Source organism: Pygocentrus nattereri, chromosome 11 (assembly GCF_015220715.1).
Source record: "Pygocentrus nattereri isolate fPygNat1 chromosome 11, fPygNat1.pri, whole genome shotgun sequence".
Taxonomy (NCBI): domain Eukaryota; kingdom Metazoa; phylum Chordata; class Actinopteri; order Characiformes; family Serrasalmidae; genus Pygocentrus; species Pygocentrus nattereri.
The window spans coordinates 23,914,861-24,048,566 of NC_051221.1; the positions used below are offsets into that span (position 1 = coordinate 23,914,861).

Here is a 133,706-nt window from a genome sequence, read left to right on the forward strand (position 1 = left end):
ATCTGATTGATAGCTTCAATTACGTTGGTGTGTCAGTTGGCAGAGGGACCAGTCATCCTCAATTCATTTTGTTTGGCTCAGTTGCCAGGTGAGATAAAAGCTATGGGGGTGGGGGGTGGATCTCACAGCTAAAGAGACAGTTACAGCACGCGTGCGTGTGTGTGAGTGTTCAGAGTTTGACTTAAAGCTCTGCTAGCTGTAAACCCACGTTGTTCTTCCACCCACTCTTGGCTCTCTCCAACAGGAGTTCCGTGCCTTAAAGTAGGCGTGCAAAGATCTCACCATGAACAGCACCAGCACTGCTGTTGATCTGCGTTAGATAGAGCTATACTTGGTACTCAGCAAATACATGATATCTTAGTAAGTGAAATCTAGTCAATACAGCTAATGTTTCTTATTGTTCAGCTGAGAAAATTAGAATATTATAAAATCATTCTAGACATTTTAGCTTATTTTAGCATTGTTCATTTTCATCTAATAAAATGATCTTATTTCATTTAGAGATAATTCTGCTGGTTTCAAGAAAACACTTGAAACGAAGCAAATTATCTGCTGAGATAACATTTATCTGCTGAGATGTCATTTATCTGCTGAGATATCATTTTTGTGTAAAACAAGTAAAACTTGTCCAGAGATAGATTTTTGTTGGTTTTCTGATTTTGACTTAGTTTGTAAAAACCTGTTGCCCTTTACATTGTGTCAAAAAGTCAAGATGAATGGACCAAAATAAACAGCCCAAAATTATTTTTTTATATATATAATATATATATATATATATATATATATATATATATATATATATGCACACAAGTGTTGTTATGTAATAGATGTTCATTGATCTAAGTATATCAGTGCATGTGTATATTTATATACTGTGCGTGTTTATGCACAGTACACGTGTGTTTTAACAGTGGTAAGAAACAGCTTTTAAGGTCTCTCAGGACCTTTCTGGAGTGCAGGTGGTGTATTATTAAGTGGCAAACATTCTTGTATAGAAAAGCCAATGCACTCTCCCAAACTTTTCACTAAAGAGAGACTCAATATTTCATTCTCACATTAATATTTCAGCTGGATTTTTCCTGCAGTCCCCAGACACTCCTGACTGATATTCTGTTATTCTGAGTCATTTTTCTTGCCTTTGCTGTTCCGCAATGAGTGCTGGTGAGAGAGCGAGAGCTAAAAGAGAGAGAGAAAGAGAGAGAGCACTAGGGGACAGCAGCAATATTCTTACTGTATATGTTCCAACACGTGCAGTAAGTGGTGAATGACTGAAGCTGATTTTGTTTTCATTTTTCTTGCACTGTGTCCAGATTGGAGAATGAGAGAAGATGATGATGCACATTCCTCAATATGCACTCTTAAAAATAAAGCTGCTAGTGAGAGTTATTTGGAGTAATGCCACAGGACAACCACTTTTGTTTCCTTTGGGATCGATAAAGTATCTATCTATCTATCTATCTATCTATCTATCTATCTATCTATCTATCTATCTATCTATCTATCTGTCTGTCTGTCTGTCTGTCTGTCTGTCTGTCTGTCTGTCTGTCTATCTATCTATCTATCTATCTATCTATCTATCTATCTATCTATCTATCTATCTATCTATCTATCTATCTATCTATCTATCTATCTATCTATCTATCTATCTATCTATCTATCTATCTATCTATCTTTTGGTTCCCTGAGAGCCTTTTGAATGGTTGATTCTTTACATGAGTGAATGAGGAAATGGTTTTACATATTTATAGGCCTAACTATGTTTGTTCTATGTACTTCATTATTTGTAAGTCGCTTTGGATAAAAGCGTCTGCTAAATGTAATGTAACATTTTAGCGAACCTGCACTTAATACATCAGTTTTATTGCAGTTACATGTTTCTCTTACCAAAATACGTCCACTTTAAGAACCATGTATAAACCTTAGAAAAGGCTTATAAATAAATGGAATTATGAAACTACACAATTGAAAGGTTCTTCATGGAACCAAAAGTGGTTTTCTTTTTTCTTTCTTTCTTTTTTGTTTGTTTAAAAGCTCTTTATGAGAATAGATATAGAAATACATTTTTTTTTCCCCCAGTAGTATTTCCATTTTGTGATGTAAATAGTTCTTAATTCAAAAATGTATATTTTGTGTCTTACTTTTTATTCCACTTTTTTATTCTACACACTGCCTGGCTATGCTTTTATGAGTAAAGGTTCCTAAATGATTTCCAAACTTCACTTGCGAAGTCCTGAAAAGTCTCACCTCTCTTAGTTACTGTTGCTATGTGTATCAAACTTTTAGCTCAGAAGAAAAAAAGTAGAACAAATGTAAAAAAATTTTAGAAGCATACAGAGGAGTATAAAATGTTATTCATTATTATATTTATACGATATTCAAAACTGAATAGAACTGAAATTCTGAACTGGCTTTACAAGATGATCAGTGCAGACATATATTTGAGAACTGTCAATATGAATGTAGGCCAGTGCAAAGCCAAAAAAAGGGTTCTGAAAGGCATATTTACATGAATCAAACCAGGAAAATCTTTTAGCCTGTGGTCAGTCTAATGAGCACAAGGTTTGAGCTGTGACTTCAGATAAGGTAACGCTAAAGTGAGCACTATAGCGAAAACTGGGGCTAGTCAGTGCTTTGTTGAGGAGAGCTCTTCATCTTGTACACAAGATGTGTTATGAAACATGCAAAATAATACAAATGATGGCATGTGTTGTTAATATTTATCTTTCCACAGAATGACTTTAATCATAAATGTGAGCACTCCTGTGTAATCTGCCTAACAACCTAATTGTCAAGCAGTTCAGCTATGAAAAGCTATCTGATCCAAACATTATGACATCATCATTATCATATTAAAATGAGTATTAGCAAAAACAGCACCCCAGATAAAGTGTGGCTGAGCTTAGAGCCAATAAAAGTGTGTCTGTAAATGGTTTTGAATAACATGCTTCTCAAATAACACTTTTGCATCTCGTATTCTTATCACTGTAACTGATTTACTGCTACTGTCGTTCTCACTGCAGGTTTGTTCTGAGAAGTTTTGTTGAGGTTTTTTCTTCATGTAACAGGAGAAGTAGCACTCAGACAAGGCTGGCTAAAAGGCATTTTTTCTCTAGGTGTAGAATCTTTACTTCATGCAGACTTTAGAAATGGTCTTTACACATTTAATCATTGCCTTTACAGAATGCTTTAGAAAGGTTCTCTAGTGGCACTACTCCAAAGAACCCTTTTTGGCACTGTTATTTGTAGGCACATTATATCCTGAGCATTATCACTGTTCATGAACTCACATGTAGCTCAGATTGTAATTGGTAGCCTTCCAGTAAGAACATGGATAGTATGTTAAATGAGGAAATAATAACATGTTTCCTTGAATATTTTAAAAGAAACGATCTTACTCATGGTATTTCTCAAAAATGTATTTCTTCACAGTTTAAGTCTGTGGTCCATCCACAGCCACACTGGACATGCTGATTCTGTTCAAGTCGAGTTTTTACATTCCCAGGAAACTAGTTAGCGATTCTGCTGCAGTTGAGAATTTGTTCAACCTTGCTTTTGATTTTGTCAGATCCACAGCCTGCTGGAGTTCTTGTTGTAGAATGTGAGAAGAACTGGAGAAGTTCATGTGCATGTTTTATCAGTGGGTCTGTGATGAGTCAGCTACAGAGCGAGGCAGGGAGGCCAGCAGTGGGCCTTTTATCTCTTCCCTGCAGTGGCTCTCCTGTGCTCTGAAGCCTGGGCCTGTGCGATCCCCAGTAGATTAGCCGCCCGCTAATAGAGCTGCCTGCCTTTTGTATTAGTGAAGAGGCCGACTGTGTTTTAATCAGCAGGCACTTAATACCCGCTGTAAATCTGACTGTACTATCTGAAAGAGCTAGCCCTGGAGTGAAGGGGGCTGAGACAAGAGAGGAATGACATTTTAAACGTGGGAGAGTGGGACTCAGGAAATATTTTATTTCACTGAAAGTGTTTTTGTTGAGATATTCATTCAGTTCTTTTTTTTTATTAGTGGACCAGTGTGAGTGTCAAGTCTAAAATGACATAAACCCTCTGCCTGTTTCTCAAGAACTATATAAAAATTCCTAGAGCTTAACATCACTTACACAATTTCATTAGCACCTATACCTATCGATGATTACTTTTTATTATTTGTTACTCTACTCTCTCTCTCTCTCTCTCTCTCTCTCTCTCTCTCTCTCTCTCTCTCTCTCTCTCTGATACATGATTCATTCGACACTCAATATCCTGTCGTTCCTGTTGTTCGTTGTGACATTTAGTAGTGCTTCCTCTTTCTCTCCACTAAAAGCCAAACATGAGTGCTAATATGACTGGGAATTAAAAAGGTTCATAGCTGGAAGGGAAAACAAGATAAACAAAAAGGAAATCACCAAACAAGAGTTGTAATTCTTTCTTGGATCTAAAAAGAAACATTCCTTATAAGTTTTAACCTCATAAATTGGCTAAACTGGAGTGAATCCATGGCTGAGAGGCTGAGAGATTGGCTCTCGGGAAGTGTAGCACATCCTGCTTCAGTAAGCTGTGTTTGTGTTGGGGTGTGAGGGAGCAGGGGAAGGCGTGGGAAAGGTCCGGCTGCTCCTAGCGCTGCAGCGCCTGCTGCAGGGGGCATGCTCACAAGGTCATCAACACAAGCCCCCCCCCGCCCCAGCCTCACTGTTCTGGGCCAAATGCACAGTCATGCCCGCAAAAAAAAAGTCATCAATCCAGGACCAAAGACAATATCCCAAAGTCGACTGCGGTACTGGTGATTTGCAAAGTAACAGTTTAAAACCCTTTCAACCCTTGTGACTTATTTTGCATCACAAATCACACCTTGTCTTCTCAGCTTTATAAGTCAGGAATGCCTTAATGCAGCAGTTTACTAAGAAATATCGTTAGAAACTGCGGAGTCTACCGTTTCTAAAAACAGCAGGGCCATCGCGGTCCGACGAAGAATCTGTGAGTTATCCATTGTGGAAAAACAGTAAAAATAGATTTTCCTTCAGCGTTTATAGTTTATTCTTCAAATAAAACTCAATTTCTGTGCTCATAAACTGTGCATTTCGCCTTATTTCCACTGCTGTTATTTACTTATAGGGCTTCTAAAATATTTACGTGGTGTTTCAAGTCAAATATTTGATTAGATGAGTATAAAGTTGATGAGCCACACCATGAATGGGAAAGAGTTGTTGAAGCAAGGCTAAGGCAAGAGGTTCAGATCAGTGAGCAGCAGTTTGGTTTCATGCCCAGAAAGAGAACCACAGATGCAATTTTTGCATTGAGAGTCTCGGTAGAGAAGTACAGAGAAGGTCAGAAGGAGCTACATTGTATTTTTGTGGATCTAGAGAAGGCATATGATAGGGTGCCAAGACAGGAACTGTGGTACTGTATGAGGAAGTCAGGTGTAGCTGAAAAGTATGTTAGGGTGGTGCAGGCAGGATGGAGTGGGTGGAGACGGGTGTCAGGGCTGATGTGTGACAGAAGGATAGCAGCAAGAGGGAAAGGGAAGGTTTACAAGACAGTAGTGCGTCCTGCTGTGATGTATGGTTTGGAGACTGTGGCTCTGTCTAAAAGACAGGAGGCTGAGCTGGAGGTGGCGGAGATGAAGATGATAAGATTTTTGTTGGGAGTGACAAGGATGGACAAGATTAAAAATGAGCAGATCAGAGGGACAGTGAAGGTAGAGCAGTTTGGAGATAAAGCCAGAGAGGACAGGTTGAGATGGTTTGGACATGTGTTGAGGAGGAATAGTGGATACATTGGGCAAAGAATGTTGGAGATGGAACAGTGTTTTATTAGCTGGAATATTAGCCATATTGGCCCTGAACAAGAAACTCAAAGGCTTGGCTGCTGTGACAGTCTGGCAATCTGCATGTATCCCACAGATGAGAATATCAAGAAAAACAAGTCCGCCTGATGCTACTCATATACTGTGTCGCAGTAATAAGCCATGTAATGAACAATTATCAAATTTCTTAGACACTTTATTCTAAAACTTTCTAATTGACATCTAGCCTGGTAAAATTTTGATCAAAATGTGTCCAGTTTCATAAAAATATCAAACCTCTGTGGGCATTTACAACTCAGGTGATTACATATTTGAGAAGCCACATGTCTTCTCAAGAACATGTGGCTGTTTCATATAATTACTAGAATTACAACAACTGAAAGAAAAACTGACAAAAATGGGGGAAAACCACACCTAATAGTGCTTGGGTCCTAAGGGTTAATGAATGTACTAAACACTGTACTCATTTCTCCCCACAGGCCTTGATAGTGATGGGGACCAAGTATTTTCACTGAGTCGCTGAGTATCTCAACTTCTATTTGAGAGTCAATGCTATTTGTTCTGGCGATTTCAAATGTTTGACCTTTTAATCCCCAGATCCCCCTGTAACAACAACATTATAAAGCATGGGATCATGGGAGCTTACAGCAGTGTGTCAAAAGAAGTTATAAGTGGTAACTAAAATGAAGTTGATGGGACGTGGGTTCATCAATCATTATGTCAAATATAGAGATCTACGTGTGGTTGGGCTACTGTAATCTCCAGCAAAGTCACGTGAAGGTCTGCTTGTTTTTCCGCTCTGGGGACAGAGGAGGTCTTTGTTGGGAATCACAAGGGGAATCACAGGAATATCATTGCAAACATCTGACACATGAACATCAACCAAGGGGTCCTGAGTGAGAATGAGTCCCTGTAGCTTTCTCACACTAAAAAAGACATATGAACCCTGTGGAAAAAGAATAGGGGGGCTGTTCAAAAGCTTGTTAGACATGAAAAGGCCTTATGACATCTTCTTTTAGACAGCAGTGTTGCCAGACCTGAAGGATGAGTCTCTGAGGCTGCTTTGTTGTTTGTACTAGTTGCTATTATATATTCTTCACAGGTGATTTATGTTTGTGATCATACCACTTTGGGCCGGGTCGATACAGCTGAAAATAGAATTCTGTGTAACGTGATTCTTGCACCTCCCATACAAACAGATGGCGAACATTTCGTCAGGCGTGCTGTTGCCTCATAGTGCCAAAGGTGCAGATACTTTAGAGTGGGGTGTTAAAATTTTATAGCTTGACGCTGCAAACAGTGATGTATGAGTGTTGCCCACACAGTGTGTGTTATGTAACTTAAAGTATCAGGACTCATTTGTCCACAGTACCATTCACCCAGCATTGCTGATTGCATCCTCGAAGACATCTCCTTGGCTTCCCTTCAAAGAACCCTTGTTAATATTCAATGAGAACTATCTGCCACACGGAGAGAGAAAGAATAAGCCAAGTCATGCATAAACATACAACTGGACGTAATTATATTTCTTGGTGAGAGCAATTGAAATTGCCATATGCATGATGTGCAGGAGCAAAGGGGAAATTAGATTTTGGAAGCACCTGGAATTTAATGCTTTTGTGGGGGGATTTTGTGAGCATTAGGATTAGGATGCTCGAGCTGGCCAGCTTTCACAAACATGACGCACATTAAGGTCACCGTCTTTTTGCAGAATCAGGAAAACTAAGGTGTGGTATTGGGAAAGGTCATAAAAGAGAGCAAAATCATTTACCAGATTATTTTTCTTAAATAAAGGAGAGTCAAGGTGGGATAAAAGAAGGGAAAAAAAGCAGAGCCCAAAAGATTCCTTGAATTCTGCTCGGTGTGTGTATGTGAGCAGCAGGCAGCCTTGTAGCGTTTCCCTACAACAAGCAGAGCGGCGTGGGAGCATGGTCAGAATGTGTGATGACTGGTGGAGTGGAGCAGCAACAGCAGCATCAAGGCTTTAGTATTGCACATAGATGGAGGCTGCCTATCTGAACCTAGAGCCCAAAATCCAGTTCTTTAAATAGCAACTAAATTAGCTGTGCCTGCCTGTCCAGCTGAGAGCAGGAAACGGCTCTCTCCTCTCCCTGTGTAAAAATTGATAAAAAAGAAAGATTTTTTCTTTTTTGCTAAAGAAATGCTCCCTTCATTGTAGTTTGGAGAGAGATGTATGTCCTAAGTGTTAAGTGTTTCCTTGGACTTGGTTGAATTTTATTTTTCTGATGTCCTTGAGGATTTCAGTCCAAATGTGACAGTTTGTCCTATACATTTCATCCATACTTTTCAGTGTGTTGTTTCACTGTGAACAGGGCTCATTTACATATGTCAATCTTAAAGGCACAGTGATAAAGCAGCTAATTTAATTATAATAAGGAGAAAGTCTTGTTAAAATGTGTTTTTGGTGTATAAAACTACTCAAATGTTAGAAGTGAACTTCAGGAAAAAAGAAATGCTGATTATCAGCCCAAAATACTGTCAAAATGTATTCATAACCGTCAGTATCATCACCATTTCTTAACCTTTCAGTAATTACTCCTAATTACTCCCTAACTGGGATTGCCAACTCAGCCCTGCAAAACGCCTGGACACTCAATCAGCGGCTTGATTTTTTTCTAAATTTAGTGGATGGCTATGCTTACGATGTAGTTTAACTTTTAGCACTTCTGTAGAGCCTATTCTTCTCATTTATCGCTGCCTGGTGCCTCCAGCTGTGCACATTTTGGAAACAACTGTCCCTGCATTGAGGGTAACCTTAACCTATCAAACCTGTTCTTTATATACAAATAGTTGGGCTGGATATAATTAAGCTATTTGAACCTCATAATAAGGCTAATAATGTTTAGATTCTGAAGTTTTTCTATGTCCAGGATTGTAATAGCTATTTTTTTGGGGGGAAAGACAAACAAAATTCAGGACAAATCCTTGGCAACTCTAGCACTATTCAGGTTTCATATTAACCTGCAACTTTAATTCTTACATAAGATATTAAAAATCAATTAATAATATCTATATGTTAAGTGCTGGTGGAGGCATAAGCTAGGGTTTTGGTATAGGAGATGGTGACTAAGAATCTGCAAAAAGCAAAAAACAATCATGACAGTATGCAACTCACAGCAACCTAAAATAGTTCATTGTCATGGTTACTGTTCAGTACTTGCACAAAATGTCTTATTGTAAGAGTGTTCGATATGTGTGTGTGCCCTCACGCGCATTTGGTTATGTATATGCACTCACACATGCATACACTTCATTAATACCTTTTGCCTCTGAGGTTTGGCTTTCAGCTCTTGTGAGCGTTTATCAGTGCAGGCTCTCAAAGCGTGACAGTTGTAATGAACCTATTAGCCATGAAATTGAGTTTTCTGATCTAGAGAGGGAGGAGAAAGGGTGGGAGTGTACATACTCTTCATATCCTGTACTTTTTGTTCACAAAATGTAATTATATTGGGCTTTTTTTAGGGACTTGTCATTAACAGAAGCAGGAGTTCTGCACTATGTTTAAACAAAAACTTTATCAGTATTCGACAGCTTGCTTCAATATAATAGTTATGCCAAATAATACACACTTCACTCTTTACACTTACTGGTTTTCAAAATTAAGAGTTAAAGAGACAGTCTGTCTTGAATTGCAGCCCTACGTTAATACTCTGTATCCCGTTTGATCTCCACATTCATACCTGCCCTATGGGCAGTATGAAGGTATAGTGCTTGCATCACTAATAGATTTTCTCTTTCACTGTTAAAATATCTCTGTTTCACCCACAGAATCATATTCCAGTGTAGAGCCATGTGTGTTTAAGCCCAAGCCTAGCAGTCCTATCCGCATTACATACAACATTACTAATGTTTACATACATATTTCTTTTATTTCCCAGCATTCTTCAACGAACTATTACCCTTCCATAAACTGCAATGCCTGCTGTTAGACAGTATCATGTGTTTTAAGTCATTTTTCTATTGATTTTTTATTTACATTTTTTTTCAGCTATAAATACAATTGATATTTGTCAATTGATAGTTTAACAAACTTTTTTGTTGTTGTTAAAGCAAATTAAATTACTTTATATTTGAACAGTAGAATTATTAGTACTTTTACTGTGGTAGCAGTTTCATTCCTGCTTGAATGAGGTGAAGTTCTCTATTATGTTATGTAATTGTAATCCTGCATAGGAGACCAGATAAATCTGCATTGTCTGTGTTTTTAATTAATTTCTTAATCCTGACATTCTGCATGCACTGTGTCATGAATAAATCCACAAAAATATATTTAGCTAGCTATTTTTAAATTAGAATAAGCATAGCTTCTCAGAAAGCTCGGTGTAGTGACTAGTAAGTCTCTGGGAGAACCACAGCTGCTCTGGGATCAGTGGAGAATCAGTCATGTTACTGGTGATTGGATGATCTTTGAGTGTAGGCAACACTGATCACTTTACCATGACAATGGTGTTTCCACACTGAATCTCATAATGTGGAGAAAAAACACTTTCCAAAAAAACAAACCTTCTGAAACTATGATTATTCTGAACGTTAATTATGTTGTATTATGTACAGTATCTCACACAAGTGAGTACACCCCTCACATTTCTGCAAATATTGTATTATGTCTTTTCATGGGAAAACACTATAGAAATGAAACTTGGATATAACTTAAAGTAGTCAGTGTACAGCTTGTATAGCAGTATAGATTTACTGTCCTTTGAAAATAACACACAGCCATTAATGTCTAAAGAGCTGGCAACACAAGTGAGTACACCTCACAGTGAACATGTCCAAATTGTGCCCAGTTGTGTTGTTATCCCTCCCTGGTGTCATGTTATTCGTTAGAGTTACAAGGTTCCAGGTGTGAATGGGGAGCAGGGCTGTTAAATTTGGTGTTTTGGGTACAATTTGCTCATACTGGCCACTGGATATTCAACATGGCACCTCATGGCAACAAACTGAGATGTGAGAAAAAGAATTGGTGCTCTCCACAAAGATGGCCTAGGCTATAAGAAGATATGCTAACACCCTGAAACTGAGCTATAGCACGATGGCCAAGGTCATACAGCAGAACAGGCCTCGCCAGGGTCGACCATAGGAGTCTATGTGTTCAGCGTCATATCCAGAGGTTGGCTTCCAAAAATAGATGCATGAGTGCTGCCAGCATTGCTGCAAAGTTTGAAGAAGTGGGAGGTCACCCTGTCAGCATTCAGAGCATATGATGCACAATGCATCAACTCTCCTGTGGTCTGATGAGACCAAGATAAACTTGTTTGGCCAGCATGTGTGGTGGCGCCCTGGTGAGGAGTACCAAGACAACTGCCTACAGTCAAGCATAGTGGTGGAAGTATCATGGTCTGGAGCTGCATGAGTGCTGCTGGCACTGGGGAGCTGCAGTTTATTGAGGGAAACATGATCCCTTATCTTCAGAAACTGCGCCGCATAGCAGTTTTCCAACTCGATAATGACCCCAAACATACCTCCAAGGGGACAGCTGTCTGGCTGAAGGTAAAGGTGATGGACTGACCAAGTATGTCTCCAGACCTAAACCCAGTTGAGTGCCTGTGGGGAATACTTAAGTGGAAGAAGGAGGAGTGCAAGGTGTCTAACATCCACCAGCTCCATGATGTCATCATGGAGGAGTGGAGGAGGATTCCAGTAGCAACCTGTGCAGCTCTGGTAACTTCAATGCCCAAGAGGGTGAAGGCAGTGCTAGATAATAATGGTGGTCATCCAAAATATTGACACTTTGAGCACAATTTGGACATGTTCACTGTGAGGTGTACTCACTTGTGTTACCAACTATTTAGACATGAATGGCTGTGTGTTGAGTTATTTTCAGAGGACAGTAAATCTATACTGCTTACAAGCTGTAAACTGACTACTTTAAGTCATACCCAAGTTTCAATTCTATAGTGTCGTCTTATGAAAAGATATATTAATATTTGCAGAAATGTGAGGGGTGTACACTTTGTGAGATACTGTATGTACATACACTGGTTAACATGCTAGTGTACAATTACTGTCATTGTAATAAAACCTTGTATCCACACACATATATTTTCCAAGCCACTTATCCTTCTGGGTCACAGTGGGAGATGGAGCCTATCCCGGTGGAAGACAACCTTGTATCCAGTGGTGAAAAAAAACATCACACACAAGCAAATTGAAGCAAACCAATGATGGTCCACCTTTAACTAAATGCCTCCCTAGTGATCCTCTAATCGTAGCTTAGCAACTGTAACCAGGCAATGGCACCTCTGACAAGTTGTGAAAATATAGTGAAATGCTGTTACACTGTGCCAGAGGGATTTTTAAATCTGATTCCCAGTGAAACATTTACTAAACAGAAGGCACAAGAGGAGAGATGCAGCATGTGGGTCAAACAGAATAGACACATCTGCTCTGAGGAACATGGCTTAATTAGTTAATTGCTATATCATGAGGCTTCTTTCATTTGTGTGTTTAGCCTCTTCCCTTAGCCTTATGGCATGGTTAGGCTTTCACAAATTAAAATGGACAGCTTGACCAGTTACAGTAACACATTATGAATGACAGTCAGATAGGATGTCAGCATTGGTCAGCTCGAAGTGTTCTGTCTCATCCACTGTGTACCTGTCCTCGTTGGTTTCTCTGTGTGGTGCAGTAAGGGCGCCCCCTTGCAGGGGCAGGGCTTGGCAAAGCCTCTCTCTCTGCCCCTCTCCTCTGCCATCTGACTCCCCACCTGCCACACACACTGACCTCCATCTGCCCGCTCCCACACTGCCTCCGCAGCTCAGCATCTCAGGATTGGCTTCAGAGAGGTGCGTTCACGGCTCTCAACTGTGAATGCCGCCGCACCGTCTTTAACACCTGTGTTTCTCTGCATGCTCCTGCTGCACAAAGCCATGTGTGGTGGGTTTCAGGTTTAAATTTGTCGCAAATTCAAACAGAACAAATGGGGCCCTGATAGATTAGAGTGTGTAACACAAGCTGAAAGCTTCACTTATTTGTTTCTCCTTTAATGCTCTCATCAGCACCTCTATTTATCCACTGGTGTAACGACATTATAATCTGTGAAATGGATGCTGTGTTACTACTTTGCCTCGAATCAGTGCATAATAAGAGAGTTAAAAAGGTGTGCAATAGAATGTAAGTGGGAGACAGCAGCAAAGAAGATATACAAAATTAGCCATGTGCTCTGCCCTCAATCTTGTATATGACTCACTTGAGAGAGAGAGAGAGAGAGAGAGAGAGGTGGGCTGAAAGAATTAGAGATAGAGAAGGAGAGAGAATGGTTAAGAGGGAGGCAGAGAGAGGAAGAGAGATTTTAAGAAAGAGGGAGAGAGAGAGAGCGAGAGAGAGAGAAAGAAAGAAAGAGGGATATGGGGAGAGAGGTTAAGCATGAAGTACAAAGAAGAGAGAAAGAGAAGAAAGAAATAGGGAGAGAGGTAGCAGACCATGAAAGAGGGAGAGAGAGATAAATACAGAGAGGGATGGCAAGACTGGGATAAAGAGGTAAAGAGTATGAGAAAGAGAAAGAAAGAGGTAAAGACAGAAGCAGAGAGGTGTAGCAAGAAAGAAAGAGGTAAAGAAAAAAGTAGAGGAGAGAGAAAGAGAGGTAAAGAGAAAAATAAAGGGGAAGGGAAGGAGGTGTAAAGATAGAAGTAGTGAGTAAAAGAGAAATATAACAGTAAATAGAGAGAGATATTAAATGAGAGAGAGAAAGATGTGGTGAGAGAGACTGGGAGAGAGAGGTAAAGAGAGAGAGAAAGTGAAGGGGAGGGAGGTACACAATCCCTGGGGTGATTACCTCTTCAGTAAAGTGCTGATTGCTTGCAGGCACACAGTCATTAATGAATGCTCTAATCAGGACTAAATTCTCCTATTATGTATGGCATTCACATTTGAGGGCTTGAAGATTTATCAATTTCCTTTCTAGCTCTTTTGCTGTGGCTGGATATTCAGTCCCTGCCAGTGTGATCGTCGCTGGAGGAAGCTGGAGAGTCTTCTCTCTTTGAAGTAGAGGCGAGAGTATTTTTAGGCATGACACACATACAGTAGCAGCAGCAAGGAAGGCTGGATAGAAAGGAAAGCAACATTGACACTTGGAGAGAAAGCGAGAAAGAAGGAGCATAAAGTAATCCAGATTTTGGGGCTGTGAATTGCAGATTGTGGAGATTTGAATATGACCCAGTTTTCTGGCTCCTTGTGTGGAAGAGCACCTCCCGTCTGTGTGCGTTGACGTCAGGCCTGACGGGGGCTGATTGAGGCAGACGCTTAACACTTCCCCTGCTTTTCTCTTTCCAACAGCAGTGTCCCTCACACACAACACTCATTTACCTTTGAAGTTTAGAAGGTTTATAAGGTTTGATGGTTTATAAGAAACAGTGGACATTTAGAACCCATACAGTGGATTATCAATCAATTTGGAACACAACCTTCCTTTAGACTGAGGATACAGACAATAAATAATGCACTCTGTGTAGTCATAATGCCCTGCCACATCATTTTATGAGCAGAAATGTGTCAGTGTGTGTTGGACAGGTCTATTAAGCTCTGTGCTCACCTGTCGAGTTTCCCCATTGCAGATCAGCTGGGCGGTGACAGGCCACAAGCACACTGGCAGCCAAATGACTTTATAATTGAATCTTCGCAGGTGGTGCACCTGTTTCTCTCACGTTAAATGGCAAAAAAGAAGGTCACAGAAACTAGGATAAACTAGCTGCACACACACAGAGAGCCATATAGATCACTGCTGTAGATGTTCATGGCAAAGGATCAGCATGGTTTCTTTTCTGCAGTGTACAGTTTGAGGGAAATTGAGTAAAACACTCCTTTTAAAAGTCATGCTTTACAGCTCAGACATCCAGACTGTACAAATAATGATGCATTTCTGTCACAGATCAGATACAGTTTGAAACACACAGTATCATAAAGAGCTGTTCTCGATTTCCAGTCAACAGTATTGGCTGGACAAACAAAAACATGCCTTTGAAGCTGGGGAGCATTTTCCAGCTCTAAACCAGTTCTTTCTCAAATGATCATAGAGACATGTTGTGACATATTTACCTTTTTTCACTCCTGTAAAAATTTACTCTTTTTACTCCTTTCAGTAAAAATGTACCAAATCTAGACTAATGGAACTCATGGTGATTGGGAAAAGTGAACAGAACATGTCATTTGTCACCAGGGGTATTCAAACTTTTCATATGAGTGTATATCAGATGGTCTATGGGCAGAGCATCTGTGTCTGATTCTACATATTAAACCTAGTACTGAGCTTAAAAAGCACTTCCAGACTTCATTTAACCTTTTTAGATATTCCAAATAAAAGGTTTTCCAGAGTAAACCTAGTACTGACCGTCTAAAGCAGTTTCAACCTCCATTTAACCTTTTGTCAGTCCAGGGACAAACTGGTTCTGGAAAAGCCTGCTCTCTTGTGCCTGGCATTTCCCTGTGGTTGGTCGGAGGTATTTCTCTTAAATGCAGGGCAAGGACAGGTAAAGCATTCACCCCTAGCTGCCTGCGCTGCTATTTGGGGGCTGCACGGTGTGGCACAGGCCTTGGTGGAGAAGGTGCTAGGCCATGATTAATACCGCGTTGCCCTTTGCTGTTCCAGAGTGGTAGGGCGCCATTAGTATTCTGAACATGGAGAGCAAGAGTGTTTGTGAAGTGAAGCAGAGGCAACAGCAGAGCTCACGTTTACTCTGGCTAGCTCCCCCAATACATCCACACGCATATGCACACAGTGCTACCCTGCAGTGTGTCTGCACAGCTCATTTAAATAACCTAACAAGGATGTAGAATTTGTCTGTCTCCTCCCTCAGCCCACACACTGACATGGAGCTCAGAACACTCTGAGATGGAGCTGAGTGCTTCAAATATTTGGGTTGGACCTTTAGCAACAGTTTTTTATGACTAATTTCTTCTTCTTTTCTAAGACTCTCCTTAGTTATTCACTCTGATGTAATATTACAGACCTTGCTGATTGCAAATTCAGTTCTTTTTATCAACACCCTCTTTGTAACAGGTGTAAACTGAAAAAAAAATCTGCAACTCGCTATGTCGGATTTCACAAATTAAAACATGAGCACGAGTGTGGTCTTCCTGCCATCCTTCTCGCAGCATGCTTGATAAAGGCTAGGTTCTCCGTGGTGCTGTGGCAGTGGCTCAGTGTGAAATGACTGCACATAGGCCCCTTTGATTCATTCCTCCAACAGGCTTGGACGGAGCCCATAAAATGATGCTGAGGGTGCACCATCAATCTGCAAATACGTACGTCTATGCAGCCTGTCCGTAAGATAAACTGTGGGCCCGGGCGTGGGTATATAAACTCCTTGGCTTGCTGTGTTTATGGCCTTTGTGGAAACTGTTTATGTGAAACAGGATGATATGTGGTTCACTTTGCAGCAGTCACGCAGCAATTAACACTGCATAATATCAGCCACACACATTTCTGGAGGAGCAGCAAGAAAGAAGACATCATCATAGACTTTAAAAAACAGTAAAACCCTTTGTGTGAATGCTCTGCTTTGATTTCAGTTTGCATTTTCTGCTGTTTAGGCAGTCAAATAACTGCAATTGGTGATGTCGTGACATTAACTATACCAGAAACAGCATACCTAAAAAAATGTAAGAAAATGCTAAGCTAGTGCATCTGCATTCCGTGCTCTTTAAGGACTTTTCAGAAGTGAAGTTTATAAAAGGCCTCTTGAATACTGAGTTCTTTATAGTGTATATGCTTTCACCTAAAGCAGCCATAAAGTACATTGTAAACTCTGAGGGAAAATATTCCATTTCCTGCCAGCACTGAGTCAGCATTTCCGCCTGTAGCCTATGGACAAAAACACGCGTCTGGGCCTTTTCTTAAATTTCTTTTATTCCTCGCCCACCTCCGGTCTTTTCGTCTCCCTACCTTCTTTTGTTTTCCTTTTACAACTAGGCTGCTGTCTCATGCTCATGTCCTTATTAGCTACGAGTTTAGAAGCAGCCTCTCCCCAGAGTCCTCTGTGATGGTTGCCTAATGATGTATGTGTCCATTGCGCAACATTAATAACCTTCGCCACGCAATCCCAATGCCATGACAAACTAGCCATAAATTATGACACTAACACATGCAGCTTCTCATCAGCACTGATTTGTGTGTGACAGATATTGTGCCAAAGGGACAAGGACATCCACTGAGAATGACTACATATGCTGAAGTAAGAAATAATGTAGAAACATATAAATGTTGGCTGGAGGAATGTATTTAATCAAGGTTTATGAACAAAAACATCAGCATTCCAAAGAGACAAAACATGTGTCTGGAAGCGAAAAATAAAAAAAAGAGAGAGAGAGAGAGAGAGAGAGAGAGAATGAGAGAGAGAGAGAGAATTCCCTTTGACATGAGATGGCTGAACATATTCTAGCCATGACATTCTAGCTGAATTAGGTCACTCTTACCTTTACCAGCTCATTGCTTTGTGTACGGCAGCAGATGATTTGTGTGAATGAGGGTGTATTGTGCAAGTGGTGATTCATTGGCTGCGAGCACAGTCACTTCAACAATTCAGTTTTGATTTTTATTCAGTCGCTGGTCTCTGTGCTTTCTCAGCTGAATGTTAAACATGTTGTTGACGGCATCCTGTCCTCAGTCACAGTGTGTGTAAAAATGGAAAGTGTGGCTCTAAGTATACTCTTAACAAAAAGTGCTGCATACAGTATCAAGAAAAAAAACATTCATGACTTGTGAAAATAGTGTTACTACAGTATAGTGCAAAAGTCAGAGACCACCCTTCATTTATTTAAGATTTAGTCTAATAAGCATTAAGTAGAAGACCTTCATAAGGATTAATGAATAATAAAATAAAAGGATTAATACATAAATATATATATATATATATATATATATATATATATATATATATATATATATATATATATATATATATATATATATATATATATATACACTGCTCAAAAAATAAAGGGAACACTCGAATAACACATCCTAGATCTGAATGAATGAAATATTCTCATTAAATACTTTGTTCTGTACAAAGTCACACAAAAATCATCAATGGAAATCAAATTTATTAACCAACGGAGGCCTGAATTTGGAGTCACACACAAAATTAAAGTGGAAAAACACACTACAGGCTGATCCAACTTTGATGTAATGTCCTTAAAACAAGTCAAAATGAGGCTCAGTATTGTGTGTGGCCTCCATGTGCCTAAATGACCTCCCTACAATGCCTGGGCATGCTCCTGATGAGGTGACGGATGGTCTCCTGCGGGATCTCCTCCCAGACCTGGACTAAAGCATCCGCCAACTCCTGGACAGGACCTGTGGTGCAACGTGGTGTTGGTGGATGGAGCGAGACATGATGTCCCAGATGTGCTCAATCGGATTCAGGTCTGGGGAACGGGCGGGCCAGTCCAGTCCATAGCTTCAATGCTTTCATCTTGCAGGAACTGCTGACACACACCAGCCACATGAGGTCTAGCATTGTCCTGCATTAGGAGGAACTCAGGGCCAACTGCAACAGCATATGGTCTCACAAGGGGTCTGAGGATCTCATCTTGGTACCTAATGGCAGTCAGGCTACCTCTGGCGAGCACATGGAGGGCTGTGCGGCCCTCCTAAGAAATGCCACCCTACACCATTACTGACCCACTGCCAAACCGGTCATGCTGAAGGATGTTGCAGGCAGCAGATCGCTCTCCACGGCGTCTCCAGACTCTGTCACGTCTGTGTTCAGTGTGCTCAGTGTGAACCTGCTTTCATCTGTGAAGAGCACAGGGCGCCAGTGGTGAATTTGCCAATCTTGGTGTTCTCTGGCAAATGCCAAGCGTCCTGCACGGTGTTGGGCTGTGAGCACAACCCCCATCTGTGGACGTCGGGCCCTCATACCATCCTCACGGAGTCGGTTTCTAACCGTTTGTGCAGACACATGCACATTTGTGGCCTGCTGGAGGTCATTTTGCAGGGCTCTGGCAGTGCTCCTCCTGTTACTCCTTGCACAAAGGCGGAGATAGCGGTCCTGCTGCTGGGTTGTTGCCCTCCTACGGCCTCCTCCACGTCTCCTGGTGTACTGGCCTGTCTCCTGGTAGCGCCTGCAGCCTCTGGACACTATGCTGACAGACACAGCAAACCTTCTTGCCACAGCTCGAATTGATGTGCCATCCTGGATGAGCTGCACTACCTGATCCACTTGTGTGGGTTGAAGAGTCCGTCTCATGCTACCACGAATGTGAAAGCACCACCAACATTCAAAAGTGACCAAAACATCAGCCAGAAAGCAGAAAGGTACTGAGAAGTGGTCTGTGGTCCCCACCTGCAGAACCACTCCTTTATTGAGTGTGTCTTGCTTATTGCCAATCATTTCCACCTGTTGTCTATTCCATTTGCACAACAGCTGTGAAATTGATTGTCAATCAGTGTTGCTTCCTAAGTGGACAGTTTGATTTCACAGAAGTTTGATTTACTTGGAGTTATATTGTGTTGTTTAAGTGTTCCCTTTATTTTTTTGAGCAGTATATATATAAAATCATTGCTGACTTGCTTTCAGTGTGCAGAAATCTGCAGGTATATTTCTATAGGTATATTTCTATAAGCCTACTTTTAGAAGTTGGTTGCATTTTCTGCTTCTCATGATCCAAATAATCCCAAACACATTGAGTGATGCTGAGGTCTAGACTTTCATTGTTCTGAGAACACATTTTTCTTTTTTCTTTTTTTATTACCTGTTTTCTACTTCTTGACAGCTACATATCCTTTCAGACTCATAGTGTTGAGTTGCCAAAGTGGAAGGATGGACAGAAACAACTGTGGATCTTATCTGATGGTAACAGTTGGGGTGGTCTTTCAGGTCATGCACGGTTGATAGGAGTCCCAATCTCTCTATAACTTTTTCATAATTTCTAGTTTTAGAAACTTCTTTCAAAGGCTTCTTTAGTTTTACACTGGAGCTTAGGATTTATATAATATCTTTAATGATGAATGTTCATTGCATTAGACACATAGCTCCATTTGTTTGAATGAACATGTTTGGGAAAAGGAAACATTTTTTCTACATTTGTTTTTCCCCAAAGCATCTCTTAAAAAAACTATACATTACAGGTTCTCTATCAGAAAGATACTACTACTACTACTACTACTACTACTACTACTACTACTGCTACTACAACTACTAATAATAATAAGAATAAGAATAATAATTTGTATATAATTGATACACTAGAGAAAATTAAAAAGTAACCATCATAACCTTGTGGAGGAGATGGTAGCATAATTTTAAAATGCAGACATAAAAAGAACCATTTAATTTATAAACATGCTACATATAATCATTGCTTACTAAAGAGCCCTTGAAGAGCCCGCCTTTTTTACTTTTTTATGACTGCTTGGAATGCTCAATAACTCTTTTATTCTCATTTTTCAGTTTTTTTTCCCTTGACTTTGCCCTTTTTTTGAGAACCACTGTGTTCGATCGGTGTGCATTATCTCTCCTAGTCATTCACCTATCCATCACTTGTCCATCAGGCCTAGTTTCTGATCTAATCTTAGCAGATTTTCTTGTCAGTTTGAATGATCACAACAACAGGAAGGTGAGATAAACAGACACATGAGCGAGGTCAACAATATCAGCATAATGAGGTTTTTTCCACTGGTCAATTACCAATGACAAGACATCAATATACTGTCTATATATACTCACAGTTGATGAAATCACGTTCACCTCTTCTCTGACAATGACAGGCAGGCAATGACGAGGGGTACGAAATAGCCATGATCATGGCCTATGGCACTGGTACTCTTACAGCTAATGGAAAGTAATTGTATTGCAGTCGTATCACAAGGCACCATCTTCTGCATGGGCTTAAGAAAAGGTGCATTTTAAGCTGACCTTGTTTACTGCTGTAGGTCATGGGCTTATTTTGTATGACTTATGTTTAAATTGGGGAATACATTAGTGCAGCAATGTGCAGCACTGCATGATGTAAACATATCCTGTGTAACCTGGAATCATTTGTTTAATGATTTGGCTGCTGCTCCCAGAGTGAAATGTCAACAATCTGCCATTTATATTAAGTAAAAAATATGAGCACAACTACTCATGGACTTTGCAGTTCAGTGGTTTGGATGCTTCTGTTCAGAGGATAAATGAGAGGTGATGGGGAGTAAATCTAGGCTAAATTAAATATTCAATTAAGATGACAAATCAAATTGGCATTTAACTAATTGTCACATTTCACATGCTGGCAGTTTAATACCTTCCATTTTCTGAGCCTTTTCCTGTCTTTAACAGCTGTTTTTTTGCAGATCAATTGCCTGAAACTCACAAATGACTGTTTCAGTGTATTTCTCTCAACCTTAAATACACTTGCACAGATGATGAAAGCTGTTTTACTTCAGTTTCCATAAGGAGACAGAGAAAAAGTAGATATGAAGGAGAAGGAAGGAGGGGAGAGAGACAGAGACAGAGAGAGAGAGAGAGAGAGAGAGAGAGAGAGAGAGAGAGAAAGATCAACCTTTTGAGTTTTTATCTCCTCTCAGCAGTGGCCCAGCTGAAGGATTTGTTCCTTTTTGGTCTCATTATCCCCTCTAACCTTTGACCCTATTGGTTATGTTCAAAGCTCTCTCTCTCTCTCTCTCTCTCTCTCTCTCTCTCTCTCTCTCTTGCTCGCTTGCTTGCTTTCTCTCTGTCTCTTTTACTCTCTCTCTCTCTCTCTCTCTCTCTCAGTCTTTTCTGACCCTTCTGTATCCCTGAAATGTCAGTAGAGCTGGGTCGTAATAGTGCTGGCTTGATTATAGAGTGTACAGTGGGAGCGAGAGGAGGGAGACAAAGCTCCTCTCTCTGGGTTACTGTGCTGGGCACTGGTGCTAACATTTTGAGGATTATAATTGAAGCCTTTGAGGCTGAGATGATCACAATAGTAGAAGTCTTGGTCTCAGGCCTTTCATTATATTTGTATTATTTTATTTAATTTTAGTTTAAATTTCTTGCCTGAAATCTTGCTGGTAACAATTGCCTACAGAAATAATAACTGTTGTGTATATACAGCTTTGCAATGTTAGTAAAATTGCATCTGCTTTCTTTATTACAGTAATGAAGTGACTGTAAGAAAGAATAAATCATCTTAGGTGGAATGCTTTCAGGAACAGTCAAAAGAGAATGTTTTTATGTGAAATGCTGCATTATAGAGAACGCAGATTTGGATTTTCTTTGTGGTGGTGGTGATAGGAAGCAGAATTCCCTGTATATGTTTTTCTACACTGAATTTTAAAAATACATTTCAGGCCAAAGTCTTCTCTCAAAACTATCGTAAATCAAAGTCTCAGGAAACAGGTAGAGGTAGAGTTTATTGTATGCAAACAATGCATATGTAAGGTAATATATTTAAAATATATTACAATATATTCATATTTACATTTTAAATAAACACTACTACACAAAAGTCAGAGACAACTCTTCATGTATTTAATTTTCAGACAATACAACCATTAAATACAATTCATTAGTTTCTCAGTAGATATATTGGAGGATATATTGAGACTCCTATCAACCGTGCATGACCTGAAAGACCACCCCAACTGTTACCATCAGATAAGATCCACAGTTGTTTCTGTCCATCCTTCCACTTTGGCAACTCAACACTATGAGTCTGAAAGGATATGTAGCTGTCAAGAAGTAGAAAACAGGTAATAAAAAAAGAAAAAAGAAAAATGTGTTCTCAGAACAATGAAAGTCTAGACCTCAGCATCACTCAATGTGTTTGGGATTATTTGGATCATGAGAAGCAGAAAATGCAACCAACTTCTAAAAGTAGGCTTATAGAAATATACCTATAGAAATATACCTGCAGATTTCTGCACACTGAAAGCAAGTCAGCAATGATTATATATATATATATATATATATATATATATATATATATATATATATACACACACTACATTTCCAAAAGTATTCACTCACCACTCTGTCACATACCTGTGATAGGATGCCACCTGTGCAACAAGTCCAGGCATGAAATTTCCTCACTGCTAAATATTCCACAGTCAACTGTCAGTGGTATTATAACAAAGTGGAAGCGATTGGGAGCGACAGGAACTCAGCCACGTAGCCAAGTGGTAGGCCATGTAAAATGACAGAGCAGGGTCAGTGGATGAAGGTCACCAACTTTCTGCAGAGTCAATCGCTACAGACCTCCAAACTTCATGCGGGCTTCAGATTAGCTCAAGAACAGCATAGAAAGCTTCATGGAATGGGTTTCCAAGACAGCTGCATCCAAGCCTTACAGAAGTGTTCTCTGGAGTGATGAATCACACTTCTCCATCTGGCAATCCGATGAATGAATCTGGGTTTGGCAGCTGCCAGGAGAATGGTACTTGTCTGACTGTAAGACTTTGGACAATTTTATGCTCCCAACTTTGTGGGAATAGTTTGGGGACGGCCCCTTCCTGTTCCAACATGACTGCACACCTGTACACAAAGCAAGGTCCATAAAGAAATGGACAAGCGAGTCCTGACCTCAACCCAATAGAACACCTTTGGAATAAATTAGAGCAGAGACTGTGAGCCAGGCCTTCTCGTCCAACATCAGTGTCTGACCTCACAAATGCGGTTCAGGAAGAACGGTGAAAAATTCCCATAAACACACCTAAACCTTGTGAAAAGCCTTCCCAGAAGAGTTGAAGCTATTATAGCTGCAAAAGGTGGGCCAACATCATATTAATCCCTATGGATTAAGAACGGGATCTCACTCAATTTCATATGCGTTTGAAGGCAGACGAGCAAATGCTTTTGGCCATATAGTGTGTGTGTGTGTGTGTGTGTGTGTGTGTGTGTGTGTGTGTGTGTGTGTGTATAAGATTAACTTACATAATGAACAAGAGATTGAAAGGAAAACAAGTGACAAAAAAACAGGAGTTTGCCAACAGACTTTATATAAAAAATATTAAAAGATCTAAAGAAAGTGAGACTCCAAACAACTGTGCAAGACCTAGTACACCTTCAAAACTCTGTCAAGTAAACAGTACTTAAAGCTTTCATCATTGGTAGAAATGTGAGAAGACAACTAATCCTGAATAGATGTGTAACTGTCAAGAAGCTGAGAAAAGGTAATGGAAAAGAAAAAACAAAATGTAGTGTTCTCAGAACAATGGGCCTCATTCTCCAGTATCTTTAAGTTTTATCTCAAATTTGTTCTTGAGAAAGGTCCTAAGAAACAAATCCCAAATTAGAAAGCATTGGTGAATGTCAGAATCTTTGTGCAAACTGCATGAGTTTTGAGTAGAAATTTCTTCTTAAGATCAGTTGGTGAATAAAGCCCAATGTACTGACCACACCAGAGCCCAGACCTCAACATCGTGGGATGTGTTTTAGATTATTGGGATTAGGAGAAGCAGAAAATGTAATCAACTTATAAGACTGAACTGCTGCAGTTTTTTTTTTTTTTTTACAATTTTCTGTTAAATATATTGTTACTGTCCAAAAAAGAATAAAAATATCTCTGTTTCTGTCAATGTCTAAAATATAATAGCCCAGATAGCTAATACAACGTATTAGCCAGAGAACAATCGGCATAATTAAAAAATATAAATCTTCACTGCCCCATCACACACACAGACACATACACACACACTCTCTCTCTCTCTCTCTCTCTCTCTCTCTCTCTCTCTCTCTCTCTCTCTCTCTCTCTCTCTCTCCCTCCATCATTGCTAGGCAGGGCACATAGAGTCTGTCCACTGTCTCTCTCTCTCTTCAATATTGCAGCCTAATTGTTCCTAACGAAGCAGTCTAGGTGCAGATGCAGGTTCTGATTAGGTGGGTGCACCCGCTGACATTTCCCTCTCTAACTCTCTCTCTCTCTGTCCTTAATTGTTCATTTCATTATTCATTTGTTCCCCAAATTGCTCCTCTCAAAAGACCAGATACATAATGAAAGCTAGCTGCATCTCTCTGAAATTACTGTAGAATGAAAGTAACTTAAGTGCTCTGAGAAATACTGACTCTTTTGACAGTGTATCATTGTATTAATAACTGGTCAATATGGCAGGTATGTTGAAGCAACATGTTCATTAATTCAAAAGCTTGTGTCACCAAAATGGTAACTTTTCAGCAGAAGAAAAATGTATTAACATGTAATATAAGTTAACAAAACGGCATTTCATTCCAATTAATTTTAGACCATTTCTATTGACCCATTCATCATGAAATTTTGATGCAGAATAAAGCACTGCTGGCCTTATCAAATATTGATAAAATTTAAAAATGGACTCATGATGTTGAGGTAACAGCAACACAGTACAATTTCAGCTTATGTGAATTAAAGCACCACTTCAATTGTGTTTCACACTCGTATTGTTCATGAGTAAAACCTAAACATAAGGGACTGTACATAAGTTATTCAGCTAATAGTTACTCATTCACATCATCTTGGAATCCTTGGGCTGCCTGTATTAAGGATGCAGGAATAACAGTGGGACTTGCATGGAACATGTGGAGCTCAGTGTGTGCCCTTCCTGAGTGCTGACCAGCTCCAGGACACTGACCATGCATAAACATGAGCCAGCCACTGCCACAGCCAGAGACCAACACGGCACAACTGCACAGGCTACAGGGCGGCAGAGGACACACAGTGTGTATGTGTTTGTGCATACATGGGTTTGTTATTCAGAGGTTACACAGCTTTTCAACAGGAATTACACATTTTATTTTTAATTTCTGCTTAATTTTTAAATTCTTAACAAAGTCATTCAGAGTGGTTTGGTGTGAAATGCGCCAGTCTAGAGAAACTTACTGAATCAGAATTGTTCATTGTGGTGTTGATTGGAAACCTGAGGTCTGTAGAGTTAAATGCCTTTTAAAGCTGCCTCATAGAAAACTATTGCATAAAACAGAATGAATATGCTGCCTGATATCTGAGACATTGTTTTACAGCAGTTTTGGCCAAAAACATTTTTAAAAAGTACATGTAGGGTGTTGTAAAGCAAAACTTGTACCACTAATTTACCACTATTAACATTATATACAAAACTCTGAAGACACATGTAGGTTCACTGGTCATTTTGGATAGCAAATAAAATGCCTATATTGTGATGTAAATATCACAACCCCTTGGTTCCTATCACCAGTAACTTTCTATACATTACCCCATTTCATGTAAAAATACTCTGAATAACTTCGTTTACATCTCAATGACAGACTTGTGCAGACATTTTGAAAAATGTACAGATTACCACACTCTTAAAAATAAAGGTTCCTAAATGGTTCTTAGCTTCTATGAATCACCTTTAATTGGTTTCAAATCTTTACATTATATGTAGGTTCTTTTAACTTTAAACAGGTTCTTTACACTCCATTATGGAACATTTCATTATCCACTTGGAGGTTCTTTTAGGGAACTGAAAAAGTGGTTCTTTTAAAGTATGACCATTTTGGCATCTTTATTTTTACCTCTGCACTTTATACCACAGATTCTCTCTGTTATTTGTTTAGGGGCTGAACAGATTTTAGTGTCTGGCTTAAAACAGAGAGTTCACTCTACAGAGATCATTCAGATTTCATGAGCAGGGTCTGTTGTTTTGGTGTTGTTTAAGGTATGAAGTCAGGTTTCTTTGACTCTTCACTCTCAAAGTGCAGGCCACTGCATTGTGTGGCATGCTTTGTTTTCAGCTGATCTAATTAAAAGCTAGCAACATTCTTCTCAGCGCATATAATACTTGACATTATTGCACCATTTCTGCTCCTGTTATCCAATGAAAGCCAGTCCCACTTTCATATTTTCTCTCCGCTAATGCACTTCATTCAAGTCCTTAAGGCATTGGTAATTAGCTGATAAGCCCAATCAGGTGTGTTAGACCATGGAAAACATTAAATTGTGCAGGGACATGGGTCCCCAGGACTGAGATTGGGAACGGCTCTGGCTAATGCTTGTTTCTAAATATTCTGGGTCTGGTGGAGTTCCATACCAGTGAGGTGCCCTCATGTGTTTAAGCTAGGGGTGGGTGGATTGATGCATCCAATTCTGGCGGTTCTTTTTGAGAATCAAGTCTCACACAACAATAAAGATTCTAAGTATTTTCTTTAATCCCAGGCTTATTATATACTAATTATATACTGAAAAATTATTGTACCAAATAAATGTGTAGGCAGCGGTTGATTGACGCTGCAGAAAGTTGGCAAGCTCTGCACACTATACGCGCACTATGCGCGCTATGTGGTTGGTGTAGTGTAGTGGTTAACACCTTTGCCTTCGATGCTGTAGACTGGGGTTCAATCCCCCAGCAGGGCAAGTACCCTACACTATACCAATAAGAGTCCTTGGGCAAGACTCCTAACACCACCTTTACCTTCCTGTGTAAAATGATCAAATTGTAAGTCGCTCTGGATAAGAACATCTGCCAAAATGCCATAAATGTAAACTATACGCCTCAGCATCCGCTGACCCTGCTCTGCCATTTTACATGGTTGAAAATATATGAGTAATTATACTTAAGTACTTTACTTGAGTGCTATTGGAATTCTTACTTGGTTACATTTCTGAAAAAACAAACAAAAAAAAAAACAATACAACTTGTTTGCTAAATGTGCCTTTGTGCAAGGACTAGTTCTGCTAGTACCAGTAAAGTCAGTTTGATCTGTATTAAAATAGAAAAAAAAAAATAGAAAAGAAAGTAAAAAAAACACTATATATATATATATATGTTTTTTATACACTCATTACAAATATTATGCCTGAAGCACATTCTAAAAAGTTAGGACAGGATCATATTTACCAGTGTGCAACATCACATTTCAGCACTAAATAATTGTTTGAAGTGAAGACACCAACTGATCCAGTTTTAAAAGCCATAGGCACAAACGCCCCATTTGTCATTTTTGATTTACTGTAGAAATGACAAAGAACTCTCCAGAAGACATTTGGCAGAATCCATGTGGGGACAAATGAGTGGTCTCGCTCACCCCTAGTCTAAACATTTCACTCTTAAAAGAAGATGGTTCTTCAAAGGTTCTTTGGTAGAGAAAATGGTTCTATGTGCAACCATGAACACTCAAAGAACTCTTTGCATGATTAAATGTTTTGTTGTACCATGAAAGCATTCTTCAGATTGATGTACAATGTGCATGAATGTGCCATAAATGGTTCTTTATAGGATCTATGTGGCACCTGAGAGGGTGTTTCTATTATTACAAGCTTGACATTGTAACAATAGAGGAACATTTTGCTACATAGAACCATTTTCAAAAAGCTTCTTTATTAGACCATCCACAGCACATTCTCTTTCAATCTGAAAAACCTGTTCATGAGGCCAAAAACCATTTAATAATGCAAAGGGTCCTTTGGGTGTTCATGGTTCTATATATGACTGTTTTCTTTACCAAAAAAACCCTATTGAGTGTTCAGCTTCTGTTTTTCTGTGGTTTCTGCTTGATTACATAAACGTGCTGTGCTGCCAGTTCCACATGACTGTTAACATTTTCACATGCCTCACACTGCAAACTCCTGACACTCCTCATGCAGTGCTAGTTTTACCAGCAACTACTTAGACAGCAGATACAATATGGACTGCTTGATTTCCAGCCCCAAACACCACCAGAGAAAGTGTTGTTGTAGCGCCCCCTAGCAGCCATGATGGTGTAGCACAAAGAGGCTGAAGGCAGGAGCGCTGAATTCATCTCAATTTTAAATATGACTCCTGTCCACTCCGACGGCACGGGGTTGTCCAGTTGTGTTAATAACAGCAAAAAATGTTTTGAGCAAAAAAAAAGCTAGCATCCTTTACATTGCTTGATGGCCTCCTGTCAGGCCTGCTGAGGGTGGTGTGTGGCCTCAGACGTAAAGAACTGTACAGCTTCTGAAACTCTTGAGTGTGGATGCAACTGTTTCTCTGAAGACTGGTTCTGTGCCATGTGAATAAAAGGAACCTGCCGATGTTAAATGAAAGCCTTTGTGCCGAACAATTCCCCCTCCGTGACTTACTTCATTTTTAATTGGTGGACTTTTGTTCTTTAGAGAAAGGTCTACTGCGGGGTAAAGATTTAATTAAAGCCTTCAAAGCACAGTGAGCCCAACAGAAGGCCCCCAGCTCTTCAGAGCCTTACTCTGATTAGATTCTCTATGTGCATATTTGTTTTGATGTGTTGAAGTTTCTGTGGAAACGGTCACCACACTAATGAGAGTGACAGCCCCGACCCCTACACTGCACAGCAGATCAAAAGATACTGACATCACTGAGGAGAGAGGAAATACAGCTAAGTACAAACACACACCACTATCTTATTATGACTCTATTGTTAGAATTAGCTGAAAGTAATGAAGAGTAATGTGCTTGTAGTCCAACTGATAACAGGAAGGTATGGTAAAAATTTCCTTAAAGAGCCATAGCATATATTTTTCTTGTTGTGTATAATTTCCCAGGAGACCATTTTTGGTTTTATGTATAAATGCAGTCATGTACTTGCATAACTTTTCCAATCTCTCTTGATCATGTTTTCTTTGTTGTTACTGTTACTTTAAAGCTTGTATGTAAATGACTTCTATTGGCTGCCCTATATTGCGTCTCTTGGAAACAGCAGTTTCACCCTTTACAACTACAATATGAATGCGCTAAACTATAGGCCGGTATGCAAATGCTTTTTTTGTGACGTCACAAAACTATTAATTCAGAACAGAGCATTTTTGCAGCTTAATTTGCCATGCATTTCCTCAATAGAGATTTCCTTTTTTTACACAATATTTGAACACAATCCCTGACCCTAATACTGTGTGAAAAGTTCACGAATGGACAAAATGACTCGGAATATCTTTTTACATTCACTTGCATTAAAAGTTAAGAACGTTTTGCCTTCCCCTGTAAAGTTACTGTTTTGGAGATACTTCTGTTATTTTCTTTTTTGGAGAGAGATGATACATGCTGAATGGACTGGGTGCTGAATGGTACACTGTGAAGCTTTAACTACGTTTACGTATTATATAAAATGCATGAAAAAGCAAGGAAATTTGGTCTTTCGCATGCCTTTTAACACCATATGGGGTCATGGACAAGCCAAATTCAGGGGAGGACCATGCCTGAAACCCCTCCTCTTTCCAGTCTAATACCGTATTAATTCCTATCTCTACCTACTTTCCATCACAAAGTTTTTGCAGTCCTACCACTGTCCAAAAAGGTGGGTTCAGCCTTCTAGCTCCAAGCAGAGGCTGCCCAAAACTCTAGGCCAAACTCTCTCCTCTCCCTCAATCACTGTTTTATAGTAGTATGTTGAATGGCTGCGGCTTGGTGATAATAAATGGCAACAAAGCAAAGCAAAAAAAGTGAACAGACAGAAAGTTTAAATTTTTTATTTATAATATGATACAAGAATAGGTTTGTGCAAGAACTGGATGGGAACGTGGACCTGTACATTATCAACATTTTTTTTCTTTTTTTTTTTTTCTTCATGACTTTTTCATATTTTTTTTTCCAATGCAATGGCAACCCTGCAAAGCACAAAACAAGCTATACAGTTTGGCCATGATTGTGTCAGAGAATATATCTCAGCAAGATATATATAATTTTATACACAATTTTCAGCTTGTATACATTTACTGGTTGTATAAGGTTATGTATGTATATAAAGTGCAAAAACAAAAACACTTACAGTGAAGGCATGGCCCTGAAGTGCTGTGTGAGAGAGAGAATGTGTCTCTCTGTGTAAATGTATTCATCTGAGTGTGTGTGTGTGTGTATGTGTGTGTGTGTAGTAGCCTGATATACACTGTAATATGGCCAGTTAGATGGTGCACAAACATACACATGCTTGCTCATTCACTCACTCGCTTTCTCTTTCTCTCTCTCTTTCTCTCTCTCTCACACACACACACACACACACACACACACACACACACACACACACACACACACACACACACACACACACACACAGTATATGGTCTAGGCTGGATAGGTGTCTATAGAATAAAACCCTTCCCAGATCACTGAAGAATATGAAATTCAACAGTTTTCGTCCATTTGCAATACATCAAGTCTGTGCAATATTGAGTTATACAAATATAATTAATATGAACAGCTGAAAACAAGCTAGCTAACAACTAAAATTCCCCTTTTTACATTTAAAAATAGACTTTGTTTTCATATATACTGCTCCTTCGCCCTCACTAAAATAGCACCACAGGGTCTCACCTTTCAAGCCTAGAAATATGAAATTACCTGAAAGAAGAACTGAGCATTTTCTTACTTTGGAAGAATAAGGCATTTCCATAATTTTTTGAAACGATAAGAAAAAATATAAGCACTGTTAGTTTACTAGATTATATGTTTTATATTGTTTATTTGTTTATTATCTCATTTACCTCATTTATCGCCGTTTACTTGAAGTTGTATCACTTTATTTCTTTTTTTTTTCTTTTTTTTTTTAGCATAACAGTTAAGCCCCAACACTCTTATAGGTGAAGGCAAGATAGGTGGAGTCTATAGGTCGGTTTCTCTCTGTCCAGTTTTATGAGTCTGCGATGCTCCTCAGACTAGTTCTGCTGAGAGCCCTGAGAAGACAAAAATAAAAAATAAACAAATAAACAAATAGCAACACTTCATACCACTAAGCTTTTACATCTATATAAAAGAGTGTCCAGCTCTGGAGTCCATGGCAATTTGGTGTTTTCCCTACTCTAATACACCAGCTACATCTGCTATTGAACTGAAGAGTTGAATATCTGATAAGATATTTGAGCAGAGAAATCACCAAACCCTCCAGGACTGTGTCGAGAGCTTTTGATCTCTTCACTAGTGTAGGCTTTTTGTACTCATGTAGCTGTGGTTTAGCTTCAGGTCAAATCTAAACATTTAAATCATTAATTTAGAGCTAAGTGCACATTTTTGTGTTTTATTTTTAAAAATTAAATAAAAATGGAAAAATATCCCTGCTGCTTTTGTCCGTTTTATCCAGAGCTATATTTAAGTGTTCTAACAGTTAAATCAGAAGATCACTTTATCTTGTTATTTCAAAAAGGATAGTGCAATAGAGATGTTAAGTTTTAAGCTTTCACCGAATTGGTTCTCTTGCGCTTCCAGCAGTCAGGGTTGAGGCGTTTTTGCTCCTCAGCAAGCGCTTTAGCCTCCATGGTGTACATCCTCCTCTCCTCGTTCTTCATCTTCTTCCACTTATCACCCAGAATCACACTAATGGCTCTGGAGGCAAATAGGGGTTTTTGTTGGTCTCGAAGTAGATTGTTCAGTTTGTAAGTCAGGATAATATGTACGAGTTGCTGCTTTATAAACCAGTATGTAGAGCAACACTACCATTTGCACAAGTATAATATTCCTTATACTGGTCTTACAATGATCATTGCTACCAAAAAAAATCACTTAATGATTACATTTGAATCTTATCATGCATGCATTCAATTTAGAGATATGAACAGTCAAGCAGCCTTTGCAGTTATGACATATTTGAGATTTCTTTTTTTTATAAACGCTTGACTTTCTTGTTTTCTAAATTAACTGGACATGTTAAATAAGTTCACAAATAATTTTACTACTATCGACACAATCTCACCTGTTATCCTTTCCAGGATACATCTGCGTGTACTCCACTCGATACTTCTTAGCAAAAAGCATGAAAGCGTTCATTGGCCGTTTGCATTTGGTGGGTGTGGCTCCACTGCTCCCTGAGGAGTGACTACGTTGTGATTTGCTACTAGAGGAGTGGTGGGAGGAGCCAGATCGCTCCAGTTTGTCACAGTCTGGGCTCACTGTGCCCCCACTAGACTGTGAGGCTCTTCTCTGGCGTGCCATACTACTCAGCACATACACAGCAGATGAGTCCAGAGGGGTAAAATCGTAACTGTGGGGTGAAATGCATACCGCACATGTTCAAGAACTGGGGTGAAATGCATACCGCATACTTTCAAGAACTGCAATACTTAGCCATCTGCACAAAGTACTACACTGTACATATTGTACAACTAAAATGAAGTTTTAAAAAAACTTTCTTTTTTTTTCACCTCCTGAAGGTGTCAAAAACAGTCGAGTCGTCACAGTTGATGGCGTCACGGTGTCCTGGCGGCAGACACAAATCATCAACCTGCATTTCATAACACGGGATGCCATGCTGCACCACAGTAAGGCTCGGATAAAAGGAGGACCACCCTACAACACATAAACACACACACACTCATAAGTGTTTCCAAATGTTACAGAGTTTGTTACCTTACAGTGCGTGTTTGAAAAATATCTTTGAAAAAATCAGTTATAAGTCATAATTTAAAAACCATTTGCATTTGATTACCTTTATTCCTCACATAAAATGGATGATCCAACTGGCACTCGGCAGTTAGAAGCCCAGCCTCTGGAGAACCAGGGTCGAAGGTTAATTTTAGAACAGACTGACCAAAAGACACAGTCTCCTCCAGGGCCACAAGCTTCAAACCCTCAGATCCATAATTCTGCAAAGTAAGATTAAGTGTGCCTGAGGTCAGCTACAACACAACATTTAGTAAACTCAAGCAAATAACTACACCATGTGGATCTACTGTACAGTGGATGCACAGGCAGAGCACACTTCAAAATGAGCATGGCTTGGTCTTCCATTAAAGATGACTGATTCCAACAGAGATAGCTCATTATTAGCTTCCCTGTTATCACTGGATACTATCAAGAATGACATAATTCATATGAAGTACTATATTACCTTAATGGGACTGAAGTGCATGCCTCCTTCATCATCGGACTCATCCTCTGACTCAGCCAAGTCCTCTACATCCTGCCACTCCACATTTGGCCCTTTGTGGAAGCGCAGACGTGTGCCTACAGAAGCAAGACAATGGCAAAGGCCTTTCTAGATCTTTACAAATGACACAGAGGTACTCAAACATGGATTACGCATTTTGTCAGGGAAATTAAAGTGAATCTTCAATATTTGTGGGTTCTTGTAATTTAACTAGAGCACTTGGGGGGATTAATGCAATATCTGTAGTTGTCTGAGGGCCAAAACAACAAAGCACTACACAAATAAAGAAGGCATGTAGGTTTCAAATCTAGTTTTTTTTCCAGATATTTTATTACATAACACTATACTACCTAATGAAAATACTATAAAATACATAAACTAAACTGACTGATTTAATAATAAAAAGGAGCATATGCAAATGTTTTTTCTCTCTTGTGTAAGGGAGTGGAGTTAGGGTAACTTTCTGGTGGGCCAAGGCCAACTTTTGCCAGCCCTATACTCACATACTTTAAACTAAACTACACAAATGCATTATGCCACAAAAGCTGAGGGTGGAGACCATACATCTCAGATGACTACTATACTTGCGCCCCTCCCGTGACCCATGCTCTCAACTTGTTTTGCTCTTTGTCTGTTTTAATGGTGAATATGTACCAGCAGAGGGTGCTACCGCACTACTGCCCTTTCAACTGCTCATTCATAAAATGGCTGGTGTACAACTAACACATTAGAGGGAGTTACAGAAATCAGCTGGGCTTTCCCAGACAGCTGGCAGAAACACCTTATCTGTGCCTGTTACAACAGTGTGATACTTTTTAGAGATCTTAGCCACCCTTAATCTTAAATGCTTTATCAAAAACCAGGACAATTTTCCACCTCAAACCAAGTGTGTAAGCACTTTACCTTTCAAAAAGCAGTGCCAAACAGTGGAGGGCCAAGAATGGGACCAACCCATGTCATCATCATCTGACAGTGAGGACATGCAGAATATTCCTGACTCTGACTCGCTGCTGGCCTAAAATGGGTTCAAACAGCAACAGAGATGACAAATTACAATAATATTCAAATGACTGCGATGTAATTATCACAGATGGAAGATGGAAACTAAGGTATAACATAACAATATAATGTAACAATCACCATAACAATAACAATCATAAGCAAAATAATACACATAAGAGATCAGCAGTCACATGAGTAGACTAAGTTTTGCAATTCTGTAAACATATCTAAATTTTTGACTGAAAATTTGCTTTACCCGCACACGGCGGCGCTCTCTCATGTGGCTGCGAGCAGGGCTGGGAGCGCTGCTGGAGGCCAAGGGAGGCCGGGCGTAGGAATGTAAACTGTTACTGCTGGCAAAGATGTGCACAGGAGAGGACCTACGAGACACAGCACAATCACTTGAGTAAGTGTAGGTATTTCAGAAATATGGTAATGAGACTGACTACTGAAAGCATACTTTTAGGACACTTCCTATAGAGGAATTAAATAACTGATTAAATGATAACATGCTGCAGGTCTACATTGCCAAACTTGCCAAAGTTCAAAATTGCTGAATTTTTTCATGTGGCCCACAACAGATTAAACTGAAGTCACCATTTCTTAACATATATAACATATACATATAGAATCTCTATTGTGAAAATCCTAAATGTTACTCACCGGTTGTGGGGGGCATTCTGCAGTAAGGGACTCTGGGGGCTGGTGGCGATGTTGGCCAACTCTGTCAGCCAGTTGGTGTGTGAGGAAGTGCTCTCTGACTGCAGGCTCCTGCCCTGCCCTGGCCTCTCCTCATGGGACACACCTGGATTCACTTGAAACACTGCATGGGATGACTGGTCATCCTGCACCTCCTGCAGTTCTGGCAGGTCATCTGTAAAACAAGTAGCGTAAGATCATATGAACATTTATACAAGACAGAGAAACATATATAACTACACACTGATATAAACATAAATGAATAGAGTATGTAAATGTAACATGGCATCACCATATTCCATGTGGCTGTCACTGGAGGGGCAACCTGGTGAGGAGGGCAGGTCCTCATTACACTTGAGCAAGTTGAAGGCCTCGTCCATGCCTGAGCAGTGTGTCTGGGATTTCTGGACTCTTTTGGGCACTGACTGAGTCTTCACTTCCCACACCATATTATGCCATGTTACCTGGCCAGGCTTTAAACAGATTAAAATAATTAACGTGGCCTGGTAACACAGGAAAGAAGCTTCCTGAATGGGAAATGCACCACAAGTGACCACTAAAGGTATCTGGTTTCACATTCTGGTACACTAGGGCAGTCTGGTAACATGTTTCACAGAATAAATGAATTAACGCACGGATGAATGAATTAGTGCTTGACAAACAAATGAAACAATAAACTAATAAAATGGGTAATTATTTTATTTAAGTAACGTTATTGTAAGATTACTTTGGAAAGTATACATTTTCAACAACAACTATGCTGGCTATTGTGCAACCTCGACCCTGCTTTAAAAACAGTAATAATCGTCGCTATACGCTTGTAATAAACAGCGGCGTTGCGCTCCTGAAACACAAAAGCGACCAACGATAGTTTCATGAAGCAAATCTATGAGATTCAGCACGTCGTAAGCGCTGTTCTTTGTCTGAGGACTCTCAGTCCCCGTTTCGTAAAGGGTTGTCATGTGACCCTCTTGCATGCAAGCCTTGTTTATAAACTTTAAAGACCCTGCGCATGCGCTGCTGCGCTCATTCATTCAGAACTGCGTAACACTGGATCAATAATAGTCAGATAAAACCAGAAATGTAATCCGAACTAATGATACCACGATTGCATATAACTCAACAAAAATGAACCCAACTGACTGAGAGGCGATCTTTGGGCAGTTTCGAAAACCGAGTGGTTTAAGTGGTTTAATTTGCAATCTGGATCAAACACACACAGGAAGAAAAATATCAGCTGTTAACTCGCTATTCACGGCTCTCTGTGCACTGGTCACTGCAGACAGGGGGGGCACTGGTGACCAAACAGTATTTTCATCCGTAGATAACTCAAAATGAACGCAAGACAACTTTTATTTCTCAAGTTCAACTAAACAAAGGGACGGATTTTCCCCTTGGAGACCTCTGAGAGAACTTCTACTACGGAAACAATACCGTCAGAAGTACTTCGCTGTAAAAATGAACACCTCCGTACAGAGAAGACAGCGAGGAGATGTCAGTCCGAATAAATCTATTGTTCATAGTGCGGTCGAAAAGCCAGAACTTCGTACGGCGGCGAACCGCCGCGGACTTGTAAACAAAAGAATGTCAACAAGTTGAGACATGGCGCTCGGAGCCCTTCCGAGGAGTCCTGCAATGAATGAAAGGAAAAACTATTTTCCGTTTTCTCCACCTCACACGACTCACTTTCTTTCGGACAAACATCCAGCTGGCAGCCGTGGCTGGGACATAGCTGGCTAGCCAGCAGAGCTAGGCTCGCTAACTTCAATGGCTAGCAACTTACTAAGCCACCATAAGCAAAACAACAAACGTCACTGTGAAAAAACCCACCTACAGTAAGTTGCCATTTCCAATCGAAAGAATGAATGACAGCCTTTCGAATCGCTACGTAAGGAAAAACAGTTTACAACCGTGTTCATACCGATTTCAACGGACTAAAGCCCACGTTTCGATCCTTCGTAATCTTTCGCTAACTTTTTACTTACCAAGCCTGTCGCCATTACCGAGTATCTCTAGCCTTCTCCGAGAAGGCAGTACTGATTACTTTTAGATCTTCGCGCTCATTGGTTGAGCCGAACGTCAATCAAACAGACTCGACGCGTGATTGGCCAACCTGAGGAACCCTGCAGAAGGCGTAGCTTGCTTTGTTGTTGTAAAGTTCATTGGTCGCTGTCTCTTGTCCGTTACCGTAAGCGTGTCATTCATTGGCCACACCAACACATTTCAACCACTGTCTTCTCCTTTGTTACTGGACTGAGCTTTTGTTTTGCTTTCAGTATGAACAATCAACAAGAACTGTTACTTTCTTCTTTGAAATCCTCGTTTATTTCGGATGCCGTTACTCTGCTACAGGCGGTTTCATATGACACACAATGAATGAATGAATGAACCACACGACTAAAATGTAATACAAAAGTGTATTTTATTTTGATGGAAAGTCAAATATCACTGACAATAGTACTGGATGCTCTGGCATTGAGAGTCTGTAGACCTTTAATCTGAATTTGATGAAGTAGAGAGCACTGGCAACACAAAGAGCTACTTTTTGAGGTGGTGATTCAGACACATGTTAAATATATAAAACACAAGTCAACAGTATGTGCAACTGAAAGTCTCTAACAGTTGTACAAGCTAAATTTTATAAAATGATAAAACTACACAAACAGCCTACAATAAAAGCGCTCAGTAGAGGCTGGCCACTTGGGGGGGGGGGGGGGGGGGGGTTCTGTGTGTGGAGGTAGACAGTAAGAAATAAATAACATCAATGTTATTGGAAGAAAAATCCTAAAATGGTTAACTTAGCAGTAGGGTAAAGACATTGTAATACAAACAGAGAAAAAAGGACAGTTTAAACATGAGTGGAAAACAAGACCAAATGTGGTGAAGCATATTGTAGTTCAGAAGCAAAATTTAAAGTTTTTAAGGGCAAAAGAGCATATTTGAGTAGTTAAAGCGATATGCATTAATGTGCATTTGATCATGTATATTCCTTATTCATTTTACCAAAAGCAAACATACACTCTAGTTTGGTTTGTAGAAAAGAATGGCTAAAAGAAAGGCTATTTCACAAACGTCAAATGTCTAATTCTACTGTGAAACACTCAGATTGATAAATAAATGCCAAATTTGAACAAAAACATAAAGGTAAAATAAATACGCAATCTTTCAAACACTACAAAAATTACATGAATTGTATTTTTTATGAATGAGCTCTAAACTAAATTCTAAAATACTGTGTACATTGTAATCATTTTCAGCATAAAACTGTGCAATTACATTTTTTATGAGGCTAGCATCAAAGTGCAATATTAGCATACACACACTTCTGTTTCCCTTTTGTCTCATGTAATCAATACATTACATGTTTATATCTTCATGTCACACCTCTAGCTTTTATGCTTTTATTAATACAAATGATCAGGTCTTGGTTCCTATCCCCCACCCTCACACACAGGGCCCTTTAAAATGTGTGTGTGAGATTTGCTCTTTCTTTTAAGGTAAGCTCAAGAAAAAAAAACAAACTTGGAGCTATAATGAATAAGACATGTTGCAAACATTGACAAGTGCACTGTAAAAACAGAATTCAGAGAAAAAAAATTATGTCAAAAATGATTATAGCAGATTGCAACTTTTTGCTGTCAAAGACTGCAAGAAAGAATGTAAAAGTCACCATAAAAACTCATTCCACCCTAATACATGTGAACAAAATACGTAACAGAGGTGGATATAACTGATATTACCCAATAACTGGATAAATTTAGCAAATTCCCAGCATGACAAAACACTGTATTCATGAAAAAAAACAAACCTTTTTTAAACCTTGTGTAACCTGTTAAGAATATCCTACATGTTTGGCTTATTATTTGTAAAAATCACTATCACTGACACACCAGAGCTTCACTTCTGTGAACGCAAAACAATAACTCAAAAACTTCAAAAAGTTATGATCATATGGCATGTGAACAACGGCCTGTAAAAAGGCCTGTACTCACCATTATTTCATCTTTTCATTACGTTGCATGTCAATTTGTATTTTTTTTTCTTACATTTTTTAAAAATTCATGCACTTGGCTCCTCTATTTCTGTGTGACTCCCAAAGAGGGTGACCAACTGCTCTTCATAGTTAGCGATGTTGCGTTTCATGATATCCATGCAGGGTCCCAATAACCTCTCAAACGCCTGGACATCCATTACTGTGAAAAACACAGTCCACACAAAAGTAAGTAAATTAACAGGCAGTAAGTAGTGCAGTAGTTCTGTGGACAAGGTTGTATATTTTTTTGTTATACAACCACATATTACATATTTGTGGTATGGTATTTTTGATGACAAGAAACTGCATGTATTGATCTCTACAGTTTTCTAATACAAATGTACTTTCCCTGTTTTCTCTCATGCATTTAAAAGTGATTAAAAGCAGTAGAGTACCTAAGCATTTGACATTCTCCACAGCATATGCAGAAGCTGCCCTTGGCTTGTTGGTGACAAGAGCCAACTCTCCAAAGTATTGCCCCCTGGTGCATGTGGCGATGTCCACCTCGTCTTCTTCAGAATCTGTTTTCAACTGTCAAAATTGATCATAATGGTAATGTTTAATACACCAGAATCTCCTTGTTATTGTTTAAAGGCTGATTAGGTACTATTGATTGAGGCTTTACGCAATAATGTTGAACAACTTATAATAAAAGTTATTGGGGAAAAAGCTTTAAACTATCTAAGATTTCCCATTTCCAAAACACCAGGGTAATATTTTAACAAAACATGTCCTCAAGATGTTCTTCTAAACATTTATGAGATTAAAGATTTGATGTAGAAAGAATATATAGTGTTTTTTCAGCATTGCTGGTACATGATTATACATCTCATAATACATGAGATATACAGCGCGATTGTAAGTGTAAAATAACAAGAAGACGTTATTTAAAAAATCAACATGCGTGTTAAATAACAAGACATTTAACTGAGCGCTTTAGATTTTTGAAACAAGATGTTGAAGTTTTTTTGTGCATTCATGCCCAATTAACATCAACAGAAAGCCTCCTAGAAGAACTTTCAGAAAGCTGTTAAGAAAATGTCTATGCTAAGCTTCAATTATTAAAATAAGTGACTATGGTGAGCAGTGAACTGAGGTGAAATAAAAAAATAAACCCTGTAATAAAAACATAAAATATACACATTAATTATTGACACTTTTTTGCCTCAACATTTGTAAGAAATCTGTAAAAGTACCTACCCGGTTCCTCTTCATGGTGATTCTAACCTCACCTGATTCTACAATGTAGAAACAGTCTGCTAGGTCACCCTATGGAAAAAAAATACAAGACATGTAGGACTACAGGCATAATATATTGGTTGATTTGGTACAATATTGTATCATATAGTTCACAACATATGAATAACTACTAACAATGCTACTCAAATTTCGAGCTGTAAAAGTACTGAACATAAACCACAGAAGAAAGGACTAACCTGTGCAATAATTTGCTCTCCCTCACTGTACACTTTAGACGACAAGACGTCCACCACCTTCATTCTTTCTGAGACCTGAAAACAAAACAAAAGAAAAAAAATTTAAATGTGTACCCCAGTCTTTGCTCCTAATAATGCTGGTTTAAAAGAGGCAGTGGTTCATACCTCCAGGGATGTTAGCAATGGAAGGGTCTCGATGAAAGCTTCATACATTTTCCTCTTCTTTGCATTGTTTTTTACAATGATCCTTCTGAACGTCAACCGATCCTGCAATCGAAAGCATTATTTAATTTAAAAGTCAAGTAAAAATGATTTTCCTTCTGTCTTGACTCTACTTATGGAACACAAAGCCGTGTAATATATGTGTCTCATCTTTGCTACTCAAACTGGGCTGGTATCTCACATGCATGAGCCTTTGCTTCTTACTGTGAGATTCTCTGTAACTGCAGTTATTAGTGAACATTAATTTTCTTTAACATGAAAGTTTTAATAGTTTTAATAGATCAAGCATCATATGGCAATTAAAATGTAAATGCTACAAATATGTCAACTAGCATGAATATTCCAGCAAGACTGAAGTAGAATCTAAACACTACATTCTAGAGAAATTAGGCCAATAAGTAATTCCAGCAGTCTCTTTTGTGTAGAAGTATGTTAGCATTTTATATGAACAGTAGAGGGAGCTAAAATGTAAAATGTTAATTCAGAAAGTCACTCACTAGGCACCACAGGGCTCCAGGTGAGGTAGCAACAATGGTGGCTGCACGTGGGGTGTTATACATCAGGGCAAGCTCCCCGAAACTCCCACGGTTATCATATGAGCCCACCGTTCTGGTGGTGCCATCTGACTTCATAAGGATGTCAAAAGTCCCTCTGCAAGAATGAAGCATAAGCAGATTATTTTTAAAGTTTCCTGAATGTTTGAAAACAGCTAATTTCATCCATCCATCCATCCATTTTCTAAGCCGCTTCTCCGTCAGGATCGCAGGGGGCGCTGGAGCCCATCCCAGCAGTCATCGGGCGGAAGGCAGGATACACCCTGGACAGGTCGCCAGTCCATCGCAGGGCAGACAGACAGACACAGTCGCTCACACACTCACACCCAGGGGCAATTTAGCATGTCCAATCTGCCCGACTGCATGTCTTTGGACTGTGGGAGGAAACCAGAGAACCCGGAGGAAACCCACACAATTTATAAAATAGAATCCATGCTGTTCTCACCTCTCAATGACATAAAAGTTGTCTCCATCATCATCTTGATCGATAATATGTTCGCCAGCAGCAACCGTCTTCTCAAACATGGCATCCAATACTTGTGATATTTGCTCCTGCAAAGTTGAGTTGACACTCACTTGACATGCTTTCAACTCACAGAACTGTCAGAGTCGTAAGGAAGGCACAAAGTAACTATAAGAACATATGCTGCATAACACTAACACTTCCACTGAATGCGGTTGGGGGTGCTGGAGCCTATCTCAGCGGTCATCAGGCAGAGGGCAGGATACACCCTGGACAGGTCGCCAGTCCATCGCAGGGCAGACACACACATTCACTCACACAATCACACCTAGGGGCAATTTAGCATCTCCAATTGCCCTGACTGTATGTCTTTGGACTGTGGGAGGAAACCAGAGTACCCGGAGGAAGGGTCCAAAAAATCTCATTATGCTAGTGCACATTAACGTTAAGTACGTTTTATCCTTATCCAATAAACTTTATCATTGACAAGCAAAACATACCACTGATACCACTTTGAACAGAAGTCACAGAAATCACAAACATAATAAGCTTGCTGCAAATATTTAAAAATCAAATTCAATGCTTCTTTAACAAATCTTTAAGACCTCAACAATGGTAAAAAAATACCTTTTCCACCACAAAACATTGCACACAAACCCAAATATTGCCTCTATTCATTAAGAATGAATTAAATTAATTATTTATTATTAACAGAACACCAAACATGCATATATGAGATTACACAATCCTTCCACAGTTGCATATGGATGCTTGAGCTTGTTATCAGTTCGACTATCCTCTAGTTCTTCATTAGTCATCTTCTAACCTAAGATCACTGTCCGTTAGATGGACCATTCTGCGGTAGTTTAATGTAAACAATAATTTTTCAACTTTAGGCATCCTCTTGGTTTATCTTGATTTACCTCTAATAGTAAAAAAGAGATTTTTCTCACATATTTTATGACCTTACATATTTTAGAATTTAGTTGAAGAATTCATAAGATTTTTTTAAGGATCTACAGGAACGCTGGTAATCTGCAGCCTCTGTATGTTGGCATGACGTGCATGCACGCAAAGAGGAGTGAGATTCAGCCGATCAGAATTCAGAATAATACCAACAATATAATTCTGCAGACTATGCTGGACAGAGCTTGTGAGACACCTATGGATAAACTAACGAAAGCAATAGCAAAGTGGAAAGCTACAGTACGCCTCGAGAGCCTCCCCTGAACTGAGTGTATAGTGTATAAACTGACTGTATGTATGTATGTGTGTGTATATATATATATATATATATATATATATACATACATACATACATACAGTCAGTTTATACTATATATACACACACACACACACACACACACACACACACAGTACTGTCCGAAAGTCTTAGGCACCCAAGACACATTTTTAAAAAATCTATTTATTTGTGTTTATTTGCTGAGAAAAGTGTTTTTATATGTATATATATATATATATATATATATATATATATATATATATATATATATATATATATTAGTGATTTTATGGATGTCAGTGTATTTGTTTAATAATTTTCAAACCTCTCCTGGAGGAAGCCCAGTATTATATGTAGTTAAAGAGCAACTCCTGGTTTGACGAATCAGCGCTTCATTAAATTGTGCTCATGATGTAACTGATGATATTAGTAAGTCTCTGTGGCGGCTGTGAAGGTGTCAAGGAAAAATATGGACCCAAGAAATTTTTGTTATTTTTATTGTTTTTATGTTTATTTAAATTATGAATATGACTTTATTCTAATGTATATTGTGATAAACTCACTGCTGAGGTAAACTGTTTAAAAATTTTATATAGATGCCTAAAACTTTCACACAGTACTGTATATATGTATATGTCAATGCACTATTTTGCATAGTTATTCACGATTAATCATTTGTCATCACTGAAAGTCACCGTTTCTGTTTTGTTATGGCAGCACAATAAACATTAGGCTAGAAAGGTGAGAGTGGAAAAGAAAAGCAACCTTGCAGCACATTGTAGTTTTTACCTGATCAAGATTTTTGAAAAGGAGTATATCTTTGCAGGCCTCTTGTAATCTCTGCCTTTGTTCGTCTGTTTTTGGGTGAGTCACCTATAAAGAGAGCAAGAGCATTTGAAGATGAAGGATGAGTACATTGACAGAAATGCACAATACCAAGCCAAAACAGTAAGACATTTAGAGGAATGTGCTTCAAAGTTTCAGCATGTTACAATTACACAATAAGCAATCCCTCACCCTTGGCTCCTTGTCCTCTTCATCTTCATCTGGGTTAAATGCCTCTGCACACACTGGAAACAGAAGAGAAAAAACACACTGATATGACTACCAAGCTAACAGGTTATGTGTTAGGGTAAGACATACTCAGACATACTGAGAATAAAAAGCATTAAACTCATCTGTTACCTGGAAAGAATATTAAAAAGCTATTTATTTGACTGTGCTCACCAGTGTGTTCTCAAAATATTGAATGAATCTGCCTTATCCCTTTATTCATACACACACTTTAAGCTTCCTTCCCTTTTTGCCTGTCTTTTGTCTCCCTCTTTTCTTCTATTAAGCTCAGACTGTTGAGATGAGAGGCCCATTTGCACTCCTCTGCTGCACGCCCCCAGTGTTCCTACTATTAATACCAGCACAGAGGATGACAGGAGCATCCACTGTCTGGATCGATACCCCTCCCACGAATGGGCCGGAGTATGTGCTCCACAGCCGAATCTATACCAAACTCAACCTGACTTCTACAGAACTCTGCCCGGTGCACCCTTTGTGTAACTCCAGAGGTCAGTTCAATGAGAGATCCAACCCTTATGTACACCAATCATTGGCTGAGGTTAGAATTCCAGTACTGGTCGGTTCTCAGCAGTTGGCATGATGCCAATCAAGAACTGCTGCAAACAGCAAGTTTCTTTGCTGCACTTCTATGACAGAAGCTCAGAAATAAAAAGAATGCTTCAAGACAGCACTTACTAATTCCTCTTTCACACTATCACCTTAATGCTAAAGAAGAACCACTTTGGTTAGATGAAGCATCTTTAAAGAAATATTTTGTAAATGAAATGTGAGCGCAAAAAAAAAAAAAACATTTTTAAGTAAAAAAATCCATAAGATATAAATCATCTGTTCTCATCTGCAGCTACTTCTGTATACAAATGAAAAAAATGGAAATGATGTTCATATAAGATGAAATCCAAAAGCCTGTACATGCTGTACATGTTGAAAATGATTTAGTTTATGTCAGCTTTATAAAATGTGTGTAATGATGGTTTATCTCATCAGTTTGTGTTTGTAAGAAGGGCAGCTATACTCAGTCCACTGGATAACCAGCATTAACAGGAGAAGTGCTCTGCAAATTGTACTGTGCATCAGGAAAAGGTCAGTAAAATATACAGTATGCTTTTTTTTAGTTGTACGTCTGTTTAAAGGGTGTAAGCAGGCTGTGACTCTTGGGGGGCTTGATAGTATTTATAGCTTGATAGTACACTGATGATGTGTCCAGAGATACTAATACTATGACAACGGCAACAACAACAACAACAAATAATAATAATAATAATAATAAATAATAATTCTGAGATGCTAAAGGAATTCAGGAGCAAATAATGATAGTACATAAGTTGAAGTACACAGTTCTGTAATATATGAAGTTGTCATGATTAATTTGGCCACATAACTGTAATTAATCTAATTTAAAAAAACAACAACATACAATTCTGTGCCTGTAGCCACTTGGCTTAGCCTGATTGTACGTCAGCTGAGGCATGACTGTTTTTTTGCTGGATTTGATGCCATTTGTCTGATATCTGAAACCTGATGCTGTGGTTTAAGGATGTCCTAAAATGTACACTACACCACAAGTGGCTGATAGGTAATATTCAATATTGTGATGCCTGTCTGCAGTCCTGAACCAACCAGCACAGCTAAGCAACTGCATTTTAACAGTCTCATCTTTGTTGTTACAATGAATGTATGATTAATTAATGTAGAATATCGCATAACCCAACAAACTCAAAAGTTCAGTTATGTTAACATGTTGGAATGCTAGTATCTTGCTCTGGTATGCATAAAATAAATCAATCAAAAACATGGGCTTTTATGGGGTTTTAACTGGAGAGTGTTACTGCAATAATGACCTAGGCTACGACTGAACCTAGGTCTAAATGCTGTATGCCTTTAACTATGAAATGTGCTGCATAAAATTGCCTTGCCTTCAATTTTAAGAATGTAAGCAATTTCCACTACAGTTCAATTGTTGGCTTGATCGTGATGTTCTAAATCGCTAAATAAGGGCAGCACATATCATGGCAGGCCTTGAGAGATACTACAGGTCAGGGTTCATGTAAAGTTAAAGGTGCATTAAAAGACATGACATACTATCTGTTTACTGTTCACTCTCATTCTTGTGCTGCTTGTAGCTTGTCCTGGGGTCACTGTGGTGCTACGTGGAGAAATTCTGATTGGATCTTTAAGGACGTTTCCTTTATAAGACTTGCCAAAATATAAGTGTTTATACAGCATCTTTTTACATTAATATGAAGTGAGAGCTTTGCAGCCAAGCTATGGGAATGAGAGTTTTGGCTACAGCAGGCACATTTAGAAGAACTGTACAGTATGCAATATGCAGCTTTACAATTTTCAGGGTGGAGGAGTAGTTAGTCTCTTGTTTTAGTTTGAGATTGCTCAAAGAAAATATGCATTGCATTGCTGAAGGAATGTACATTATCATTTAATGCACACACACAGCTGCTGGCTTAGACAGGGCTCACAGCACTGTAACAATTTGATGTGAACCAGAATCCTTTGACGGTTGTTTAAATATGACATACATAAATTATGACTTATGAAAAGAACTAGGGATCTGTTAAAAGTAGAGTAGATGAACAATCCTAAGGCCTAATATATATATATATATATATATATATATATGTATATATGTGTGTGTATAGGCTATGTGTGTGTGTGTGTATATATATATATATATATATATGACAAAAAAGTGTCCAAATGAGCCTGGAACATTTCTCCATATGTTTTCCTTTAAGTTTGCTTAAATTAAGACGTTTTCTTAAGAAAGAGGCTGACACAAGACTGCCCTCCATCTTGAGTGTAACAGATGACTCTGAAGGAAAATCTTTTAAACACTAGCTTCCCCTGCTGTTTTATTTCATTCCAATGTGTGTGTAATAAAAGTCAATCTCCTCCATCTCATCCTGCAGCTGAAGATGAAGCTAAAGCACTTACTAGGCAAACCATTCAGGTTCCTGTGATCTGGGATTACATCAAGCCTGAAGTTTCAACTTTTGAATCCGCTGTGCTCCTCTCACAGACTGAACAAATCAAGCCTTGACTAAACAACACTTCTGAAAGTGTCAGCCAGATCAGTAAACTCATGGTCCCTTTCCAGAAAACATATCTACAATAGTTGCACAAACCGCACATACTCTTATGTGCACCCTTTAACAGATACAGACGGCCTGTATCTCACAGGATTATAAGAAGCAGAGCCACACACAAATAAAATATCGCCACTATTTAAACAAAACTTTGTTTCTCAAACAGTAACTTTACAGGAGTAGGAAAAATGTTCTAAAAAGGAATTCCAGGGATTGTGCAAAACTTCTGCATAATCAAACAGTTAAATAGCTAAGATGTAAAGTCATTTAAAGTAGTCTGATGTGAAGTTATTAATTCTAGAGAAATTTACCAAGTCAAAATTGTTCACAGTGGTGGTTATAGGAACCCGACAATTGAAGAGTTTAATGCCTCTTAGAGACTCCTCACACAAAGTTATTATGTTACATGGTTATCAATATACTGCCTAAGAAAGTTTTATAACACACTACGAGATATCGTAGTATCGTAAGATAAAATAGCATCCAAAGAACAGTTTTTTTCACCACTATTTTATCATTATCAACATTACATATAAAAACTCAGAAGATTCACCAGTGGTTTTGGATAGTGAATAAAATGGCTTTATTTGCATTGTAGACACTGTCTTCCATCACCACTACTGTAAAGACATTGGTGAGTTTCTCTATAATTAATTATTGCACATCAAACCAATGACTATTAACCTTTCAGTGATTAAATTATTCAGAAATGTTGAAAAAATGATGGATTTCCTTTTAAGGTATGTAAATCATTTAAAGTATGTACACTTTTAAAGTATGTAAATCAGATTTTACTAAGTAATTTACTAAGTAATTATGGAACATTTCTACTGGTTCATTCATCATGATGTGTTCACAATGTTAAAGGAAAGTTGGTGTGATCAAATGATGTAAAAAAAATAATGGAAATAGGACATTTTGATCTGACTATGACTATATTGTGGCACATATTGAAACTGAGACATCACAAAAAACACTGGTGGGAGAATACTTAAGATTTCCAAGTGACCTGCAGTAAAACAGAGCTACACAGACAGTAGACAAATATTTTATTACTAGAAAGAAAACAGAATTGTTGTGATGCCTATTCTGACCAAAATGTCCAGTAAATGCTGTGCTGTCAAATTGTCAAGAATGTTCTCCTAATGGCTCAGGAGCAAGTATTTAAATGGAAGCATTTTAACAGAAAATTGTTATATTACTTACCAGACGCTCGCCTTATGAATCTGTTTATCACTGGGGCTGTGAAGAGAGGACAACAGTGGTCAATACAAGTAACAAGAAACATGCTTGTGCCAGGAATACAATATGATACAAATATAAGAAGAATAAGAAATGCAGGCCTAGATCATTTAGTCTAGAGTATACTTAGTATTATTCAGATTTTTTAACCTGGATTCAGGTCGCTTTGAAGTTGGCGTCGCTCTAATTGCCATTCAAATTCAGAGAAATAATAAAGCATCCTCCATGGCAATAAAAAGCCCCCAGGTCTGACACAATGTACCCTCATGAAAACTGCATGAGGAGGTTTAGCCACCATGCTATTCAGCTACCTTTGTCCTGGACCATCTCCTCCAGTGAGCTCCTCAGTATGCAGTCTCTAAGCCGAGATGATTCATATGAATTGGCAAGGCTTTGCCCAACAAGCTACTGGAGGACAGTTTTAGTGTTTTCTGCCAAATGTTTACGAAATGAGGAAGAGGAGTGTGGATGAGCACAGGACGAGACGGAGTGCAGCTGTGCAGTCAGAGAGCAGGCCCGGAAGAGCAGCCACACACACACACACACACACAGAGCGTATCCATCTCACGAGTGGTTGAATGCAGACTCTCCATTCGTTAAAGGCCAAAGCTCTTTTGAGGCACAGTACATGCAGGGCGAGATCAGCATCCTTCAGCATGTAAGAGGATGCTGCTGCTGCTGCCGCCGCCTGTAGTAGCCTCCACCCCCCCTTCCCCCCTCCCACCGCCTCTGCAGAGTGAGCTCTGCATTTACCACTCATCATCATATTTACGGCCTCGACCACCAAAGCGGGAATCAAGACCACTACTAGCTTTGCACTCGTGTCGAGACAGCATTACTGAATGGCAGATAATCGGCAGTCTGCTGTCATTAGGCCCGACGGAGGCCGTCTGTGCACTATAGCCTGGGATTCAGGCTGCATTATTAGCTACTAACGTTACACATGAGAGGCTGAAGTCAGCTTCTTGTTCGAATTTTTCTGTTCCACCTTAAATGATGCAGAAGACTGAATCGGGCCTCGATCACTGCATCATGCACCTCACATTTGCAGACCACACGAGGTCTTGAAAGTGTAGGGTGTTATATTGTAAGTACCCCGCCTCGTGTAAAATGATAGCTTAGCAAAAATGAACGTTTGAACAAGCCCAATCTGTTACCTACGAATTCCTCATCGTCATCCTCGTCCTCTTCGTTCTCCGAGTCAATCTGCATGGCCTCCTCGATGAAGTTGACGGCTTTCCCGGCTCGCACGGCCGAGTTTTGCTCATTGCCGAAGGCGGCCCCCCTGCTCTCGCTCTCCTTCAGCTGGGTGAAATACTGCAGGGCGAACTCCAACAGATCCCGGGGTTGATTCCTCAGCACCTCCACCGTAAAGCTCTGCAAAAGCTCCGTCAACCCCTCGGGGATTTCTATACTCATTCCTGATACCAGGGCTCCAGAGGAAAGAGGTGCAAAACTGCAGTAGGACCGGGGAGCAAAACCGCGCTGGCAGCGTCAGCTCTATGAACGGTAACCTGCGTCGGGTGAGCTCGTAGTAATGCAGCGACAAAAAAAGAAAGAAAGAAAAAACCAACAGAGAAACCAGGCTGGGTATATCTCACTCTCACAACTCCATGGCACCGATTTCCATTCGTACTGACAGCGTCCTCTAATTTGGCGGCATGAAAATGGCAGAAATTTCAACAGCTCGCATCTTTTTTTTGCTGTTAGCTACAGGAAACGCGTTATTCATTTATTTATTTATTTGTTCTCCCACCCGTTTACCGGAAAGCCCCGCCCCTTCTGCGAGGATTGGTTAGGACATCGTTCACGTCTCTGCCACGGCGCTGGGCTCTGCGTGGCACTGGATCACACCAACCAGCGAGCTGCTTGTGCCTGTTCAGTCCTCGCAGGGGAGGCTGCTTAGCCAATCGTAGCACAGGAGGCGGGGCTTGTCGGAATGGAGGCGGGGCCTGTCGGAATGCGGGTGGGGAAAACAGAATAACGCACGGCAAACCCACGCATGTGACCTGAGAAACCATAGCAACCACCATCCATGGATTGCGTATGCAGCAGCAGCAGCGGCAGAAGAAGAGGAGCCCGTGGCGAGTCCAGTTCAGCTGTTAAAATGTATGAGTTCCTTTAATTATGATTTGGTACACATGATGGAGCTGTTGCGGTGCACGCATTTTTCGTGTTTCCTTTTCTACACAGACTAGTTTGGGGTGTTAGCCAGTGTTGGGAGACAGACAGAGAGCAAAATGCTTTAGGCTAATGTGCAAGCATTGTAAATGCAGAGCAGTTTAGTTACTGTATAGCAGTTTAGGGGAATATTAGTTACTGTATAGCAGTTTAGGGGAATATTAGTTACTGTATAGCAGTTTAGGGGAATATTAGTTACTGTATAGCAGTTTAGGACCAGGATGAATATACACTATGTAGCAGTATAGGACCTGGTGATATATAGTCTATATATCAGTTTAGGGCCTGTAGTAGTATACACTATGTAGCAGTGTAGGGCCTGTTTTCCACTAAGCTGTTTTGATGTGTTGATGCAAGACACAGTTACTATTAGGTTGGCATTCAGAAGGACATTAAAGCTCTCATACTCTCTCTCTCTCTCTCTCTCTCTCTCTCTCTCTCTCTCTCTCTCTCTCTCTCTCTCTCTCTCTCTCTCTCTCTCACACACACACACACACACACACACACAAACAACAAAGACACAAGCAAAAGAATTCAAGTTATTAATGAGGCAGAGCTTGAGTTTGTAATCAAGCTCAGACAGGTTGCAAAACTGCAAAACATGGTTTGAGTAATTGTGCAACAAGAATCTATACAAGATTAGATTTGTCTTATTGAATAATTGCTGTACTTGTATCTGTCTGATCACTTATAATGTATCATTGCATGGTGCATTACATGCACAGAAGCAAATGACAACTCACACAAATAGAACAGACCTGTCAAAATGTGGGAGCAAAAAATACAATATTACAAATAGCAGAACTCCAGCGTTATGCTTGAGCACACCCATCAGTGCTATGAAAACAGAGATGAAAACAAGCTCTATTCTAGCTGAAGCAGACTTCCTGACTCAGCACGAATGAGTGAGAGAGTGATGCTGAATCTCAGTGACAGCTGAGTTCTCATAACCTTGACGCTGGTTTTGCTGCTTATGTACTGTGACCTACCATTTTATTATCAGTAGGATCCTCAGAGTGTAAAAATGGGCTGATAGTATTGCACCAGATTTGATAATTATAGGGACATTTATAAGACTGACCTAGAATGCCTAAGCGTGAGAAACTGAAAAGTCAAGGTCAAGACTGCCATCTGCTGTTCAGAATGAGTATGATCAGAATAAACATATAAGCTCCCAATTAACCTTTCCAGTCTTATAATGCAGAGAAATGTGAACCCTAAAATGTCAATTCTGCTTGTGTAGTATTCACCCTAAAATGTCAGTTCTTCACTTGTATAGTATTCATTTGTGTATTTAATGAATATTTGCACCAGCTGTAAATTCAGTTATCTGAAAGCCTTTTTTGTACAATAGTAGTGATTCCTTATCGAATCTTTATGAATTAGTGCAATTCATAGAGGCAAATAATATGATTATTCAGGTTGAATTATTTGTACATTAAATGATGAGGTAAGCAGGAGCTTGCCAGACAAAATTTAGGCTTGATTTCAGAAGAACATTACAACGGAAGATGACTCCTTTACCATATCGCCCACACATATGCTTGAATTAATATCACAGTGTTGTACTTTATATTGAGCTTTAAATGAAAGCCTTCTAAACAAGCCATTTAGATATTTTTTATATAAAGAATGTAGCATAATTAGTATAACAATTACTGTTTTTCAATTATCTCCACATCAGATTGAATACAGAAAGACTCAGACATTTGACATCACATCTGCTATCACAGAAAGTCAGTGGCTTCTGTGCTCATGTGTCTGCATTGAATGACTGGTGCTTAACAACTCTCTCTACATTGGACTGATCAGAACCACTGTGGGGCTGTATGCTTGCTGGTGATTGGTCAGAGTGAGCTTGAGCGCTGCTTTTTGATTGGCCAGAGCATGTTGGTGACTCAGCATTACCTGGCCTGTCAGAGATGACCAGAGTGCTGCTCTCTGGCTGGATCAGTGCAGGCTCAGACACAATGATGGCATCTTTCCAGCGTCGAGCACCTGACTTGCTGTTATACTCGTACACCCTTTTGGAAACTGGACAAAAAGCAGAGTTAAACAGATTGGATCAGAACAGACCTTAAAAAATGATAATATGTAGTGTGTTGTTTGGTCCACTTTATTCAAGTAAACACATCTTAGGCAGACGCACAAAGGACATGCCTTCAACGTCTCTATTATAGGCTATTTCATGCAAAATAATGAAACTACCATTTACTAACAATAATAGAAAGGTTGCTATTTTGTGACTGGAAATGTCAACTGCCTTACCAAGATCTACTCACTCTCCGTCAAAGATGGTGTTGATATTTGTCACCTCCTATGAGAAGAGAAGCAGATTAATATCACATCATTAAGATATGTGAAAGAAAATCCATTCAGAATAGAAGAACTTACCTTAACTTAATATCTCTGACTTGGGTAGATCTGTTGAGTGAATTGAAGATAAGAGTTATTGTATAACAGTGTGCTTTGCATGCTGGCTTAGTGTACGTTTTGCACCTTTATCTTCACCTTTATAAAGATACCTTTATCTTCAATGCTGCGGAAGTGAGGAAAAACAGTAAATATTAGATTACTACATCATTACTGCATAATTATCATGAAATGTTAAATGTAGATACAACATATGTCTTTCGTAAGGGTGGAATGTTACAGCATATCAATAACAATTGTGAATGCATATTCATACAGAAATTAGGTATCTGTATTCAGTCTAAGTTACATTTTGTCAGAATATCGAAGCTTCATCTAAACAGGTGATTATTATGGGAAATATATTAATAGAAGAATGATGAAGAAAATTGCCAACCTACAGTGAGAACCAGTGTAAATTAAATAAAATTATAAACAAGAGCTTTCTCCATGCACCTCATCAATATGTATTCTAAATGTATCGAACGACACAACATTTGTAACTCTGTTGAATGTTCCTGCAGCAGGACTTTATTTAAGGTAATTTCAGACCATTTCTATTAGCCCATTCATTATAAAACTGGTGTAACAAAATGAAAGATAATAAAATGGAGTTCCAGGGTTTTGACAGCAATGATATACAATCAATACCTGCTAATGAATTAAATGTAGCAGCTTAAAAGACTTTATGTGTACTCACAGTTCCACCTAGTCTTGTATCAGTGTAGGTTCACAGCAGAGGTGTTTTGTAGTTGAGAGGTATGTACAGCACCTATACAGCAGGTAGACCGACATGGACAGAAGAAGGAAGCTGCCCACAGCAATGACAAACCACACATACCAGTCATTTGTATCAAATATGTTCTTCTTCTCGTTGATGTATGCAATTCTGGGCTGAAAATGTGCACAGACAAAAGAGATCATATTGAGATTATATTCTGTGAAATCATTCTCCATCAAGTTTTTGTTTGTAGCTGCTTCTTGTTCTCACGTTTTAGAAATTTTGCTCTCCTTGAAAGTAGCCTGTCCTTTAAGAAATGATTGTAAATTTATTCAAACCTACATTAGTTGTAGTGATGACAGTGGTGAGGTGTGGATCCACTACTCGCACATTAATGATGACAGTGCCTGTCTGGATGGGCGCTGACCCCAGGTTGGCATCAGAAATCAAAGCAGTGAGCGTGTAGCTCCACTGTGTGTCCAGGCCACTGCTGTAGTCAAACGGTTCTCTCAGGATCAGACGGCTCACGTTTGAGCCTGCGCTGGGTAAAAAGCCAAAATGGTTGTTCACATTGCTGGCTCCTAAGATGGATCGAGAAAAGATAATTAGCACAGAGACAAACACACAAACACACAAGCTGTATGTAAATATCTCCAAACAGATACAGTCAACATATAAAGCAAAGTTGTTGGAGTCTAATTTGAGTTCTAGTGATTAAGTGAATATTCCAGTATTTTTCTACTGAATCTCAAGCTGCTGCTTTTGTAGCATGTAGTTGATTATTATGGACAATAGTTTCAGTAAACCGTAAACCTGTTGCCTCGAAACACTTAGAAAAGCTGATGGGCAAGTGCTTTAACATGCTTCAGTGTTTTCTGTATTGCGTCTGTTCAGTGTCAATGCCAGTGTCAAAATCCATGGTGATCAAAAGATGTGGCAGGAAGAGATTAGGTTGAAAAACGCTGGAAGATTATGTCAAGTTTGTGATTTTCTTATGGGTGCTGTAATCACAAGGAGGAGATCAGGAGTTGTTCAAACTCACACATAAGTTTACCTTTTAAATTTGTATCATTTCCGTCTTGTGCTATGATATTCATTGCCTGCATAGAGATTGCCAGGATCTTCAAAATCCAATCTGCTGTTCAACTATAGGAGAATAATCCCACAGCTTTCAGTAATTCAGAAGATAATGTTTATACATCTATACACAAACACACACACGTAAATAAATACAAAAAATGTACAATAAATACAATGAGGCCTTCAACATAGTTTATGATTGCATTTAGTCTTTAGAAAGTTGACATATAGGGTAGCCACCATGCAAATGATCAATATGTTTACTTTGATAAAGGTGTCTTACTATAATCTGATTTGACTTTAGAACGAACAGCTGGTTGCAACCCAGGCAATAGTGTGAATAAAGGGACTACATCATTATCAGTATATGAGATGGTAACGATTAGAGCTCCCTTCACCTCTGTCTCAGGCACCTCTCTCCTGAAAAAAAAAAAAAAACAGATCGACCAAATATCTAAATACCAAAGATGATATTACCTCAAGTAAGATGGACCACATAGTCACACAAAATAATATCAAGGGGCATTCCAGCCTAAAAGTATAATTTGAAGATGCCAACTGCAGTTTATATCATGTCAAAATTTTATGATAGACAGACCAATACAAATGGTTAAAAACTGCCTGGAATAAAATGAACCTACATTGAAAGTTAAGAATGCTTTTAAGGCTGTTGTAAGACAGGGCATCTCTCAGCCATATTGTTTTGATAGAATCACAGCTTTGTATTCTTAATTGTATTTGTTTATTATGTGTTTATTATTATGTCATGCATTGAGAATCCCCCCATGGCAATGAAGACATCCTGACAGTTAGCACAACTATTCGTGTTGAAATTAATAAATGCAAATGTAATATTTGGCTGCTTAGCATTAATGTGAGGCTTCCTTCATTTGGCTTCCTTTTTCATTGGCCAGCGTGCAAAAGAAATTAAGCAGCCTGTCCAAAAGTATCCAGACCAAAGTGATTATAGTTTTCCATTTCCAAAGTTCCATCCACCTCCAACATATATCATCAGAACAGGGGTTTTCTAATCTTTAAACTGGAAAGTCTCTGTCTACAGCACTGTCAAAGAACGTGTGTAGGCATATTTACAATTGATAAAGAAATGTCTGTATTTTTATTTGGCTGGAGTGCCCCTTTAATTTCCTCTCGTGTGTCTTCTTTATGTAGGCTTGGGATGTTAAAAGAACAATTTACCAACCTCTGGTTGTCAGCAAAACAAATGGATGGGTTGTCATTAATATCATTAACAGTAACAGTGAGGCTGATTGTTATTTCCATCATTTACAGAGATTTTAAAGGAATATCTGTCCAATGAGGATAAGGAATAAAACAAATAAAGAACAAGAAAGATGATCCTTTCCTGAAAACAAAAGTTGAAGTTTTGGAGAAAGGTAAATATTTTCATAAAGGAGAATTTGACAGCCTTTTCTATATTTCTGAGTAACTCAATGATTAAGAATCAGTTCCATTCAGGGTGGTTTGGTGTGAAACGCTTTGGTGTACAGAAACATAGCAAGTTAGAACTGTAAACTGTGGTAGTGATAGGAAACAGACACTAGAAGAGTTTGCTAAAATGATTATAAATTTCTCTGAAGATGAGACTACACTAAATTCCCAAACTGTCAGTTGGTCTGTGAGGAGCTGGAGAACAAACTGCAGGCTGTGCAGCGAGTGAGCAGGGCTTGTTAATCTGACGTAGCAACAAGCTGCTTGTTAAGGAACTATAATTTGGTGGAAGGAACTGTTAACATTAAAACATATTAAATGCCATATTCACATCCCAATTTATTCATTTATTACCTTATTTATTTAACTGATGTATAAAAGCAATAGAACAAAATAGCTTAAATAACTTCTGTCCTAAATTCAGTCATAACTGAAGTAGTCATGATGACTAAGAAGATAAGATAAAATTTTTGACTAAAGAAGTTTCTGTAATATGGCTCCTGGTTCCTATCACCGCCACTGTAAAGAAAACAAGTAAATTTCTCTACAACCAAGTATTTAACATCAAACTTCCAGAACAACTCTATTTTGATCTCAATTGATCTTAACAGAGAATCTCAACTGAAATGTGTTTTTTTTGTAGGACAAAGGTTCATTTATGTCTACAAAAGTCTGTTTGCTGTATCTCTAATTTGAGATGGTTCAGTAGATTCTGCAGTGTGCTTACCTTCTGGGATTGGTTAGGTAATCAAACTCTTTGATTGTAAAAAGAGACTGTACTGTGGTCAATACTGAATGCTGAGTTCAGAGGGGTCAAAGTGAACTGTGGGAAATCATATGTGAAATTACAGCTACGTATATGAAACCCAGCAATAGATACATTTGCAAACCAATGTTTGCTGCCATAGAAATGCAGCTGTGTGTATTTGTGACCCATTATTAAGAAACATGGTGCAGAACATGGAAAACAACAAACAGATATATGGGCTAGATAAAGGGAAAGTTTTTACCTAGACATTGGTTTACAATGTCAAATTATATGTGAATTTACACAAAGTTAAATTTACATAAAATTAGGAGTCTCTGGGTCAGAGACAATTGGCTGATAGATCTGGCCTGGAGGGGACTTCTCCACTATGTGCAGGACTGAGACTGAGAAGGAGAGGTTTTTATTACATTAATAAACCACAGTGACATTTTATTTATTGCTGGATTACAAACACACCAATGAACAAAAGTGATAAAAAGGTTCATAGTTTCATCCAAGAAAACTGGGGGCTCATCTACATCTGTCAGAATAATAGTCAGGGTCTGCAGATCAAAGTCCTTACTATTGTCCACCACAAGATGTTGGAGAACAAAGTGAGTAGATGGACTTTCAAAGTCCAGGTTTGGTGAGCCTGTCACAGTTACCTAGAAGATACACAATCCAAAGTTACATATGAACATAACATACTGTATATATATATATATATATATATATATGCATGTACATACATACATACATATATATGAGTCTAATTTTCTACGCCATTTTAAAACTGAGCTCTAATTGCTCTAAAAAAGCACCTTGGTGTGTGTTGAATTCACCATGGACACCATGAAATCAGGAGTAAGGGGATTAGAGTTAAGTATCAGAGGGAACCCGGGGGCTATGCTCACTCCTGTGGAGAGATCAATTTCAAAGCAGAAGACATCTGTTCCAGCTGGGCTGTTCTCTTTCAGTCTCACTGCAGCAGGAAGTCCTTCCAGCGTCAAACCAAAGATCGGGCCTGAAACCAACAAGCTGATTTTGCAATTCATGACTTGAAACAATGATGGAAAAATAACATTTACTAATTTTAGAAAGTAAATTTCTTAAAGATCCTGCCTTCCCCCAATGACAGCTGGCATAGGCTTCAGCTCCCCCCATGACCCAGAGGGAGAAGTGGCTTAGAAGATCAGTTACTTTATTTTTGAAACTTCATTAACTCATCAGACATTAAGTACCTCTTTATCACTAGTGTGGCAGGACAAGAATTGTCATTAGGAAAGCTGATCTGAGTGTAACAAATTCTCTGACCAAAAATGGCGTGCTAACAAATAACACGTGGGCTCCTTTAAGCATCTGGCAGAGGATCTGAAAATGAAGTTAATTGATAACTGCAAAGCAGAAGCAGGCTGTAAAAAGATATCAGAGCGCTTACAGCTTGGAACTCCACGCTTCAAAATGTCATTAAGAAATGGTAGGAGCTGTGGAAGTCAAGGCAAATCTGGAAGACCAAGAAAACTCTGATACTCTGAGTGATGGTGCTCTATACTGAAACAGTGTGCTTTGATTGTACAAAATGTCTAAGCTGCACATGAGTGAAATCAATCTACTGAGACATTTGAATCACGTAAATTCAAAGCACTTTTTCAGTGTACGATGCAGTGTTGCTTGCATTAATATGATGGAGTCGTTAGAAGGAAACCTGGGGTTGGGGTTGTGTGGCTGCCAGTGACACAGAAAACACTGCATGGGTAGATAGGAGAATGGATTCTGCTAAATATCAGCAAATTCTGGAAGCAAATGTGACAGTAAGTATGGAAACTGAAGCTGAAAAAGTATATATATTGTAATATGTACATATATAACAGAGTCTTACATGAAGCCAGCAACATGCCCAGGCAGATAATCTGATGCAGAAAAATTCCTGTGTTCAGCATCTCCACACACAGATTATGTATGTCTTTAAACATGTCCGAACACAGCGCTGGTCTGTCTGGGTTCCTGACCGAGCCAATGTTCTGTGGTGTCTGTAAAGTTATGGCTCTGCCTCACTGTGTTGCTAAGTCTCTGTTGGTAGAAACCTTAATGGCTTTTATGGTCAGAACTTCACCTGAGACTAAATCATCAACCATGTCAGCACATGTGGTTTGCTAGGATCTGTGTCTCAACTGATAACTGAACTGTACTGTATCTAATAAATCAAGTTTCCTCACATTAATCCTCAAGATTAAGGTCCTACAGGAGTGAACAGAAAAATGTTTTTGGTTGATTAAAGGCAACTTGTTAAATTAGTGTATATTGTGTGATTCACTACAAGTGAAATGAAACAATAATGAGTAATATAATCTAACAGTAGCATTTTTGATGTGTGATAATGCCTTTGCTAATTTTCCTTCTACACAAGAGAACAGTCAGGCAATGTGACTGGAGCAGGAGGAAAAATGTAGCATGCTAATTGTCAACATGCTTTACAGGACACAGAGGATTCTTTGGTGATTTTATGACACTCTGTTGATTTTATCCCTTTAAATGGAGTGTGTGTGCTATAGACTAACCTGGCTGGGCTCAGCCCGAAGAGGCAACGTGGGGGGACCATGTGGGCCCACCAACCACAAGGTCCTGCATGGGGAGCAGTGCAGTGCTGCATATGCAGTGGGAGATTACAGGGGGGCCCTTGGCGGCCTAGGCCCTTGCGGCAGGTGGATGAGAGGGTCGCCTCAGTGTGAATTAAAATCGCAGAGAGGAAAACTCTGACTGTTGTGTGTTCTTACGCACCAAACAACAGGTCGAATTAAGGAGTTACATTTACATTTACATTTACAGCATTTAGCATTACAAGCATTTAGACTTACAAGAAGTGCTTTGTCAATCTAGAGAAAGTATCTTTGCTAGTTACCAATAGCTTAGAGAAAAGACAGTCCGGAGCTCAGATACTGCTAGAGACAAATATGTCACTGCAGACACCAAGAGAAAAAGAAACAGAGTTGAACTCAGAACTCTGTCCCATTCAATGCAATACAATAACAATAAGATACAATACAATAAATAAAATAAGTGCAGCTTATAGTTCAATGCTCATTTAAGTGCTGTGTAAAAAGATGAGTCTTCAGTGTGCGTTTGAAGACAGCAAGAGACTCTGCTGTTCGGACAGCCAGTGGGAGTTCATTCCACCACCTGGGTGCCAGTACAGAGAACATTCTCGACGCTCGTCTTCCGTGCACCTTGAAGGATGGCGGATCAAGCCGAGCTGTACTCGAAGCTCGAAGGGCTCGTGGTACAGTTCGAGATTTTACCATTGCCATCAAGTAGGTAGGGGCTGGTCCATTCTTCAAAGTGCTCCTTCCACCAACTCAAACCGGTCCAGAAGGCTGGTGAGCAGTGGCACCAATCAAGGCAGAAGAGGCAACAGCATCAGACGCACAGGATGGGCAGCTGATTAGCTTGGCAGAGAAAGGAAAGAAAAACACAGAGGCAGTTCTGCAAACAGTGGCTGACCACAGATTACAGTAAAACAGAGCAGCAGAGACTCCAGCAGGTCTAGACCTGACAGGGAAGACTAATCACCAAAGGCTTGACTGTACAAGTAAGTTTTTAGCCTAGAATTAAAGACTGAGGCTGTGTCTGATTCTCGAACATTAACAGGAAGATTATTCCAGAGCTGGGGGGCTTTGTATGAGAAGGCTCTTCCCCCTGATGTAACTTTATTAATTCTAGCTACCAGCGCCTTGTGATATAAGTAGGCGTGATAGTACATAGTAGGAGAGAAGTTCACTCAGGTACTGAGGGGCGAATCCGTTTAGAGCTTTATATGTCAGTAATAGAATTTTATAATCAATGCAAAATTTAACTGGTAATCAGTGCAGGGTTGACAAAACAGGGCTAATATGGTCAAATTTTCTGGTTCTTGTGAGGACTCTGGCTGCAGCGTTCTGGACTAGCTTGTTGAGGCTTTTGCTGGGACATCCAGACAGCAGGGCATTACAATAATCTAGCCTTGAAGTAATGAATGCATGAACTAGCTTTTCTCCGTCCTGTATGGATAATGCATTTCTTAATTTAGCGATATTGCGGAGATGCAGGAAGGCTGTTCTAGTGATATTAGTTATATCACTATCAGCTATCAGGGTATCACACAGCTCAGCCTCCCTGGGAAAGTCTATGCCAAGGTGCTGGAAAGGAGACTCTGACTGATAGTTGAACATCAGATTGAGGAGGAACCATGTGGATTCCGCCCCGGCCGTGGAACAATGGACCAGCTTTTCACCTTCTTGCGGATTGTTGGAGGGGCTTGGGAGTTTGTCAACCCAGTCTACATGTGTTTTGTGGATTTGGAGAAGGCTTACGACCAGGTTTCCTGAGATATCTTGTGGGAGGTCCTCCGGGAGTATGGGGTACCAGGGCTACTACTCTGTCCCTGGGAATGAGCTGGAGGAAGTTCCAGGGGACAGGGCCATCTGGGATTCTCTGCTCTCCCAACTGCTACCGCTACCCTATCTGGATTAAGCAGTCAACGACGATGTTGACGATGATGATTACTGACATATATCACCCCCATATTACTGACATATATCACCCCCTACAAACCACAAACTACACACTTCCGACATGCTAAGGTACTGGAAAGTACAATTTATCGTCATTTCCAGCCTTGACCTAAAAAGTATCTGTTTGTGTAACTAGAAACATCTAACAACACTCATTTTTCATCTTTTTTTTTAATTTAAAGAACAAAACAAAACAAATGTCAGACCAATACATTATCAGACACCATATAAGAATATGTGAACAGTACAGGAGGTTGCATACATAGACATATACACACATTCACTTACACACACTCTCTCTCTCTCTCTCTCTCTCTCTCTCTCTCTCTCTCTCTCTCTCTCTCTCATACACACACACACACACACACACACACAAAGGTGGAAAGCCAGTTAATCAAGCATCTCTCCCATAGAGCTGGTCATAGAAACATCTAGTAGTAGTAGTGATTTAAATTCCACTAAAAAGAGGGACAGGGTTGGCCGAGAATTTGAAAACTGTTTATGAATAAAGAATTTAGCATGCAAAATGAAAAAAATAACAGTATACTCAACAAGTTTGTTAGTAAAGTTGTTGTAGTTTAAACAGAGAAGTGCTGTTCTTTGCACGTCCAGATTTGTGGTTTGAATATCACTTTTGACACAAATGACTTTTGGCTAATATAAAAGGCGTGCAGTGGATGTTGGGGTGTTGAGTGCAGCACATAATCAATATCAGGCTATAAGGCTAGCAGGGAAGTTCCTCTCCTGTATTATACTGATTCTGTTGTCAGATTTTGTTCGTTTATTTAGAGATATTTGTCAGCCTGCGTGATTAACACGGGTTTAGTCCAGGCAGATTTCATCTTTAAAGGCCCCCGTGTTGGTCTTAAACTGATCTGTACAAATCCACACGGACACAGTCAGAGGTTCAGTCCCAAATGTAAGGTGCATGCAGTGCACTAGTCGTAGTGTGTAGTGTGCACTATAGAGGCAGAAAGCGCAGTTTGAGAGTTAGCCAAAAACATCGCCGCCGCTTGTTGATGACGTGTGTGAGGGACTCCGGATCTGAACACGCGTTTACAGTGCGGCAGCTGTGCGGGTTCGGTTCTGATGCCGGTAAGTTTATATTCAGCTACTGCTTTGTTCTGTTGTAATGTCAGGGTTTCTGTTACCGTCACAGCGGACGGAGGAGCTGGTGTAATGTGTCTGTCTTATACTGCTTCATACTGCCTTTATTAATGTTGCTAAAATGGCAGTTAGCTCTCTCTCTCTCTCTCTCTCTCTCTCTCTCTCTCTCTCTCTCTCTCTCTCTCTCTCTCTCACACACACACTCACACACTCACACACACACTCTGTCTCTCTTTTTTTCACACACACACACACACACTCTCTCACTCTCTCTCTCTCTCTCTCTCTCTCTCTCTCTCTCTCTCTCTCTCTCTTTTTCACACACACTCTCTCTCTCTCTCTCTCTCTCTCTCTCTCTCTCTCTCTCTCTCTCTCTCTCTCTCTCTCTCTTTTTCACACACACTCTCTCTCTCTCTTTTTTTCACACTCTCTCTCTCTCTCTCTCTCTCTCTCTCTCTCTCTCTCTCATCCTGCAGACCAGTGGCGTTATTGAAACACACACAGCTCACTGACTTTAAGTTAGGTGCGTATTAAAGAGACGACACGTACCAAAATGCGCAATATACCCCGGTGTATTTATGTTTAATCTGTCCTTTTTCTCAAATTTACAGATGTTGTAGGTTACATGGAAGTATCAAGTTATGTGCCATCAGGTACTGAATTAAAGGAGAATTCAACCCGTATTTCAACATTTCTACGTAATTCAGTGATTAAGACGTAAAGTCATTCTGAGTGGTTTGATGTGAAATAGCATCCTAGATAAAAGTGCAGAGCTAGAATTGTTCACATTGATCACAGTGATGGCTACGGGAGCCAGACAATTGAATCCTCTAAAATGCTCTACAAGCTCCCTCACAGCACCTCACGAAGTGCTTGGGAACATTGTTTTATGATAGTTTTGAGATACGGTTTTGGCCTAATTCTTTTTTTTTTTTTTTTGGCTCATGGCAGAGAGCTGCATGCAGGGTGTTGCAAGTAAAAAAGTATCCAAAAAAAAACGTAATTTTTTTCAAATTTGCTGTTATTTTACCATTGTCTGCAGTGCATATAAAAATGGTATAGAGACCATTGGATTGCTAATGGTGAAAAGCTGCCTTGAGTCAAGTGTTTTGGTACAAACCAGAGCTGCAGCTGCTGCTGGAATAGTGACAGAAAGCATTTAGGCTGGTGATTTTTACTGTAATGCACTGAGCATGATCTCTTTTTGTCCTCAGATTTTCAGGAAGGCAGCATCATGTCTAACACCGTGGGCAAGCTGAGTTTCAGCAATAAGGTTATTCTAGCACCTATGGTACGGGTGGGCACATTACCCATGAGGCTTCTGGCATTAGACTACGGTGCTGACATTGTCTATTGTGAGGTGAGAGCTTGTATGCTGTCAATGTGTCTTATAACCCTGATTGGTAATGCTCCGATGTCTGTGTGTCTTGTGAAGTAGCCTGTGTAGATACTTCACATACTACACACATACTAGTTCTCTGTGTACATAGATACAGTGTTCAACTACATGTTTTATGACTATAAGTACAGATACGAGTGCCACTTGATTTTGTAGTATTTGTTGTGTCAGGATTTTTCTTCTTCTCTTGAAGGAACTGATTGATCTAAAAATGATTCAGTGCGAAAGGGTAGTTAATGGTAAGTCTGTCTTCTTTCTGTATTCACAGATAAATTGTATTGTAAACTACAATAAACTTTGGTGCTGAGGGTGAAAGTGGGGAGAGACACAGACTCTGAAATATAAATAAATATCCAAATGATTTTTTAATACAACCACGTGACTATTACAAAAACACGCAATCTTTCATTTACAAGACTATGTAGGTATATCAGTTACATTCAGACCTGTTTAATTTACAGGCTTAATTTGTTATATGTCTTATTTGAGCATGAGTACTTTTCTCCTGTGAACCTATTCACTGTCATGTAAATGTATAAACATGAATGGTTTGACTCAATGCCTGCCTCAGTTTTTGTTATCGCTGTAAAAAGGTTTTTTTGCCCTTCTAGTTCAACCTACAACCTACCAGCTCTTTTATATACAGACTGACAGGACAATAACAGTGAAATGAAGTGTTTTATGACTGACAGAAGAAAACATAATTACTGGCAAAAGAGTTTAAACACATATCAAAAGCAACAGAGGTAAACTCAGATAATGTACAACATTCACTTCTCTGCATTTTAGTAACTTTTAGCTAGTTTTATACCACAGAGAACCTTTCTATACACATCTGGAAACTCTCTTCAAGTGGCTCCTTGTTAAAATATTTTTCAGTACTCACCTGTTAAATAAATAGGAGATCAATCACAAATGTAACTGCAACTAGGCATTCTTTTCAACTAAGAGAAGACCAATTCAGCTGGGACAAATTTACTAGTTTTGGGTAGTAGTTAGCCAACTTTGTGCAAGTGCTGCTCAGTTTTTCTCCAGACCTGAGCTGTGTTTATGCAGCAGTCAAATTCAAGTCATGTTTTTTTTTAACAGATTAATTAACAAGCTTAGCATATTTTAATGGTTGAAATATACTTTGGCAGATGTTCATATACATTGACACACCACCAATTTTAACCTGTGTGTGGGAAACGCTGCTTCATTCATTACATGTGAACTGCATATTCAGTCTGTCAAGATATTACAAAATAGTACTTTTTCTACATTTTGTGTAAGTTGGAGGCAAGCTAAAATGTGCACCAGTGTACATCATATAAGAGGAACTGTGTCTTTTGCTAGATGTTTTGGAGACAGTGGACTTCATAGGTCCAGATGAGAGAGTGATGTTCCGGACCTGTAGTAAAGAAAAGGATCGGGTGGTCTTTCAGATGGTAAGTGTAAGAACAGAAAATTACTTCTGTTTCCTACTCTTTTTGTTTAGATGGAATTAAATATTTGCTACTTTTTCGTTTGTCAAAATGCTCATTTTTTTGGTTCATTATTTTTAAGACACATTTTCATTTTGATTTTTGCCATAAGGGAACTGCAGATCCAAAGAGAGCCCTGGCAGTGGCCCAGCTTGTGTGAGTTGTAGTAAGACAAATGTAGGGTTGCTTTTTAATTGCTGTATGGAAATTGAGGATGGTATTTTCTCACATTGTGCACCACACATTTTCTTGCATCCTAAAAGTCCAGTAAGTCCATTAATGTCATAATCCTGAACAGGGAGAATGATGTGGCAGCTGTGGATGTCAATATGGGCTGTCCAAAGGAATACTCTACCAAGGTAAGAGCTAAACGTCAAATACAATGTGTCACTCTGATAGTAGATCTTACATCTCAGAGCATGTTTTACTTTCTTATTTGTGCAACATATTCTAGGCAAATTTTCACCCAGAAAACATTATTATTATTATTATTATTACTACTGCTACTATGGATCAATAAGATGTGTTTACCTACAGGGTGGAATGGGATCTGCACTTCTTTCTGATCCTGACAAAATTGAGGCTGTAAGTAAACCATCTCTAACTCTAGTGGTTCACCAAGCACTGAGCTTTATTTGCTCTACAGCAGTGATAGCTGCTGAGGATTGTTAGGGAACTGAGGTGCTCACGGTTCGACTTTGTTTTTCTGTGCAGATTCTGACCACTCTTGTTAGAGGAATTTCAAAACCAGTGACGTGTAAGATCCGCATCCTGCCCACTGTGAGTATTCATAGGTTGCATTAATCAGAGATTTGAGAATTAAAGTACTGTGTAACTTATACTGTACATACTGAAAAGACAATCCTATGCTGACATTTTACATTTATATTGCGTACATTTCTCTGTACTAATAAACACTTATCTGCTTTTTCAGATAAAAGAAACTGTGAATTTGGTGAAGAGAATAGAGAAAACAGGGGTGTCAGCAATAGCTGTCCATGGCAGGTAAACTGTTCATTTGATCTTTCTTTTTTATTATTATTATTATTATTATTATTTTAAAAGCATGTATGCTTTTCAGTGTAGTAATTTGCAGTGACTTAATACTGGATAGGAGAGTTAAAACTAGCACTTTTCAGTAGTTCACACACTGTATCATCACATTTGACAGCTCCTTCCTAGTTACATCACAAAACAATGACATGAGGTGTCTAACTAGGTACTGGTCACACATTTTATCAACTACAACATGAATGTCACATGGCATTTAAGTTCAAATCATTACTAAATTATTTATATAACTAAATATCTTACAACCCCAATTCCAATGAAGTTGGGACGTTGTGTAAATCATAAATAAAAACAGAATATGATGATTTGCAAATCCTTTTCAACCTATATTCAATTGAATACACTACAAAGACAAGATATTTTATGCTCAAGTGGATAAACATTATTGTTTTTTGCAAATATTCACTCATTTTGAATTTGATGCCTGCAACACGTTCCAAAGAAGTTGGGACAGGGACATGTTTACCACTGTCTTACATCACCTTTCCTTTTAATAACACTCAATAAGCGTTTGGGAACCGAGGACACTAATTGTTGAAGCTTTGTAGGTGGAATTCTTTCCCATTCTTGCTTGATGTACAACTTCAGTTGCTCAATGGGTCTCTGTTGTCGTATTTTGCGCTTCATAATATGCCACACTTTTTAGTTGGAGACAGGTCTGGATTGCGGGCAGGCCAGTCTAGTACCTGCACTCTTTTACTATGAAGCCACGCTGTTGTAACACGTGCAGAATGTGGCTTGGCATTGTCTTGCTGAAATAAGTAGGAACGTCCTTGAAAAAGACGTTGCTTGGATGGCAGCATATGTTGCTCCAAAACCTGTTTGTCCCTTTCAGCATTAATGGTGCCTTCACAGATGTGCAAGTTACCCAGGTCGTGGGCACTAACACACCCCCACACCATCAGTGATGCTGGCTTTTGAACTTTGTGCTGATAACAATCCGGACAGTCCTTTTCCTCTTTGGCCCAGAGGACACGACGTCCATGATTTCCAAAAACAATTTGAAATGTGGACTCGTCAGACCACAGGACACTTTTCCACTTTGTGTCAGTCCATCTCAGATGAGCTCGGGCCCAGAGAAGCCAACTGTGGTCTTGGGTGTTGTTATGTGGCTTTCGCTTTGCATGGCAGAGTTTTAACTTGCACTTGTAGATGGAGCGACGAACTGTGTTAACTGACAGTGGTTTTCTGAAGTGTTCCTGAGTCCATGTGGTAATATCTGTTATAGAAACATGTCGGTTTTTAATGCAGTGCCGTCTGAGGGATCGAAGGTCACGGTCATTCAATGTTGGTTTTCTGCCTTGCCGCTTACTTGCAGAGATTTCTCCAGATTCTCTGAATTGTCTGATGATATTGTGGACTGTAGATGATGAAATCCCTAAATGAGAGAATGTTGAGAAACGTTGTTCTTAAACTGTTGGACTATTTGCTCACGCAGTTGTTCACAAAGTGGTGAACCTCGCCACATCCTTGCTTGTGAACGATGCTCCCTTTATACCCAGTCATGACACTCACCTGTTTCCAACTTCTTTGTTGCAGGCATCAAATTCAAAATGAGTGAATATTTGCTAAAAACAATAAAGTTTATCCATTTGAACATTAAATATCTTGTCTTTGTAGTGTATTCAATTGAATATAGGTTGATTTGCAAATCATCATATTCTGTTTTTATTTATGTTTTACACAATGTCCCAACTTCATTGGAATTGGGGTTGTACTTGAATGTCTGTTACAAGCCTTTATAAGCTTCAAATGTTTGTACACAGTTACTGTAGCACCACTTGTGGCTTCGAGCCAACATGATACTGCAAATTCCATAAGGGTAGTGTTTAGGAATTGTCATTATTGTAGTAGTGGACTTGAACAAACACAAGCTTCTTATGAGTCAAATTGCCATGCTTCTGCATTGAACGCTGACATGTCATGGCATGCTCATAATTTGACTGCATCTACCGTGGTGTGAACAAAATATTTGTGTGTGCCTGTGCAGTATTTGACTGTGGCTTTGAGCGTGTCTCAGCCAGTCAGATTTTAGAATCCGATCCTTCTGTTCCAACTAATACTGACTGTAGAAAGGCTTAGCTAGAATTTGCAAGCTTAATTTTGTTAAATTACAAAATGAGTTATGAATTTAGAGGGCAATGTAATACGTCACAATGCATTTGGCATGGAATCACAGATAGGTTCTGTTGCTTTAATCTACAGCGTGGGTTAGTAAATCAGCCCCATCTTAGCCAGTTCATGTTTTTTTTCTATGGCCTTATGGTGGTGCTATTGAGCTTAGATCCACAGAAGTTCAAAATAATCAACTTCTGGTTATTTGTTGACCGCAAGTAAAACAATGTGGATGCTAAAAATTAAACCTTAATTTGTTTCCTTTTTTCTCTGAAAGAGAGGGAGAGCTTGGCCCTGCTCATACTAGTCAGCTCTAGTAATAAGTATGCATAAGGCATATATAAGGCATGTGTTTTGATAGCCGGTCTGTTTTTGTATTTCTGCTTCTCAGGATGAAGGAAGAGAGACCACGACACCCGGTCCACTGTGACTACATCCAAGCTGTAGCTGAAAGTGTGTCCATCCCAGTGATAGCTAAGTAAGTATGGGCTATTTAGTACCAACTTGGGGTGTAGTTTACAAAGCTGGATTTCTCTGCAAACTAGAAAACCTCATCAGAGGTGAGGATTATACAATAGTAATGTCCCTTACTGCTTTTTCTATTGATCATGTTTGCGTTTTAGATTATCAGTTTAACTGTGAACCCATTTAGTGAAATGTTTTCCTGCTACTGTTTGCATTTTATACGAGTTTAGTTCTGGTTTAGATCAACATTGGAAGTTGCATTTTCAACTTTCGGAATTGTAAACAGATTTGCTTGGTTCTGGATCTATATGCTCCTGTCAACGTCAGGCAGAAATGCTTTGTTACCTGCAATCAGTTTTATCTCCATGTAACTCTCCTCTCTTTGTATTTCTTTGCATTTGCTCTCTTCCATTTTGCTAGTGGTGGCTCTGTAGATCATGTTAAAACACATGATAACATTGAGATGTTCCGAGAGGCAACAGGAGCATCCTCTGTCATGCTGGCTCGAGCTGCAATGTGGAACCCTTCCATATTCCGCAGCCAGGGGGCGGTGTCAGTGGACGAGGCTATGGAGGAGTATATTAAATATGTAAGTGGGCCTTTTGGGAGCTTGCTTAATAACTTCTTTGTTTTCTTTCTCCATGATGTGGCCTCTGTAACTACTCATGCCTCAAATTCAAAATATTTAAGAGCTTTTACAATAGTCAGTTTTGTCTCTATCTGACTGCAGGCTGTTTGCTATGACAACAACACCTTTAACACCAAATACTGCCTGTGCCAGATGCTAAAGGACAGGGTGGAATCCCCGATGGGCAAACGGCTCCATGCTGCACAGACCAGTGCAGAAATCTGGTAAAGCATCTACTGAGAGCTTATGATAGAAACTAGAACTTGGTTGCAGGAAAGGATAATATCACATTAAACCTTAGGAAGTCTAAATTTATTATTGCCATTTTGCCATACTATTAATTCCATAGTTCATTACATACAAATTTTACAATTATATTTGATGTACATTCTGTATCAACGGCTTTGTGTCTGCATTTCTAACAAAACTCAAAATTCAAATTATTGTAAAACATTAGCTGTACTACTCAACACAAATATGGTATCAGTTGACAGTGTAGAATCTGCTTTGTTTGGACAGAATTTCTCTGCTTATTCCAGTGAGCTTTGAGTGAGAAATGATTCATATCAAATTGCAATATGCTTTTGGTAACACTGACCGTTTGAAATTTGACAAGTCCCAGCTCTCTACTTGCTGTTGTGTCAAACTTTCAGCCTACATGGTAGTTGGGTTGTTTGATTCCAGACAGTTTGAAGTCAATTTCGATTCAATTTAAAAGTGGATCAATGGAGTTGATTCCACACAGTAATCCAGACTATTGCAAAACTAGACACAGAAATGCACATATGGTGAAATAAAGAGTATGCTAGCAGCTGTATTTGACCTCTGTTTGGACATTTGTGAGCAAATGTTAGTTAGATTAATTTAGATGACTAACAATGGCTAACCGTTAACTCCTTGAGGTGGATAGATGGCTTGGCACAGGCCATGTTGTTTAATTATAAGCCAGTTTTTCTCTACAAAACTGATGTTTTCCAATTTATTTCTAATGCAGCTGGGCTGTCTGTGTACAGGCAAACTTGAGCACTACTCTGTGCAGTTCAAAGCTTTAAGGTCTACTCTCAGTTCCCGAAAGCCTGAAGTCAAGGAATTGATTCTTTGTGGGATTGACTCCCAGTCCTACCTGGTAGTATCTGTTGCACATACTAAAAAGCTCATCAGCACAAAGGATGACTTCAAAGCAAATAAACTGGCTTCACAGGATGGTCTTTGGAAATGTGTGTTTGAGAACTGACAAAATATGAATGTAGGCCAATTTAGAGCAAACTTTGCTTAATTTACTATGTTCATAGTAGTTAAATCAGGTCAACTCAAAGTTTATTTATATGGTGCTTTTACAACAGGTGTTTGTCACAAAGCACCTTTACAGAAAACCTGGGTCTAAGCCCCTGTGAGCAAACGATGGGTGACTGTGGCCAAGAAAACTAAACATGAAAACCTAAGAACAAGAAAATTAAACCTTGAGAGGAACCAAGACTCTAAAGGGGGAACACATCCTCTATTGATTGACACTGGATAGCAAAAACAAAGACAAATATAACACTTTACAATAATTATAAGATATTGAATATATAACAATTTTGAATATAGAAAAATGGAAAAATGAACCTGACTGTCATTGGATAGAAATGTTTTGATAAACCAGTGATGACTAATAACTACTGTTGGGAGCCTGTTAGAGTAACAGTGAGAAATTCATCCATGAGAATCCGTCAATAAGAAATAGATCTATGAAAAACAATCACTGTTACCCATGAAATCCAATTACTACTCTTACAAGCGTATCACAGAAACCATGAAAATGACTATTGTTAGAAGCCTATAATGATAATTTGTTAGTATTGGTATGAGAAGAACTCAATGTATTGTAAGGCAGGTCATACAGTGTCTATAATTTAAATAGTTTTAGTCTGTAGAGGCAGAGTATCATCAGGAGGTTGAGTAGCATGCAGGTGAGGCTTTCTGCACAGCACTGAACAGCAGTACGCTCCATGGTGGTTAAACTGGTCCAGAAGGCAGGCAAGCAGGGACACCCGATCAAGGCAGATAAAGCAACAGCATCAGACTGCTGTGATTCTGGCTGGCCTAAAACTAATACAGCTTTACTAGAGAGCTGGAAAGTAACAAAGAACCTGAGATGTCTGTGGCCCTCCGCTCCCCCACTCAAGCAAACTTAAGTGAACACGTGAAATCAACAGTGTGAACGACATTCTCAGTTTACCATATCACTCTGTCAGTGAATCCCAGATCTGCACCTTTTATCAACAAGGGACTCTTTTACTGACTAGGCGTTAAAGTTGGTGGTTTTCATGGCTAATAAGAAGGAAGTTTGAGCTAAAAAAAAGCTAACAATAGAGCAAAAAGTAACTGACTTAAATGTCGTTACAGAACAATGTTATTGTTAGATGCCGTGTTACAATCTGGGTTTTCAAATACAGTAACAGTTTTAGCTTAATTTAAAGCCAGTTTATCCCTGTCTGTTAATAGTTTTGACATTGAGCATATGTGTGTGAGTTTAATTCCTTTTTCCAACTTTTTCAGCGTCAGGAATAATTAAAAAAACCAACTAAAAAGCACCTTATTCCAGATGGTCAGAATAGTGTGTTTAGGAATGAAATGTTCCTTAGTAACCTTTTAACATCTCTGAGACTAATAGTTAGGATTAACCGCTGTTCTTAACAGTGTTGGCCAGTTTTCCCTTTTGCACAAAGGAGCACTTAAAGATTAGTCAGATGTGAATGGCTGAGAGGTGTGTCAGTCTTTATTTTGCACAAGAAATATGCTGTTATATCACAGAATGTAAAGTACAGGGCAAGACTGTTTCTCAAAGTAAACTTCATGTGATGGGAAATTACTGAAAATGTGTTACAGACTTTAGTGCAGGGAGATTTTAATTGTTTATACCAGCATGGTTGGGCAGTATTCATAAATATTTTCATGGGAACATGGTTAAGCACTGGTGATAGATAATGCATTAAAAAAGCCACAAGAAACTGAAGTATGCAAGACTGTGGATTATTGTATCGCAGATTCGATCTCCATTTCAAAATCGTTACCCCCCTAGACATTGAATTCCATCCACAGACTCTGGAAGTTGTAACTTATTGGTGTTGTCTGCTGGTGGATATCATCAGTATCTGAATAGTTGCTATTGATATCAATGCCGGAGGTATGCAGTTGCTCACCTGCTGAGGGCAATATGTGAGTACCTTAATGAGCTTTCAGACTGAGGCCCATTTCAACAAGCAAGGCACAGCTGGGCTCCACCAGTGGGGCTGGGGTGTGACAGCTAATCTGTCACGCATTATTGGATATGTTATAATCCAGAATTTTATTTAAAAATGTGAAATTTCTGCAGTTTGTCTTCACATGTCCTTATGTCTCCATGTGTTTTTCAGTGAAGTGTTTGGAATGACTGATTTCTACAAGAAGGCCCAGGCTGATCTGGAGGCCCGAAAGAGTTACCTTCAGGCTAACAGTAGCAGTCTTTCAGATCAGCCTACGTTGGATGGTGATGTCATCACTATGGCAGTGAAATTTGAAAGGTTTGTCCCAAAAAAATTTTTTCACTTAAATTCTACATTATAAAAGTGAGTCAGTACTTATGTTGGTCCAAATATTCATATTTTTAAGTATAGCGTCACTGTTGGTGGGAGGAACCATCACTTGTGTTAAAGAAAGTGTTTGTGTGTCTGTGTTGCGTGTGCATGACACAGAAGAGAATATCCCCCTCAGATCACTCCAAAGATGTATTTGCTGGAATGGAGTCGAAAGGAGAAGTTGGAGCAGCCTGTGTACGAGACGGTAAGTATCAAATGCCGGCTCTTTCTCATCTTTACTTTGTGCAACTCCAGACTGGTGTGAATGTAATGGAGCACTGCAGCTGCCCACTGGAATTACGCATTAAAAATTCTCTTCTGTCCTGCTTCCAGTAAAGTAATAGAAAATTTAAAAAGTACTGTATACGGATTCTAGTTGTGTGTATAGTACATATACAACTTTTTAATCTACTTTAGGAGCCACATTTTAATATTTAAAATGAACTTGTTTTTATTTATATTATGTGAGATCAGCTCTCTGCTGTATTTTAACCATTTTCTTTACCATTTAACACAGTCCTAAAAGATACATGGACATATATGACAGGCAGATAATTCTGAGAAGCATATATTTTCACCCGAAACTATACCAGACTAACATATTGTAGCCTGTAATATTTCAAATGGGTCCTAAAATCTTTTTGGTGTGGATTAACAAAGCCAATCCAAACAAACCGTACAAAAAACATAATTTGTTTTCAAAGTAAAATAATTTTACATGTATGTCTCACAAAACTCACAAAATTGTAGTAAACATATTGTGAGAACATCATTATTAGCTTGGTATTAGAATAACACATCTCACTGATGTGCTGGCATTATGCTATGGGACAAATTTACAGAGTTAGACATTCTGTGGTAAATGCTGCTATTTAATTAAATGTTTATGATTATATGACACAAACTAAAAAACTTAGGACCTTCTCATGAATGATTTTATCTTGATTAAATTTTTATCTTGGTTGTGGTAGATGGAAGATGGATGAATGAATCAATCACAAATGTACTTAGCACTGATTATTCATGCCAAGAAATTGGGACTTTTTTTCCCCCTCCATTTAATGTTTTTATGTTATCCACTTTTTTTATCAAATTATTTTATAGTGGTCACATTTTTTTCTTCCTTAACTGTAATTAGTACCTAAAATGCTATTGTATAATTTAACAATTTAACAACACCAAAATGCTACAACTTCTAGAGTCTGTGGATGGAATCTAATGTCTAGGGGGTAACGATTTTGAAATGGAGATTGACTCCATGACACAATCATCCACAGTCTTGTGTACTTACTGCAAATCATAGAAAATATAAACTTTTATCTCGGTTCATCAAATTGGTTCTTTTTTTTCTTTCTTTCTTTTCAGGAGCAGCGTGCCCAAGACAGAGCTTTTCAGTCCACAGTTACAGTAGCAAATAAGAAGTATAGGTCCACCTTGTGGTCAGTTTTTTTTTGTTGTTTTTTTTTTTTTGTTTTTTTGACAGGCAAACATTTATTCTAGGATTTTAAGATTATAATTGAAGATTATAATTATTTTATCGTATTACTTTCTTTTCAGGGAGAAGTCAAAGAAATTTGCAGAGCAAGCTGCTGCCATCGTATGTCTGCGTACGCTTGGGGTACCTGAGGGCCGTATCGGAGAAGAGAATTCAGGACTGGTGAACAAGAGAAAAAGGGAGGAGAGAAAACAGGGCATATCAGAGGACAGTGGCATTACTGACTCAACAAACAGGAAGAGACGGATCACTGAGCCATCACAGAAAGATGAACAGGAGACAAATGACAAGATGATGGTAGTAAATGGCTCATGTGGTCAGACTGTACCATGACCACAACCATGATGAATCAACAACTGCTAACCTTATGAACTCATTATGAGGACTGTGGCTGCATTTCATTTGTAACAGTGCAGCACATCGTCTCTACACCAAGATATCAGCTGAAGACTTGCATGTTATTCCTAAAACTTTCCTCTTCCTTTTAATCCTTTTTGTATGATTGTATGCATTTGTGAGACAGAGAGTGTGTGCTTTGGACATGCTTGTTGGTTTTCATTCAAAGAGTAGTGAGATATTCGTCAGAAGCAGGATGTACATTCTAAGCTAGTGGTTCCTAATTCTTGTTCTGGCTTTTACTTTTTAACTGGCTGGTAAATTAAGGCAGGTGTGTTGGAGCAGGGAACAGACTTAATTGTGTAGGGAAGTACTTGGGAGTAGTTTTCAAGTTATGGGTATGGTTGAGCAAAAATACAAATGCCTTAGACCAGAGGTCTTTAGACTGGTCCTCAGAGCCCACAGGGAGTCCACGATTTTGCTCCACCATTATGCTTTGTGATTTAGGTCACAGCAAAAATGTGGACTGCCTGAGGACCAGTTTGGGATCCACTGTTCTAAACAATATAGACATTGTTCCACAGACCAAAAGGGGGCAGGCAACTGTCTCTTAATCACTCAGACTGTTTGGGTTGTGAAAGCTGAAAATGATTGTCAAGCTATGATTGAGAGGACATTCACACAGGACTTTTTGAACAGTTACATTTGGAGGTCCTATATCTTAGACACTGAAGTTCTACCTACACTTTTAAAGCGGGTACTGCGTGCATTTAATCAAATTCTATTTGAATTAAAAAACATCTATCAGTCCTGAAGGTAAAATGTCTTTCTTAAGGTCAGCTTATCTTTGTCTTAGGAAAAATAAAAACAGATACAGTGCATTAGTGCCATGCTCTAGTGATAAAGGATCACTGATTTCTGAACTCATCCTCCTGAACACTTTAGGAGAACAGAGGAGATTAACATGCACTATTCATTGTAAGAGGATCTGGAGATGAGTGAGGAAAGTGTGAGTTCTTCACTAATAGACTGCTGAAGGATTTTTGAGATGTAAGAGAACAAAATGATGAGATCTTCCACTTTCCTTATGTCAATATGTTATTCAGCAAAGACTGGGGTGAGATGAGGCAGACAAAAAGAAAGTGAAGTTGAAGTAATCTGTGAGACAATGTTTAGCTCCAAGTTAGAAAATCAGCAGCCTAAATCCAGAAAGCTGCATAAATCTGACAATAATCTGGGACATGACTTTAATTCGTCTAGGAGAATTAAGTGAGCTCAACAGGGGATCTTTAACATATTTCTTTTCTCTGGGATGTGTGGAAAGCTTAACTGCTTGTTGAAATATTGCTTACAGTAGGTAAAAGCGATGTCAGACGGTGATTCAGGAGAAGCTCTGCTGTGTAAAGTGATGGTGTTTAAAATCATGGTGGAGCTGCCTGTATCTCTGTCGATAAGGACAGCGAGTTAGTTGTAAACACAGCACTTACTGCTGATAGAGGTCGTGTGCGCGTGTCTGTGTTTCCTTCCCGAGCGCTGTCTGTCAAGCGCGCTGACGTCACGTCTGGAGTCGCGCGCTCACGAGTGAGTCTGTGCGTGTCGGCGAAGTTTTGGGCGAAGCGCTCCTGAAAGGTCCAGCGCCGGATTCTCACGGGGCGGAACGGCGCCGGGTGTGAAAGCAAAAAACCTCCAGCAGATACGGGCGCGCTGACTGAGAGAAGGAGTTGTAGAGGAGGAGGAGGAGGAGGAGGAGTGTGTTCCGGGTTCGCACGCTGGCACCATGTCTGCCCTGTAGCCCAAAACTGCACTTCAGAAAGTTGACCGAGCGACCTGTGCGAAGGCGGAGTGTTTAGACGGCTTTGAGCGCGGCGAGTTTTAAAGAAAGCGCTGTTTAGTGAGTCTGACCTCTCTCCCTCTCTCTCTCCCTCTCTCGGTCCCTCCCTCTACATGCGATGACCGCTGCGAACTGCGGCGGCGAGGAGCTGGATTTCAGACTCATGTTTGGGGAGGACGCTCAGCTGACGTCGCCAGGCCACACAGGTTAGTGGACGAGCTCTCAAAGTTACTCGAAAGGCTCCCACTTCAACACAAACACCGAGCAGTTTTCTGCAAACTCCGCACTTCTCTAACTTCCTTTGTTCGTGCCAGCCAACTGTGCAGCTCTTAAAGAGGAAGCCCTGCTCTGCTCGAACGGCTTCCAAGCAGCAGGATTTCTCCTTTAGCCGGATAACTTAAGCACAAAGTACAGAACTTTGTTTTCTGGCTAACCGAGAAATCCCGCGCTATGAAGGACCCCGTCTGAGTGAAAGACTTGTATGTCTTCACACCTTCAAGGTGTCAGCGACCCTCAGTGAAGTTACGATCATGCATGTAGCTTTACAGTATCAGCCTCCATTTCTTCAGTGTAGCCCTTAGCCTGCACACAATGCTCTAGTTTTGTCACCGCAAAACAAGTTTTACCACTAGCAATGGCACAGTAGTAGTCTGCTCAATGAAAGTAGCTCCTGACCTACTGAGGTGAAGCGCTAAACTGTTACTGTAGTGTTTTTCAGATGAGCCTTTAGGCGGTTTTTATACTGCCATACTTTTTCTTGATTATAAATTGAATGAAATGTTGTATTTTTCACACGCTCACTTAAAACTGAATCAAAGCATTTTTAATAGTGTGATATTTGTGATATAAGCCCCTAAAAGAACATATCAGTTTGCATTTGTACCAGTACAGTGTCGAGAATCGGTTTTTAATTCAGTCATGCAGCACTTCCTATTCAGGCTGTCTGTGCTGATATAAGCCGTGTTAAAAATTCCAGTGATACAATTTGCCACAATAAGGTAACATTTGATTTGGAGTGGTCCTTCGAAGATGACTAATCAGCGCTTTAACAGATTCTCAGTAACACATCGAGAACATATCGGTGAAGTAACCGCAGTAAAGCATCTGAATGCATTGAAGTAAATGTCTTGAAGATGTACTGTTGATACATTACTGACATTACGCAGATGTATTGTTAATGTTAAATTACACCATCTAATCCTAACCCTCATGTTTTTGAGATGTTACTGAGAGTCTGTGCAGTGTTTATTTCTAAAAAAGGACCACTCCCACAATAAGCCTCTAAGCCTTTTTTGACTGCTGTAATAAATTCATAGAGACTTGAGAAAACAGTCTTTTGTGGAAAGCCTATTTTTATATATTGCACCGGTGTCATGCACAGGCTAATAAAGGCTGGACAGAGCATGTATAAAAAGTATAAGTGCAGAAGAGGACTTCATTCACATCCTTTGATTGATGTATTATAGCATTGTATTTTGGGCTCTGCACACTATATTGTTAAGGTACTTCTGTTTCCAAAATAGATTCTCTCTAGTGTAACAGTTCTTCTGTTCTGAGTGTAGTTTCTCTCTACTTTTTCCTCTACAGCTTATCAGTCTGTTCTGAAGTCTTTCTGTCTTCTCACCCTGCATCCTGTGTTTGGTCATGTGTGTGTGTGTGGTTATTTATAGTGCTGCTGTTGCACTGTTGACAGCATTTCATTTGCTCAGTTGTCTGAATTGGTTTAATAAGAGACTCTCTTAGTACAATGTTATTACCTACCAAGTGCCCATGTGAAACCAGCATGAGACTAAATCTTTATATATTTACAATGTTAAACCTAACCTCAAAAGAATATGCCAACCTAATCTTTATCTCACATGTGGACGAGTGGACAGATATAAAAATGTGTGCTGACCCTTAGGGCCACTAAGCTAATGAATCTTCTGGCCAAAACTAGCGTTTATGACTGTGTTTATAACATTGTATTTATATTTAACACCTTCTTTTATACAAAACTGTTTCATAGAGTGAAATTAAAAATGTAGCCAATGGATCAGCGGTCATCATGCAATTACATTAGCTATCACAATGGTTACAGTTAACAGATTCAGATAAAATATGGTTTGATGCAATTAGTTCCTTGTCCAACCTAAAAAAGGGAAGAAGAACACAAACATAATCTCCAAGGCACGTGACCACTTAGATCACATGCTTTGTATTTTTAGTCATTTTCACAGTGTGAAATAATGTATTCAGGTGTAACAGGCAACGTCTGCCCCTGCATACAGCTGATTGTCATGTTGGCTGTTAAACTGTTGGTTCTATTGTAAGTTTTATAAGTTTTATTAAGTTTTATGTATATTTCTAAGTGCAGGGACGTGATGAACAGTATACTACATGTGTGGCAGATAGATGCTGTATTGAAAAACACTGGAGTGTTACTTTAACATTGTCCATATCATGGCATTGGTGCACTTATTCAGTTATTCATGCTTTCTTTCTCCATCTTGCTGTAGACGCCAGTACAGATAATGGTGCCCCCTGCTACCTCCTCTCTCCGCTCCAGGAGGAGCTTGTTGTCCAGCAGCCTCCAGGGGTTCAGGGTGGCCCTCTTTCCTCTAGCCATGCTGCTCCCAGTTCCAGGTACTGCACTGTGGATTCCCCTAGCCGTGTGTTTGATTGCCCCAGCATCCAGATCACCTCCATCCCAGCCAGCTGTCACCAGGACACCATGGTTGGCCTCCAGGATGGGGTGCACCATGTGGAGCAGCAGAGAGCTTCTGGGCCTCTGGCATCCCGTGACCAGCTGTACCTGAGTCTGGACCCATCCTACAGAGATACAGCAGCGCTGTGCCCGAGCCCCTGCAGCAGCCTGTCATCCCGCAGCTGGCTCTCAGACGCCTCCTCATGCGAATCTTTCTCTCACATTTACGATGACGTGGAAGCAGAGCTGAATGAAGCAGCAGCCCGCGTTCGCTTGGGTTCACCACTCATGTCACCCCAGGGCTCTCCTCTGCCCTCTCCGCTTACATCCCCCCAGGCATCCCCACAGGTTTCCCCTATGGTGTCCCCTTTTGGCTCACCCAGTTGTGCATACGGAGAAGACTCTTGGTTCAGATATCAGCAGCAGCAGCAGCAGCTCCTCTATACCTGTTCTCTCTCGCCCCACCAGTCACCCTACCAATCACCACGCGCCAGCATTACAGAGGAAACCTGGCTCAGCCCCCGGCCGCACTCATCCTCTTCCTCTAGGCCTTCCTCTCGTCCCACTTCTCCATATGGAAAGAGGCCATATTCCAGCTCTGAGGCTGTACCAGGATCATCCTCGCCACATCTTTCTCCCTGCCCAAGTCCATCTCACTCTCCACGGGGCAGCGTCACAGAGGAGACCTGGTTGGTAAGCCCTGCAGCTATGGCTGCATCCTTCCAGGCCTCTTCATCTGAGATCGACATTCCTACTAAAACCAGAAAGACTTTCCAAAGTCAGGAACCCACATCCCTGCTGCCTGTGCATGGAGATCCAGGGCTAAAAGATCAGAGCTTTATATCTCCATCTCTGGATTCAAATTTGTCACTGCCCACCCTGAAGAAAGAGGACATAGTGGAACATTTCTTATCCGTCCCTTCAGCTTTTGCCTGGGGAAAACCTAAACAAACGCAAACTCCTTTATTCAGGTAGAGGATGAATATCCTGTTTCAGTATCTATAATAATTGCTTTATTTTAGTTTATACTCTGAAATCACACCTGATCCACCTAAATCTAAAGATGCAAGGAACAAGTAAGCATTGCAAGCAAATGTGTTAAGCCGTAGTAGGAACTAATTTTTGTAGTACAGCAGATCACCAGAAGAAAGGTTTGGCAGCTTTGCTATAAAATAACTACTTTGGGTCCCCTGACAAACCTTTTAATTGATTGTTTGCAAACTATCTGGTATAAATCAGATAATTGTCATTAACATTACATTTAGGGTTAGAATAGTGACCGGTAGTGAGCTTAGTTTTAAGTGTTGGGTTAATGTCAATTTTGTGATTTAGAAAGACCTTTAGTGTTAACATAACATTCTGTTGATCCATTCATCCTGAAATGACCACACAATGGATACAAAGTACAAAAGGCCCTGTAAAAAATAAAAAATCCAAAAATTGAGGTGTGACGGTCTTGGAGGCTTTAGTGATTGGCTGAATATTGTGTTGTAGCTCACTCTACTTCTCTGTATGCATCTCTCAGGCCCACATCTTTACCCCCACTGGACTCCCCTCTGCCCAGTCAGTATGGGCAGTGTGAGCTAAAGTTGGAGATACAGCCCAAACCCCACCACAGAGCGCATTATGAGACAGAGGGCAGTCGAGGAGCAATAAAATCAGCGTGTGGACGACACCCTATTGTAAAGGTACGGCTCCTTTTCCCCCAAATGGCAGATGTCCAATGATTATTTTTCAGCTAGTATGAGCATAGGTCAGAACAGATCCAGATCAGAGCCTGAAGGCAAGAAGTAGCTACTTCCTACATTAGATAACATGTAAGGCACTAATTCATCTTTCAGATGTTGTCTTTATTGCCCATAACCAAACACTGTGCCAGGCACTGTATGTAAATATTCACAAATGTATGCAAATATGATGCTGGCCTGCGTAGGGCACTAACTTAGTAATGCTGCTGTTGCCAGCTAAAGGCTACTTCCATAATAATGCAAAGTAATTGAATCATTTCAAATGTTGAAATGATTCACTTTGATGTAAACTTTTGTGGGGAGATGAGTAGTGTTGTGGTGAAGTTTAGTTAAACTTATTCCTTCTACTAGTAAACATACAGTGTATGTGCTGTTAGATTGTCTTATACAACATAACTCAGCAAGGCTCTGGTAGACAGAAACAGAAGGTTCTGTATGGAAGATACTTGACTTGTTTTAAAGCTTTACAGGAGTTTGAGCATTTTTAGTGCATACCATGCAAGATGGAACTTGAATTTAATTACAGTGAAGGATGTTTGTTTAATCACTGACAGATAGTTGTTTGATTGACTTACTTGTAAAATGCCATAAAATGTGTGAGATCTGCATTACATTGGCAATATCAGTTTCTTTACAAGTTTCCTGTTTCGGAGTTTTGCATCTTCTTGGAACACTTGGTCTTTGGGCTTGTTCAGTAGAGCAGTGACTACAAAGTGATTCACTAAACCACACATCCACCTTGTGGTGTGGACTAATTCAACTATTTTTAAGTTGTTCCTAAGAAGAGCTAATATTGCATTTGTTGACCAGTTTGTTTACTCTTGTTACCTAAAAGTCATCTGGTTAACCATGCTTACCGGTAGTGAAACAAATGAGGCCATAGATTATCTGTGAATTTTTTTTACAGCACCTCCATTTTTATGATTATGGTGATTTTATTGTGCATTTATGTAGGTTGGTGGCTATAACTTTCAGTTATTACACTTGATTTGACCATAATAAATTAGCACAAACACACAAATGATTGCTGTCTCTTTTGTGTTTTGTAATTAACCTTTTTGGACAGAACATGGTCAAAATTAGGCTTAAAATTAGGCTTTCAGTGGCAGCAATTTGGAGCCTTTTATTTTTAACAATAGTGTCTTTTCCTCTGTTTACAGCTCATAGGTTACAGTGAAAAGCCAGTGAGCCTACAGATGTTCATTGGGACAGCAGATGATCGTCACGCGAGACCACACGCGTTCTATCAGGTGCACAGGATTACTGGCAAAACAGTGGCCACTCCAAGCCAGGAGGTGCTGATTGGCAGCACAAAAATTCTCGAAATTCCGCTTCTCCCTGAAAACAACATGTCCGCCAGGTACATGTCGTAAACACTACTGATTTATATTTAGCCTGCCTTGCAAAGATCCAAAATAGAATATTTTGAGAAAGTGATTGATAGGGAGGATGGACATTCCTCTTTTCTTTTCTATTTTTCTAGATAGTGTGGCATGCACAAGTGGAAAATATGACACGTTTATGGCTGATTTCAGACCAAAAATAAAATGCTTTAAATTGCAGTGTTTCCCTCACATGGATAATAGGCAGTTTCTGTGTGTAGGCTTTATGATGTCAGTTAGTATAAGACAGTATGATCATTCACTCTTTCAATATTGGGCCCCCATATGTTTTTTTTTTTTTTTTTTTACTCATTGTTTTGAGGTATTTTTTTCCCTTGAAGCATCGACTGTGCTGGGATTCTGAAGCTCAGAAACTCTGACATTGAGCTGCGGAAGGGAGAGACAGACATTGGACGCAAGAACACGCGTGTGCGGGCTGTGTTCCGTGTACATATTCCCCAGGCCACTGGGACAGTCCTGTCATTACAGGTGGCCTCCATACCTATAGAGTGCTGTGAGTATATCATCCTGTACACATGAGCAAAAGCTGAAAATAGAGGAAAAAGCCCAAAAGGTATAATGATTTACAATATTCATACTTTGGTTCGATACTGTGGTGTCTCAGTTCAATAATTTTTTTTGATACAGCATTAATAAGGTGCGCCTGAAACTATACCTAATATTAGTATTAGTAAATGTTTACATTTTGAGAATATTAGAGCATTCAACATTATTAACCTACAATATTTTATAGTAATGTGCTAACCACAAGCTAATATGTTAGCCCAGAGCTAGTTTTCTTGCTCTAAAGTTTGAGATAACAAGAAAGCCAAATGTTCAGAGGAGTGACTGCCTGCCTTAACTGTAGTCTTGCTTTTTTCATTTTTATACATCCCACTATATACTCAGGATTAGTCCTTGATTTGCTCCAGTCCATTGAATGTATTGTTTAATACCTGCACTTATTGAATTGAAAGGTTCATATTGAACGATAGAACACATTGTATTGTTTCATTGCTAAAAAAAGTTCCAAGTACAGCTGGATAATAAGGTCAAAATAGTCATATTGTGATTGTTACTATAAATTGCAACTGTGATATACTTTACAGTGTATTAAAGCACAATGATTATCTGTTGACCTTGTTGAAGGCTGGTCTGTGTTTTTCTTTTTTTTTTTTTTTTTCTTTTTTTTTTTTTAGTAAAATCATTTATTTGTTTGGCCTCTTTTTTTATTTTTTATAATTTAAAAAAATTTTAATTATCATTTGAAAACCTTATTCTCTGTTCATATTGCTCTTTTGTTATTGTTTGCTATCTGTTGTCGACAAGAAAAGGATGGGTTCCTCATTTGAGTCTTTGTTCCTCTGAAGGTTTCTTCCTCTTGCTCTTAGATAGTTTTTCCTTGCCACTGTCACCATTGGCTTGTTCATGTAACATGCAGCTGTGCCCCACTCACTTGCTGCTTGTTCTCTTAAATCTTTAGCTCAACGGTCAGCCCAGGAACTGCCTCAGATAGAGCGGTTCAGCCCTCCCTCTGGCTCTGTGACTGGAGGTCAGGAGATGCTGATCATAGGCCCAAATATCACCCCAGAATCGAAGGTCATCTTCCTAGAAAAGGGCCCTGGTAAGAGGCTTCCACAGAGCTCCCTGCTTAAATCATAAAATATGATTTTTTTTTTCTGCTCCTGTTCAAGTGCTGTTTTCAAAACAAGGCCCATGTCTCTTTAAAAAAAAGCCCTTGATATTCCTTTTATCCATTTCAGATGGCAAAACTCAGTGGGAGGTGGATGCAAAAATAGTTTGTGAAAAGTGTACAGATGTAAGGCTATTTACTTTAATTGAACTATTCAGTATTTTTTTGCTTTTGCCTTTTAAGTATCACTAAGCAGAATTTATGTATAATTGCTGAAATCAGTTATGTAAATATACAGTCTTCATATTAAGACAAACATTTTTTGTCTTATTTTACTTAAATAAAATAAGGTTGAAATTTAACCATAATTATTGACCTTTGCAGACAAGCATTGTGGTGAAGATCCCTCCATATCATAAGAGGATCTTAACGTCCTCCACTCAGGTACAGTTTTACATCAGCAATGGCAAGAGAAAGAGGAGCCCTGCTCAGCGATTCCACTATATCTCAGGTAAAGACCCACTGAAAAGTATAGCCAGTGCAGGTCACATGTTTAACAGCATTATGGCAGTGAGATTCCCAACAGGGAGCATGGTGAACATATATTGCTAATGTCTTAGAGCAGTGTCAGCGGCAATATCAGCAATTATTGAAACTATATAAAGAGTTTAAGGAATTATTTGTCTATACTGCAGCATTTTTAATCCAAATGCTTATCTGCTTTATCTGTAGAATATGGTTAATTACCACAGATAGTAGTTTTGACAGCAAATCCAGTGACTCAAAACACACTTAAAGTTTGAGATTAAATGCTCTACAAATAACCATAATATTGTGCAAACATGTAAATTAATTAAGTTTTGTCTTTTAAAGCAGTGCAGGTAAAGCAGGAATGTAATGTTGGAGATGATGTAGAGGACCATGGCAACCCTCTGGATCAGTGGCTCTACTCCGGAGGTCCAGTTTGTGTTCCATCCTCAACTCAGCTGAGCTACTCTCCAATGGGTTCCTCCTATCTTGATCAACATCCTCTGGATGGTAGCTTTAGCACTGGACATGGGCTTCACTCAATATTCAACCCACCATCTCTGGATTTCTCCAAGCAGTCATACCAGGGACCTCCACAGAACCTATCCTACAATGGACAGCCCAGTCTTCCCAGTGACCTCGCCAGTGGGGGTAAATTGTCACCCCTTGTGTCAGAGCATGCAGCCTCTTTAACGGGAATTGGACATCATGGTTCTGCTGGAGGTGTTCATCCTGTGAATCAAATCTCTGCCCCAAGATATAACGAGGGCTACCTTAGCCCTTCCTTAGGTTCAAACCAGCCTGACCTAAGTTGCCCAAACCATTATACATCCAGTCCTGGTCATGCGGATCTGGCTGGGCTGCCAAAGTCATCCTCCTCTCTGGAGTCTCCTATCTCCCACCCCCCTTTGGCTTCTACAGTAGTGCCTTCTACCTCACCCTTAAACAGAGAAGCCCTTATAAACCTGAAGTCTGCCAAAACTCTGTCTCCTCAGGCAGATGGGACAAGTGGGACAGAGACCTCTTTGGGTCCTGGAGCTTCAGAAGATGACTCCTTGGATGGAAAGATGCTTAACATTAAACAAGAACCAGCAGAAGAGAAGGAGCTTAGTTTCCAGTCCATTGGGCTACAGGATATAACTCTTGATGATGGTAAGAGTCTTCATGACCCTTGTTTCCTTGTAGTAGATGTTGTAGTAACGGGCAGATTACGAGTGTAACTAGGCTTCTTATTCAAGTAACCATGTGGAAAATAACCTGGGTGAACAGTTTAACTGTGTTGGGGTTTTGGGGAATGGGCTGTATCCACAATAATGATATTAACAGTGATAACAACAACAACAAAAAAAAAAATTAACAAAAAATGATAGCAAGGGCGGCACGGTCGGTAGTGCTGTTGCCTCACAGCGACACACAGGAGGGCCTGGGTTTGATTCCCTGGCTGGGTAACCGGGGTCCTCTCTGTGTGGTGTTTACATGTTCTCCCTGTGTCTGCGTGGGTTTCCTCCGGGTTCTCCGGTTTCCTCCCACAGTCCAAAGACATGCAGTCAGGCCAATTGGACATGCTAAGTTGTCCCTGGGTGTGAGTGTGTGAGTGACTGTCTGTGTGTGTCTGTCTGCCCTGCGATGGTCTGGCGACCTGTCCAGGGTGTATCCTGTCTTCCACCCGATGACCGCTGGGACAGGCTCCAGCACCTCCTGCGACCCTGAGGGAGAGGCGGCTTAGAAAATAGATGGATGGATGAATAATTGCAACACTTTTTGATCTGTTAATGTTGAGACAAAAAAACAGTGAAAAAAACGCTGAAAACAGTGACAAGCTATAGTGTATATATAGTAAATAATAATAGCATATGAATAATAATAATAAAAACACAATTCAGTAAAAATTGTGTTTAGTTTATTGTCCTATTAGGCCACAAAACTAATTCATATTCAATTCTAGTAATAAAGTATGGAATTACAAATGTCATATGAACTCCATTATTCAAGGCTGCTTAGCTTAGCCTGAAGCCTTCTCCTCTGAAGTCATTTTGCCCAAAACTGTTTGTAAATGGACTGTATTTCTTTTATTTTCTTGATTTATGAAAGCTGAGAAATTCTTTTATTCATGTATTTTCCTGAGAAATTGTTTTGCCTGGTGGTCTGAGAACAGCCTGAAACGCACCGCACCATAGAGGCATTATTTTGTACAGACATATCTACCTACCAAACAGAGCATAGGTAGCACATCTCAACACACACATTTCTACTTCAGTCTCATTTATGCCAGGTACAACAAATATATTATTAACGTAGGATACCACCCAAAATGTTTAAAAGTTAAATGGATGGATGGATGTTTGTATGTGGCAATACTAGTGTTTTCCTAGGGATTGCATAAAATACATTAATAAAAGGATAACAGTTTTTTTTTTTTTTTTAACCGTTACTGGGGACCTTTACCACCACCAGGTGCAGGTCTAGGTGTAACCATAGACAAATTTCACAATTGTCACGCACCCCTCAGGCTCTGACACTCACTTGGACTCCATTTCCCAGACTCCTTTGGGAAATCACATGTCTCCTGCCACCTCTGACCTGCCTTCACACTCCAATCACCGGTCTCACTCTCCTGAATACTGATTTGGTTCACCTGTGTTGTATGTCATGACTAATTAGCTTTAGTTTATAAGCCCGGGCTTAGTGTAGGATCAGTGTGACGTATTTTATCGTTTGTCGACATACTGAGGGTTTTCTTTGTATATCTACCTGATTGTTTCTGACCCTTTTGCCTGTTTTCCGATTACTTATTTTGCTATTCCATTTGGCTCATCTCATGTGGTTACATCTCCGTGTTCAGACCTTTTGGACTGTTCTCTGGACTTTGGTCTTTTGCCTCGCAGTTTGGATTGTTTGGTTTTGACCCACGGCCTTTTTGTGACTAAGAGCTCGGATTACGTCTTCATTAATAAAGTCTTCCTTGTTCATTTTAACCGTAAGCGTCTGATTTCATCTGCGCCGTTACAACAATCAGTATTAAGGCTCTTGCACCATGACCCTTAGATTAATAATATAAATGCTGTTGCACCCTTTCCTGGCAGTTTACTGTTACTTTTTCTGGCCTTCTTTCCAGTTGAAGGTATATTCATGACGGGTGTTTAAGGCAGTAATTACTGGGCCATGTGTTCATATAAATTCAGACCCACTCAATGATATGAAGGACAAGCCATATGCTTGTGACTTTTGTTTACTCTCAAGCAGAGACCAGCAGTTGCCACCCAGAGTGTTTGGAAACCTGTTTGGTTTGGGCCTAATTATAGTCTACTATTCTGCAGCATGGTGGGAAAGAGGATACGGGCTTGTATGTAGCATTGCATCCAGTCAGTGAGAGAGCTAAATATACCATGGAGCTTAAACTTCTATAGTTACTAGTGCACAACTGTTAAGCCACTGTAGTGATAGACGTGCAGGGTTCAGACAAGACATTCCTGCGCTTAGTATTAATCAAGATCCTCACATAACAGAGAATATTGGCCCCCTACTAGATAGCCTGTCCAATACTGGCCTTCACTGATTAGACCTTTGTTTATACTGTTGTTTTCTGTTCATGTGCATTTTCATGATTCACTGTGAAAGATCTGACAAGCACCTCTAAGGCAGATATGAGTGGCTGGCTTTCTCATCTTTTAGCCTGGAATTTTGACCTTGATCCACAATTTGATTAAAATTGTTACATTTTGTTATTCTTCAGATAATCACTTTAGTCTAATTACTGCAAATATAATCATATTAAGTGTATTCTTGTACTCCCTACTCTGTCCTACTGTTGTGTTTGCAAAAGAGCACATACGCTCACCCAACCTGGCTTTCTGCCACCATGTCTCAGCTCCACTTTTGTGTGTTGGAGAGGACAGGTGCAGTGGACTGCTATGCCCCCCTGATGACTGAGTACTGTTGTTCCTCATCATAGTCCCTTTCATTGCCAGCAGGCATATGTGTTACCCTGCGTGTATGTTGTCTTTTGTTTTGTTGAACAGATCTTACTGAAGATGTACATTTACTGTTGCTAGAAATGTATTTAATATTTATTTAAATGGATTGTATTGTAATTATAATGTATTATGCTGGGGGAAGGTTTTCCATTTTCAAAATGTCTAAGACCCTTGGTAGGAATGAGAAGACATGATTAGACCAACATACATGCTGTGTTGCAAGTTCTGTGTAGGCGTTTTTTTTTTTTTTTGATGTTATAAATAGACCCTTGCGAATTTTCATTTTAGAACCACCGCAGTCTCAGTTTATCTGTCTGACATTTGATCTGAGCAGATCTGTGCAAATCAACTGTAAGGACACAAGTGTAGTAAAGTAACATCTCATAGTGTCCCATAACTCAAACAATTGTGTTTTCACACCATACATACAAGCTGTGGTTGTACAAAGATTCTCTGAAGCTTGTGCTTGCTCAGAATTACATGAAGTCATACAGAGGTAATGTAGGAACAACACTGCCCTCAGATGGTCTTAAAATACTACAGAAAACATACAGACAAGAACAGCAGAACGTCCATATACGTTATATGTTAAAGGGCAATTACATTGATTTTTCAAAAATTCAGTAGCTTTTAGACTTTGAGATGTAAAATAGTAATTTGGAGTGGTTTGATGTGAAATGGTTCACTGCAGAGAAACATACAGATTGAGTTCTTTACAGCAGTGATGATAGGAACCGGGGTTTGTGATATATACTGTGTAAATACAGCCATTATGTTTACAGCTCAAAATTACCAGTGAATCTACACATGCAAGGATTTATTTATAATATTGTTTATTATAATATTGTAAATCTGAAAGAACAGTTTTCTTTGAACACTATTTTGTTTTACAATGCCCTGCATTTACCTGTCCATCATGATTGGATTAAAGAAAAAGGTTTTAGGCCAAAGCGCTTTCAAAGCTATCATAAAACATTGACTTGGGTATCTGACAGCATATTCTTAACCAATTAATGTAAAATGTTTGTGCGGTAGTCTTTAAGACATTGAGTGTTTTTGACGTGTAGTTCCTATCACCACCACTTTGAATTCTGAGTTGAGAAGTTTCTCCAGTGGCACATTTCACATCAAAGCACTCTATATAACTTTGTTTACATTTGAACTATTTAATTATGCAGGAACTTGAAAAAATCTGAACAGTCACCCTTTAAAGCCAGACATTGAATTTCTAGATATTTATTGTCAGTAGAAATACGTTACAGTCTTGGGTTTACTTTAATCCCTGCTCAAAATACTGCCATTATGAGCTTTGAGCATTTTGAGGCAAGTGCTATAAAAGGTTGCAGGTGTTCCTCCAAAGCCATACAACAACAAATTAATTTTTTTATTCATTATTTATAGAGAGAGTAAGAGTACCTTTAAGCCATGTTCTCTGTGTATTTTCTCTGTATTTTTATCTTATTAACTATACCTAGTCAAATAACAAAAGTGAAGAGGAAATACTTACTTTTAACTTGTCTTTTATTATTATTTTTTCTTTCTTTCTTTCAGTGAGTGAGATCATTGTCAGAGACTTGTTCCAGAGTCCGGACCCTTCAGAGGATGCTCATAACGTGCCATAGCAGCGCTGTTACTGAACTGTTTCCTCTGACATGATCGAACTGTACTGTACATACTGTGCCTATGTACTCTGCCTACCTTTCAAAGGACCTCTTGAATAGAACTTCATGACTTTTGTATTAGCCATATAAACTTGTTTATAAGCAGTGCTATACATTATGGGTTTGTTAGCAATATGATTTGTTTTGAACTGGACTTAAAAAATGTGAATGTTCCAGCTGAGACCTGAGAGTATGTGTGCCTTTTGTTGAGGTGCCTTAAATGTGACATTCAGTATAAAATGTTTAACTCTTCACTAAATGTTGACTGTTAAGGGTATTTATGACTCAAATCTATGTGATAAGGTTTTGTAACCATAACTTTCTGAGATAGCTGCATAGAAGATCTTGCACTGTTAAAGTGTAACCAGGTTGTGATTGTTTATTATATGTTTCGAATTATTGTTTCATTTGGCATGGGTTAGTTATGATTGGCAGAGAGTACATGAATGTGTAACAATTTCTGATAGACAGCTCTTTAACTGATAGACACTTATTATCTGAGAGTTTTTCAGAGTGCAGATTTCTATTTATGAATTGTGACGAAACATTAAGGTATGTGACATTTTACTATGCACAGAAATTCACTATGCCTTGCAGCTTTGATGTAAAATATTTTTTCAACTGTTCATTGAACATAAAGGCTTATTTTGCCACCTTCTCTTGTTCTTTATTATTAATTTTAAAAATGAAAAGGCATGTTGTACTGATGCCAAAACAAACTCACTCTAGGCATTGAACAGATGAGATTACCATAAAAAATTATGGTTCTACAGTAGCCTAAGCAGAAACCCAAATAGACCTCATTCACACTGTGTGAATACATGATTTTAGCCCATTTTGAAGCCCTGTTTGCTCCTTCAGACTAGTTTTAACTAGAAGCAAATTTCCATGTCAGGAGCTTGATCAAATCATCCAGTGGTGTGTAAGGCCAAACAAGTCGATCCTAAGCCTTTATAATGGTCTCTGCTTTAAAAATCAGAACTTTTATATGTGGTGTAGTTCAGTCAGCCGTAACATCTAAACTTGTGTTTACCCTGCAAGGGAAAAAAAGGGGGAAAAAAAACACAGCAGAGACCAGCTGGTCTAAACTGACCTATGCTAGTTTTTGCTGCCCTAGTGCCGTTTTAGCTGGTCAACCAGCATGGCATCCAAAACATAGCAGGCTGCTTACCAACAAAATCAGCATGTTGTTTTTTTCCAGATCCGAATCAAGCATTATTGGACAGATATGCCTACACACATACAAGGAATTTAGTTTTGGTTACAAGAGATCAGTATCTGCGCAGTATGTGACCAGACGATTTGCAGTAGTAGATACAATAAAACATGCGTTCCTACCATACACTCAGCCCACCACTCACACATACACAGTCATACCTGTTAACCTTGCATTGTACAAAGTATAAGTCTTAATTTGCCAAGTGCAGCAGCAGTTGAATGTGTACAGTGACAAAGAAAGGGAGTCAGGTAATTGGGATAATGCAGGTAAGTGAGGTGCTAGAAGAAACACTGGTCTGAGACGGTAGTTACAGAAGATAAAGTTGAGTGGGACACTACATACCAATATACACTGCTCAAAAAAAATAAAAGGAACACTCAAATAACACATCCTAGATCTGAATGAATGTAATATTCTCATTGAATACCTTGTTCTGTACAAAGTTGAATGTGCTGACAACAAAATCACAAAAATCAATGGAAATCAAATTTATTAACCAACGGAGGCCTGGATTGAGAGTCACACACAAAATTAAAGTGGAAACACACTACAGGATGATCCAACTTTGTAATGTCCTTAAAACAAGTCAAAATGAGGCTCAGTATTGTGTGGCCTCCACACTCCTGATGAGGTGGTGGATGGTCTCCTGAGGGATCTCCTCCCAGACTTGGACTAAAGCATCCGTCAACTCCTGGACAGTCTGTGGTGCAACGTGGCGTTGGTGGATGGAACGAGACATGATGTCCCAGATGTGTTCAATCGGATTCAGGTCTGGGGAACGGGCGGGCCAGTCCATAGCTTCAATGCCTTCATCTTGCAGGAACTGCTGACACTCCAGCCACATGAGGTCTAGCATTGTCCTACATTAGGAGGAACACAGGGCCAACCGCACCAGCATATGGTCTCACAGGGGATCTGAGGATCTCATCTCGGTACCTAATGGCAGTCAGGCTACCTCTGGCGAGCACATGGAGGGCTGTGCGGCCCTCCAAAGAAATGCCACCCCACACCATTACTGACCCACTGCCAAACCGGTCATGCTGAAGGATGTTGCAGGCAGCAAATCGCTCTCCACAGCATCTCCAGACTGTCACGTCTGTCGTGTGCTCAGTGTGAACCTGCTTTCATCTGTGAAGAGCACAGGGCACCAGTGGCGAATTTGACAATCTTGGTGTTCTCTGGCAAATGCCAAGCATCCTGCACGCTGTTGGGCTGTGAGCACAACCCCCATCTGTGGATGTCGGGCCCTCATACCATCCTCATGGAGTCGGTTTTTGTTTGTGCAGAAACATGCACATTTGTGGACTGCTGGAGGTAATTTTGCAGGACTCTGGCAGTGCTCCTCCTGTTGTTCCCTAGCTGTCCTGCTGCTGGGTTGTTGCCCTCCTACGGCCTCCTCCACTTCTCCTGGTGTACTGGCCTGTCTCCTGGTAGTGCCTCCAGCCTCTGGACACTACGCTGACAGACACAGCAAACCTTCTTGCCACAGCTCGCATTGTACCTGAGCCACTTGTGTGGGTTGTAGAGTCCGTCTCATGCTACGAGTGTGAAAGCACCACTGACATTCAAAAGTGACCAAAACATCAGCCAGAAAGCTTAGGTATTGAGAAGTGGTCTGTGGTCCCCACCTGCAGAACCACTCCTTTATTGAGTGTGTCTTGCTAATTGCCAATGATTTCCACCTGTTGTCTATTCCATTTGCACAACAGCTGTGAAATTGATTGTCAATCAGTGTTGCTTCCTAAGTGGACAGTTTGATTTCACAGAAGTTTGATTTACTTGGAGTTATATTGTGTTGTTTGTGTTCCCTTTATTTTTTGAGCAGTGTATTTAGAAGTGCAGCTGAGGGGTTTGAATATTGTGAATGTGTAATAACACCATGTAACAATTTTCCAAAAAAATTTTGTTCCCAGTTGTTAAGTGTGTTTTCCTGATTGTTTGTACCCTAAATGAATAGAAAAAAGTTATTATTCCCTGTAAACTTTGCTTTTGTGGTCAGCACAATGATATTTTGAAATTGATCTATTTTTAAGGATATTCGCCATATTTCAAGATACTTAAGAAGCTTCTGGAATTGTGAGAACTATCAAGAAGTTTCTAGAACTGTCCAGAATTATCTAGAACTTTCTGGGACTGTACAGAATTGTAGGTAGCTGTATAACTACAGTTATATAGGGCCACTATAGCCCTTCCTGAGAGACGGAGAGACATGATCTAATTGATTGGGATTGCATAGAAAGTGGGCAACAGCCATCACAGACAAAGGGGAATTGACCTAGACAGACAGGTGTGAATTCATTCTCTATTCAGATTCTGATAACGACAGTATTCACACTTCACCCCACACCCATTACAGGAGGAGCTTAGGAAGGACCACTACTTTCAAATGTATATATTGTGTGTTACTCTGCTACCGGGTGATCAGTCTTGCTCTGCTGAATCCTCAGTACACTCTTGTACTTTGATACTGCATGGAATAAAGATTGACCATTTTTATCGAGTTTGGAGAGACATAATTTTTCCTTACAGTACACAGCAACTTAGTCAATTTAGATGGCATCAAGAGGTTGCATACATCCAGCAGACGCATTTTGCTATGTATGTGGCCATTTTATAAAGACAAGAGCGAAAAAGTACTCTGTGGAAGCATCTGCTAAGATGTGTGAGGCCTACAAAGCATACTTCGGCATGCCTGTTGGTGACCAAGACAAACCATGGGCTCCTCATTTCACATGTGAGCACTGCAAGAAAACTCTTGAAGGTAAGTGGATAAATGATACTCTCTTAAATAGCAGATTTAAATTTTTATTTTGCAAAATTTTTAAATCAGTTAAAGTTTAAAAGAGCTTTAATTAACACCTTTTCACATGTTGTAGTTAAATATATCAAATATATACAGATATATTTTATTGTTTGATATATAACAGATTTCAAACTGTGTTAATATCGCACATACCACTAGTCATTAGTGTGAAATAGGCCTAAATAAAATTCTCAATCCAAATTTTATTTTGTTTGCTTATAGGTTGGTACAGGGGAGAGAAGAGAGCCATGCATTTTGCTGTCCCAAGAATTTGGCATGAACCGACTGATCACTCAACAAATTGCTACTTCTGCATGGTGGACCCTTCCAAACGTCGCACTGGCAAAAATGCAACGCCTGTAACGTATCCTGACATTCCTTCATCTATTGCCCCAGTACCACACTGCCCTGAACTTCCTGTACCAACACCTCCAGACACAGCAACACCACCTTCAGAAGAAAGCAGCAGGTCAGACACCCAGGAAGATGTTGAAGATCACGATTTCTCTTCATGTGCAGATGAGGAGCGGAAGCCATACTACCCTAACCAAAATGACCTCAACGATCTGATCAGAGACCTTGGTCTCACCAAGTCCAACGCTGAGCTTCTGACATCAAGGCTCAAGCAATGGAACTTATTAGATGAAAGCGTCCAAGTCACAGGTCAGAGGAAGCGTCACCAAGTTTTTTCCACCTTCTTCAGTCATCAAGACGGACTGTGCTTCTGCAACAATGTGGCCGGTCTATTCGAGGCTATAGGTATCACCTGTAACCCGAATGAGTGGCGTCTCTTCATAGACAGCTCATGCAAGAGCCTCAAAGCCGTGCAGTTTCACAATGGGAACAAGTACCCATCTCTTCCTGTAGCTCACTCGGTGCACCTGAAAGAGGAATACACCAGTGTCAAGATGTTGCTAGGTGCCTTGAAGTATGATGAGTACGGCTGGGAAGTTATTGGAGATTTCAAAATGGTGTCATTCCTGATGGGCCTCCAGGGTGGTTTTACTAAGTATCCTTGCTTTATTTGCCTTTGGGACAGCCGGGATACTAAAGCGCACTACCACAGGCGGGACTGGCCTCAGCGGACAGAGTTTACTGTGGGGAAGAACAATGTAAAGTGGGAGTCACTGGTGGACCCACGCAAGGTGCTGATGCCACCACTACACATCAAGTTGGGGCTCATAAAACAATTTGTCAGGGCTCTGGATAAGGAGTCGAGAGCTTTCAATTACCTCCAAGATCTTTTCCCTAAGCTGCCTGAAGCAAAGATCAAAGCTGGTGTCTTCGTCCGACCACAAATCAAGAAGATCATAGAGTGCAGTGAATTTCCCAAGAAGCTGAATAGGAAGGAGAGAGCGGCTTGGAACAGTTTTGTCGCAGTGGTTCGCGGCTTGCTAGGCAATCATAAAGATGAAAACTATGTACAGCTGGTCCAGACTCTGATAAAGAACTATGCTGCAATGGGCTACAGGATGTCACTCAAAATCAATATCCTTGATGCTCATCTTGATAAGTTCAAAGAGAACATGGGAGCTTATTCAGAGGAGCAAGGCGAGCGCTTCCACCAGGACATTATGAACTTTGAACGTTACCAAGGATAATATAACGAGAACATGATGGGCGACTATATTTGGGGATTGATTCGTGAATCTGATTTGCAGTATAGTCGTAAATCTCGGAAAACCACACACTTCTGAACAGTTTTTGGTAATCTGTGTAAATTTGCAATGCCTATAGTGTTCTTAGTCTGACTGTATAAATGAGAAGATGCATAATCGTCTGTTTCTATAATAAAAATTCATAATTTTCGTTGCCGTGGTCACAAAAGCGAAGTTTATGATGAATGTAAGCAATTTCTAATTTGTTTTAGACATAAGCAATTGGAATATAACATTAAAAAGCTGGGAACAAAACTTCTGTTACATGGTGTAATCAACTGTTCAAGAGAGCGATGGCTCGTGGGAAGAAGCTCCTCTGTAGCCCGGTCGTCGTAGCAGGGTTATTTATTTCCGTTAAGTCGTTTTTATTGATTTTTACACATAAAGTCTGTCTGAAAATGTCAACGTGTCTGAAATACAAATGTGAATACACCCTGAAAATGGCTGAAAAACTCTTGTGAAGTTTGATCTGAAAGCCAAGTGACACGCAGCTCTACGTTCTTGCGTAACCAGCGGAAGAAGCTTTCGTGACGTCAGCAGCGCCGGAAAAGGTAAGAGAGACAGAGAGAAGGTCCGAGAAACAACTGGAAGAGAAATAACCCGCAGACAGGCAAAGAGGCAGACGAACAGACAGCTACCAGAGAGCTCGGCCCACAGCTCACAGCCCGAAAGTCTTCCCCGAAGACCGGTGTGAACAGCGGGTCCTCTGTCCGACCAGCAGTGTTTATTAATCCGCTTAAAAACACGTTAACGCCGCTGAGCTGGAGCGGCTAGCGAGCGGGGCGCTTAGCCTGACGGCAGCTAACCAAACAACACGGACTCCAACCTAGCGCGGAACGGTCAACGGAACCGGTACTGAAACCAACAAGTGTTGACATGTAGTGATGGGCTTTAAAGCGGACAGGCGCTGGAAAATGAATGTGGGTTTGTTCCGCGTATTTGCGAGCGAGCCCGTCGTTTGCACGTAGACTTGTTGACCTGCAGTTGGACGAGGCGGACGGACAGAACGCGCTAGCTGACTGGCTAGGCGTCTGACTAGCATAGCTTTCCGTCACCTGACATGGTGAAGTGGATTCATGTAGTTCAGTGACTTAGGATCGTGAGACTAAAGTGCAAAAAAGAAATCTGTGAACAGTTGTATTATTCTCCCTTTTCGGCGTGGCAGGCCAGCCGGTCTGGGTTTCGTGCCGTGACCCTAATCCTAAAGCTTGTCACGAGAGGAGAGCTCAGTTTTCCCCATCTTTGTTCAGTAAACATAAAAGAAAGTTGCATTTGGAAGTGACTCCTTGCACACTGGACGGTGCCGCTATGCCTCTGTTGTTTTTGGAGAGGTTTCCCTGGCCTAGCCTGCAGACCTACACTGCGCTCAGCGCGGTCCTGCTGGCCGGGTCGATCCTAAGTGCCTACACAGCCGTAACGCAGCCCGAATCTTCTTCGCCTTCAACGACAGAAGACGCTCGGAGCGCCTCCATCGAGGACATTAAAGAGGAACAAGCCGATCGCTTTGAAAATGTTGCCTCCAGTGTACTGCTGTATCTCATATCGGACAGCTTATTTGTTTGGGTATGTGTATTGGTCTGTCTTTGAATGCGTTTCTTTGCTTTCTTTCTGCCTCGGTCATAAACAGGGGGCTAAATACATACTGAACTGTCCATCTTCCTCAGGTGATGGTGAACACCGCTTGTTGTATCCTCATGCTCATCGCAAAGATGATCCAGTGCGTAATTTTTGGCCCACTGCGGGTCAGCGAGAAACAGGTAGGCGCGAAACCCCATCTGCATAGCATAGTACTTGTGGGAATGTGGGTGCCCAGTTATGAATAATGTGAACGTATTGGTAGTAATGAAGCCAGAGTTGTGTTAGGCCTAATGAAAATGTTATTGTATACGCTGAAGTAGGTAGCTTGCATTATTTGCTTCTACCTACATCCTGATGTCCAATTATCTAGAGATGGAGCCTTTGTGCTGGGAAATTTATACTTTGGAGAGGGTTTAGAAACAGCCTTTGTTCTTACTTGACCTCCCATGCCTCTTTGTTTGTTTTGTCCCAACAGCATTTAAAGGACAAGTTCTGGAACTTCATCTTCTATAAATTCATCTTTATTTTTGGGGTGCTGAATGTGCAGACAGTGGAGGAGGTAGTGCTATGGTGTTTGTGGTTCGCTGTGCTCATCTTTCTCCATCTCATGGTTCAGCTCTGTAAAGATCGGTTTGAATATGTGAGTAACTCTAGAATCACTTTGAAATGATGGCTGGCTGGAAATACCTTTCAGAATGTGTTGGAAAAGTTAGTTTCCTTTGGACTCAATTTAAACTGCAGTGTTTTAGAAACTTTTGCTCAAACACCTGTATGAAATTATTTGGCACAGGAGTTGCAAAACCTGTGCTGCTCTTGTTCAGTTTTATTTGGCATCATGAAGTCAACAGAAACGTGCCTGATCTGTCATTCTGTTTCTGTTTCTTAGCTTTCTTTCTCACCAACAACTCCCATGAGCAGTCATGTGCGAGTACTGGTCCTGCTTGTGTCCATGCTGCTCTGCTGTGGAGTCCTAGCTACTCTCTGTGGCTTGGTTGGACATCTTCATGGCATGCATACGGTTGCATTTATGGCAGCTGAGGTAGGGACTCTCTTCTAAGATCCTCTGTGATGCTATAATGCTGTAATGTACACTATACTTCCAAAAATATTCACTCACCCATCTAATTTATTGAATTCCGGTGTTCCAATCACTTCCATGGCCACAGGTATATAACACCAAGCTCCTAGGCATGCAGACTGCTTCTACAAACATTTGTGAAAGAATGGGTCGCTCTCAGGAGCTCAGTGAATTCCAGCATGGTACCGTGAAAGGATGTCACGTGTGCAAAAAGTCCAGACATAACTTCCTCACTACTAAATATTCCACTGACACAACTGTGACAAGTGACCGAGTGGGGTCAGCGGATGCTGAGGTGCATAGTGCGCAGAGGTCGCCAGCTTTATGCAGAGTCAATCATTACAAACCTCCAAACTTTATGTGGCCCTCACATTAGCTCAAGAACAGCGTAGAGAGCTTCATGGAATGGGTTTCCATGGCCAAGCAGCTGCATCCAAGCCTTACATCACCAAATACAATGCAAAGCGTCAAATGCAGTGGTGTAAAGCACCACCACTGGACTCTAGAGTATAAACACACTTCTAACCCTTGTAGAAAACCTTTACAGATGAGTTGAAGCTGTTATGATGTCAGCCCACCCTTTGCAGCTATATTAAACCCTATGGATTAAGATGGGATCTCACTCAATTTCATATACGTGTGAAGCCAGACGAGCTAATACTTTTGGAAATATAGTGTGCAAAGTCGTTTTTATACATAAAAACCTTAATCTTTGTCTGTTTTCCAGTGTTTACTTGTTACGGTGCGCACTGGACATGTTATCATGAGGTAAGTATTTTGTCAGTGCAGTATCCATTACGAGCATACCGTTTACGTTATATTATTTGTAGACTAAGAAATCTGAGCTGTGTAGCTCTGTCTCAGGTTTCTCTGCATGCAGAGAAATACATTGCTGAGGTCTTGGTACTGTTTTTGTAGGTACTCTATTCACTTGTGGGACCTGAATCATGAAGGGACTTGGGAGAGCAAAGGCTCATATGTCTACTACACAGATTTTGTTATGGAGCTTGCCCTCCTCTGCCTTGATCTGATGCATCACATCCACATGCTGGTGAGTGACATGTTCAGTGATGTGAAAGCAGTTAATTTTGTAGAATGCTAAGCATTATGACTTAAATGTATTCATAGTCTGACGATCATAGATTAGATTAAGAGTAAGACGCATCTAGTGACATTCAACATCTGCGCGAAGCTGTTGTGTAATGACATCTTAATGTGCTATGAAGTCCAGTTGTCCATGGTACTGTCCATAAGGCTGCATGACACACAAGTTTGCTAGTGTTAGTTTTGATTTACCTTTATGAGTGATGACGACTGTTGGATTAAGAATTGATATGACCAGCATATGTGTCTTATAGCAAGGCAGTACCCTACAGTAGGGTTACTCATTATTTCAAAGACAACATCATAAAATAGAATGTATGATGAACTAATGTGTATATTAAATTCATGCACACACTCTTGGGCAAAAAAGAGCCCAGCCCAAAACGGGAAAATGTTAAGCTTCATTGGTCTCAATGACAAATCATAAAGCAAATAGATCAAGTAACTTAATTTGGGATAGTTTTTCCTTTGATTTTGTTAAAGATTTGTATGTGCAGCCTTTTACAGAAATAAGAGTCAGTATTTTTCGACTCAACACTGATAACAGTAGGAAAACATTCCCAAGCTAGTTTGTGTAAAGAATATAAATCTGCACTCTGATCAGTGAAAAACATTTTATTTTGGGCTAGACCTATTTTTTTGTCCAGGGGTGTGTGTGCATGTTTATACATAAATTTAGTAATTTCATCAGTTTGTTAAGACAAAGGCCATTACAATGCACTGTTGGAACTGCTCTTTAAAAAGACTGCTCTTAAGTGCTCCAACTTTATCTTTGCTTAGAAGAGTTAGAGGCTGATGTAATTGGACAGATTAGAGTCATGTGCTAGTCTGAGCCAAAGGGCTGAATTGGCTAACTTCATAAATGGCCTCTAACTGAGCAGATATGGCTTACAATTATGGCCTTGTTTTCATGTATGATAGTAATTCTTTTTCAGCTAAGTTATAAGCATAAACCGTTTATGTGGCATATACCACATGCATATCACTGTATTTTCTTTTCTTAGCCTTAGGGTTGGATTTTTATGGATATTCTGAAAGGGCTGTTGCATTATTTATTTTTTTTCCCTTTCACTTTTCTCAGTTTGTGCACATGCTGCACATGCCTTTTCAGTGATATGAAAAGTGACATGTGACCTCTGATCTCTCCTCTTAGCTCTTTGGGAATATCTGGCTCTCCATGGCGAGTCTGGTGATTTTTATGCAGCTGCGCTATCTCTTCCATGAGGTGCAGCGGAGAATCCGTCGTCACAAGAACTACTTGCGTGTCATTGACAACATGGAGTCCAGGTCAGGATGGCATTTTGTTTCGTAAGCGTGATGTAATCTGTGCTGTTTTCCATTTGGAAAAATAATGGCATGAACACAAATTGATCATCCTTGAGCTAAGTTGTGTGTTTTCCCTTTTTCGTTTTTGTGTAGATTTGCAGTAGCAACCCCTGATGAGCTGGTTGCCAATAACGATGACTGTGCAATCTGTTGGGATTCAATGACCTCAGCAAGGAAACTACCCTGTGGACACCTCTTCCACAAGTAAGCCATATGCAGCATTGAAGGGAGTTAAAATAGTGGTGGCTTATACAGTGTGTTTTCCTACAGTGATGATATGGTGTGTAATCCACATGACAGAACATACTTGTTGTAATTTGTGTTTTCTTGAAGCTTATTTTTGAACTAATGGAATGTTGATCCAACAGTTTTGTGTTTATGCTTGTATGCATTTTGTCTTTCTTATGTACAATGGGTTCATCTATCTATATTGCTTTGTGTATGTCCAGTTCTTGCCTGCGCTCATGGCTGGAGCAGGATACCTCTTGTCCAACATGTCGTATGTCGCTGAACATCAATGAAGGTGGGAGAGAGAGGGAGGAGGGCCAGAGAGCACCAATGGATGACAACATGGCTGCAGGTCCTGGGGCTGATGCCAGACCGCACCTCAACCAACATAACCACTTCTTTCACTTTGATGGTAAAAGCAGTCGCTCATGCCAGTTTTGATCATTAAAACAAAACGAAATGTACAGAATATTTGCCTGTTTTTGGCTTGCTGTCCACCTGGACAAACATTGTTTCTGATGTTTTCTAGGCTCCCGAATTGCTAGTTGGCTCCCAAGCTTTTCTGTGGAGGTCATGCATACTCCCAACATCCTGAGCATTGCACAGGCCAACAACTCTCAGCTCAACGCGATGGTGAGACATCACACTTGAATAGTCGCAGTCATATTATGACTTCTATCATCTTCAACCTGTTAAAGCTCTGATTGATTAAGGTATTTGTTCCACCTGTTGTTGCTTGGTTCCTTTAGGCGCATCAGATCCAGGAGATGTTTCCCCAGGTTCCTTACCACCTGGTTCTACAGGATCTGCAGCTCACTCGTTCTGTGGAAGTCACCACTGACAACATCCTGGAGGGCAGGATCCAGGTGCCCTTCCCTGCTCAGGTAATCACACATACACATTTGCTGTACATTTTTATTAGCCAAGTTTGCAGTATAAACAGCATTAGTTGCTCTTTATTTTGCCCAGCTGGCATTTAACAATTTGTAATTGATTATTTTTAAAATAATGTGAATCAAATAACATGCTACATTGAAAGTAAGAAGCAACCGGCTGTAGATTTTGTTGTATGTGTAGTGGTAGTATACAAACACAGCGCAAGTTACTCATTGCCTTGTCATTTATGTCTTAAAATTGCAAAATAAATGTGCCATAATAAAAGTAAAATTGCTGATTTACTTATTTTGTTTTTTGAGCAAACATCTATACACTCCTCTCTTGGCTGATTCTTATGTGAATTCCTTATAATAAATATTTTGTGCAGAAGGCCCTGTGTATGGTGGATTTAAGAATATGCTACCAACTTTCCTTCATCCACATGAACTGACCATGTATCCGTGTCACCGTATATTTACAGTTTTCTTTCTTAGTTGGAGGGATGCATTTTTTTTTTATTTGTTCAAGAACTTTTAGCTACCCCCAGTTTCAAACAGATCAGTTTTTTTTTGTTTAATAATGATAATAGTTGAACTGAGGAGAGGAGTTGACTGTATCATCTGTCACATGCCAGAATAATGAGGTGTGATCAAGTGCTAACAAAGGCATAAATTACACTGGAGAGAGAATAAGACCTAAATAACTGCACCCCAAGCAGTTACCACAATGTGGTGGTGTACTACCATATAAGACATCACTTATATCTTAGAATTTATCTGTTTATAATGTTGCTTTCAGCCTTTGGAGCGTACACTCTTACAAGTGAACCCTGCCCCAGAGGAGCCAGCGGGAGCCAGCGGAGGTCCAGAAGTCTCTGCTGCAGAGACGGAGGACTTTGAGGTCCGGGGCAGTCGCTTCTCGAAGTCTGCAGAAGAGAGACAGAGGATGCTGTTGCAGAGGAAGGAGGAGCTGTTACAGAGAGCGCGCAGGTCTGATTGTAGTCTTTAATGGTTTCATTATTCACTTATTTACATTGACTATTTATCCAGTAACTACTATGAATTATTTAGTATCTATTAAATTATGTAGTTATGAGTTATATGTGTATGAACGAAACCAAACTCTTAATAAACAGAACTGTTATGAACTGTTATTTACTGTGTTACATTACTTAAGCAGCTGATGTAGCCAGGTTCCTGGAGATTCATGGATTGTCTTAATTCCATTGTAATTTAAGTTTGGCGTCTTTAATGCCAAAATAATTGTATGCTGTCTTTAGCACTTTACTTTCTTAATTTTGCTTCACCTTCTTTCTGTCAGACGCTACCTGAACAAAAGTTCTGGAGAAGAAGGAGCTTCATCCTTTGCTGCTGCTGCAGCTGTTGACCCTGAGAGTGATGATACTGTGCCCTCTCTGGAAGATGAACGTTCCAGCTCGGACTCTATGACCGTGCGTCGCAGGATGCTAGCAGCTGCAGCTGAGCGTCGCATGCAGAGACAGCCAGACGCACCCCTCTGAGGCAGGACAGCCCATATGTGCACATCCAGCTATGCCCCCTCCTGACCTTCCCATGGCTGTTTCTGTGACGACAGGGATGTATCTTCTGGTCACTCTCATTTTAAGTCAGGCAAAATTGTGCATGACACTTGCCTGTGTTGTGAAACAGCTGTGTCTAACAGGTATCTCTAGCAGCTCGGGTGTGTTTCAGATAAGTTTCTGTGTCTGCTCAGTCTTAATCCTTATCTATTGCACAGTGTTCACATATGACACCAGCTTGGCTGTGCTCTGCGGAAAAGTCTATGCATGTGTCATTTTTACCTTAAGTCTCTCATCTGTCTGAAGAACAATGGGCATGTCACTGTAGTTCGTAAAGGAACCTGTTTAACCTTGGGACAGAATTACAAATCTGAATCCTGTTGTTTCTTTTTAGAGTCCTTTTTAGTGTTTTAAAATGGGGTGTCAGAAGATGATGTGGCACGAGCATCATTCATTGAAGGTCCATTCAGGACCATATCAGTGCAAGCATACTTTTTATTGACTTTAGTTTGGGAGTGTGGTGTGCTAGTTTTGATTATTTTAATCTAAATGCTAACATTTTAGTACCTTAGTTAAGCATGGGCTGTGGCCAGTGATCAGCTACGTGCATTCTTAAGTGATCTGTTGCTCCATCTACACGAGCAGATATTTTTCTGGCTTTGATGAAATTTCATGGAAAAAATTCTGGGCAAAAGTTGAGGCGTAATTTGCTTCATGGTTTTTGTTTCACAATATCTGACAGTGCGGTATAGTGCTGTAGACCTTGGTGTATCTTTTTAAAGCAATCAGAGACTGCTCAAATGATTTGAATGCCTGTCATCTGATCCCAGTCCATGTTTATGGGGTTGTGAAGATGACAAACTGGCAGTTGTAGCCAGCTGAGGCCCATAGCCTCAACTAGCTTTGTTCAGCGTCTCACTGGAAAAGTGTGCAAACAAAATTGGAGAGAGGGTATACATGTTTGTCTAATCATTTCTCGTCCGTGTTTTTACACTATGCTAATATTTCTACTTTCATATTTGCATTCGGTTGTCTTCGATGGTTATTACTGTAGACGTGATGGGTGGAATGTTACCGTGTGCCATGTTAGTGCTCTGTTTTGTGGTACATGTAGAGAGAAAGTGAGGTGCACACAGTTGATTAGGGTGTTTTGGGAGATATGAGTAAAGATGGAAAACAGGAAAGCTGTAGTGTGTACATATATATTAACTCAGTTTTGAGTTATACTTTGATTGCTTTATGTTTGGCAGATTTCTAATTCAACATGCCACAAAGCTTTCTTTTTTGCTTGTAATTTTGGAGCATTTGTTTAATTATTTTAATTAATGTATTTTAAGCAACACAGAACCTTAAGTTAAATCAAACTGAAGGTTTACTGTAGGGTCATTTTGCATGCCAGCAGTCACAGCGTTCGGCAGTTCTGCAGTCTGACTTTTGGAGTGCAGCTGAAGGCAGAAAGTGTCCCAGTGTTAATAATAATAATAATAATAATAATAATAATAATAATAATAACTTGTTTTTAAGCTGACCTTTGGAGTGAACAATAATATTTACAAGGTGGTGCAAGGTGCTAGTAGCAAGCTATTAACCAGATATCCCCAACTAGAAAAGCGTTGATACTACAGCATTTTTTTTTTTCGACCTTGGTTAAGAGTTGGAGGACTTTAAACTGCTCTTGTCTATGTAGTGATGTGCTGTCACTACTGTTTTACACTGTGAACCTATTTTATCTGATGTTTTTCTCTTAGAGTTTCATAAATACCAACTATTTTATGTTCTGTCTTTCTTTTATGGTCTGCCTCTCTCTATGCATGAAGTCACTGTTTGTGATGTATCTGTCTTATATTTCCTAACCAAGTATTCCCAAAGACTGTGCTACAGGTGATTGATTGTTACCTGAGGTTGGAGATTGTGATAAGTATTCTTAACATATACAGCTTTTTCTTTAACCTTGGGTCAGTTCTGGGGCTCTGTGGTGTGGTTACACAGCTGCACCTTAGATCAGTATTTCTGTAACTGATTTATATGATTCACTTTATGACAATTAACAAAAATGTGATTCCCTTCTGGCTGTGTATTCTAAATCTGAATGAACTCTCTGAATGCTTTTTGTATACATGATTTTTTCATTTGTGCCTAAATTCAACAGTGGATCGAGGATTGTTTGAATTGTGTAAATAATTTTGTAAGAAAGACTGTATAATAAATGTGAAATGACCCTGTACAAAATAAAATTCAGAGCTACTATAGAGGCTTTTAATGAAGTCTCGTGTGTCATTATCAAGTCATTGCCTGTCATTCGTGCCTAGCAAACTTGTCTTTATGAAATAATGTACAGAAACTTGTCATACCTCGACAACATGAAGATCAATTTAAGTTCCAGGATGAATAACCTTTCTAAAAAGCTGCTGAATCTAAATATAATGCCTGTGTTATCCTGAACAGGCTTGAGAGGAATCTTTTCTTGAAACATACTATGTTTTTAAGCTACACATTTTATGGTCTTTAAAGTGCATCTACTTCACCTGGAGAAAAGAAAATGGCATGATTACTTATTAGTATTTGCAGGTCATCAGGATCAATCATAGAAACATCTGGTGGCTCCAGTGTAGAATTACATTTCCATGAACAGGCTTGATAAGTCCTCTTTCTAGAAGAGTTGATATACTGCATAAAATGTTAAGTAAATAAAGTTATCACCTGGCCTGATGGCATTCTGTGAACTTCAGAACACCTGCTGCTTGAACCTATAGATGTTGACTTAGGATCAGATGAGTACTGATTTCTGCCCTTCTACAAAGCAATAATGGCAGGTGAAAACAGCCTAGTTAATATATTTAATATCACTCTTCTGTTGTAAGAATTGTCCAGGTGTGCTTTTCCGTGCAGTAAGAGTATCCAGGTATGTTTTCCATGAGTTATGTAATTTTTTCTAATGAAATGATGATTTCATACTTGCAGGTAATGTTGCTCGTTTGAAGAAATAGTGCTTGAAATAAGCTATTATCTGCTAGTGGAACAATTATTATTATTACTATTATTTTTGTTTACAGAAAAAAATATCAGATATACTATATGTTGACACCAGACCTTCAACCCTTTCTGTGTTGGACATCCCTTTCCAAAACCATGAGTATGGGCATTAATATCACTCTTCACTCTTCTAGGAAGGCTTTCCCCAAGATTTTGGAGTGTGCCTGTGGGATTTTGTGTCCATTCAGGCAAAAGAGCATTTGTGAGGTCAGACACTGATGTTGGTCAAGAAGGCCTGGCTCAATGTTCCAGCCCAGCAGGTGTTCAGTGGACTCAAAGTTGGATGTATACAATTATCTAAAATGTCTTTGTATGTTGTAACATTACCAGTAATGTAATTTATGTTGTTACCCTGCAATGAAGCTAAGAACGTGAGCTCCAGATCATTATCCCTCCTCCACCAAACTTTACTGTTGGTGCTATGTGTTCTGGTAGTTAGTGGTTCAGATTCATCCATTAGACTGGCATTGTATGACAGTGCCATGTTTAAAGTCAGTGAGCTCTTCAGTACAATGCATTCTACTACCAGTGTTTGTCTATGAAGAGTGAATGTCTATGTGCCTGATTTTTATACACCTGAAATACCAGCTTTTTTTCTGTAGAGTACATTGACTAGCAAGGTGATTCTGTATTCTACCAATTTTGTTTCCCTTTTAAGGTGAACTGCAACATTTTGTCATTAATTTCTGGATAGTTAAAAGATACTGAACAAGAATAACAACAGCAATTTTATATTGAATATTTTAACAAAATTACTTCTCAGCAGAGTCCTTATAAATATATAAATCTAGAGGCCAGGATGTTGTTGACTCACTTAATCAGGGCCATTAAACAGGTTTACTTTCTTTATTTTAATTTTTGAACTGCTTTCAAAACATTTTGGAATGTTTCGGCAGATTAAGGAAGTAAGGTGACAGCTTCTGTTTTTACTGATGTGTCCTAAAAAAACACTTCCTGGAAGTATATCTAATCTGTTTAATCTATTTCATCTTTTTAAGTCCTGTACATTTGGATTAGTCAGTTACATACGCCCAACACAAGCTTAATCCAGTTCTCTAAAACACAGTATCCTCCTAACCATATGTGCATGTTTAAGATTAATCTTTGGCACCTCACTGTGTATACTGGTTTTCTCCCAATAGGCTTAAGGAAGGAATGGCGTAATCTAGCTGCATGATTGCTTTTGGGGTGTAGAATGCAGTAATGCCTCATACATAAGATCAGACTTTTTGACCCACTTTGTTATCCTTGTAACAGGATACTGATTACTTTTTCCAGGAACTGTATATAAGTTAGTGATCCTGTGTGTGTCTGTTCACAGTATTGTTATCTCTGATGAAAAAAAAACAACAACAAGAACATATAGTGTCTTAGTCACCAAAACAGCTTGAGTGTTCCTTGGTCTAAATTCTCTGGAACTGTACAGGAGGGATGGAACAGCATTCTTCAAAAAGATATTCACTCAATCGATATTTTGATGATAATGATGGAGACGACCACCTAACATGTCAGTCTAAAATCTCCCATAAGTAAACAATTAGGTTGAGACCTGGTGGCTGCGAAGTCATAGCATTTAATTTATATAATTTTCATACTCATCGAACCATTAAGCCCTTGTGCACTGTGGATGGTGGCATTTGAACTCCTGAAAGTGACCACTCTCATCAAAATAGAAATGTTTCACTACAGAAGCAATTAGTCTGAGTAACTACTTGTATTGATTTGCAGTGACTCGCTATAGGAGTCAAGCATTCAGGCCTGTACGGCACATATAAAAGAATTAAGGTCAACTAGGCCATTGCTGCAGCTGGAACAAAGCATATTTCCAAAACGGTAACCTTCCAGGAGAAGGAAAAACATACTTTACTTTTAATGCAAGGCGATGTAACCATTGTAATGTTACTTGGGTATCCCAAGTCATTTTGGACCATTTCATTTCATCTATTTATCATGAAATTTATACACAGTGTGAAGGACCAGAGTGATACATACATATATATCCTGCACAAAGGTTTTAGGCAGTTTTAGGCACCTAAGCGAACAGTTTATAATCATTTATAGCTGATTCTGGATTTCTCTTTAATGCCCACATTTATGGTATAAGATGTTGGGAGTAGGTTTTAACCAACATATGTATCACAGTAATATATGTGTATTGTAATGTATATGTATATGTATTTTCACATTACATATATATAAGAAAAGGAAAAATACAATATATTGTAAAGAATTGTGTTCCTTTGGAAACATAAAAGTAATCATTTAGAATGGCTAAACTTTCACCACTCACTGTCACTGTAAAAAAAACAATCATAAGTTTGAATTGAAAATGTCAGGATTCTGTCACATTCATTTCTATAGCAGTAATCGTGGTATAATAATAATCCAGAGCTTTTCTTCCTAACAATGACCACAAACATGCAGATGGTCAGCAAAACTGCACCACAAACATATTTTCACTGAATATAATAAAATATACTAGTGAGTCAGGATAAAGAGTTTCCTCCATCAGACAGAGCCCTGAGTAGGCTTCACTCCCTCCAGCCCGTGCTGTGTTTAATGATGATGGCCAATAGAGGGCGATACAGATCCATACATGGTGATTACAGGTGCAGGAATTTAGCCAAGCTAAATGGGCAGAGCAGGCCAGTGCTGTACTGCAAAAGTGCTCAGGATGGACTTTCTGAGATAAAAAAGGAGTGAGAGTAAACAAATGTAGAAGACGTCACACTACCTATATCCTCCAGTCTAAGGATTGTAAATATTTATAGCAACATAACACAAATAATGGCAAGTATCATTTTGCTTTTTCGTAAGGCTACAATCTTTTTTTGTAACTTCATAATAAAGAATGGAGCAGCCATGCGTCAGTGCATTTTCTACTGTATAGTATGAGTACCACGTAAATACAGTGGAAAGCTGCATTGCTATAGTTAATTGATTTTGCTATGGTTCAATTCAATTTGCATTGTTCACAGATCTATTTTGTGAGCACAAGTAAGTAAAATACATACATACATACACACAGTCCAAGGCATAGATACTCAGTGACTGCAAAACAATGCAAACATTGATCATTTCACACACACACACACACACACACACACACACACACACACACACACACACACACACACACACACACACACACACACACACACACACACAGCTTATCCTTCTGGGTCACAGGGGGTGCTGGAGCCTATCCAGAAGGCAAGAAACACCCTGGACATGTCACCAGTCCATCACAGGGTAGACACACAGGTATATACAATCTAGTTCATACATGTGTTTTGTTAATTTTGAATTTCATAAAATTGTTTATTTTTTAGTCGGTAGCCATTGTGGATTTTAAACTCTTAATCAGAAAGTTTGAAAACTTGAAAAATTGTAAGCTTTTTCATATCTTCCATTGTTCTATCTACGGATAATTTAAACATACTCATAAACTGATAATAAGAAGTATGTAGTAAAAAAAGAGGCTCCACTTTTTTGATTGCAGCATATCTCCTGCTCTCCATGACACATGAATTTATATTAAGGTATGTATACTGTATTTTCTTGTTTTTATTCATTGCTTCCTTATACCTTCACTGTGTCCTACATCAAGAAGCCTATTGATTAGTTTCAATATCTAAGACAATACTTATAAAAGAGACTGCATCAATAAATTCAACATCAATACACAGTCAAGAGAGAAATTTTAGGAGCCTATTGCTAATCCTGGTGCAATATTAGATTGTACTTTTTCCTTTTTCCATTTTATTTTAAAACAGGGACCAACTTCATGAACAATATATATATATATATATATATATATATATATATATATATATATATATATATATATATATGCCATCTGGGCTTTGATATGTTCAGTAAATATTAATTAAAATGCCTAAAAAAGGAGAAGAGTCTCACACACACACACACACACACACACACACACACACACACACACACACACACACACGCACACACACACACACACACACACACACACACACACACACACACACACACACAGAGTGAGAGAGAATGAGAGAGAGGGAGGGAGAGAGAGAGAATCAAATTAACAGTCTCATTGCTTGTTTTAGCCAATCAATATGGACATACTGTTAAAAGGGCTGATGTGTAGTAACTAATATTTGCAATTCAAATGAAAGTGGACATCATCTGGATGCATTGGAAATCTATATCATTTAGTCCCTGCTTTTCATATGCATGTATTATATCTGCCACTTCCATTGATTTCCTATTACTTTTACATCCACAATGACGAGTTAAAAGGTTTAAAGTGCTGAAATGTATCATGACGAGTATGACTTTGGGTGCTGTTGAACCACAAATGCAAACGTGTTTGATACAAACCACTGTGGAAACCTTATTAACACAGCCTTCACTTCTTTTAATGTGATAAAACAGTGGTCTCTTTACTCGCTTCACTTGTAATGTTTGCAATTATCTTCTTACTCCAAATTGTAGACTGTCCACGTTTAGTGCAAATAAAGACTGACCAAGGACAAAAGATAGATTTTATACAAGGTTAAGTGTTTTACTCTCATCTGCATGTTACACATAATGGTTTTCTTCACTTCCCTTGAAGATCAGGAGAGCAGTTTAATTGTTTAATCAATAATCATTTTATCCAGCTTTCTGCACTTGAAATAGACAAGCTTACAGTAAATTACAATATTAGCAACAGGATAACGAGACGTGTTAGGATGACATGTCCAAGAACCTAAACTAACTACACCCTTAAAAAGGGGGGGGTCTTCAAGGGTGCTTTACATAGATCCACGACAACTCGAGGAACTATTTCAATTCGTAAATTATTCATTGCATGGCTAAAGGTTCTTGAAGTATATCTGTATACCTGTGTTTCTTTAAAGAACATTTTAATGGGGCAGAGGGAACATGTCTCTACTTTTTGAAATTATGTGTAATTCTGGGGGTTTTTGTCAACTGAGCTGCAACACAGCTGTCAGAAGTCAATCATTTCATGTCCATTCATTACAGTTTAAAACTCTGACTAAACTCATGATGGATTGTTGATTTCTTTATTTTGCCAGTAACGAAGCACTAACCTGTCCTGGAATGGTTTACTGCACATTTACTGTCCTATGATCATTTGTTGACTTAAACCTTAAACAGTTAATAAAAGCTATTCCATTTTCTTCTTAATCAATATCATATTCAACACTTATGGGGTATTTTGCTAAACCGTGGCACAATTTAAAGAAAGACAAATATCATTTTAATAGACAGCAAAACTGAATCTGTTATACTGAATATATACAGTGTTATTATTTGTGAACTGTAAGAAATAAAGGTTCTGTACAGGTACCTTTTTTGTTCATTAAGGTACAAACACTGTAAATGTTCCCTCAAAGGTACAGCAGTGGTTTTACGGTTCATTGTGAACCTTAAATTTGTTTTTCAAGGTGAAAAGTTTGGCTTTTCATTACTTAATGTTTTAAAACAGATCAATAAAGCATTAAGTAATGAAGAGGGGGCGGGGGTGGGCTGGGCTGTATGGAGTCAAAACAACTTAGAAAGTCTCATTTTAACGGATTATGGTACAATTACGTTCCCAGACCAAAGGTACTGTGATGTACCATTGAGGGAACTGCCCTAGTGACAGTTTACTACCTTTACTACTGAGAGCGCTAATAATTTATTTATTTATTTATTTGCTTTAACATTGACATACAGGCCTAAAGCAAGTCCTACTGTAGCCTTTATTTGTGTACTCAGTTTTAAGGTAGAATTGCTATAATGTAAGCTTTAGCCTCCTAATGTCCCCCAACACCCCCACACTTCTCAGACCGAATTTGCCCCCTCCCTGTATGTAGCACCAAAATGGGTTCTGCTGTCGTTAGAGGTCACAGAACCTTTTTTTCTGGTAGTAAAGAACAGTTTGTGGTGAGAGTGAGGGATAGCCTGTCCGTGGGTGGTTTTATTTGATTGTCCTGTCCTGTAAGACGTGTGGACTGAATCACTGGTGCTCTCCGCAGTCCTGTCGCAGATGTAAAAGCGTCAGCTCGCCCTGTGTGAGGAGGCGCTGCGGTTCTGCTCCGGAATCAGAGAGTGCTGTGGAAACCTGCGCTTCACTCCGTTTAACTTCATTTTCTTCCACCTTCAAAATTTCCCCCCAGTTCAAAACAGACAGACTGCTGAAAAATTCATGTTTGTGTGGCGTGAGCTGCATCTGTCCCGTCAGTTAGAGATGTTCGGGCTGCGCTCGGCGACTTTTAAAACGGCTCCCCGGAGGGCTTTTACACGGAGGAAATCAATACGGCCCCCAACACGGACCACTTCAACCAGCTCAGCCTCTCTCTCTCCCTCTCTCTCCCTCTCTCTCTCGGGATTCAGAGGAAGAATCATCACAAATCATGCCATGTCTACTCCCTGATTTCTCTCGTTTTTCTGTAAGTCAGCGTCAACGGCTCTGAAGATGACCACGGAACCGGTTTAGAAGGAACTGAAAACAAACGTCTTATGTATCCAAACCATGCAGTAGACCAGCGTGGACAGACTTATATTTTTAAACCATCACCAGTTCGGAGGTGTAGCCATGTAGGCCTGCCTGCCTCACCCTGCAGTGTGTCTGTATTTGCGCTCAGCAGGCCTGTGTGCAGCTAATCAGACTGTACTGAATCCACTGCAGGCCTCATTATAGCTGTGTTCATCACGGTGAGTTGAGGATCAGGTCAGTACTGAACCTGTATGTTCTGTCTAACTTATCTGTGAGGTAAAAAGGGGATCAGACGATGAAATTGAAGGGATCATATCATAATTTTCTTGTATTTTTATTCAGTTCTTGAGGCTAGCCTATGATTCACTTGTACTTGGCCATATCCAGCCTCTCTTTATCCCCTCGAAGTAAACAGGCAGTTATCCTGCAGTTTTTCTGCATTTCATCCTTTCAACTTGAGGTCCAGTTGTAAAGTTTCTGTGAGTTCATGTAGCATAACAACTGTAGTTAATGTTACATTAATGTTTTCCAACTTCTCTTTATCCCTCTGAAATGACTGGCTGTTTCTGTTACTGGGCCTTTAAGACTGACATATGTAAATAACTTCTGTTCTGATTGGCTGCCTTGTATTGCGCCTCATTCTAAGAGCAGTCCAGGCTGAAGCACCCATTATAACTTCAGCATGTACTGAGCTAAACTGCTATAGACTGAATAAGTCAATATGTGTAAATTCACCAGTTTTTTGTGAAATATACAAACCCAATTCCAATGAAGTTGGGGCGTTGTGTAAAACATAAATAAAAACAGAATATGATGATTTGCAAATCCTTTTCAAGCTATGTTCAATTGAATACACTACAAAGACAAGATATTTAATGTACAAACAGATAAACTTTGTTTTTTGCAAATATTCACTCATTTTGAATTTGATGCTTGCAACACGTTCCAAAGAAGTTGGGACAGGGGCGTGTTTACCACTGTGTTACATCACCTTTCCTTTTAACATCACTCAATAAGTGTTTGGGAACTGAGGACACTAATTGGTGAAGCTTGATGTACAACTTCAGTTGCAGTCTAAGGGGGTCAGATCGGGAGACCTTGGGGGCCATTGAACTGGCCCACACCGACCAATCCACTTTGGAAGCTGGCACGTTCCCTGAGTTTTTCCAGCAAGATGGTGCACCACCACATTATGGGTGTCCGGTCCGAGCAATCCTAGATGAACAGTTTCCTGGAAAGTGGATTGGTCGTCGTGGGCCAGTTGAATGGCCCCCAAGGTCTCCCGATCTGACCCCCTTAGACTTTTATCTTTGGGGTCATCTGAAGGCAATTGTCTATGCTGTGAAGATACGAGATGTACGGATACTGGAAGCCTGTGCTAGCATTTCTTCTGCGGTGTTGCTATCAGTGTGTGAAGAGCGGGAGAAGAGGGCTGCATTGACAATCCAATACAATGGGCAGCACTTTGAACACATTTTATAAGTGGTCAGAACCCTGTAAATAACTCATGAATGAATAAGGTTACGTTAAAACCAATTGTTTTTCTTGTGAAATTCTCAGTAAGTTTGATGTGTCACACGACCCTCTTCCCATTGAAAAAACTAAAGTTGGATCCAAAATGGCCGACTTCAAACTGGCCACCATGGTCACCACCCATCTTGAAAAGTCTTCCTCCTCCCAGATACTAATGTGCCACAAACAGGAAGTTAATATCACCATATAAATGGCCCACCCTGTGTGTGTATATATATATATATATATATATATATATATATATATATATATATATAATCAGGCTCTAATAAAACAACAATTAGGATTTCCAAAATATGGGCCTTTTAGACTTTAAAGAGTAACATTTAAGGACATCTTTCAGGAGTCACTACTTCAAATTGGATAGGTTTGTCTGTGTGTGTGATTGTCACTGTCTGTCCTGTGGAGCTGAAAAAGTATGCTAAGTTAGAGAGTTATCCACCTGCTAGCTTCATCAGTCTGTCACCCTCAAATGACCTAGTTTTGGACATGGTACAAAATATAACTCTGGTCTCTTTGATAGGTAAAACGTGGCTAGATTGATTGGATTTCAAATGGATACAGGACCAAGATAAGAGTGACTTGATAGACTGTGAGTTGAAAAGTGATGTGAGTAAAGTCTGGGGGATTCTGACTGATGTGTCAATTCAGTTAATGAATCATAGCACTGCTAGTTAACTCTCTTTTGCTGAGGGCTGAATCTCTCTGTGATTTCATCTGTTATCTTAATCATTTCCTCCGTCCAACGCAGCAGCAGCAGCAAATTTAGTTCTCTGTAGGTCAAATGTTAATGAAATCCTCCTCCTCCTCTCAGCTTCTCCCTCTATCTCATGTACTGACCGATAAACTCTCTGTCCGAGCTTGCAGTCACAATATTATTTGAGAAACCACATCCAAACTCCATCCAATTACAAGATGTAATAATTCTGCACTCAAGCTAGTAATGAGCTCTAATGCCTGTGCTGGAGCTAATCCCCATCGGATGCTGCAGAGATCAGATGTTGGCTTTGTAATTAGACTGGCAGAAAATCATTATTTCATGTTCAAGAGCAGAATGAAGTCGATAGAGAGGTAATCCCTGACTCGCCTCTCTGAAGTGTAAAATGCACTCTAATGATTTAATCTGGGTTGAGTGTTTGGTTAACAGTGTGGCACGATAGCTACAATAAATTTGATGAATTCAGTTTACTGTGGAGTGACAGACAGGCTGAATTTGAACAATTTTTAATGTGTTTGAAAAGCGTTTCAGTGCTTTTCTGGTCTTAGTGGAGTGATTAATTAATCAAAAGCAAGCAAAAGCTAACAGTTAGCTTTAGGGGTTGCTGAGAGATACTAATACAATTCAACATCATGTTTACCAAATATATCAAAGACAGAGATAGTATATCATTATCAGTGAGTATCAGTATTTGGTTGCTATAAGCACAAAATGCTGGATCTGGGATTGGAGGTATTGAATTAGTCTAATCTAATCCTGTAACAACTCCATTCTGAATGATCACATATTGATATTGTGTGATGTTATGTTTTTAGCTGTGTATTGCTTCCTGTGGGGTAGTGGAGAGTTTGAGTAGGTTGAACATGATAGCTTAATTTTAAATGCTCATCTAAAAGGAATTACACCTATTTTTACAATTACTGCATAACAGTTATTGAGATGTACACAAAATAATTCAAAGTGGTTTAATGTTAAAAGATTCATTCTAGAGAAGCTTATAGGCTCAGATTTCTTTACAGTGGTGGTGATAGGAACCAGCGGTCGCAATGTCGACAACACAAATATAGACATTTTATTTACTATTCAAAACAACCAATGAACCTACATATGCCTTCTGTTTTTATTTGAAATGTTGATGATGGTGAAAGAGTGGTCAGTCTGAAGAAATATGTTTTTGAGGGCTATTCCCTGCATGTGCCGCTCCATCACAAATGGATTTTTAAAAGATCCTATTGCAGCGATATAATAATACATTCTCAGGCATTTCATAAAATAAGTTTCTGAGTGTTCACTCTTGGCATTGAATTCTTCAGTTGTCTGGTTCCTATTACCACAACTGAAAACAAAAGTATTTAACATCAAACTACTCTGAATTACTTTCTGTATAATTTTATGATGTAATTCTCCTTTATATAAATGCCTCTATCAAAAATAGCTCATTTTAAAGCTTAGTAGTAAAGCTTTTTTGTTGAAAAAATACTTCACTAGTCTCAGTGTCAGACAATATCAATATCGTAGGAGAAAAAGCGATATTGTGCCATTTTAGTATCAGATGAAGTGAAGTCACAACTGCTATAGACCTCAGTAAACCCTGATCCTGGAAATACTGCTGTAACACACCCACATAAAACACATCCACATAAACTCAAGACGAGCTTGTTAATTGCTTGATTAGCTGATCAGGTGTTTTGGGTTAGGAACTAATGCTCTAAACTAAAAATATCTTAAAACCTGACATTGGTTGTTTTGATTGGACTGATTTGCGTTTTGTTTAATCTTTTCTTAAAAGTCCATCAAAAAGAATACAATATTATTGATTTCCAGAGCCAGAGAATTACATGCATTGAAGTGCACAAAAATGATTAAAGAGCCCACAACATGGAAAACTAAATTTCCCTCGCTGGTTTAAAATAAATAGTTTGATATAATATGTAAACATTGTTAAAGTTTCAAAATGTAGCATTTACTCCCCATTTCTTACAGTCTATACATGGTAACTAAACTGCAAAACTGCAAAAACGGTCCTCTTTTGAATTTACTGTTTTCTCTATCATATCTGTCTATTCAGCCCCCAGTTTAGATCTGACAGTTCATGCTGAAGTTATAAAAAGTGTTTCAGCTTGGATTGTTTTTTGCATAGGGCACAATACAGAGCAGCCAATCAGGCAATTTACATACATCAGTCAGGCACAGTAACAAAAGCAGTCTGCTTAATTCTAACAGATAAAGAGAGATTACAAAATGGTCATGTTAAAATGACATATGACTGTTTTTGTTATAGTACACAAAACCACACAAAAGTTATAAGTGAACTCCAAAAAGTAGGATATGGGCCGTTTCAAAATGGTAAAAATCTTGGCAGACAGGATGCTGCTATTTTATGAAATAAAATATTAGCATGGTTCTAAAATTTGTTAACTGTTAGTACTGCTAAAACTGATTAGACCAATGGCAACAAACTGGTGTTGACAATATATTTCTCATCACTAGTTGTTATGCTGACTAATATATAGTTAGTACTGATTTAAAGTGAGGTGAAGGCCGACTCTGAAGTGCTAGCAAGAGTCTTGTGCTGAAAATCTGAAGATGCTTGCGGATCGTGGCCTGCTTGTTCATTTAGGTGACAGAACTATCCAACCGCTCTGCGATTTGTGTCAGAGGACTCCACTGGGTTACCAAAGATGTTGACTAATTAATTGGGGAAAGGTGCACAGGAGACAGAGGTGGGTAGGCGTGTGTGCGCGTGTGGACGCATGCATGTTTACACACCGAGCGAGGTCATGGTCTCTGCTTGCTTGCTGGCAGTGGGCTGAGAGATTGTACTCAGTGGGTGCTCCAGCAGCCTCTCCCTGCTGAGGACACAACAGATGTAGATTTACATACATTTCCAGCATCCTGTGCTCTGATGAGATTAGCTGGGGAGTGCTGGGAGAGATGCATAGTTAATACAGGCCCCGAGCAGGGCCAGGGGAGCTGGGCCCTCCGAGAGCACGGGGGACAAAAGCAGAAGGGGGAAATGTCAAGCTCGCCAGACGGGAACAGGACAACAAACAGATTGTGCTGCTCCTTTAGCTCCCTCCATGACAAGAGGGTGGCAGGATTTACATCTCATAAAGGATGCGGCTACGCTGCCGGCAATTATGAGGCGATGAAAGATTTCAGAGCTTGTTCAGTGTAATCGAGGATTCGGTTTTGGTTTGTTCACGGTGTGGCAATCAGTCACGTGCCTTTTTTTTCACTGAGTATTTTGTGTTTGCCATATGTTCGAACCAAAGCTTGGGTTGATTAGAGATGTGTTTTATTTATGTATGCAAAAAGATTTCAATAGAGAGCTAAAGTAGCCCCCCCCCTCCAGTAGTGTCAGTCTACGTCAGTGGTTCCCAAACTGTGGGCTGCAGAGAGGTGTTGGGTGGGCTGTGGTTCAAATCTAATTTATGTTATCATGTACAATTAGCTTTCTTCCTGCCTTGGGAAAAAGATGTAACAATAAAATTAGTTTTAAATGAGTTTTTAGCCAGTAAAGTGACTATGACAAACCAGTGTTGCTGGCACATAGCCTTTTGATCTGACTGTGTTAATGAATGTGTTCTCTGCCATTTTTATAACACTCTGAAGGACCTTCATAGACCACCATGCTAGACAGGATTACTAGCTAACTGTGAAGCTTACCATATGTCAATGTTTGTAGCCTTATAACAAGGCTGCAAATCTTGAGAGGTTTCCAGCACACCCTGAATGGTCTCGGTAATGCTGTCTCTAATCTGTACTCGAATCTAATTTGGATGGTATCAAGTGGTCAATGAGGGGATTCTAATGAAAGCCCACTGAGCCCAGCTTATTTTCCTAAAAAAATCACTGGCTTACATTTTTCCACTCTTCTGATCTGGCGCCTGAGAAGCTGAATTCTGGGAAAATGTGATTTGATTCCAAGACAGTAATAATATATCAATATCTCCTCCTTGTTAATGCATCAAATAGGGATCTGTGAAGCATTTATGTTTATGACTTATATATTTCTATTTATTTTCTAAAATGAGAACCTTTTAAATGGCTTGTGTTGCAAATACAACTATTGTATCTACAATGTGAGCCCAAAGAATAGAAGGGGAGCTTTACATTTCACTCATATTCACTCAGCTTTGAGTGACTCTGAGGAACACAGCGTTTGCCAGCTCCTTTCTTCACTGTTTTAGAACAGTATTTTTCAGTACTGAATTACCAAAGTCCCTCACCATTTAGTGTTTTCTCTTACTTCATGCTTTATAATATTAAACTATTTGAGGAAGGGTGTGCAGATTGGCACTGAGTTCCTCATTTGTTGGTAAACTGATTGTAATAAACATGATAATAGTTAAGAAACGTGTAGGACAGGAAGTACTTTTCATTCTCTCTACTTCTCTCTCTCACACCCACCCACCCACACACACACACACACACATATAAACACCCACAGCCACAGACAGCCACATGAGATACAGTGAAATTTCTACAATGACAAATCATTTGGAGTAGAGACGTTGATTATGCTTGTTTAATCAATTGCTCAGTCTTCAAACTGTTGATCACATGTGCTCCTGCTTTCTTGGACTGAAAATCTGTAGCCACACCGGCCCTTTGCAGATAAGACTTGGCACTCCTGCCCTAAACAGGCAATTTGTGTGTCTGCTCATTTAATACTTATGCAAAGGCTTTCAAATATAAGTATTAATGTGCATTTTTAAAATTACCCATGTTGATATATATTATATTAGCAGGATATTAGTTTTGGTATTATTGGTATCTGATCAAACAGAAAATGAGTATCTCTACATGTCACATTGAGAGCATCTATTGCCACAAAGTCAGTTAGGTTATCCTTGGGTTCTTTGATGTTTGATTGTTTCCTTTAATTGTGGCTTTTATGTAATACTTACATTAAAGAACTCCTATAATCTTCTCACTTTTTGAAATAGTAGTTTGATGTAGCATGTAAATATTGTTAAAATTTCAAAGCACACTCATCACTCCAGAGTTCATACAGTCCATATATGTACACCAAGCTGCAAAAACAGCCTGTTTTGAATTAGCTGTTTTTGTGACGTCGCACAAACCATCATATTTATATACATCAACCTTTTCAGCCTACAGCAGCCTACCCTGCCCAGTGTTTAAACGCAGCCTGCTTTTTGAATGAGGCCCAATATAGCACAGCCAATCAGAACAGAGCTCATTTACATATAACTATGCAAAAGTTTGGTCAAATTCCATGTTTGGATATGTGATCACATCCTCTACTGTATATTTTCACGTACAAGGCACCGTAACAGTAGCAGTGTAGGTTTTATCTGTGGGATAAAGAGAGGCTGGAAAATGGTCATATAAAACGGAATATGACTGTGGTTGGAACATAAACTCACACAAACATTATAAGCGGACCCAAAATGCAAGAGTAATGTAGGATTGGGTCTCTTCAGATTTGTATGTCAAATAAATACATTATGATGTAGTAAACAAAACAGCACATGTTCGTTGTCATGAAATCTTTTTAGTGTAATTCATTTGAAATTAAAGATACTTTAGCTCTTTACACACTTTGTAATTGGACACTTTGACCTAGGACAGAGTTTCATGGCTTTTTGCGCACTGTCATTTGTTTAAACGTCTATCCATGCACATGAAGTCTCTAAGATGGACCTTTGTGGAAACACTGTCTGAACCCCTGCTGTACATCTTAGACATCATTATCCCACTGAAGAATAAAAAAAGAATATAATCTTTGAATGCAGTCTCTAGAACAGGGCAGTAACCCTATAACCCATCTGACACTGCAGACTTTGCTTGAGCAGAGACTCTAGCCATCCATTGTTTAAGAGCTAAATTATGCAGGAGGTACTCAGGCTGCTGTGCTGCTGAAGCTGTCGTGCTCCTGTATGGCCCAAGCTTGTGATTCATAATTAAACTGCTTGTGAAGCCTTTGCTCGAATATGAAAGCTGTGACAGTGTGCCCTTGTCCAAAACCCAAACACACCGCATTGATTTCCCTCCCTTTGAGTGTTACTTGGCCTTGACGTTTTCCAGCTGTTGCTCGCACACCTATTGTTCTTGTACTTTCCCTGGGTACTTTCCTTCAGCTAAGCATGCACCTTGGTAACCTCGCAGGGATACTTCTCTAGGCCTTCCTCTACATACAGTCTGTGGTCCGATGTTTATCAGAGACTAGTGTCTGTCCATCAAGAGCCCAAACTCAACATCTTGTGATGGATGGAATGAAGGTCCCCAATAATTACAAGGCAGTGTTCATTTACATGCGTTAATCACACAGGTGATGGCCCAGTCATCCTGATAACCATGGGTCAGGCCCCCATGGACACAAGAGTCAAAACTCAATTATATGCATGATTAGCTTTATCCTAAGCTCTTTCCCCACAGCAGAGACTCATACTGGATAAGAGTCAGGCATGAATGTAAGTATACGTGAGAGAGAAAACACATGATGAGGTTGGTGAGGTTGCGGGCACCTTTACATGGAGGGTCGCTCAAAGTCTTGGGACATGGAGGCTTTGTGGAGCAGTTGTTGGAATCAAATTTTTGTGACCATTGTTCATGTCCATAGTCTCTAAACATCATTCAAATTCAAATGGTCTCTTTTGGTCTCTGTAACATTTGAATGTTGTAAGCGATGGTATACCAGACTCACAGTATTGTCGCTGCAGACCTTTCTTTTGATAGTCATGAAAAGGAATTTGATTGAACAGGAAAGTGACATTTTTAACCAACATTCAATTGATCCTTCCGGTCCTGTCTCCCATTCTACAGCCCGTGGCTTTTGGAAAAGTCGAAGAACAAAGAAAAAGCCTTTGTAGTTGATTCAGTTGGAAAATGTTTTATTAATTGCCATATGCTTATTGATTTCTCTTTCAAGCCTCTTCTTTTGTTCTCTCTTTCTGGTGGCAGCATAAGGATCTGTAAGTTATGTGGAGTGTCAGGGGTGTCCTTTTGATGTGCATGACAGACCCCATGCTAAGTAACACCTGTGCCCAGTCTGGGCTCGTCTGCTCTGGTCTATTTGCATCTGAACCTTTGGACAGATCAGCCCATCAGACAATACTAATTGAGTCCAGAGAGGATGGACGGTGTTGGTTGTGTTTCCGCTCTAGATGACACTTCTTGGAATGATGATTAAACATTAACATGCAATTTATTTTCAATTAACTTAGTACATATTTTCATTGTAGACTAAAGAACGTACTGTTAGCATATTTGCTTCACTAAATGTAGGCTGGAGTAACAGGTGGAGCTTTCTTCAAGACTGTCATGTTTGTTTTTTAAATACTCAGCATGCATCTCAGGCAATAATAGAATAATATAAGGCCCACAACCTACATTGTGTGTATGTTATTGTTTTCAATGAGGCCACCTTTGTGACTTTTATTTAGGTTTTTGTGCAAAAATGCTCATGATTCATTTTTACATGACCATTTCCCAATCTCTCTTTATCCTTTAGAATTAAACAGTCTGTTTTTGTTACCATGCCCTTAGAGTGACATTACATTAGAGTAATATTGGCTGCCCTGTATCATGCCTTATTTTAAAGGCAGTTCAGACTGAAACGCCTTTTATAGCTTCAGTGTGTATGGGTGGGACAAAACTGTTGTAGACTGAATAGGAAGATACATCTAAATGAGTTCATTTTCATGGCAGTGAATTTTAAACAGGCTGTCTTTTTGGGGACAGGGGAGTGAGTGGCTCAGTTTTTAAAGGTCCAATATTCTACCATTTAGATTTTTTTTTCTCCTGATGTCCCCTTTTGAAGTCTGAACTCCCACATGAATGGCTGGGCTAGACTAGTGTTGACTGAATAAGTGGATATAGGTAAATGTCCTTGTGACATCACAAACACAGCAAATTTGAAATGGACTGTTTTTGCAGTTTAATTTACATGTATGGAATAGAATGTCCAATGGCATGTTTTTTTAATTTTACGTACTACATCAGAACCTTTCTTTCAAAAAAGAGAGGATTTTTTCCCCATAATATGGGCCCTTTAACAGTATTCACATTCTGCATCAGACTCTTTTATTTACCTTTTTATTCACCACTTTTATATTCTGTGAGTATAGGCATCTTTTTAAAGATATACGTTTTCAACATGAAATTACTTATCTTACCAAGAAATTCCTATTAATCTTATTTCAAGATTTTTTTGCTTAGTCCATGCAATCTTATCAAGAATCTCACGCTACTGGCAGATAATTTTGCCTCCATGAAGCATTTTTTCTTAGTCGTCATGATTTTTCAGCCATTTATGAGCGGCATCACAGTATGTCTCCTTCACACTTCGAAATTTTAGATCAGCATCTCTTCATGAACTGGTCCGTCTGCCTCTCTTTCTGTGTTGATGTTCCTGCGGCTATTAGGCCTTTCGAAAAAATGCATTGTTACTTTCCTGATGATAAAGGGTTTGAGATCCGCAGGGATGGAGGTATCACCAGACAGTGTTAGGCTCAAACAGCCTGCACTGCAGTGTGCCACCCTTCTGCTGCCTGTGGCAGTGTGCCCCCGCTGCGTGATCTTCAGTCGAGATGGGCCGTTCGGTGTCTGTCCCTGCAAACACTGCAGCTCAGCATTCACACTGCCAGGCATTTGGAGACGCATAAGCATAACACTCAACACAATGCCTTAGACTGAAAAGACTCTGGAGGAAAAAACATAAACCATGACGTACCTTTATTTCCCAAAAGTCAGTTCTTCAACAACGCCACTAGTGAGTGTCACTGGCTATATGGGTACAGCTAAAAATGCTTGATTTCTTAAAATACTTCCTGCTTATATCAAAGCATATGAGGAATTTTACACTGTTGCAGCGAATGTGTGCTGATAGATGTCTACCTTTCTTCATTCGGAATTTATGAGCTCGATGACATGAAGACTCCCATCCCAAGTGCAGGTAGTACATTATTAAAATCTTTTTGATCCACACCTCTTTGATATTCCTTATTAAGGATTCACTTTTTAGATGTAAATATGAGGAGCCAAGGGAGCTGTTACAGGGTAACACCCACTCGCTCTCACTGTCACTTTGAATGCTTTAAAGCCGAAGACCTGAGAGGGGAAAGCAAGTGAAGAGAGGAAGGCTGCAAAACTGCTGCCTCCATGGCCGAGTGCTGGTGACCCGTCCAGCTGAAGAAGCAACAGAGAAGAATACTGACACATGGTTGCTTTAGTATCGAAAGCACTTAACTATTTTGGTTTTATTTTTATTATTTTTTACACCAGTTCATGAAGCTAACTTTCCTTTACATTGTGTAATAGTTGTCTATGGACCAAAAGAAATGATCCAAAATGACTCAGAATAAATTGTCTTTAGATGGGTGCCACCTCCTGGACCTGGCTTGTAACTCACTCACGTTTTGTAGGATTATGATTCTCCACAAGCCGTTAGCAATCAGATAGCTTTTGATGCTTCATTAGAACAGTACTTCATAGCAATGGCCATGTGTTGTCCTTGTTACACCAACATCCTTTAAAGTTAAGAATGTTTCCTTCCTTTGTCTGTAAAGGTACTTTTTCAGCAATGTGAAGTTTTGTTATGACCACAACTAAATGAGAATTAATTTGTTATTACAGGCCAATGAAGATCGTTCAGTGGTCTTTAAGGGTCTCTCTGTTTTACCACCATGTCAGCTTAATTTTCCAAATAATACTGCTCCATCTCCCTCAGGATTATCTAGATGAGAGTGAATGGTTGCTTGAAAGATTGTTTTAGCTGTGAATAAAAAACAAACATCCATTTGCATGCACACATATGGCCAGTCTTGGACTGATATGTTGATAGTGTTTGAAAAGGTAATGTCCCTTGATCTTCACACCAATTTTGGTGTCGGGTTTGTGAACTATGTGTGTGTGTGTGAATACATGTATGTGAGTTTGTTGGGGTTAGTCAGTTGGAGAGAGAACATATGCCACTATGAGACACCTGGAGAGAGTTGGAAGGAAGCATGGGGTGGCATGGCAGGGGGCATGAAGAGGTGTAGGGGTGTGTGCGTGTGTGGGTGTATGTGTGTGTGTATATACACAATACAAAAATCAGAGATCACTTTTTATTTAATTAATTTTTAGTTTAAATGAGCATTAAGTACATGTTCTCTTTTTCAGCAAATGTACTTTTTATTATTTTTACATTTTTACTACTTTGTTGAGAATCCTTTGCAGGCAATGACTGCCTGAAGTCTGGAACTCATGGACATCACCAAACCCTGGGTTTACTCCTTTGCGATGCTTTGCCAGGCCTTTACTGCAGCTGTCTTCAGTTGTTGCTTGTTTGTGGGTCTTTCTGCCTTAGGTTTTGTCTTAAGCAAGTGAAATACATGGTCGAACGGATTGAGATCTGGTGATTGACTCAGCCATTGCAGAATATTCCACTTCTTTGCCTTAAAAAACTCCTGGGTTGCTTTCGCAGTAGGTTTTGGGTCATTGTCCATCTTCACTGTGAAGTGACGTCCAATGAACCTTGCTGCATTTGGTTGAATCTGAGCAGAAAGTATATCCCTGTACACATCAGAATTCATCTGGCTGCTTCTGGTGTGCTTTGGATCATGAGCCGTTCCAAGCCTTCTCCATACTTTCTTCTTCCCATCATTCTGGTACAAGTTGATCTTAGTTTCATCTGTCCAAAGAATGCTGTTCCAGAGGTTTCAGGCTTCTTTAGACATTTTTTGCCAAAGTCTAATCTGGCCTTTCTATTTTTGAGGCTGATTAGTGGTTTGCACTTTGTGGTGAACCCTCTGTATTTGCTCTCATGAAGTTTTCTCTTTATGGTAGAATTAGATACTGATACACCTATGTCCTGGAGAGTTTTCCTAGCTTGGGTGGATGTTGTGAAGGGTATTTCTTCACCATAGAAAGGATTCTGCAATCATCCACCACTGTTGTCTTCTGTGGACGTCCAGGCCTATTTGAGTTCCTGAGCTCAACAATGGGCTCTTTTTTCCCCAGAATGTACCAAACTGTTGATTTGGCCACTTCTAACATTTCTGCTATCTCTCTGATGGATTTCTTCTTTTTTTAGCCTAATGATGGTCTGTTTCACTTCCATTGAGAGCTCCTTTGATTGCATGTTGTGGGTTCACAGCAACAGCTTCCAAATGCAAATGCCACACCTGGAATCAACTCCAGATCTTTTACTTGTCTATTTGATGATGGACTAATGAGGGAATAGCCCATGCAGCCCACGAAATAGCGTTTAAGATAATTGTCCAATTACATTTGGACCCTTGAAAAAGAGGCAGCTACATATTGAAGAGCAGATTAAAGATCCTCAGATTAAAGCTGAGAGTCTACACTTTAAGCTCATGTTGATTATACAACTGTTTTGGTAAACAGCTAAAATACCAAAACTTGTGTCACTGTCCAAATATTTATGGGCCTAACTGTGTGTGTGTGCGTGTGTGCGTGTGTGTGTGTGTGTGTGTGTGTGTGTGTGTGTGTGTAAATTGTGTAGTATACGCTCACCTTAAAATGGTCATGTCTTACTAATGAAAGTAGAAAAGGAGTATAGGTTTATAAACCTATACTTACATGTATTTGTTAAGTAATATAATGGGAGAAAGTGATTAAAACAACAAGAAAGCAGTGTCATTGTGTGTCAGTGTGTGTTTGTGTCAGTGTTTTAACAACCTGAGTGGCAGCAGTTCTCAGGGGTTTGTTGGAGGTTATGTGTGTATAATGTGTGTGTGTGTGTGTGTGTGTGTGTGTGTGTGTGTGTATGTATGTATTTTTCAGTCCGCTGGTTGCTGGAGGAGGTGAAGCAGGCCACAGGGGTATAGACAGTGTAGTTTAGGAGGATTAAAGGGCCAATAAGGAGCAGGAGAGGGGGTGAAGTGGAAGGGTTAGGTGCCAGAACAATGATCCTGACAGCTGTAGGACCTCAGGCTCTCCTCAGCAGGAGCAATACACAGATATGAGACAGGTACTACTAACAGCCAGCAGGCTCCAGATCCACTGTAGATGGAGGAACATTCCCTTACAGGAATCATTTCATGTGAGTTTCAGATTTTTAGAAAATTAATTATACATTGATGTCCAAAAACATGAATATAATGTTGCTATACATTATTATGCATATTTTTCAATGCATGAAAAATAAAGATGACTATTTTTATTATTGACATATCCGAATGCCCATGTTTTTTAAATGATCAAACCATATGGCTAAAGAGTTATTTTTTTATTATTTATCAAATAAAATACAGGACATACAGATAACATAACATGGATATTTTAATTATTGTAAGGAAACAATTCATGAAACATCTGAAACTGCAACTTTATAGAAGGAAACATTTTGATAACATAGCATTTGTTAAAGTAACTGAACAAACAGGTTTAACTTTTCTGTATTTCTGTTAATCCATTTAGAATGCAATGTTGGCACAACATGAAGAACATGCAGCCAAAATGACATGTATGTTGTCACTGTCTCAAACAATAACTTTATACAAAGAGAAACATCCCTAACTTAACATCTGTTAATGTACCATAATAAATATGGACCAATAGTAGGTCATAGTATTTGTATTGAGCGTTTTGCTGGGAAACTTGTTCCCACAGCATAAAGGTTAGCTGTCATTTTTAAACAGTGTAAAAAATAATAATAAAATGGAGTTACAAGGTTTTCTTATGACAGCGCTGATGTTTACGCAGCACTCTCCGGCTATATTATGCATTTGTAAGACCGCCTCAGTGGGCTACTGTGCATTTGAAAAAATCCATACAATTTTAAGCCTGTCTCCGAATCATGTCTTCTATTATAGTCTTCAATAAGCGCTGAATAAAATGCAGCACACATACAGACACACTGTTTTTTTGTCGCTGAACCTTGACTTTCTGCTTCCTTTGTTCAGGTTTCTGTAGGAGAAGTGGGTCCCACTCGAGCTCCTGAGGCAAAACCAGGCTTTGAGGGTGCCACCTCCCTGCTTTCCATCCAAGTTCACTGGGGTAGAGGTGACATGCCTTCCTTCTGCTCTTCCTTGCTTTTTATGTAGGAAGCATTTTCAAAGTAAACGGCAAAGCTGTCACTAGTGTGGCAACATCACTCTGACTGCTTACAATAGCTTTTGATTATTTATTCATTGTGGGTTCTTGCCAGGTTTGTTTGCTAAGTAGGCTCTCCTTGTCACCTCTGCACAGTACACACACAAACAGCCGACGCATGTGGGGCTGTGCAGGGAGAGGGAAGACCATCCGGTGATTTATGGATTTACCTCATGAGAAAAAGAGAGCGTAATTTATTATGCAACACAGTTCAGTAATTACGGTAATACCTTAGTTTTAATCTTCGAAACAAGCCTATGCAGAACAGGATGCCTGTGCACAGATATTAATGTGACCTTCCTGTATAAGACGTACAATAAATTTGTAAAAATACTCAAAGTAGGAAAAAAAATGCAATTCTGTATATTTGCGCCTTTCCATTTAAGATGAGGGAATCCATTCACAAATGCACTATTTGCCATGCTCCTGTTTTCCTAGACATTATTCAAGTAGCAAACAAAACATATTCATCATTGTCTTTTAATCACATCAAAAAGAAATATAGTGCCACCCCAGGGTGTTGGCAGGAATATGCAGTCCTCTGTGATGTTATTGTTTCCAGTGCTGCCAAACAATCCTGAAAATTGACTTAGAATAAATGTATTTTTAATATGATAACTCAAGGCTGCCCCTGTGAATACAGAGGCGCTCTTTGTCAATTGTTTTCAGAGGGTGCAGTACATTAAAGATTAGGAGCACTGTGTGATACAGGACTATTAAGCCTTCCAGCACTGCTGTTCCAACTCTATTCCAATTTCACTAGCCTTGACCTCAACCAAGTGCCTCACGATCAGATGACATTAGCACACACAGCCGATGCCTTATCGCTGCATGAAATATGCAGTGCCTAAAAAAAATTCTCATATATTCCAACATGCACATTTGGAGTAACACAATAAGCTGGGAATTAGAGGCTCCTGTCTGATGTGAAAAGTGGGTGCTGGAATTGTATTTTTCAGCTTCAGCAGAAACCAAAACAAAGCAAACCTATGACAAGCTGGCATGTAGCACAATGATTATGCCTCTATTATTCTCCAGATATGTCTTAGTGTAAGCAGTAATCTCCATGAAGCTCTGGGTGACAGATCATCGGGATAACGTGACAGATCATCAGGACAAGCTTATCATTTTTCTCTTTCTGTGTGGACGTGAGCGTGATTATGTTCTGCTTCCTACTGTACCTGTTCATTTAGACCAGACATTTCCCTGCAAAGGACTAAAACAAGATCTGGCACCAAGGCACCAATAGACAATCCAAGATGGCAGCTCCTAATTAGCCAATCATCCTTGGCTGCACTGCTGTCCCTGCACCATACAGCCTTATAGAACGTGGCGTGTGACAACGGCAGTCTCATATTTAGTTGGAGTGGCTTGGCGGCGCACAGCATATTTGCGCGCTGAAGAGAAGCGCTGCTGAGGGACGCTGAGGCAACTCCTGCTTCTAATGATCCTTTCAATTAGAGAGGAGCCCTGAGGCGCTCGCCCAGCTGCCTGTTTAAAACACCTCCGTCTCTTAACGCTTGTCTGGGCCGCCTCACTGTGCAGCGGCATTTGAGTCAATATTATTTTACAGACTGCCTCCCCATCTATTATTGAGTAAATTGAGCCATCAGTGTCTCTGGACATTTTGGGCCTTAAATGAAATCTATTTGCTAATGCCTGGAGGAGGTATGCGTTTGATGCAGCAAGGCTGGTTATGGAGGATACACAGGAGGAGGGCTCGTTATTAGTTAAGAGTTGAAAAATCTTGTTCAATAATGACAAGAATGAAGCCGTCCCTTACGTGAACTTGATTTTAGATTATTTAAGGAGAAATATACAGGTGTGTGTTTGGGTGTGTGTGTGTGTGTGTGTGTGTATGTGTATATATATATATATATACACATACATACATATATACATACAATAGTATATCTGAAGCCCTAGAAAATAGATCAAAGGGAGATTTCTGAGTAATCACCGAGCCTCTTCCTTTCGCCTTGACCTCAAGCTGGTGAATCAAGAGTGTTAATATAAACAACACCTTTGCAATTCAGCCCTCCTGCCCATCAGCTGGCTGTTAGTACCTTCTCACTATGCAGGAAAACTCTCCTTAGTTCCCATCGATTGGCCTAGAATCAATGCTTTTAAAAGCCTTACACACTCTTTAGTTACGAGCAAAAGCGTGCATGTTGTGCTCTGACCTGGCTCTATTGATTAGGAGGAGGAGGTGATGAGAGGAGAGAGAGAGAGAGAGAGAGAGAGAGAGAGAGAGAGAAAGAGAGAAAGAGAGAGAAAGATGGACAGACTGTGCTTTTCTCACACTCATTCTTCCATCCTCTCGTTATTTTTCACTGGCCAGAATAGCCATTTCCATTAACTGTGTATATTTCTTTCTTGTAAAATGTCACTTAATGTATCATAATTGGTCTTTATCACATTGACTTTCCTGGGATACAGACTAAACCTCATGTCACTGCCATGCTGCCTGTGGTGCTGAAAATAGCTTTTGAGTGCTTTGTCCTCTATCTGGTCTTACAGTTTGGTTCTGAGACTTTCTCTTACTCTTGCATGACATCATCTTCGTAAGACATATTCCAAAAATGCCCAGGTTCCCTCCAGAACACTGGGACAGACCCTACCTTATACAATCTGACCTGACTGTAATGGCAAAGATACACTGTCAACCTGGATTTAGTTCAGATACCTTCCTTCAAAGGTATATTTCCATTATTTGTACCCGTACAGTACCCTTTTCAATGGTATTGAGGTGGTATTAAGGTCCAGTTCTGCTCCTTAAATGGTTTTTAAAGATGCGTTACATTCACTTTCCACTTTTCCAGGTGCTCGTTTTCATAACTCTTTTAAAAAGAAAATAAGAAGCCTGGAGTCAGGACAGGGGATATCAATCAATGAATCTTAAAAAAATGCTATAGAATATAACTGTCATGTTCCCTAATGAAAGGTTAGTACCCTTGAGTTACTACCTGATTGACTTTTTTTGAGAGCATACATCATTGAAAATCCATACTTGGTGAACTATAGATTTAAATGATTAAATCTTATGATTAATATTATAGCCCTCCTGTTATCTTCAAATTTACTAATATCTTCATCCTTGGGGTCATTGTGACCACAGCAATGAAAACCTCCAGAAAACAATGATCATTTTAATAATACTTTTTATAATAATTATAATAATAATATTTTTACCCAAGTTTGTGTGTCAGGTACTTTTATGTATCAGGTACTTTGCAGAATCATTTATTTCGTTTCTTTGATGTCAATCCTTTATTTAGAGATGTTAAACTTTGAATGGTGTCAAATTGGGCCCAAAAATAATAAGCGGGATAGCGGCAGTTCTGTCCAATTATTATAGGCAGAAATGCCACTTTGGTATTTGAATCAAATGAAGTAAGAAAAATTAAAGAAATGGAAATAAATTTATCAGATATCTTCATGATGGTGTTGTGTTCTTAATGGAGCTGATGTTTGCATTCCTGACAGCTTCTGATAAATGCACCCACTCTGAGTGGAGTCTCTGAAAAAAAAGAAAAAAAAACCTTTGGAAGAAGAACCTTTAGTGGATTGACACAAATGGTAAGCTAGTAAAAGGAGCAGTTTGTTATGACTTAGTGTGTAATATCAGTATGAGCGTATATACTCAGGCTTCCTCCATTACACTCTTTAGTAATGGTGTAATGGAAAAATAGCTCCTCGCCAGACTCTAACTTTGATTTTGCCAAAGAGATTATGTCTCTTTCTAAGTCATCGCTGCTTCTTTTCACGGCTTTGTGAACAGAAAATGCGGTATTACTTCTGTAAGCCATGAGGCCTGAGACGATTCTCTGATGTTTGTTGCTGTTGGACCCTGCGGTTCCAGTGCTAATAGGGAATCTGAGCTAATCCCATCTTTCTTGCATAGAGTTTACTAAATTTTGAATTTACACGTTTAATCCCTTTTAAAATGGTCTTTGAACATTTTTAGCCCCTTACTGTTGCTGCATTGATGGAATATGGCAACACACATTTCGTAAGAAGATGCTTTATGAAGCATAAATTTAATATCCCATCCACTTAACTGTGTACTGTAATCCCTCCATTATAAATGTGCACTCTAAGTATTAAAACTCCTGCTTTCTCCATGAAATTATGGACAGAATATTCAAGGTATCTGGTGCTTTCTTTGAGGGAACAGATACTGCACTTAAAAGCAAATTCAGGAATATACAGAGCAACAGTCTTTGAAGAATATGATGATAGCCTAATCCTTACAATGCTGAAATGTGTAGAATGTAGAATGAAGATCCACACAGTAAAAGTGAAGAGGCCGGGTTCAGAATTGCATGCTAAGTTGGAGGCCACATCTACAATGAGTTTCAGTAAACCAGACCAAAGCGCAAAGCCCCAGTGCTCCTTCACTTTAACTCTGTCACCTAGGCAATTAACTCTGTTGCTGATGAGAAAAGAAATAGACCCTTAATGCCCTCTGGGTATATCAGGGTAACCTCTTTCTGTTGAATCAACAAAGTCACTGTTGTTTCATTTGTTAACACTCCAGCAGGTCAGGTCAAACCAAACGTTGTATAATTTATTGGCCACACAAAATCTTTCTGATCTATTACTGAATAATAAAATGGCAAATAAAGATTTAATTAACCCATTTTAATTCTATG

At 39.5% G+C, this 133,706-nt stretch overlaps 7 protein-coding genes across 12 annotated transcripts; 4 read left to right on the forward strand and 3 right to left on the reverse strand.

Annotated features, from left to right (window-relative positions):
* Positions 1–30,181: 30,181 nt before the first annotated feature.
* Positions 30,182–37,221, reverse strand: hbp1 (HMG-box transcription factor 1). 3 transcript variants are annotated; one of them, XM_017700055.2, is made up of 11 exons: positions 37,173–37,221; positions 35,480–35,660; positions 35,152–35,362; positions 34,745–34,868; positions 34,390–34,501; positions 33,448–33,563; positions 33,046–33,202; positions 32,762–32,906; positions 32,314–32,601; positions 31,805–31,946; positions 30,182–31,300 (listed from the first exon to the last, which is right to left on the reverse strand). In XM_017700055.2, the coding sequence occupies exons 1-11, from the start codon at positions 37,185–37,187 to the stop codon at positions 31,283–31,285; spliced, it is 1,509 nt and encodes a 502-aa protein (XP_017555544.1). In that variant the 5' UTR covers positions 37,188–37,221; the 3' UTR covers positions 30,182–31,282. The 3 variants fall into 3 exon arrangements, with proteins under 3 accessions (XP_017555544.1, XP_017555545.1, XP_017555543.1); XM_017700056.2 differs by lacking the exon at positions 37,173–37,221 and adding an exon at positions 37,018–37,157; XM_017700054.2 differs by lacking the exon at positions 37,173–37,221 and adding an exon at positions 36,874–36,906.
* A 2,013-nt stretch (positions 37,222–39,234) lies between these two features.
* LOC108428779 (cAMP-dependent protein kinase type II-beta regulatory subunit) lies at positions 39,235–50,295 on the reverse strand. Its single transcript, XM_017700057.2, has 11 exons — positions 49,710–50,295; positions 48,517–48,552; positions 44,156–44,208; positions 43,928–44,011; positions 41,878–41,984; positions 41,376–41,529; positions 40,822–40,923; positions 40,657–40,731; positions 40,421–40,489; positions 39,616–39,751; positions 39,235–39,380 (listed from the first exon to the last, which is right to left on the reverse strand). Exons 1-11 carry the CDS (start codon positions 49,969–49,971, stop codon positions 39,247–39,249), a joined length of 1,212 nt encoding a protein of 403 aa, XP_017555546.1. The 5' UTR covers positions 49,972–50,295; the 3' UTR covers positions 39,235–39,246.
* A 3,482-nt stretch (positions 50,296–53,777) lies between these two features.
* Positions 53,778–55,132, reverse strand: LOC108428735 (cadherin-related family member 3). Its single transcript, XM_017699986.2, has 3 exons — positions 54,921–55,132; positions 54,209–54,447; positions 53,778–54,039 (listed from the first exon to the last, which is right to left on the reverse strand). Exons 1-3 carry the CDS (start codon positions 54,970–54,972, stop codon positions 53,854–53,856), a joined length of 477 nt encoding a protein of 158 aa, XP_017555475.2. The 5' UTR covers positions 54,973–55,132; the 3' UTR covers positions 53,778–53,853.
* Positions 55,133–62,702: 7,570 nt separating this feature from the next.
* dus2 (dihydrouridine synthase 2) lies at positions 62,703–76,183 on the forward strand. 3 transcript variants are annotated; one of them, XM_037542765.1, is made up of 17 exons: positions 62,747–62,785; positions 63,274–63,320; positions 64,012–64,157; positions 64,390–64,435; positions 65,532–65,623; positions 65,772–65,815; positions 65,958–66,018; positions 66,197–66,244; positions 66,374–66,439; positions 66,594–66,664; positions 69,237–69,323; positions 69,731–69,899; positions 70,041–70,162; positions 73,337–73,483; positions 73,655–73,742; positions 74,903–74,976; positions 75,095–76,183. In XM_037542765.1, exons 3-17 carry the CDS (start codon positions 64,032–64,034, stop codon positions 75,363–75,365), a joined length of 1,512 nt encoding a protein of 503 aa, XP_037398662.1. In that variant the 5' UTR covers positions 62,747–62,785; positions 63,274–63,320; positions 64,012–64,031; the 3' UTR covers positions 75,366–76,183. The 3 variants fall into 3 exon arrangements, with proteins under 3 accessions (XP_017555541.1, XP_037398662.1, XP_017555542.1); XM_017700052.1 differs by lacking the exon at positions 63,274–63,320 and having other exon boundaries at positions 62,703–62,785; XM_017700053.2 differs by lacking the exons at positions 62,747–62,785; positions 63,274–63,320 and adding an exon at positions 63,409–63,450.
* A 655-nt stretch (positions 76,184–76,838) lies between these two features.
* On the forward strand, positions 76,839–91,468 carry nfatc3b (nuclear factor of activated T cells 3b). 2 transcript variants are annotated; one of them, XM_017700051.2, is made up of 10 exons: positions 76,839–77,405; positions 79,698–80,856; positions 81,411–81,573; positions 82,794–82,993; positions 83,357–83,529; positions 84,499–84,639; positions 84,779–84,834; positions 85,033–85,159; positions 85,525–86,328; positions 90,702–91,468. In XM_017700051.2, exons 1-10 carry the CDS (start codon positions 77,318–77,320, stop codon positions 90,770–90,772), a joined length of 2,982 nt encoding a protein of 993 aa, XP_017555540.1. In that variant the 5' UTR covers positions 76,839–77,317; the 3' UTR covers positions 90,773–91,468. The 2 variants fall into 2 exon arrangements, with proteins under 2 accessions (XP_017555540.1, XP_017555539.1); XM_017700050.2 differs by having other exon boundaries at positions 76,840–77,405; positions 85,522–86,328.
* Positions 91,469–94,667: 3,199 nt separating this feature from the next.
* Positions 94,668–96,434, forward strand: LOC119264428. The gene is made up of 2 exons (XM_037543063.1): positions 94,668–94,791; positions 95,056–96,434. Exons 1-2 carry the CDS (start codon positions 94,689–94,691, stop codon positions 96,432–96,434), a joined length of 1,482 nt encoding a protein of 493 aa, XP_037398960.1. The 5' UTR covers positions 94,668–94,688.
* Positions 96,435–97,026: 592 nt separating this feature from the next.
* amfra (autocrine motility factor receptor a) lies at positions 97,027–106,482 on the forward strand. Its single transcript, XM_017700049.2, has 13 exons — positions 97,027–98,054; positions 98,156–98,248; positions 98,545–98,709; positions 98,956–99,108; positions 99,875–99,915; positions 100,066–100,198; positions 101,405–101,538; positions 101,671–101,781; positions 102,027–102,217; positions 102,335–102,438; positions 102,555–102,689; positions 103,480–103,670; positions 104,002–106,482. The coding sequence occupies exons 1-13, from the start codon at positions 97,800–97,802 to the stop codon at positions 104,198–104,200; spliced, it is 1,905 nt and encodes a 634-aa protein (XP_017555538.1). The 5' UTR covers positions 97,027–97,799; the 3' UTR covers positions 104,201–106,482.
* The last annotated feature ends 27,224 nt before the right edge of the window (positions 106,483–133,706 follow it).

Excerpts from the sequence above, each read along its gene's own strand:
- LOC108428779 (XM_017700057.2), bottom strand. The coding sequence starts at position 49,971 with ATGAGTATAGAAATCCCCGAGGGGTTGACGGAGCTTTTGCAGAGCTTT. Across the intron at positions 40,490-40,656 it reads GAGAGCAAATTATTGCACAG|GGTGACCTAGCAGACTGTTT; the intron begins GTTAGTCCTTTC and ends TTTTTTCCATAG. Across the intron at positions 39,381-39,615 it reads GGAGAATGTCAAATGCTTAG|TAATGGATGTCCAGGCGTTT; the intron begins GTACTCTACTGC and ends TGTTTTTCACAG.
- nfatc3b (XM_017700050.2), top strand. The coding sequence starts at position 77,318 with ATGACCGCTGCGAACTGCGGCGGCGAGGAGCTGGATTTCAGACTCATG. Across the intron at positions 77,406-79,697 it reads GACGTCGCCAGGCCACACAG|ACGCCAGTACAGATAATGGT; the intron begins GTTAGTGGACGA and ends ATCTTGCTGTAG. Across the intron at positions 81,574-82,793 it reads GACGACACCCTATTGTAAAG|CTCATAGGTTACAGTGAAAA; the intron begins GTACGGCTCCTT and ends CTCTGTTTACAG.
- hbp1 (XM_017700054.2), bottom strand. Across the intron at positions 34,869-35,151 it reads CAGAATGCCCCCCACAACCG|GTCCTCTCCTGTGCACATCT; the intron begins GTGAGTAACATT and ends TGTGTCTCGTAG. Across the intron at positions 31,947-32,313 it reads TATCCTGGAAAGGATAACAG|AGCCATTAGTGTGATTCTGG; the intron begins GTGAGATTGTGT and ends ATTTGCCTCCAG.
- LOC108428735 (XM_017699986.2), bottom strand. The coding sequence starts at position 54,972 with ATGCAGGCAATGAATATCATAGCACAAGACGGAAATGATACAAATTTA. Across the intron at positions 54,448-54,920 it reads AAATGATACAAATTTAAAAG|GAGCCAGCAATGTGAACAAC; the intron begins GTAAACTTATGT and ends GATCCATCTTAG. Across the intron at positions 54,040-54,208 it reads CTGTCATCACTACAACTAAT|CCCAGAATTGCATACATCAA; the intron begins GTAGGTTTGAAT and ends GCACATTTTCAG.
- amfra (XM_017700049.2), top strand. The coding sequence starts at position 97,800 with ATGCCTCTGTTGTTTTTGGAGAGGTTTCCCTGGCCTAGCCTGCAGACC. Across the intron at positions 100,199-101,404 it reads TGCATCACATCCACATGCTG|CTCTTTGGGAATATCTGGCT; the intron begins GTGAGTGACATG and ends CTCTCCTCTTAG. Across the intron at positions 102,439-102,554 it reads ACTCTCAGCTCAACGCGATG|GCGCATCAGATCCAGGAGAT; the intron begins GTGAGACATCAC and ends TGGTTCCTTTAG.
- dus2 (XM_017700052.1), top strand. The coding sequence starts at position 62,710 with ATGACGTGTGTGAGGGACTCCGGATCTGAACACGCGTTTACAGTGCGG. Across the intron at positions 66,019-66,196 it reads CAAAGGAATACTCTACCAAG|GGTGGAATGGGATCTGCACT; the intron begins GTAAGAGCTAAA and ends GTTTACCTACAG. Across the intron at positions 66,440-66,593 it reads AGATCCGCATCCTGCCCACT|ATAAAAGAAACTGTGAATTT; the intron begins GTGAGTATTCAT and ends CTGCTTTTTCAG.
- LOC119264428 (XM_037543063.1), top strand. The coding sequence starts at position 94,689 with ATGTGTGAGGCCTACAAAGCATACTTCGGCATGCCTGTTGGTGACCAA. Across the intron at positions 94,792-95,055 it reads CTGCAAGAAAACTCTTGAAG|GTTGGTACAGGGGAGAGAAG; the intron begins GTAAGTGGATAA and ends GTTTGCTTATAG.